Source organism: Anguilla rostrata, chromosome 6 (assembly GCF_018555375.3).
Source record: "Anguilla rostrata isolate EN2019 chromosome 6, ASM1855537v3, whole genome shotgun sequence".
Taxonomy (NCBI): domain Eukaryota; kingdom Metazoa; phylum Chordata; class Actinopteri; order Anguilliformes; family Anguillidae; genus Anguilla; species Anguilla rostrata.
In genome coordinates, this window is record NC_057938.1 from 52644648 (window position 1) to 52756776 (window position 112129).

General features: G+C 47.6%; 3 protein-coding genes across 24 annotated transcripts in view; all 3 read right to left on the reverse strand.

Annotated features, from left to right (window-relative positions):
• stxbp5a (syntaxin binding protein 5a (tomosyn)) overlaps window positions 1-14624 on the reverse strand; it is a 130066-nt gene extending 115442 nt beyond the window's left edge. For 4 of the 20 annotated variants that reach the window (XM_064340487.1, XM_064340485.1, XM_064340484.1 and 1 more), the window contains exons 1-2: window positions 13990-14621; window positions 10888-10985 (exon numbers count right to left, since the gene is read on the reverse strand). In XM_064340487.1, coding sequence (XP_064196557.1) covers window positions 10888-10985; window positions 13990-14127 — 236 coding nt within the window. In that variant the 5' untranslated portion in view covers window positions 14128-14621. Of the gene's footprint in view, window positions 1-10887; window positions 10986-13989 lie in introns of all 20 variants that reach the window. The other 16 variants (XM_064340496.1, XM_064340490.1, XM_064340492.1 and 13 more) reach the window with 7 other exon arrangements.
• Window positions 14625-30361: 15737 nt separating this feature from the next.
• Window positions 30362-86240, reverse strand: adgb (androglobin). 3 transcript variants are annotated; one of them, XM_064340497.1, is made up of 36 exons: window positions 86023-86236; window positions 85101-85260; window positions 84169-84261; window positions 82582-82653; window positions 81685-81888; window positions 76639-76778; window positions 75319-75405; window positions 73240-73427; window positions 72385-72492; window positions 70139-70230; window positions 67568-67742; window positions 66869-66959; window positions 65802-65967; window positions 59370-59439; window positions 58465-58621; window positions 58278-58341; window positions 57199-57294; window positions 56479-56587; window positions 55064-55199; window positions 53976-54090; window positions 53121-53288; window positions 52623-52758; window positions 52313-52444; window positions 50497-50590; window positions 48963-49097; window positions 48216-48369; window positions 47584-47771; window positions 47309-47484; window positions 46381-46496; window positions 44002-44113; window positions 41214-41383; window positions 40126-40281; window positions 38945-39059; window positions 36673-36775; window positions 33611-33794; window positions 30362-31162 (listed from the first exon to the last, which is right to left on the reverse strand). In XM_064340497.1, the coding sequence occupies exons 1-36, from the start codon at window positions 86094-86096 to the stop codon at window positions 30977-30979; spliced, it is 4722 nt and encodes a 1573-aa protein (XP_064196567.1). In that variant the 5' UTR covers window positions 86097-86236; the 3' UTR covers window positions 30362-30976. The 3 variants fall into 3 exon arrangements, with proteins under 3 accessions (XP_064196567.1, XP_064196568.1, XP_064196569.1); XM_064340498.1 differs by having other exon boundaries at window positions 59397-59439; window positions 86023-86235; XM_064340499.1 differs by lacking the exons at window positions 30362-31162; window positions 33611-33794; window positions 36673-36775 and adding an exon at window positions 36789-38100 and having other exon boundaries at window positions 86023-86240.
• An 8681-nt stretch (window positions 86241-94921) lies between these two features.
• Window positions 94922-111523, reverse strand: rab32a (RAB32a, member RAS oncogene family). The gene is made up of 3 exons (XM_064340503.1): window positions 111071-111523; window positions 100307-100584; window positions 94922-95081 (listed from the first exon to the last, which is right to left on the reverse strand). Exons 1-3 carry the CDS (start codon window positions 111282-111284, stop codon window positions 94932-94934), a joined length of 642 nt encoding a protein of 213 aa, XP_064196573.1. The 5' UTR covers window positions 111285-111523; the 3' UTR covers window positions 94922-94931.
• Between the last annotated feature and the right edge of the window lie 606 nt (window positions 111524-112129).

Consider the following 112129-nt stretch of genomic DNA (forward strand, 5'->3'; position numbering starts at 1 on the left):
ACCGTCCGCAAGCGCGACACACCTCCACTTTCCACAGAGCGCCCCCTGTATGTGATCACGCGGTACTGCCGGTACATACAGAGCGTTTCCAGTACGAGCGGTACTGTGCACGCTGACTGACGGATTAGCATGCCGTCATGGTTACCGCCGGCCCTTGGTCTTCCCCTTACGATGCTGCAGGTGTTCAGAAAGGCCCCAGGCTACAACGCCAGCCGCTTACAAGCATTCACGAGAACGAAAATACATTTCCTACAGCTCGCCTCAAAGGTTCATTTTTTTTCCTCACATGAGAACTATGTATATGTTACCAGGGACCGACTCCTCCACCGACAGGAGCCATCCAACGCGTTTGCGTCCTACACTCAATTGGAGATCCTCGATTCAGATGCAAATCACGCTGATCTATCCCCACAACACCCTGCTCCACACGACATCCCTAACCCTCTTATATCCTCCTCTCTCCTTATAAGGCTTTGCTTGTTTATTTTGTTTTTAAAAAAAGAAGAAATATATGAATAAATAAACTGCCTTCAATTATGGGCAAACACTATTTTCCGTACTGCCTCTTCTGTTACTTCTGTTCTGAGTCTTTATTCCACGTGCAACTGCCTCATTCTGGTTCCCTCTCTGTCGCGTCATTGGCTGATATCTGCCGCCAACGACTTCGGCAGAAATCATCTTCAAGCTCTTCGCAGAGCGACACCGAAATCCCACTCTGAATATCGCACGGGTCGTTTCTGTTCCGGCGTGCAGCGCCAGAGCAAGAGAAAATGGCAGCCGCTGTGAAAACAAGCCATCGGAGACTAAGTTTGCGTTTGAGAGCCCCGCTAGCTCTGTTAGCCCAGTTAGAGCCATTTAGCTCCAGTCTTAGTTAGCCGTTAGCCAGTTAAGCGCCCGTAGACTTTAGCTCAGTCATTAGCCTTGTTAGCCCTGCTGTTACAGGCCTACTTAGCCTGCAGTTAGCCCCATTAGCCCAGTTAGCCCCGTTAGACCTGTTAGCTCAGTTAGCCCCATTAGCCCGTCAGCCTCCGTTAGCCCCATTAGCCACTGTTAGCCCCATTAGCCCAGTTAGCCCCATTAGCCTGATCTCCGATCCCACAGCAGACCAGCTCAGCGCTTCGTCCGGGGGGGGGGGGGGTCAGAGCCAACATGTCGCGACTTTGACTTTGCAACACAGAGAGAGAGAGAGAGAGAGAGAGAGAGAGAGGACTAACTCTCCTCCACGGCCCCATTAGCGAACGAGGGAAACAATTACCTCCCCGACACGTACCGTCCATAACCTGCGCGATTAAAAGGCTCAGGACAAATTAAAAATTACCGTGCGAAAATGCGCACCGGGGGGAAAGAGCGTTTAGCCGCACGTCCAGTAACAGAACGCAAGCCTAGCGGGTGGCCGTCACAAAGTTCGTTTGCAGGAAGCTCGCGACAGCCAACCGCGCGCTATCCCGGGGTTTTTAATATCCTCATAAATCCACCCCGGGTGCCATTTTACCTGTTTAGTGTCATACAAAATCCGAACAATTACTTAGATGCAAAGAGCCCTGGTGAGGTAATAATAGAGCCTTCTGAATAGCAATTAGCTAGGCTATCGGGCTAACGGGCTATCGACCGCCACCTAATCAGGGCGCGAATCGATCCCGGCGGGCCGCGCTCGGCGCAAGCTTCAGCCCCGTAAACGAGTTCCAATCCCGGGCCCGCTCCCGTCCCGGAACGAAGTGAAATATCAGCCCGTGTTCCGCGCCGAGCCCGGAAAACTGCCGAGTCAGGACTCGGGGGGCGGGGGGGGGCAGAATCTCACGCCGGGGCGAAAGGTAGATTTACACCTGAATCCTGGCAACTCTCAGCCAGGGCCAAGGGGCTGCCGGACGGGTACAGCGGACCTCGAAAAGATCCCAGCATTCCAGGCACAGAATTCTGTCTGATGGACAGGATGAAATCAGGAGCACTGGAGCAGGGAAAACACGGAAAAAACAGGATTTGATCGACGCAAAAAAAGGCCTGGATTCGATCGGTGTTTGTTCTCAACTTCAGCTCAGGGTTGAAGTGATGGTTTTTTTCAGTTTGCCACGTTTAGCAAATCAACAACATGAACTTTAGCCCTGAGGATCTAGCCTGGCCTGGCTCACTCAAATTAATTCATTTAAGTCAAAAGTTAACCAGTGTTGGTGGACTCCAGACCTCAGCTGTGTGTGTTTTCCAGGACTAAAGTTCACGTCAGCCGCCTCCTTCAAGACGTGAAAAAGAAAAAAAAAACACCGGTCCATCTCAACAGCGATAACGACGTCTATTAAGGGGGATCGAACCCGCTGGGTGTTTAATTGCCCCCTGTAACCCAGCGCTGAAGACGGACAGAGGAATTCAGCGGAATTCGGCGGCTGGGGCGTTCCGTCGGCCTCTCGGAATCTCGGCGGGTCCCTGCCGTTTTGAGTCCGGCGCGGGCGGGGGGAGACAGACGGGGAGACGGGTCGGTCGACAGATGCAGCCGCGAATCACGCGAGGAGGCGGACAGACCGACAGGACGGCGGTAATTCCGTCCGCTCGGGAGGAGGAGGAGGAGAGCGGTGACACAAGGGCGGGCGAGGGGGGGGGCAGGGTGAGGGGGGGTGAGGGGGTGTCAGCTTGTCTCCCCGACAGGACACGGCGTGTCAGGGACAGAGCGCCGCGCCTGTGAGCTGTAATTAGCGGGCAGGTAGGGGCTCCTGAGGGACCGGGGAGAACCGGGCGCCTGCACCGAGGAGGGGGGGGGGACGAGGAGGGGGGGGGGAGCGTGACCAGGTGGTCAGCACACCTGGAATGAGCCACGCTGCCCGCAGCACCCAGAACACACTGCCAGCCTGCTGCTACACACTGCTAAACAACAGCAACAGCCCCACCAACCAGCAGCGTCTATTACAGCCGGAAGAACAACGGCCTGGACACACAGACAAAGGACACACACACACACACACACACACACACACACACACACACACACACACACACACACACTAACACATGCAGACAGCTTCCAAATGCACACGCATTAACATGCATGCATGCCTGGCAGCGCACACACACACACACACACACGCACAGAGCTTCCACATGCATTAATACGCATGCATGCCTGGCAGTGCACACACACGCTTGCACGTGCACGAGCGCCAACGCTGGAACGCACGCACGGAAGATGCCGTGCCAGTGTCGTGGTGAGGTCGGCATGCGTGGCTGGCCAGAGGAGCTCGGAGTACAACCCCCCTCCCCTCACCCCCCTCCCCCTCACCACCTCCAAGCAGAGAGCAACACAGGGCAACACAGAGCAACACAGAGCAACACAGAGCCAGGGCCACTGAGACAGAGAGGCAACCAATCAAAACATTTCCCTCTAGGGGTGGGGCAGATAGGCAACCAATCAGTACAATCCCTCCAGGATTGGGGCAGAGAGGCCACCAGTCGGTACACTGCTTCCAGGAATGTGGCAGAGAGGCAAGCCAATGAGCACTCTCCCTCCAGGACAGGGGCAGAGAGGCCACCAATCGGTACACTGCTTCCAGGAATGTGGCAGAGAGGCAAGCCAATGAGCACTCTCCCTCCAGGACAGGGGCAGAGAGGCCACCAATCGGTACACTGCTTCCAGGAATGTGGCAGAGAGGCAAGCCAATGAGCATGCTCCCCACAGGAACTTGCCCGAAGCACAAATGCAGAGGCCAGGAGGAGGTCAGCTGGCGAAGCACCGCAATACAAACCACAGTCCTCCTCCTCTCTTGGCTTCCGGAAAAAACATCTTTCCCATCACTCAAACCCTTCAGTTTTTACACCAGCTGGGCAGCAGCACAGCGCTCTCTCACTTCACACCACTCCAGCCTTTAGCCCAAGCTATTAATACAGTTTTTACTGAAATAGCAATAGGATCCGACCGCTTGTATAGCTTTCAATGTTGATGCAGGAATAGCACAAACAATGGCGCTTAGCTTAGCATCCACGTTTCCAGACAGGTCACCCCCTTTTTTCCCCACCCATTGGGATAAAATTAAGAATGGGGGTCCAAAAATTCAAAATTCAAAATTCAGAGACACCTTACAACAGACCCTAACCACTCATACCACAAATGCATCCCCACCAAAAAAAAAAAAAGTACTGGTTTCAAAATAGACGGCGGTCCACTTCCTGGGTATGCTTCACAACGCAGTCCAGTGCGATCTGGTTCGGGCCGGTCCAATCCAGCTAAAAAAGCGCGGTCCTCTCCCGGGTTTTGTGTGAACACAGCCTTCAGCAGGTTCATTTGGATTGTACAGGCCGCCCATTATCTGCGTTCTGGGTTCCACCGGGTCATCAAGATTCGTTATCTCCCAATAATGTTGATTTTTGAGTTAATAGACATCCTGCTAGATCTCTCGCTCTCTCTCTCTCTCTCTCTCTCTCTCTCTTTTTTTTTGCTTACGGTGAGTCACACGCAGAGGGGTGGACAATGTTTTCAGAATTAAGATAATCGAATCTCTTTCAAACATTTCCATTAGCCTCTTGAACGTAGCGGCGAGCCGGACGTGGCCTCGCGCGCGGGTGTCACGCCGGCAAACAATCGTTTCCGCCGGGACGCGGATTAACCGCGGCGACAGATAAAAGGCGAGAAAGGGAGACGGAGGTAACACGGAGAGGTAATTGTGCCGTAAATTATTTAACGAGGCTCTCTCCGCACACGTCATCCTCAGCCTTTAATTCCACGACCAAAAAATAAAAAATAAAATAAAAAATGGTCACGTGCAAACCTGTTTCGCACAGATTAAAAGGCCACAATTAACAGCTCTTCGTAAGGCTCCGTTGGCAAAAACGTGTATCCTATACTATATCGTTTTACGTGAATGTACACATTGTCCTCATACAAGGACATCTTTTTTTTTTTTCAAAAACCACTTCCTGTTCAAAGACATTGCTTGGTTTCCGTAGTTATCAGGTGCTGCCAGTTACAAACAGCACGTAGAACTTAAAGATGCACACGACAACAAGGCCCATGTGATCAGGAGGCTGAACACAGAAAGGGGCTTCAATGTACCAGTTGCACAGCTAGTTTTGCCCACATCTCAAAAATGACTTGAGTGGGGAGCGAGACACACGAGAACGTCTTCTCTTCTGACTCTGCTGAACCTTGGCTGACCCCGGAAGGTTCCAGAAGAACCAGGCAGACCGCGGCCTCCCGCCGCTGTGCCGCTGTCTCCCATCGCTCTCGTCCCACAGCCCCCCCACGTGACGAGCCCCCCCCTTCCTGTCACCGAGTTCAGGCTAAATTTGGCCCCGGTTTTAAATCCCGCCATAATCCCACTCCTTTCAGCTCAGACACTATCCAACCGGGGGGGGGGGGGGGGGGGGGGTCGCTATCCGCTCCTGCGGGTTACGTAACCGCTAACAGCCCTAGCCTGTCCCGCGGAGCGCGGCGCCCAGAGCAGCTAGCGCACAACCTGACCCGGCACAGGCGGGCCCCTGTGGCTCCTGACCCGGAAAAAAAGACGGCACCTCTCTCTCTCTCTCTCCTCGGGGGGTCTTCCCGAAAGACGTGAGAAATAATATAATAATATCAGCCCCCTTTCCAGCTCGGCGGTCACAACCGCGGCGCCTCCTCGGCCGAATGGCGGTACGGCGTATACCGCGCCCGCCGCCTGCTCGTTAGCCTCGTTAGCGCAGGCCGCCGCGTAGCCCCGCCTACCTGAGCCTCTGCACGCTACAGCAAACAAGCAGCCAATGAGGGAGCAGCCAGGCCCAGCCGTTTCCACGTCCTACCTGCCTGCCCAGAGCAAACACTCAGAGTCGTAAAAACCTCGGGAATTACGTGCGGCAATAACAGGATTTAACGACGGTACGCTTTTTTTTTTTTAAGGGGACCTACGGCCCGGCCGCAAACCTAATCATAACCTCAAAGTTCACTTAAGGTTTTCTGCGCACGTTTTTAAAAAAATCGCCACATTTTTAGTTACGCGCACCAAGCCCGTCATCAAGAACATAACCCTTGCTATGCTGTGTACATTTTTACCCTCTTATTTAAACCCCCCCCCCGTCTCCTGATTATGAATGCCAGATTGTACTCGCAGGCCTCTTGCAAGACTGCAACATCCTCAGATTAGGAAGGACACAGACTAACACATCTGCCGACGGCAGCTTTTTTTTCCTCCAGGTTTCTATTCCCCAGCAGACCTGCGCAGTCGATGCAGTCAATGCGCAGCAGGACCACATTTCATGCGCTCGTTTGACGCAGGTGGACTGCAACCAGAGGAGTCACTTTCGCAGGACCGGGACGTTTTGGGGTTTGCCAAATTAAACGAGTATGAAACTCCGGCTCCCTTGGCAACACCGCGTCCCCGAATCGCTCACTTGCCCTCTGGGGGCCTTCTGCCCCGTCAGCACTGGCAAGTCAGAACTTCGAGGTTCGAGACAGCGAGGTGCAAAAAACAGCGTCTTCAGCCGACGCTTTCAAAATAACACCTGATTTATGAACGTCTGGCGCGTCCAATCAAAAACATTGCCCAAGGCTTTTTTTTTCTTCTTCTCTCTCTGAATCAACACATGAGCCTATTAAGACATTCAGACGGAGAGGAAAGAGGCAGGTGTGAGCTCCCGACAGAGAGATGAGGAGAGAATCGGGTCTCCCAAACTTTTGAGTGAGAACAGCCCCATATCCCCGGCAGGTCAGATTTCTAGGTGTTGCCAGATTTTTGGGAATTTGTCATAACCGTGAACGAAGGTCGACAGCTGTAAGAGCGGGGAGGGGTCAGGGGAGGGGTCAGGGGGGGTCATTCACAGGCCATTTCAAAAGACACTAACGCAAAATGTCTCCTGTTACTCTGACTGGACATTACAATTCCCATTGTCAGGACCGCAAAGCGGCCCGGTACAAATCATCTGAAAACCGGACCTTCCGGTCAAAAAGCGGACAACCTGGCAACCCTAGGCAGGTCTGAGCAGTAGTGGTAGTGTGTAGCAGCAGAAGTCCTACAATGCCATGATGCCATTGGCTGAGCTGACAGCACCATCAATTTTGTGCGTCCTGATTGGGCGAGTGGAGATGAGCTATCGGCTTGCCCGTTTCCATCCTCTCTGTAAAATCACTATTTTTATCATTTTCATCACAGTCCCCACTACAGCTCAGCACCCCCTCCACCCCTCCCCAAACTCCCCCCCCCCTGACCCCCCCGCCCCCCCCCAGCCAAAAAACTCAAAATTGCTACACCGAAGGCTCTTTGCTAAGGATTTACCCGTAAACAAGCAATCTTCCTGGGGCCTTTAGCAAAGGCACAGAAAATCCACAAAAACAATTTTCTTTCCAGATCCCAATCTGGGACGGATCCTCGGAAGTGAGTCCGAAAAAAAAAAGGGTAACGGCAGGAGACTTTCCGAATTCGGAGTGCTGCCACCCCTTTCCTGAGGAAAAAAATGGGAAATTAAAAAAAAAACCCAAACATGTTGGAGCATATCCTCCCCTGTCACATGACCTGTACCCCCCAGGGAAGATCCTCCTTTCCCCCAGCGATGGTATCTCGCCCCGCATTTCTCTTCTCGCATCAAACATCCACCAAATTACGTTCCGCCAGCTGCAGTTTGGCAGGTCTCGCCCCCCTTCTGATCACCTCTAATTTTGGCATTTTGTGCACAGCGCAAGCCCCCTTCCCGAAAAACCACAGCTGCACCCTCCGAGAGGAACGGCCGCCACTCCCGCGGACTGTTCCACGTTTCCATGGAAGCGGATCCCGTGAAGGAACCGTCACACAGCCGTAAAAAAAGGGAATTCGGGAAGGCGCCCGCGACCGCGAACAAAAACAGGTAATCCTCCAGACGAACCAACGACTGCACAAACAGGCTTCCTGAAAAGACATCTGCATAGTAGATACCCGGACAGTCGGTCACACTTGGTAAATGGTAAATGGACTGCATTTATATAGCGCTTTTATCCAAAGCGCTTTACAATTGATGCCTCACATTCACCAGAGCAGTTAGGGGTCAGGTGTCTTGCTCAGGGACACTTCGACACGCCCAGGGCGGGGGGATCGAACCGGCAACCCTCCGACTGCCAGACAAGCGCTCTTCCCTCCTGAGCTTTCGTTTAAGAGGCTGCTGACTGGTACCGGTAAGGTTTTAAAACCACTGCTTATCTTGGTACCGGTAAGGTTTTAAAACCACTGCTTATCTACCGTGCGGGCCAAAGTGCCCCGAGACATCGCTGTGACGAAATTCGAACAGAACGGCTTTGTTTCCGCGAGCGACGAAGAAACCTGCGGGGGAAAAAATGCTGACGACGGACAGACCGCGGCATGCGTCCGCTGCGACGCATTAAACCGTGCGAATCGATGCATGCTCTGTTCCTCTGCATTAGGCGCAGCTCCAGCTGCAGCCATGCAGAGGCCCCGTGTCAAAGCATGCAGAACACCCGCCTGTCAGGTGTGCACCGTACTGGGCCAGCCTCCCCCTCCCTCCCTCCTTCCTGCCCCCAAAAATTCACTCTGGCACCTCCAGCAACCCGGTCAGGGATAATAAAATGAGGCTAGGACATCGGTGTCTTCACCTTTTGCTTACAGTACATTACATGGCATTGCAGGCATTAATCCAGAGCGACTTACACACCTTCCTGCAGAGTAAAGCCATTTACACAGTCGGATATTTTATAGAAGCATTTCAGGCTAAGCACCTTGCTCAAGAGTACAACAGAGGTGTCCTGCCTGGGAATTGAACCTACAACCCTTAGGTTACAATCTCAGTTCTCTAACCATTACACCAGCACCGCCCCCACCCTTAACATCCCCACCAATCACAGAGTACAATGCTGACAGCAGGTAGAACAAAGGGAATGCTGATTGATGGACACCTTCTGGCTACACTGCCCATATGCCATAAGGGACCTGGTAGTACAGCCAGAAAGTTTCCACCAATCACAGTTGGCGTAGCTCCGTTTCTCATTACTAACACACTCTGTGATTGGTGGAGCCCCCTCTCTGTGTTCTATGATAGCGATAAGACGGTTGTGGTATGGGCCATTTCATCACTCCTGAACCCAGCAAAGGTTCAGACCGGGACAGCTCTCGGGTCAGGGGTGTTTGCTCAGACAAGCAAACCTCGGGAAAGCGTCCTCTTCCCCTCCCCCCCCCCCCGAAATTTCTCACTTCCCTGTCCCGAGAAAAAACCCTTGCGACGGCACGTCACCTCCTGTACCCTGTCAAACAAAAAAGCTGAACGGCAGCCTGGGCTAAAATTAACACATCCCCCCAATCACCCCCCCCCCTCTGTGAAACCCCAGCAGGTTCCTCTGACACACAAGCTAAATTTTTTTTAAATGTGACGTTATCACATCAGGCGCTGGGAGAGCGGGACGGAGGGCCGGAGCATTGATCCGGAGTGGTTACCCGCTGGAGCGCGCGTTCCCATTCGCTGTCCCATTTCGCATGGTAATTAGGGAACCCGATTCGCAACAAAAAAATTGAAATCGAGCTTCTTTAACTTTAAAGTTACGACGGACAGGAACCCACTAACGGGGCACAAACTTTCAGTGGACGCTCGAACAGCATCACAGGCGGACGCTCTTATCCAGAGCAGCTCACACGACTTTCTTTAAAAAAAGAAAACATTTCTATATACAATCCATTCATAAACCTGGATATATGCTGAAGCAAATCGGGTTCAAGTACCTTGTTCAGTGGTACTATGATGGTGTTTCTACCTGGAAATGGAACCGGGCCGGCCACCTGGAATGTTTTCCGGTAGAACCAGGAGGATCACGTCTCTGCCGTGGGTGGTTGTCTCCGATCACTCACACCCACAGCCCCCGACGCCGTCAGTGGCGGCGTGACGAGCCCTTCCTGAGCACGGATTGTATCCATAAACCCGGTTCCCCAACCATTCCCCAACCGTTACGCCACACTGCCGGAAAAGGCCGCACCTTCCCCTGCGTTCTGGCCCCGGAAACCGAGCCCTCCTTCCATATCGACCCGCGTTAAACTCACCAAGGGTCACGCAGGAGAGCCCCGGGCCAGTCCAGGACCCGCAGGTTTTAGGTTCTCCGCGGAAAAAAAAGCCACAATACGCCGCAATACACTCCACCCGCAACAAAGAGAACGCACAGCACCGGAAGCAAGGCCTACACGTAGCAAACATAGCCGTTAATAATTCTTCATTTGCATAAAGTTAATTCCACATGAGGCGCAAAAACAGCAAACAGCGTATTAGGAAAATTACAGCGAGCAATTACCTAATCAAACATTAATTGCCTTATCTTCCAAAGGAAGTACCAGCAAAAGACAGGGACTACCGAGCGAGTGATAAGGGTCGCTTTCCTGGTGAAGTACCGCGGCTCCCCGCAGACCAATTTATAACAAATTATCAAATGCAGACAATTGCCCCGTTCCAAATCCAGGGTCTCCCGTCACACCAGAAATCACAAAAGGAGGCTTACGGCACAGTTCTCCATTTTGTAAGGAAACCTGCAGGTGCTGTGAGCGGAACACCAGCAGAACCTGTGCCCCATACCGTCCGACATTCAGTTGCAGGGCACCGCGCCAATTTTTGCGCTACACGGGCAGGTCTAATGGCCGTCCTACACCCCCCCCCCCTTGCCCCCCCCACCCCGTCACCGTTCACAAAAGTGCACAACAAACCTCCATGTCATTGCACAACAAACCAATGTAAGTTTGTGTGTGCGTGAGTGTGTGTAGCTGTGTGTGCGTGTCTTCATCAAGGATGATCGGCAGTTGTTGTCATTACCAGCACTGTTCTGTTGCTAGTGTGAAAAAAGGAACTTACCCAATGCAGCGCAGAATTCCTGATTAACACAAGGGGGTAACGGTCTTGCACATTACACACACGCGCACGCACACACGTACACGCACACACGCACGCAGCACTCGTCAGACCAGTTGGTGTCAGGAAAAAGGATACAGCCTCAAAGCTCCGTTCTGGGTCCCGATGGCCAAGATTTTCTGAACGGGGTCAAAGGCCATGGAGGAGGGTTGATATGGGAACCCGTGCCTGACGGTCTGCTCATCCGACGACGACGTGACAATGCAAAAAACAGCAGGTGCAGAATTAGAACGGAACATCGCACATTTACAACGATCTGCGGTGAATAACAACAGTTCGTCTTTACTGGAAAGCGAAAACTAGATTATAATGGGCCTATGAGTCGTGAGGGAAAACCTGTAACTGAAAGTGAGGGAATTGCAAGCAATCAAGAAAAATTCATTCAACCTTCAAATCTCGTAACAGCACCACAAGTCAACGGTTCCCTACTGTAAAATATGCAAGTCATAATGTTTGCGGTATAGCCCTAAATTTTGTATTTGCTTATTTCTGCATGTGTTCAGAAAGGTTTTACACGCGTTTCGTGGTCCATTATCATCATCGTTTCGGCTTATTCGTTTAAGATCATTCGTGAAGCCATAGGCCCATATTTTCTCTACCCAAGTGTCATGACAATCACGCTGGTTTGGGTTAACACAGACCAATGTGATTGTCACAAGTCGTCATCATAATTCCAAAGGTTGTGACTGACACGGAATCGCAACGATAATGCTTTAGTGTCGAGCATTACGCCTCTACAGAATAAGCGCCGCCCTGTCGTTTCCGCTGCTCGGGGGATTTTCTGTTTGTTTAAGGACAGAACGAAAGGCTAAAGCGTATTATGTAAGCTCTTCCCTCCGTACCAGACACCTGCCCGGATTCGGCGTCGTAGTCAAGAGCATTGCAGGGCTAAGCGCCGCCGCCGCGCAACAAGCGTGGATCGCGGCTACATTTTTTCATATGCGTCTGAAACTACACCCAATCAGGACACCTCCGCCCTCCTCGGCTTTTCCGACACTCGTTTCTTTTTCCTCGTGTGCAGGCGATAAACTGGCCCGAAACGCGAATTTTAATTTCGGTCTTATTTTAATCGTTACATCAGTAATAGGAAACGCATTGTGATCCCCATGCAAGTGTTATTTGTAAGCACCCGAAGCGGCACTACCTTCAGCTGCGCTATTGGCATAGAGAGATATAGAGAAACACGTCACCGATATATAAATCATAGGCTGATGCTTAATCGTGGAGATTTTTTAATTCTTCCTTTGGACCTCATAGCTTCGTTATGCCCTTTTTTTTTAACAAGAGTAAGCGTACGTGGAGCTTACATTGCTTCCATAGGCTACTACAGGCAGCAAAATATTTTATCCACTTCCCCAATCGATGGGTTAAATCATAAAATAATACCGTCAAATGCCACGCGAAATGCTTTAATATACTGAATATTTTTCGAAATGATCGCCTGCAGTATGTGGCTAAAACCGGAACGCGTGGTTTTTATTCCGCAACCAATCGACGGGAGGGGCCATCTAAATGTAACAAATAAATATAGAAACATCGTCAACTATGTGGCGGAGACACAAACATGCATGCACCTACGCGCATTCACGTTGAGGGGTCTTTAATCAACATTAGTACTTGTGATATTTTACCAGAAGCCACCCTAAATGACATCGAGTGCACCATGTCACGCGTCAAATAGTAACTGAACATCAAGGTTTTGCGGTGCATTCGACATCGTTGCTACTGTTCCATGTCCGGCATGACTAATTTGTATGTATTAAGCCTGTGTTTACATTCTAAAATACGCACACCAAAGAAGAATTGCACATTTTGAGGCCGTCTGAACCGTCCGGAGAACTGACTTATGCACCATGCACCTATCTCTATCACGGTCTTGCCCTTTTCATCCACGCCAATAAAAACAACTACTAAAATCATGATGACAAAAGGCTTCAAGTGCACCTTTAAATAAAGAATGAGTGACACAACATTTGAAATGGGCCTATGTATTTTTAATGTTAACGTTCACGGCACACAATGGGGATGGTGAACTGCGTCTGTTGTGTTTTCCCGAACGTGGATTCACGCGCTGCATGGAACTGTTTCTTAACATATCAGCCCCCCATATTGCGAGTGACATGTTAATCCCTGCATAGTAGATTATGCAAGCGGGTTATTCATTTTCCACCCCCCCACCCCCTCCTCCTTTCCCCCTCCTCCCATCTCTCTCTCTCAAACTGTTTCATACTGTTTCATATAAACTACACATGGATGGTTTGACCACTGTACTCTTACGGTTCTGGGAACAGACCCCAAACCCCCCGCCCCCTTTAAATTAGCCCACGTTTGACTTAAAAAAAGAAGAAACCCGCTATAGAGCGATACTGTTCCATCATTACGCTCTTTGAAAACGCACACCCGGCTATGCGCATACATGGGCGACATCAAGCCTAGGAAGCCAACAGTAGACAAAGCATGTTAGTAGCACAAAATAAATTACACGTCAACATTTTTCGTTCGAGGAAGCTGCCCTCCGGACAGCAGCCAGGCACGGCTGGCCTAAGAGCAAAAAATTAAAATATATATAAATGTAATAGATCGAGAGCTGAGGCGGTTTAGCTCGCCAACTACACCGAATACATTTGTCAATATTTGGTGTCATGTTGCATGAATGGTAATTCGCGAATTCAAAGGGTTACTCGGTGTAGTGCTCTGTGTTACACTTTGCATCTGCAGTTTATCCAATTTTAAAAGAATCATTCGGCAACAATTAAGCAACGTAAACAAACAGCCCTGCTGAAGAAGAACGTTTTTAAAAAAAATAAAACGACGATTCCCGGGTAAGCCACATCTTGTTACTCACTATTCATCAGTGACAAAGTAGAAATAAATATTGAGGCGTATCCTGGTAAAACTACAAACATTTTCTAATAATAAGGATTGCGAGCTTTGTGGAGACCTACAATTTAATTGATAGTAGCTAGCTACCAAGCTAAGTGTGTTTCGAATGTATCATATTATGCGTGTAACGTTATTGGTTATTTGTTGGAAACATTAGAGGAGGTGTTTTTTTTTTTTCAAGCTAGCTGGCACTTAAAAGGACAGCTCGTCAGAGATTTCGTGTCCAAAATAAGCGCATGCACACGTTTGTTTGTTTTAATAACATACATAGCACATTAAAATGTATGTTTCCCCCACCTTGCAGAGCTGAAAGTGCTCGGATTGGAGGGTCTCCTGGATCAAATCATTCTCCCGGTTTCCAGGTTGAGGCGACGCAGTGGAGGAGGACACAGCCGTCAGGCCGTCCAACACCTTCCTGATGTTAAACTTCTTCATTTTCCCCCAAAAACACAGAGACGATGATATACCACAAAAAGGAGATCACCAGTAAACGGACGGGAGGGGGGGTGGGGGGACAGCCACACACTCGCTCTCTTCTGTTTTACTCTGTAAATCTCACATGTTAAGAGTGTGTTGTCACTGCAGTCTCCATGTCAAAATCTTTGGCCGTCAGTTCTCAGGTTGCGATCGCTGACGAGGTTCTTTTTTTTTTTTTTTTTTTAAAGCGATGACTCTCTATTTGTTGGTTATTTGGCTGCAGTGTCTCAGTGCGGTCTTTCCTGAGTCCGTGTCCCGCTGCGTCTCTTCTGCTTTCTCGCTCTGCCAGGCTGTTTCCCTTCTCTCCCCCCCATAAGCCCCCCCTTCGCTAACACGGAAACGCAGCTGCAGCGCGGAGTCTGCGCAGTCGGGGCAGCACCCGGATGTTTAGCAGGGGCAATGCTGCTGCTGCTGCCGCCGCCGCTGGTGCTGGCTTGTCGCTCGCGCCGGGTTCGGAGCGGGTGGTCACGGCGCTGTGGACAATGCCAGGATGCACGCGACTGCACCTGTAAAACTGGGTATACAGCCGCAGCAGAGCAAAGACAGGCGTCACACCTAAAACCCTTGATCCCCCCCTCCCCTTGCTTACTTCGTGCCATGCGGGTTATACGACCAGCAGCTTAGAGCACATGTTTTTGTGTGCGTTTTGCCCCACTCTGTGGTTGGCTGTTTTTATACATAAAAAGAAAACCATCTGAGAGATAAGAAGATGCATTTTTATATATCGGAAAGGCGAGTCACAGATAGGCAGCCTTATATCCGTTGGTAGCACTGAGTGGCCTGATCCTTTTTTAAATGCAAGGTAGCCATCACTAGGCTATGTTGTATATAAATAAAATTATACATAACTGTTAAACCCAGAACATCAATTTTGTGGATACAGTTGTGATCATTTCTATTTCATATCAATCAGGCCTCTACGATGATTTGTAAACAGGTAGTATAGTACATTTCTTATAGTTTCGGAATTCAATTCCATTGGCCAAACCTAAGACGTTCGAAGACAACTTTAATTGCTTAACTCTTATATAGAGGCGACCTGCTTAGTGCCAGTCACCGTAGGCCTTTCACTAACCCCAACGGCAAATCTTATACGCAGCTAAAGCTGATGTAACGGTGTTCGCTTATCAAAAATGTTTGTATCTCTTAGCATCCACAGAAAATTTATTTTTAACCTCCACTTAACGAAACAGCAGGCTACACTTCGGTCACAGATTAAATGAAGAAGTGTTAAGTCACAAAGGTCATTGGATTTCTGCTGATTTCACACAACTTCTGCTGAGATCAACGCGCCCGTCACGTGCAATTTCTCCTTTGGATTTTGGCCGGGTCAGATCGAGAGAAAAAAAAACCAAGCACATGTAAATACTATTTACTGTGGAACAATAGCAACTTGAATAGCCGACGTTCCCTTGTTTATTTTTTCGAGATCTTTAAGCGGCAATTATTGTAAGAGGGGCAAATGTTCCCATATTGGTGCAGACTGCACGTGAACAAACTAATATTCGGACCCTCGAAGTGCAAGACTAGTGTAGCGCTCCCAAGCGCGTCTCAGAATGTTTTCGTACACTAAAGGTCGACGACTTGCGTAAATTTGGGGGGTTGTCACCGCCCGGCTTGTCTGGACGTTATTTCTGGAATATTATTTTAAAGTTTTGAACCGCGTCTCGCTCTGTGCCCTGCTCCAGACTCCACGGAAACCGGAAGGTCAGCACGGCTCTCTCATATTTTCCGAACGGTGCCTAAACTCGAAGATAAACGCAGCTACCCTTCATTACTGAGGCAGTGCCACAACCCGGGTCACATTGGAAACGATAACGGTATCTCCAGTGTGAGATGAAACGTTTCAAATGCTAATTAATGGAGCCGAATACAATACATAGGTAACTATGAAAATGACCTCAGAAAATAACAAATGCTATCATTAGAAGCACCCCAGTGCATTAATTTATGCAACATATAACCTGGCAGTGTTATTTTGAAGGGAACAATGTATAATGCACAAATCATGACTGAGATACGAACTGAAATGGAAGAGATTGGCAGGTGTGTTAACCCAGACAAAGAGATGCCTGAAAAATAATACATTTCGATCATTATGGTTTATTGGTTCATGATTTTCCTTTCCTCCGTCTCAGGGTGACTGCACCTCGATCGCGCGCGCATGACGGTAGATATCAGCCAAGGTCGTGGAGGAGGTGAGTGTGCATTTGGCCGTTTCAGTCGGCAGAGCGTGACTGAACTCCGCTGCGGGCAGGAGCTGAGCCGTTGCGATTTGGGGAGAGGTAGGACTGAAGACTGGCTATAAGGGAACAGCATCGGGCCAACCTGTGCCGCGCCGCGGAAAGTGTCCAGGCGCGTGGCTCTCATTTCCTGCACGCGCCAGTTCACCGCCGGAGAGCTAACGGCACTGCCTGCAATGATGGGTAATGTTTCACGTGCTACCGCACACAGTGCACTCCAGTGGTCTCAGTGTAAAACACGGATGACATTCACTTCTCTGATTTACGCTCAACAGGAGTATGGAGCTAGGAACTTTGGTGCAGCTGGTAGATATGTCATAACAATCTAATACAGGTATGAGGCTCAATTGCACGAAGTCTTAGCAGGTAAGGTACATATAAGGTAAAAAGGGATCATTTAAATTTCCCGATGCGTCAGCGTTGCATCAGGGAATTACAGGAAACGTACAAAAGGGTAAGTGGTCACTGGGGTATTGGGCAAAAAACTATGCGATGCAGAACTTGGCATGATACTGAGTTTAAGCGTAAGTAACACAGTGCAAGATGGCGCTGTGAAGCAGTTCCACCGGGTTAAATTCCCAGGCCAGGAGCCAAATTCGCTCTGTGTGTATGATTCAATAATATTTACCACAAGTTAACCGAGCATTAGGCCCCTCCCCCATCTTCCCTGGTCCGAGGCAACGTACCCAGTGGCCCGGCTGAGAGGCAACACTCCCCTAAATATTTTATTTGCCGAATAACGCCTGTCAGTTTCATACTGTACTTTAAGTTAAATATTAAACGCTTTGTATGTGATTATTACGTTGGTCTTCAGAGACTACAGGGCTAGTCAGGGACTTGAGACTCCATTGTTGAGGTCGTTAGTAGCAATGGTTGTAGTAGTAGTAGTAGGTTGTATCTTTTTTTCCCAGCATGCAATGAGCAGGTCAATCTGTTTGACAGCAGAGGAGAGAGAATTGTTGTGTTCAGTATTCTGTGCGTGAACGTTGATAAGACTTTCTACTGGGAGGGCTATGCTGAATCACGGACAGCACTTCTCCACAGAAACAGGGAGTCTGAAAAGTAAACGGAAAAAAAAGACATCCATGTTATTCAACATTTGTCATAAAAAGTTTTTTTCAATATTTTACCAGAACCAAACTAAACAATGACCCCCCCCTCCCCTCCCCTCACCCCAACATGGCAATCACTCCTAAGCACCCACGCCGTAGTGTTTCTCCACTAGAAACAGAGATAGGCACACCACTCAGAAAACTGGAAATTGAGTTCATAATTTCTGAGCTCTGGAAGCATATGGAAAGCAGTGATTGGTGGCTTTCTCCAAGCAGCTTGTTGTTGTGGATCATAATACACCAAGCTGAAACAAAAATAATGGGAGAGAAATGCCTGCCCGTGAGTACATTTTCTACCAATTATTTTATTTTCTTGATTTTTTATTTTTTTTTGGAAACTGTTCACGCTCGACCCGAGGCATTATCCTCTGCTTTTTTTTTCTCGTTTTTTTTGCCTGAGAGTGTGCTCGCGTACGCATCGAGAATTTGAATGGAACGATGATTACCCTCGCCTGTTCAAATTCGGCGTGCGGGTGTCACTGGAAATGAGGAGTTATTTCAACCGGAAAGTCACACGGATTCAGTAGTCCTCCTGTGCTAAAAGTCACTGCTTTCATCACAGGAAACAACGATATCCACAAGTCCTAATGCTTTATGGCAGCATTAATGAAAACGTGTTTGCTATCAAGGATTAATACTACATTATTTATTTGCTTAGCTATTTAATAAGCAGACACTCCGATCCAGAGCACCAATCAGTTTTAGTATATATTGTACATTATAGTAATGCGAGGTAGGTAGCACTGTTGTCTCTCAGCAATAAGGTTCTTGGTTCGAATCCCAGCTGGGGCCTTCCTGTGTTTAGTTTGTTCTCCCTCCCGATACTCCAGACTTCCTCTGAATTTCCCTTCTCAGTCCTAAGAGATGCAGGTTAGGTTAATTGAAGAGTATAAATTGCCTCTAGGTGTGTGTGTGTGTGTGTGTGAATAGTGTGTGGACTGGCAAACTGTCCAGGGTGTGCTCCTTGCCTCTTGCCCCAATGCATGCTGGGATAGCCTTTAGCATTCCCTCTAATCCTGACCAGGAATAAGCGGATTAGATGATGGATGGATGAAAATTATAATTGTGTACAGCTGGATATACTTTTCGTTTTTAAAATGGGTTAAATACCTTAACCCAGTGGTATCAATAACTGTGCCCTACCAGAGATTCAAACCCACAACCCTCTGAGCTACACGCCCAGCTCCCTAACCACTGCACTGCAGGGTCATCGGTTAACTGGAGCACGCCAGGGACTGGAGTGATGTCATATCCGGCGACGCATTTCCCAGCGAACGTAAAACGTTCTCACTACGTTCTTGCTGCAGTGTAGTGATAATGTTATAGCATTAACAAAACATTCCAATACCATTGTGAGGACATCTAGGTTGTCTGTGAATAAACAGCAGCCATGGTGGTTCTCTGTCCTGTGTCCCCCCTTTTTCGCGTTAATTGGGGGCTCGGGCGAGCGTTCCTCTTGCCCGGAACGAGGCAGATCAGGTGTGAACTTCGCGATCTGGCGGCAACCCTGAGCTCTCATTAACTTTTCATCTCGTAGGGTGGAATTCAGCCTGGCCATTACACCGCTACGTCTTTCTGAGCTCAAGAATGAATGACACTTTTTTTTATCCCTTGCAAATCTTAACCCCTCAATTTCTGCTTTCAGCAAAATGAACAAAATGACATTGTCTAAGTTTGGGACTTGCTTAAGTTTTTTTAAGCAAGTCCCAAAATAGTGTCCACTCATCCTCTTCTCTACAGGTGTCAGACTCCAGTTCTGGGGGGCCGCAGTATCTGCTGGTTATCTTGGTGTTCCCCACACCAGCAGTTCATTCGAGTCATTAATTGGCTCATGAATCCACACATCCTGTTCTCAAGGCCTTAATTGGCAGCTGATTGAAAGGACACCACACAAGCCTGCAGACACAGTGGCCTCTGTGGGAATTTAGTTTGACACCCTGTGTTTTTGAGAAACTTGTGGATTATATTTTTTTACTGTGCGCTGTAGCTTACATGCCTGAGTGACTGCTTGGCAGAGCATAAACCCCCAGAAGAGTAGGGTTTTTTTTGCTTGTTTGTTTTTCTCCAAAATTCCAAGTCAGTGTTCTAGAACTCCATTGCTTTCAGCTACCACCAGTAGTGATTGTTAACTCTCTGTAAACTCCATATTTGTACCATCGTAGCAAGATCTCTCTATAAACATAAAACCTGAAGGTGAGCAACCTGAACCTTTTTTTTTTGTCCATGTTAAACGTGAAGAGCTCAACCTTTGCCGTGAAAGCACGGGGACGTGTCGCTAGTTCTGGGATTTCCTGTCACGTTCGTTATCCGTGGCGGAGCCAGATCCGTTACTCCTGACGTCTCCCCCCCCCCCCCCCCCCCCTCGTTCCCACCTGGCAGGCTACGGTTTTACCCGGGACCCTGGACAGGGACCGCCGGAGGCGTTTTCGCGGTAAGCCCATCAGCCCGTCGCCGGGGACGGTTGGCGAGCGGCGCGGGGCAAACGGGCCTAATTACGGATCGGGGAGTTACCTCTCGCTGGCGCGGAGCGCGCCGCTCTCGGGCGCCGAGGCGTGGCTAATTTGTAGCAGCGCAGAGCACCTGAGCGGAGACACCTCGCTAAAGTCCGTCCCCCTGGTTTTTACCGCAATTACCTCACCGCGGACGGGAGCGTTTCCCCTCCTCTTCTGCTGCCGCCGGAACCCATGCCCCCCACCCCCACCCCCACTCACAGCTTCACGGGGGAGCTTGCTTAATTGCATCCGAAGGTAAAACACTCTCTCGCTTTTTTTCCTTTCCCCCCCCCTTCAATGACACTTGTCTGCGCTGCGATACAAGCAGCGATGACAGGGAGGTCACAAGCCCAGGTGGCCTCCATCCAACAAATTACGCTCTTCCTGTTTCCTGACTCGGGCGCACTTTAAAGTAACTGCACAGCCTACCGGTGTACAATAAAGTTAATTAAATCATCCCTGGGGAGTGGCTGGCTTGTGGCGTGCATGGTAATTATGTGATCCACCGTGACAGATTGGTACATGCGGTACTTTGTACTGTACCAGTTACTTTTATGACAATTATTTGGGTACTGCGTATATGTGGATGTTTTCAGGTATGGCTTTTTCTGGTTACTGCTGTGTCTCGATAACTCGGTAATTCAGGATAAGAACGTCTGAAAATAAATACTCCACCCAATTCAGAGAATCCAGAGAGCACTCTCTCAACCTGCGGTACAATGATGAAATCTACTTCAGCAGCCTAGATTTTCATGGCCGTCCCTGCAGTGCAAGAGAATGCAGTAACGTAGTCAACATTTGAGCAGTGAAGTATCTTTCCCGTGGAAGGAAGTCAGATGCACACGCAGGTTAGCGTTTGGTTATCCTTACGGTCACCAGAATGGACAGAGAAGAACACGCATGGCTGTATTCTTGTCTTTAGGGGCATTGTAAAATAAATGAGTATTAGCAGAGCAGTGAGATCTGGTGAGTCAGCATCTTTTTTGAGCTTTTCCTATGTAGGAAGGCGTAAGAAAACTGAAACAGCCCGCCTTGAACCAGAAATCGCTTCAAAGGCACCCGAAAACGTCACAAAGGTGACGCTAAAGGTGTTTCGTGATCCTGCTTTATGTACCCGAAAAATCCTTTTGGGACCTGAACGCAAATGTTTCAGCAAGATCTTCAAATAGCCCGGAAGGTCAAAGCAGCTCTGATCGTTGACATTGAGTTTTAATATTCTTTGTCTGCGTCGTTCGAAGCAACTAGGCATGCTCATCTGGGGATAGAGGACAAGGGGGAAATAAATTAAATTAAAACTGTTTACCTCCTTGTTTTACATTACTATATAAATATATTATGATTCAAAACATGAATAAAGATCTCCACCCCACCCCCCCCACCCATCCACACACACACACACACACACACACACACACACACACAGTTATTGAATGAAAATGGGCAACCAGGTCTCATTCCAGTCTACAGGAAAACTAATGAGCCTGGTTGGACCGAATGGCTTGCCCTTATGATTAAACTTTGTACAACGTCAAATAATCCATCACATGTAAATCATATGACTTATTTCACACTCTCAGACCCGCTGCACCTGTCACACTGTGCGGTAAAATATTCAGCATTTATACAGAGCATATAGGGGAGTTGATTTAACCCTGATTTAACCCCAATTCACCCTGATTTAACCCCAATTCACCCTGATTTAACCCCAATTCACCCTGATTTAACCGGTTGCCCCACATCCGCTTTCCACACAAGCAAAACTGACGCCAATTTTTAACGCAGACATTCACACGTCAGGGTGATACCCCATGAAACACACCGGAATACTGTACCTGCCAATTAAATTTTATCTGAGGTTATGAAATAACTCTGGATTGTACACCAAGCTTTTTAAAATCTTATTTTGGGAAATTCTCTACCACCCTTATTATTTCATAGAGTTTTAAGGCCTAACTCACTTGTAAAGAAAAAAATCACAGGTCAATCATTTTAGTTGACAGACTAAAATGGGGTATCAGAGTTGCTGTCTTTTTATGACCTTTTTTATGAAAAATGCACATTATCTGCACATTATCAGTTCTCACTGTGCAGCTAGTCTGAATTAATACCGAAATAACCAATACCAGCGGGCCAGCCCCAGCCAGGAGGGGAAACAGATTTCTCATGCGCAGTATAGCTTCAGTCTATTACAGGGACACAGAAATCAAATTAGCGCCCAGGCTGTGATCGGTGATGGGCTGATATCATTACCAGAGTTTCACTTGGGAAAGATTAAAGAGCTCCTCATTGGTAAGCCGACCACAGTAGACCCTGCAACTGATCCAATATATTTTAGGCTTTAATAAGAACTAATTATTTTCTAATGCAGCTCACCCCCCCCCTCCCCCTCCCCTCTCCCGTCCTAGTCAATATGCTTTAGCACTTCGACATTGGATATTCAGGGTAGGATTTCTATTCTTGTCCAGAAGGCATCAGGATTATGATGATGTTATTGCTGAATCATATTTAAGTTAGCTAAACACATTAGCACACGGATGGACAGTACACTGTGATGTGGTAAAATACAATTATTATCCAATTATACATTTCAAAAGTTCCTTTGGAATAATCATGGCCATGTTTTTTTTGTTGCTACAGTCTCTTGACATTCTTTCCAGTGAACACACGCGCATACACACACACACACACACACACACACACGTACACACACACACACACACACACACACACACACACACACGTACACACACACACACGTACACACACACACACACACACACACACACGTACACACACACACACACGTACACACACACACACACACACACACACACACACACACACACACACACACACACACACACACACACACACAACCTGCAGGAAGTAACAGCGTGGTTTCATAGCCCTTAGTCTTTAGGACCAGCACCTCCCACTCTTCTGGTCCAGATTAACAGCATATGTAACCGTGATGTCACTTCCTGTCAGTGATCGACTGGGAAGGGGGATGGCGACAGGGGACCGTGTGACCTTGACCCCACACAAGGGATCATGTGACCTTGACTCCATACTGGGGATCATGTGACCTTGACTCCATACTGGGGATCATGTGACCTTGACCCCCGCTGACTGGGATCCGATCCACCCGACAGACAGCCGTGAGTCTCCCCTTTTCCCAGTGCGACTGACACGTTCTCTCCTTCACTGTCACACGTTCAGTTCATCCTTCAAACAGAGGTGATCAAAGTGCGGTCACCCTTATTGAAGAGAAGAAACGGCGTACGGACACCGCGTTGAGATCCGTGACAAAAATTCAATCCCAAAGTTCAGGTTTCGCTCGAGGGGGCCGAAATTCGGGAGAAAGTTTTGGTTTTAAAAGGGCCTTGGAGAACTCCTTCAGATACCAGCAGCTACTGCAAACAGGTCGTGTGGAGAGCCAGAGTCTTTTCCACAGGGCCGGTTTACAGGGCTGGTTTGGACTGCTTTCCTCCCCCTCTGCCGTTTATTGGCATGGCTGTGCTGATGCACTTTGATTCGGACTCCCAGTGGCTGTGTCCCCCGCGCCCCTCTGCTCTCGCTCGTTTTGATATTTCCCTCTCTTCTTCTTGCCCGAGGCTCACAGCTAACAGCAGTGTGTGTGTGACACAAGGCTCTGGCCTGGGCCCCAACCCAGGCTCTCTCTCTCCTTCTCTCTCCTTCTCTCACTCACTCTCTCTCTGTCTCTCCTGCTCTCACTCACTCTCACTCACTCTGTCTCTCTCTCCTGCTCTCTCACTCTCTCTCTCTCTGCCTCTCTCTCCTGCTTTCTCACTCACTCTCTCTCCTTCTCTCTCCTTCTCTCACTCACTCTCACTCACTCTGTCCTGCTCTCTCTCTCTCTCTCACTCTCTCCTTCTCTTACTCACTCTCTCTCTGACTCTCTCCTGCTCTCTCACTCACTCGCTCTCTCACTCTCCCTGTCTCTCTCTCCTGTCTCTGACTCACTCTTTCTTTCTCTCCTGCTCTCTCACTCACTCTCCTTCTCAAAGTCTGCCTGGGTGGGACACGCTGGTGCAGCTGAGGGAGGTTGGGCAGAGACAGTGAGGTCAACACCCCCCCCTCCCCCGCCCCCCTCCAGAGCGGCGCAGTGCCATCCAAGCTCTCGTTTCCGTGCGGATGGATGACGGTGTCGGATTACCGCGGTAACGCCGGCCTCCGCTTTAACCCCGGGGCGACCGCCATCGCCATCGCCATCGCCAGCGCACCGGGGGGGTCACCAGCTCCTGGCACGCCAATTACCGCAAGCCTGGGCGCGCTGGCGTAACTCACCCGCCGTGAACCGCGCTCGGTCTGAATCATCCGACCGCACTGCATCGTGGGATAGGATGCTCCTCCGGGCCAGCGCTGGACGGGATGCCCACGGCCGTCACGCTCCCCCAACGGCCAAACCCCCCCCTCCCTCCCCCTCCCCCAAACCGCCCCCCCAGCATCGTGCCGGGAGGGTTTGGGTCTATGTTTAGAGCCTATACCCGTTTTCATTAACACGAAAAGCGCTCAACTACGTCCTGCTGTTTGTTCGCCTTCACAGCTTCCTTACATTGCTTCTCAAGACGCCTTATCTGAGGTCAGAGAATAATTTCCTCCACATCCGCAATTCCACAGATGTCCTTGTTAAATAAATAAACAAATAGCTGCGTAAGTAACTCACTGCTGCCATGTGAAAACCTAGCATGTGCGCGAGTCTCCATTCATCTTGATGTCAAAGTTTCATAACTGATGAAGCCGATTCAAAAATTACACGACTTACCCATAATGCTGTGCTGGTGAATAGAAAAGGTAAGCAAATTCCTTGGCAGTTTGTGAGAATTGCATTTGTTTTGTGTTTTAATGATACAAGGTTTTTACACGACGCCAGTCAAGAGTGTTTTGAGGTTGTTCCCTAGCTGTCACAAAGCATTTGTGCAATGTCGCTGCCTCTTCGTAGCAAGGTTATAACAGTGACACGACATCTCAGTAACGTTGCCAGAACATTTTGCGTTAGCTGGGTAGCCGCAAAGTCCCGTTACTGTGGCCTTCTGGGAAATCACACTAAAACCTCACCGAGGAAACAAATCAGCCGGAAATAAGCTAGCGGCCTCTCCCCTCGGCCTCGCTACGGGGGCCATTTTGGCTCAAAGACCACTGCCTCCTCCCTTTTTCAAATGGGAAATTAAACATTCGGACATTTGTGCGCATTTGAATTGGACCCCTCGGGCTATTCATTTGCGAACGTTGTAGTTGTAATTGGGTTGATGTAGCGTAATTACAACGCTGTCTTCCCTCCTCTCCTGAGATTCCCCCGGACTGACGTCCCACGCGATATATCTCACCCCGCCGCCACGTCCCCCTATTATATGGCTGTTAGCGCAAAAGCAATATTTTCTCATTTGCATCTCGACGCCTTTTTGCGCAAGTATTTGTAAACTGTCAACCAGATGTCCCGCAATGATCTCCATTAACCTGTACTCCCCCCCCAAGGTAAGACAAGAGACTTGTGCATTTGCACTACAGGTTGGTGCTGTTGCCTGTCAGCCAAAGCCTTCCGGAACTGTGTTATGAAACATGATGATCTTGTTTGAGTCGGGAGATATGGATACAGTCAACGGAGGACCGTTTAGGGAGCGTTTACACCCCACCCCCCCCCACCCCCGCAGACGGACGGACGGGCGGAAGCTGAACTCTCTCCGCCGCTATTGGGAGAAACCTGATAAAAGGCCGGAAACGGAGCCTCCTGATTGGCCCTCCTCTACCTCTCTCACACCCCTCGACCCGGCCATCTCGTCTGATCTCTCTCACGCAGATCGGGTGTCGATATCTCTTTTTTATTTTTTTTATTTTTTTTTCTCGGGCGAAGGCAGTCACACGGAAGCCCTTGAGCACAGCAGAGGCGACAGAAAAGCCGTTTAATTTGTTAATTTCCCCGGTCCCGTTCGCCTGTCCCCGTGTGACTGAAGGGGGGGCGGGGGGTTCGTGGTGCGCGGCTGGAAGAAAACTTCAATTTCAGAAGGAGCCTCAGGCTGAATAGGACCGCGGGAGCGTGTGCTTATAGCACCGTGGCTGGTCTCCTGTGGCGGTTTAGGAAGCCGCTCGATAGCCGCGGTGTTTTTTCCCCCCGAAATTCTGCGCTCAAACAGAAAGTTCTGTCTCTACTCTGTCTGCAGAAGTTCGCAGCTCACCCTCCAGAACGGTTCTCTCACCCCTTGGGCGTTCAGCCCGACGTGGCCGCCAGCTCAATGGCGCCTTCTGCTGGACTGGAGGCTAAAGAGGCACTAGTTAGCTCCTGGGCTGTGTTTCTGTGGTGGAGAGCTGCGTGTGTGTGGGAGGTAAGTCACGTGACTTGCTTACCTGGGCACGTGGGCTGGCGGGAGTCCGGAACCAGCGGCTCTGGAGGCCTTCCGGACACTGATGGAGGGGGGGGATGTGTGCCCCTGGGGGGTCAGGGTGTGGGGGCTCCCCCCCACCACAAAAAGGAGGGGGGGATCGCTCGACTCCAGAGTCATGTCGGCCAGGGCGAGGGGGGAACTTGTGACGGGCGTCACCCTGGTGCCGTTCCACCCCCGTCAAGCAAGTCCACCCCTCCCGAAAATACATGAGCTCCACCCTACTTATGTAAGGCGTCCATCAGAAAAATACATATTCAGAATGGCAATAAATAAATATTAATTGCTTATGTAATTATTCATTAATTTGTTATGCAAATCTAACTTATGGAATCGTTAATCTAGGTGACCTGAACGCGGACTCCTTGCAATTATTTTTAGCGCACTTTAATTAATAATAAAGGACGTTTATATAACACGCGTTGTGGACGCCCAGGCGACTCCCATAGTTTCAGCGCCGCAAATATCAACTGCCGATCGTACGTCGGTAACGGCTATAAATAACACGGACACCTGTAACCGCGCGCATCGCGAAATGTATCACGGCGCTCGTCTTGCCGCTACCTTAATTATAAACTACGACATAAATGGTGGCGGTCACTTTTACGACTTCTAATAATATGATCACTGTCTAGTAAAGTCACGCGCCTGTAGCTTCTTTGCGTCTGAAGTTAAAACCGAATGGAAAAACAAACAACCGAAGGGACTAGTCCGCAGCGAAAAGTGGCACGAAACGTTTTGAGCCGAACGAGCCAGCACGGCAATTTAATTTTGTCATGGAACGAGATTCAAGGACGTCGGCGCGTTCAATCAGACTACTGAACACAGAGGGACACGCGGGAATGCTAATGCTAATCGTCAGAGAGAGGGCACTCGGAGCTGCTATTTAAAAAATAAATCAGTTGCTTCGTTTTATATTTCACACACACGCACGCACTTACAATCCCTTTGGCATATCTTTTGCAAGGCATTGCATCAGTCAAACAAGAGATGATTAAATCGAGCAGTACATCTAATAGGCTACGATTCAAAGATGTCATTACATGTAAATATGGACAGAACTGGAAACTGTACATATTAAATAAATATTATATTAAATAAATAAAGTCTGTAATGAACAATTGCAAAAATTGCTTTGCTTCGACTTTGGCATTTCCAGTAGAGAGATGGGCCTGATCTTGTTTCCCTCAGTACCCAATCTTATTTACATGTTTATTATTAGTAAGTACTGATTGAAGAAAAACAGCATTCGGGGTTTTTTTGTTTTTATTTAAATGTCATCCTCTCCAAGCGCCCGAGGAAGAATTCTCCAGGTGTGCGAACACCCTCGCCCAATTATTTACAGGATACACAACAACCAATCAGAGGGCTAACAGCACAGAGGCCTGTGATGCATTAGCCGCGACGCTACGGTCAGCCCGACGACTGGCTGATCTGCTGCAGGCTCACCTCTCTTTCCTGCGCTTGAGGTCAGAGAGGGGGGGAATCGGCCGGTGGACGTGCTCGGGGACAGACGGGCAGAAGAGGCCAGCGCAGTGGAGCCGAAACAGGGGGCCTTAAAATAAAACTCCCCCCCCCCCCAAAAAATAAATACAGTAATAATAAAAAAGGACTTCAAAATACACAGCGGTCTGTCTGGAAGGTGGCTCACAGGATTGGCTCTGTGAAGCGGCCGCAGGAAGAGAGGGAGGAAATGGGCTTTATGTTCGGTGAGTGGAGGAACAGTGGATTTGAACAGACAGGACTAAGGAATCCGCAGAGCACCGACAAACTGCCCCCAGCCCTCCCTCCTCTGGGCCTGTACTCCCGTGGGTTTGCATCCCAGGGCGTACGGGCGAGCGAAAATTCCCCATGTCCTCCGCGCCCCCCCCCCACTCCGTCCCATCACTGCCCCTCACAGTCCGCAAAGCTCCAAACATCCTGATTCACGTACCATTTAAGGTGTGAGGTCACAAATATGCGATTAGAAAGTTCTTAACTCAATATTCTAATCGCTGACGTCACAATCACTGCTGGTAACTGAAAGCAAAGGAGTTCTAGAACACTGACTAAGAATTTTGGGGGGAAAAAAAACATTCCGAAAAGATCCACTCTTCAAAGGGTTAACTGTATTTCAGGATGAATAAAAACCAAACATTTTCATATAATTGGCTGGGCTTAGTACCCATGAGCACTCAGCGTATGAACTGGGACAGAAAGTGACAGTATAATGGATCTTAATATTTTTTCCACACCACCCCGCCCTTCCATCCTCCCCAACCCCCTACTTCGGCGAGGACATCTTTATCAAGGGCAAAGCCCTCTTATAAATGCAAGGGGCATTAGTCTTCATACAGATGAATGACAATGGCAGCTCAGAGTCCCATTTCATTATCTACGTTTCTTTGGCACAAAAACTAAAAGAGAAAAAAAAAAGAAAAGAAAAAAAATCGCCCAACAAAACATGCTCTGACCTTGTGTTTCCTACACAGATAAGCACGGAGAAGATTGATTTCTTTTCAGCTCTTGATTCATGCTTGCCATTGTTCCGCGCCCCCCCCTCCCCCAAATAAGTAAATAAATAAATAAACTCTGTGAGGACCATAGTCTAGAAGTGCTGAGGTAGTATATTAATTACACTGAAAAGACTGTTCATGGGGGGAAAAAATAAAAAGTTTGAACCCGACACCACAGATACTTTTACACTGCAATCTGACGCCTTCACTCCATCACAAGGACCTCCCAAAAAGAAGGACAGGATATCATATTTGTTGACTCATCATTACTCGTTCTGTGAAAAAAAGACATGCATTTGCCCTGCTTTATAAAAAAAAAAACCTGTTGTTTGACAGTAGTGGCCACTAGATGGCACTGTAGTCCTTTTCAAACATTCTTTAGGGTTCAACTGAGATACCTTATAGTTTTCTTTACTTCTACGCAGTATGGGGCATGTAGTCTCCGTTTGACTTCTCCAGCTTTATGTCATGTCCAAATGCCCCCCTCTCTGCTCTCGATAACCATAAATCTAAAAGCTTAACTTCCTGCAGACTAAAAGCATCCAACTGCCAGCATCTATCAGCTACAACAGGGGTGCCTAACCCTGTTCCTGGAGATCTACTGTCCTGTGGGTTTCCACTGTGAAACCCTAACAAAGCACACCATCATTCAACAGCTAGAGCAGGGCTGCCCAACCCTGTTCCTAGAGGTCTACCATCCTGTGGGTTTCCACTCCAACCCTAACAAAGCACACCTCACTCAACAGCTAAAGATCTCATCGAGCTTCCAACTCGTTGAATCAGACGTGCCGAGTTAGGGTTGAAATGAAAACCAATGAAAAAACATTAGGACATCTCCAGAAAAACAGGGTTGGGAACCGCTGGTGTAGAGACAAAGTCTTGAGTGTAGTATGATCAACACGAAAAGCAAACGAACCACGACTGAAAATATCACCTGTACAGAGTCAAAAAAAAAAAGCGATCAAATCTGGAGAGGTGCCTCTTCTCATCTCTCCAGCCTTTTGAGTTCTACATTGATCTGGCAATATAACCAACCACCTGCCCTTCAGGGATTGCGATAGGCAGGAAATCTCACAGCGCCATACATCTGAAAGTCAAAACAATAAAATACACGTGATAAAGACGGCCTTGTGGTTTCCTGCGAGGGGAATCAATGAAGAAAAAAAGGTTTCGATTGCCTGCGGGAGCTAGTTTTTTTTTTCTGAAACTTCAATACGTTGCACATGAAATTATACTTTCCCGCATTCCTGATATAAGAATTTATGTTTTGAGAGTGAGCTGGTTTATATGCCATTTTGAAAAGTTACGTTGAGAATTTAAATGCTGATGAAAGAGTAAAGGAGTCAACAGTAAAAATGTAGTTTTATTAGAGGTCTAATTCTGCCACTTACGACTGATGGTACATGCATATATAGAGATTGATAAGATAGAACAAATGCCACTATCAGCTGCTGAATCCTAGCATCCTCTGTTTAAGGTAAATGCAAACAGGACATACCTTTAGCATTTATTGTGTTGCTTTGTTACAGGGTGCGAGAAGTCTAGGAGAAAAGGCACTGAAATTCACAGTCGCTGAGGTGATCTAGGTCAGGGATACTTCAATCTGGCCCTCGATGCTGGTAGTACCACTGATTATCTCCTACCCGATAGTCAGCTTATCGATTAATGGCACTGATTGGCCAGAGATTTGCCCCGGATTTAATTCAGCTCCTGATTGGTGGGGAATAATGACAACTGGCAGTGCTGCTAGCCTCGAGGGCTGGACCTGAGTATCCCCGCTCAAAGTAAAACTAAGTAAAGTCTGAGGTGCCTAACATTACATTAAAGGCATTTAGCAGACGCTCTTATCCAGAACGACTTACATTGTATCCATTTATACAGTTGGATACATACTGAAGCGATGCAGGTTAAGTACCATTGCTCAAGGGTACAACGGCAGTGTCCTACCGGGGAACCGAACCTGCGACCTTTAGGCTACAAGACCAACTCCTTAGCCATCATACTATAGTGCCACCCCTAACAGAGCCCCCTGTGGGTGCAGTGCATGATGGGAAGACGGAGGGCGTGTCATTTCTTCTTGCCGGCGCTCTTCGGCTGTTTGCGATTGGTCACCTGGGGCTGGGGCGTGGTCTTCTCTCGCTCCGCCTCCAGTGCTGACTCCGCCCCCTCCCTCTTTAGCTCCGCCTCCAGAATCCGGCCCCAGTACGCCTCCCGAGCCTGGAGGATCCGCCTCCTCTGCTGGTCCAGGGCCATCTGATTGGACAGGACAGGCGCTCGTCACGGTCTGTATCCGCCTCATAGGATCGCAGAGGATCAGCCACAGGCTTCATCTTACACTCAACCCATCACGCCCTTCTAACTTAGCGTAGCGCCCATTAGAAACATGGCGTCGTACACGTTTTCTACTGGGGAGGGAAAATAAAAAAACCCAATTCAGCTAAATGTGGGGGGGGAAATGCGAGATGATTGGCCTTAAAAGGCCAACGGGTGTGTAAAAAGTGAATCAGCTGATGCCCTGGTGCACTGTGGGATGCCGAGTACAGCCGAGTACATATGGGTGCACTGGCAGGAACCAGCCAGCACTTTCTGTTTTTTTTTACGGGTGAAAGATGGAATTTGCTGGGACGTCCGGTCCAATGGACAACGTGTGTCTTAAGGGCGACGCGGATTCCCGCCTCGCATCGGTGCGGTGTTTTGGGGGGGCGACGCAAGCCACGAACGTCCCTGCGAGCGAAAGCAGAGACGCCGCTCAGAACCACCCCCCCCCCCGGGCGACCCCCCATCCCGCCAGTCACGAGCGCTCAATCAGCCCGCCGTTCAAACGCGTTTTCTGTACCGCCGCGCGGGCGAAATAAAAAAACTCCCCCCCGTCGCCGCGGGAACCGTCCACGGGAGGCTTTTCAGAGCTTCCTCCGCGGCTTTGTGCCAGAGCATGCTGGGAAGGATGCGCTTTTTCACGAAGAGACGCGGCGGCGGCGCGCAGATGTTGCCGTGGCGATGCTTTCCTTCCTTCCTCCTTCCGTTTCCCGCGCCCTGACACGGCTCACTAAGGACTCTTTTCAAATATTTGTTATCCCCGCCCCCAACAGCGACTGCCACTCAGTATAACAAACCTTTTTTAAACACCCCCCCCCCCCCCCCGCAGCGTCAAAATTACCAGTCTCGCTAATCCCGGCGTTTTTAGGGCTCAGACTCCGTGCCGCGAAACGAGCTCCATTCGCCGGTGATTTCAAGCACTCCTCATAGAACTGCTCTGAAAAAAAAAAAACTGCCATCAATTCCCCGGATAATTTTCCATTAAAACGCCTCAGCGAATTTGCCATCAAGCGCCACTTCTCACCTGTGTGCACAACACCCACCAAAGCAGCCGTTCCAGAATTCCGTTATTGCTTATGTCATAGCGTCACGTGACATCAGCAAGCCTTGCGCACGTTGCATCAGCGTTGAACCAAAATCGAATACGTACTCGCACTTCAGTAACTGTGGTTCTTTTCCAGAGCTGCCGAAGTGTGTGCGGGGGTAAGATTGCGAAAATATCCACCCAAATAAACACGCACCTCCTCAGCCAAAAAAACGCAGAGGAGGTGCGTTTTGGCTGCCCCTCAGGACCTTGGACAGCGACACGCCCACCTGCAGGCAGCCACAGCTGCGGCAGACTGATAAATCAGGCCAGGTGTGGCTTGTAGTCCTTAACAGGCATCGAGTCATTTGGAAACACATCAACTGTCTGACGCAGGAGCGCTGCCTTCACGAGTACTTCACATCGGACATTTCCCTTTTCTAAGAGCGGTGAACTTTTTCAAAGGATATTTCAGCTTCTGTTTGTGTTTTTAAAGCAGCTAAAAAAATATGCCTTCGTACTCTGGATTTTAATTAAAATTATGTTCTGATTTCCTCTGTTCTTACAGTTTTACATCCCCCCTATTTTTTATTGCTTTTAGTGCTGCTTAGTCTTGCTTTTATCGTCCATTTGTTCTTGTTTTTATTATTGCTTTTTTATTTAAGCCATAGCACACAGCTCTTTGTGCCGCAATCTACGTCCAGCGGGATGCCGCATAAATAAAGTTTTATTCTTTATGAGGGCAGTAGAGAGAGTTCTTGCACCTCATACCGACGCGTGAGTGCTGACCTTGGATCAGTTGTGGCTTTCATGCTCGTAATGGACGAGGTTAGGACGTGGGTGGGGGGAAGACTGATCCCAGATCAGTTGTGGCTTTCATGCTCGTAATGGACGAGGTTAGGACGTGGGTGGGGAGAGACTGATCCCGAATCAGTTGAGGTTTTCATGCTCATAACAGGCGGTTAGGACGTGGGCGGGAGAAGGCTGATCCCAGATCAGTTGTGGCTTTCACGCTCGTAATGGACGAGGTTAGGACGTGGGCGGGGGGGAGACTGACCCCAGATCAGTTGTGGCGTTCATACTCATAAACGGACGAGGTTAGGACGTGGGTGGGGGGGAAGACTGATCCCAGATCAGCTGTGGCTTTCACGCTCGTAATGGACGAGGTTAGGACGTGGGCGGGAGAAGACTGATCCCAGATCAGTTGTGGCTTTCACGCTCATAATGGACGAGGTTAGGACGTGGGCGGGAGAAGGCTGATCCCAGATCAGCTGTGGCTTTCACGCTCATAATGGACGCAGTTAGGAAATGGGCGGGGGGGAGACTGACCCCAGATCAGTTCGGCGGGCCCCGCCCCTCACCTGCAGGCCCTCGTACAGGTCCAGGTGGCGCCTCTTGAGCTGCTCGCGGGAGAGCCGCTCCTCCTCCCGGCGCTCCAGGATGGTGTCGCGGATCAGCCGGAAGCCCTGGATCCTCTCCGCCTTCTCCCGCCGCTGCGCCTCCTCCACGGAGACGTCCTTCAGCACGGGCTCCTCCCTCTGCCTCCTGCCCCAGAGAGGGGGGGGGGAGAGAGAGAGGAGAGAGAGGAGTGAGAGGGGAGGGGGTAGAGAGGAGAGAGAGGGAGGGAGAGAGAGAGGAGGGGAGAGAGGAGGGGAGAGAGAGAGGGGGGAGAGAGAGTGAGGGGGGGGAGAGAGAGAGAGGGGGAGGGAGGGAGAGTGAGGGGAGGAGAGAGGGGGGGGAGGGAGGGAGGGAGAGAGGAGGGGGTGAGAGAGAGAGAGAGGGGGAGTGAGAGAGAGAGAGAGGCACGCACACACACGTACGCACACACACACACCCATACCTGTACGCTAGGTTACCTCAAATTTGCACTTGTCCTCAACTTCACTCGGCTCACAAAAAAAAAAAAAAAAACGAAGATGTTTTTTTCACCACAAACAGCTCAGCAATTTAGCAATCAGCAAAATGAGCCCAAATGTGGAAGAAGAAAAAGCCCCTCAACACCTGGGTCTAATTGGAGCGTAAGTCAGAGTCGGGGACAGACGCTGATTGAATCGAAGTCTCATAAACGTTCCTTCATCAAATCAGACCTGTTTGCGTTTCCCAGCCCCCATTTAAAGCCCCAAATTTGCGCAGCGCCCCATCGGGGAGATGAGGGGGAATTATCACGCGCCTGAATGAGCCCTGATTGCACGACTCCGTCTTCCTTTCTCATCCCACGGCAAAGGCAAAGGCAGCCGTTTATCTTCGTCTGACCGAAAATATTCGACGCCGACGCCGACCGGCTAAAACACGGGTTCGGTCGGAAATGAATATAAACGAGCGCGGGAGACTGTTGCCGAGCGACTGGGCGGGCGGCATGTGCGGGCACTGAAAAAAAACCGAAAAACTATTTCATCTTCTAAAGAACAGGGTGGTCGTTCTTTTTGGGGCTGACCGACCTTCACAGAGAGGAAGAGGAGGAACGAAGGCTGCTCCCCTGCCTGCAATGCAGGGAGGGGTGAAGCAGGGGGGGGACAACTAATTTCTCTCCTCTGATTGGCCGACTCCCACTGCCGGCTCGCGGTGGGGTGTCAGTCGTCACTAGACGGATAGATACGGGGCGATGAGCGGAGATCTCTGGGGAACTTGAGGCTAATTCGGCCCAAAATAGCTTTGTAATTAATAGAGTCAAATATTAGCATATTAATCCAGTGGGAAAGGAGTAGAGAACTGTAAAAGCGAACACTGAGGAAAAAGTGTCATGTAACGCCTTTCCAAGAACGCAAGGATGAAGCCCGTGAAGTAACAGAAGACATTTTAAGCTAGCGAGTGTGTGTGTGTGCGTGTCTGTGTGTGTGTGTGTGTGTGTGTGTGTGTGTGTGTGTGTGCACGTGTGTGTGTGCGTGCGTGTGTGTGTGTGTGTGTGTGCAGCAGACATATAGGACATTTTGAAATTCACCGTTAGATCTTTAACTGGATGTACTGTGCGTTTGGTCTCTGAAACCATAAAGGGGTGTGCACAGCACCTCTGTTCCTGAATCCCCAGGAATGAAAACAACATCAGGCTTTTAAAAGCAGAGTTTGTCTCAACGGTGGGTTTGATTCCCAGAGTAAGGGAGCGACATGGACGTACAGGGGCTCCTAAAAACCGTGGAACTTCCCTGCTCACTGGTTCTGAGTCAGTGCTACACAGGCTCCATTTATAACAAATCAGATCTCAAGGACAATTAAAGGTCAAACGTACGGTTTTCAAATCTCCGCTTTATTCGGGCTTCCCCTGAAACTGCTTTGTTTTCAACGATGGAACTGCACCGGAGAGAGGGAACTGATGTCGAGTTCCCAAAAACAATGACTCCCCCACCAAAAAAAAATTATTCCCCCTGCTGCAGTTCTGGCTTTTAAATGCCAGCCAGTTCCCGCAGACTCTGGCCTGTGCACAGACACTCATTTCCCAGCGTGCTTTGCAGGGCATGTCAGCAGCCAATGCCTTGTCAAAGCCAGGCTTAACGAACGGGCCAGAGAGCGAGCCAATTAGTTAGCACCACCAGCACGTTTAGATCAACACTTGCCATTTTAATGACATCAACCCTTTTATAGCCTGGTTAGCCTGGAACGAACATTAGCGGCAATTCTTCAGGTTCAGCACAGGAGAAGGAGCACCAAGTTGTGTCTCCAGACATAAAAGGGAACACATCCACGGCCGGGGAGACGTTCCAAAACATTTAAGAACGCAAAGTATTAGTCAGCTCTGAGAAATCACAGCCTGCTCTTAACGCGCATTCAACACTTCTCCAGGGTTTAACGTCTCCACAGAACTTTAAATGGAACCGAAGTGACAATAGCTGAACGTTTCTCAATCGGCCTAATTTGCCGTCGCTCTGCTGGAGTGCGTTGGAGCCCTGGGCTGGTTCACCGATGACGCAGACCGACATTCCCCCCGGTCGAATAATTGGATAATACGTGGAACGCGAGCTGTCTATAATTATAAACAGCGACTCGATTGAATATAATGAATGGAGAATCTTTCGGAGCTAAAAAGCCAGACATCCGTCAAGCAGACAAAAACGGAGACGGGCGAACTGCGAGGCGATGAAGGAGAGAGAGAGAGAGAGAGACGGAAGTCTAGTTCGCTCACACTCAGCCTTTATCATGGGAGAGCGAGAGGGAGGGAGAAAAAGAGAGAGAGTGCGGCAGAGGCAGAGAAAGAGAGGGGGAGGGAGGGAGAGAGGTAGACAGAGACAGAGAGATGGTGACAGAGAGAGAGGGATGAAGGGAGAGAGGTAGAGAGAGGGAGGGAGAGAGAGGTTGAGACAGGGAGAAAGAGAGAGAGAGAGAGACAGAGAGATGATGACAAAGAGAGAGGGAGGAAGGGAGAGTGAGGTAGAGATAGACAGAGGGAGGGAGCGAGGTAGAGACAGAGGGAGATAGAGAGAAGGTGACAGACCTGATAAAGGGGGTAAGGTCCATGGGGTGCTGGAAGGTCGGCTGGTGCTCTTCCCTCTGAGTGGAGGCGTTTGGAGGAACATCTGGATCTGCAGGCGGGGCAGCTGTCAGAAAACACAGCGGAGAAAAACATCATTATCCAATAAAAACACAGCACACACAGCTGTTCACTGCACACCCTGACGATCTGCCAAATTTTCTGAGTGCACTAGTCTGTGCCCGGCCCATTAAAATCCTTTACATCCCAAACCTCGAACGCAGGCGAAAGGGCCAATTAGCTATATTCTAGAATTAAACCCAAGCCCTTTTCACCCAGCCAATCAGAAAGGACCTCAGGGCCCGGTTTTCCGTTCAGGAAATGGCCTCGTGTACGCATCTCGCGTGTTCTACTTAATAGAGTTCAGGTCTCGGGGCTGTTTGTGATGTCACAAAAGCCCGGCAGGCCTGGCTGACCAATGAGAGGGGAGGGTTTATAAATCTGAAAGCTCAGCTCAGCCTCTCCGCAACTCCTGCACCTGAGCTGAACTTGTGGAGGCGGGGCCTCATCAGGGGACGACTGGGTACAGCCACAAGTACGACGTGCGGCTGTATCCTGAGAAGAACCTGCGTGTGCAATTATTCTGAGATCTTCAAATCCTCTCGTTTAGCAAACACTGCTGTGATTGCTCACCATCACACAGACACCAGTCATAAGGCTGCTTGTGTCTGCTCCGAGAACACTTGGATGTTGTGTGTGTATGTGTGCGCGCGCATGTGTGCTTGCATGCGTGCATGTATGTGTGTGTGTGTGTGGGTATATATATGTGTGTGTGTGTATGTGTGTGCGTGTCTTTCTGTCTGTATGTGTGTGTGCGCATGTGCATGTCTCTCTCTGTGTGCGTGTGTATCCATGTCTCTCTGTATGCGTGTGTGTCTCTGTGTGTGTGTGTGTGTAATTAAACAGAGGATATCCAGGTCTATCTCCATCTCATCTCCTCCTCAGTGTGCGTGTGTATTGCATGTCTCTCTGAGTGTGTGTGTGTGTAATTAAACAGTGGATATCCAGGTCTATCTCATCTCCTCCTCAGGGCGCGGGGACTCTGCTGACACGCCGGATTCCAGATCGCTGCAGGGGGGCAGGAGCCGGGCCCAAATCCGGCCCGTTACCCGAGCCAGCGGACAGTTCTGCTCACCGCAGCAACCGAGCCGCCACTCCACCGAGAGCCGCTAACACTCACCGGGATTTATTACCGAGGAGGAGGAGGAGGAGGGGGAGGAAGGCTTCTGTTCTCCAGGACTGACGTGAGCAAGAATTATCTACGGTCGCGTGTAACACAAAAACGGGCGATTCCACGGGCCGTCCGGTGATAAATCAGGAGCGTCCTGAGTGAGCCCACGCAGCGCACGTCAAAATAAACACCACATAATCGGGCCGCAGGAGTGCGATAGCCTGATCTCCAACAGAGGGGAGAAAATGAAGGGTGAAAATGGTGCGTTTCTATGGACTGAAGGAGAAGGTGCTGAGCCATTATGACAGGTAAGATCAGAGACCTTTACGCACGACTGAAAGCACCAACAATATGAGAATGAGCACTGGAACACTGGACTGATATCTGTGTGTGTGTGTGTGTGTGTGTGTGTGTGTGAAAGAAGAGAGTGTGTGCGTGCATGTATGCCTATGTGTGTGTGTGAAAGAAGAGAGAGTGTGTGTGTGTGTGTGTGTGTGTTTATATAGAGAGCAAGAGAAGAGAAGGACACATTCGCAATTGATTCATTTTGCAGACGCTCTCATCCGGATCACCTTACAAGTGTGTTCATTGACAGCGGCAATACAACACGGCACACTCTTATCTTTAATAGCTGCCAGCAGCCTAACACAGCACTAGAAAGATATACAGAGAGAAAGAGAGAGAGAGAGAGAGAGAGAGAGAGATCTTTGATTCTCCGTTATTTAACAGTAAAAAAGGAGACATACAATTCTAGTTATACATAATAATCAAAGATGGAAAGAAAACCAACACAATAGAAAAAAACAGGAAAAGAGAGAGAGAGAGGGAGAAAGAGAGAGAGAGAGAAATAGACTGAGAGAGAAAGAGGGAGAGAGAGAGTGAGAGAGAGAGAGAGAGAGAGAAATAGACAGAGAGAGAAAGAGGGAGAGAGAGAGAGGGAGGGAGAAAGCGAGACAGAGAGAGAGAAAAAGAGAGACAGAGAGAGAGAAAAATAGAGAGAGCGAGATAGAGAGAGACAGAGACAGAGAAAAAGAGAGACAGAGAGAGAGAAATAGAGAGAATCACCCGTTTCATCGCCCTCCTCCGCTGCCGTGGCGACGGCTGGCTCCGCCTCCTCCGCAGGCTCGGCGGCGTCGCGGCGCAGGGTCTTGTTGATGAACTGCAGCCGGGCCTGCATGGCCTGAGAGGGACAGAGCAGCGCAGCGACACGTCGGCAGTCGGCACAGCCGCCGCGGCAAGCGCAACAACCGCAGCGTGGCTAACACCGGAGACGCGGCGAGGAAGAACATGTGACCGGGCGGGGGTTCAATGGGGAGGTGCAGGGGGTGGGTAAGGCAGACAAAGGTGTGGCAGTTAGGTCGGTGCTAGGATGGCAAGGACTGCTAACAACGCAGCCAGTGAGGTCTGGTACAGTAAGGTGAAAACAAACAACAAAAAAAAAAACACTCCTGTAGCTGTTCGGTCCAGTCGCTTATGGGTGCTTTTGCCTTTTTGAAAATGAACCAATCAGGTCTCTGCCTAACAAACGCAGCCAGTGAGTGTCTGTGTCTGAATGGTGAAGTGTGACATTATTCAGGACCAAACAGCACGGTCTGTACTCAGACTCAGACACCAGCTGTTTGTGTGCTGTTTACTCAGTGCGCTGTTTAGTACTTTCAGACAAACGGACTGTGACTGAACAGGGGGTTCAGTACACAGTGATCACATGTCACACGGACCGCCTTTGTGGACAGGACACCGCATTACCATGGCCAAGGCCCTGCATACATATCAGAGAACAGGGAGCGGAGAAAGAGGAGAGAGGAGGAGGAGACCGTGAGAGATTCATAGAAAGAGAAACTGAGAGAGACGGAAGAAAGAAGAGAGAGATTTAGGGTGAGGAAGACTGAGAGACTGAGAGAGACCTTACGAGTCAGAGAGAGAGAGATAGATAGAGAAAGAGAGGGAGGAAGAGCAAGGGAGAGAGGGAGATAGGGATAGAAAAACAGAGGGATATAGAACCAGAGATAGACACTGAGATATAGAAGGAGAGGGATATAGAAAGGGATAGCGAAAGAGAGGGATACAGGGAGGGATAGAGAGAGAGAGGGATACAGGGAGGGATAGAGAGAGAGTGATACAGGGAGGGATAGAGAGAGAGGGATACAGGGAGGGATAGAGAGAGGGATACAGGGAGGGATAGAGAAAGAGAGGGATACAGGGAGGGATAGAGAGAGAGATATAGGGCAGGACAGACGGAGCGGTACCTTGACGGCCCTCCCTGGCTCGGCTCTCTCCCAGGCCTGCTGTATGGCCCTGATCTGGTCCGCCCTCTCCGTGTCCTTCCTCACCTCCGCCGCCTCGCCGTCGCCATGGTCACAGACCAGCCGCAGGGCCCACTGCGGCCTGCCGGCGTCCAGGGTCTGCGGGGCGCGACGTCGCACCCCAAACAAAAACACCCCCAAAATAAAACACATCAATGAGATATCCGACAGAGTCCCCGATGCTGTACAGCTTCTGTTGCCAAGTTACAGCGGAACCATCGAGCGAGCTTCATCGGTTTCTGGTGGGAGTCTATTCCCCCTCCACACACTCCTACTGGTCCACAGAAACTCCCCTCAGACAAGCAGCTGGACACCCCTGACCCTAAGACATCACCCCCCCACCACCCCCCCACCCCCTTCCAGTTACTCCCTCTGAGCTCAGAAGACTCCTTCTTCAAGCACAACGTGGGTTCTTTTCCCGCCAAGATTCCTTCGAGACTTGTCTGAAATAATTAGCCCTGATTGTTCATTTAGTTTCAGACCTCAGTCTGTCTTTTGTCACTCGTATGAATTGCTTTGTCGCAATGTGCGGCGGTTGATAGTAAAAATTTCCGTCTGCAGCTGTGGTGGAAGATATTGGAGGAGGGAAAAAAAAAAAAGAAAAACCCGACTTTAAAATGAGCTGGTACAACACCACTGCGTTCATAATTCAATGCAATTACCAATCAAGCAAAAAATGCAAGAGGTGATCCCGCCCCCTCCTGTAACCATCTCCGCTTCTCCTTGTCTGAATAAACTGAAAAATTCAGAGTGCCTGCTTGGTCTCCTTTAACCCTTCTAAGGAGTGAGATCACAAATACGTGATTAGAATGTTCTTAACAGAACATTCTAATGCTGATGTCACAATCACGACTGGTGACTGAACGCAGTGGAGTTCTAGAACACCGACTGTTCAAAAGGTTAAAAAAAATAAAAAAAACAGAAATGACATCACAGAAGACGACGTGGAATGGGGAGAGAGAAGAGTGACATGTGACACGGGCGCAAGGAGGCGGAGTCAAGCACTCGCGGAATGCGGAATGCGGACGAACCTGAGCCTCCTGCCTGGACCCGGGTTTGGCAGCAGGCTTCTCCTTCTCCTTCTCCTTCTCCTTCTCCTTGCCCTTGCGGGTGGACTTGGGCGTGGCGCACTTCTGGCTGTCGCCGCTCTGCGTCTCCGCGCTGACGGACGTGGGCGTGTCCTCCTGCTTCTCCATGGAAACTGCGCTCAGAGAAAGGGCGGAGCTATCGTTCAGGCACTTGCATTTGGCTTCTCGGGTTTCACCACCACAGTAAACCACTCATCATACCACACCTTTCATCCTCTAGCTATCTGGCCAAAACAAAAGCATCGCTCACTGTCATCACGCATGGGTGCCAGTGTAGTATAAATTGTAAGGAACTGGTCTTGTAACCTGAAGGTCACAGGTTTGATTCCTGGGAAGGACAATGCTGTTGTACCCCTTGAGCATTGCCTCAGTACATACCCAGCTGTATAAATGGATATAGTGTAAATTCCATGTAAAAAGCTGTGTTGTATGGCTCTGGATAAGAGCGTCTGCTTCATGCCTGCAATGTAATGTAATGTAATTCCACATAGATATGAGAACTTATGATATTAAGAACACGCCATTCAGTCCATGTCTCAACACGTCAGTTCTTCCACTGTTGAGACAGCAGAGAGAGCACTGTGTCAATCATGGTTGTGAACAGCAGAAATACCCGTAAAAGAAGAAAATCTGATGTCTCTTGACTTCAGTGCAAAATCGACCTCTAAGCAATATCCACCTATTGCCCATTCATGAATTTCACATCAACTGCCAATCTTTTCTGGATATGGAAGCCATTGCAGCCACTTTCTTCCCCTCCACTGAACTGTGCAGCCCGGTTTAGATTTCTGACATTTTCCACTCTACCAGGGTATGGCCGACTGATGGAAAAAACCAGGGACACGATCGCAGAGAGCCTTCTCGATATCTCCACCTCTTCCCGATTTGTGCTATGCTACCTTTCTCCAAAAGATATCCAGGGGATCAGGAACTAAAAAGATTGCTAGAAATTACTAATCAGCTGACAGGTAATTAGAAGTATAGTCACACTCGATCTGTAACGGAGAATTAGTAAAAGAGTATATGAACTGGTACTTGTTAAGCCTCTGTCCATCTTATCAGCAGATGACCTTTCCCAACACTGAGAACGAGTTTACAGGCTTATGATGTCAACGATGGCTCCCGCCTTTCAAACCTTATCACAAGCACACAGTCTCTCCCCCCCCCCCCAGTTTGCAGTGTGTGTCAGTGACGGTGCTGACACTCGTGAAAGAGGGAATCTGTACTAGGTGGCAGTGTTGCACTGCAGGAGTAGCTGAGCCCGGCAGACGGCTGCTTCTCTACGGTCTCCTGCTGTCTGAGCCGTGCAGGGGCTGCACCTTGTGTTCTAGGAACACGGAGCACGCAGCGTGTGTGTCAACGTTGCTTTGAACAGGCCGACGCATCCCAACGCATCAGTTATCCTCACCGCTTTCAACAAGCCTGAAGTGGACAGGCAGACCTTCTCACAGCCCAGCAGATTTAACCTCGTACGAAGCTAAGCTGACTGCACTGGTGAGTCTGATCACTCGTCCAAACATTAAACAGTGAGGACCTGACAGTCACCCTCAACACCTGTTGCATGTCATCCACATGCTGCACACTGTCCTTCTGTGAAGTCAGATTATGGGCAAATGTAAAATTCAGTGCACGGTAAAAAAAAAAAAACAGCAACCGTTCTACTGAACATATTATTTTTTTTCTCCCCTCCTCGTGTGTCACCAGGTTAGGTTGAGAAGACAGAGCACCTTTTTTTAATTGGACGATCCTAAACACATCGATTGAGCTTCCCCACCGAAGTGGGGAAGCAGGAGAACGGCAGCCCGTATTGTCGTATTGACAGACGTTCATTGGGGTATTGGAGAACGACGGGCTCGTGCACCGTTACGATCGATAAACGTGGTTTTCATACGCCGTGGGTCGGATCTGTAAAGGTCATCGTCGTATTTAGTGCGCGAGCCCCAAAAAAAACGACGATCGTCCCAGTGGACTGACATAAACTACAACCTCACACAAAGGTAAATAAAGGTAAATAAATATGAAGCTCAGATGAGCTTCCCCTCTATCGTGACGTGCCTGAAACGCACCGCGAGCGTGGGGTGCGGGATGAAAAACGAGCAGCTCTTTTTTCGGGAGCTGCAGCGGGACGGGCCCGTGGCGTCGGGCGTGCTGGTAGGTAGCGCTCTCTGTCGCGGAGGGGAGAAAATGGCGCGCTGCACCAAACAGCTGTCCTCCTCTCGCCCGCCCGCCGCACCGCCTCGGGGAGAACGACCCTGACACACTTTCCCCCGTAGGGAGAGCAAACTCACCCACGCCAAAAAAAACCTCAGAGCAAAACCGCAGAGACGGCTTACAAAGGCAGGAATAAACTGCTCCGCGGTTAGAGCGGCCATTTTATGCAGTCGTGTCACAGTTAACGTATCGAGCCGTAGATCTTCAGACGGCTACCGCTAGCACGTCAGAACAGGACAGATGCGAATCAGTAGCAGTGGCATGAGCAGTCACAGTAGCAGTGATGAATATGCAGGGGTCAAAAGGTGGTTATGTTCCCTTTATCTTTGGAGCGCAAAGTCTGCTTTAACTGACAATCGAGTTTAAATTTTTCATTTTCCTGGCACGCGGAGCGCAGGAGGATGATCCTGTCTGACGGCTGGCCGCGGCGCCTCAGAATCCCACCGGAGGGGCGGGGCCTAAGCTGTGCAGGCGCACACTAAAACAAGCACGGCGAAAGGAACAAGGTGTACGGCCGTACCTTTGGAGTCGTTCCGCTCGGCGTCTCTGAGCGCCTGTACAAAGGCATTCTGGGACGCGTCGAGAGGCCAGCTCCTGTGCAACACCTCGGCCTGGACGATGTACTTGTGGCCCTGCGCAGGGGACAGACAGGAAACACAGTAACCCACGGTAACCCGCACTCCCCCCACCCACGCCTGGACGATGTACTTGTGGCCCTGTGCGGGGGACAGACAGGAAACACGGACACAGTTACCCACGGTAACCAGCGCCCGCCCCCCCCCACCCCACGCCAGGACGATGTACTTGTGGCCCTGTACAGGGGACAGACAGGAACACACAGACACGAACCCACGTAACCCGCCCCCTCCCCCCCACCCCACGCCAGGACGATGTACTTGTGGCCCTGTGCGGGGGACAGACAGGAAACACAGACACAGTTACCCACAGTAACCAGCGCCCCCCCACCCCCCACCCCACCCGTCAGCAGACCTGTTTTGTGAGGACCACCTCTGTCTCTCGGTGCCGAAACGCGCCGTAAATCTTTCACAGTGAGGGACGAGGCGGCGGCAGTCACAGACACTAATTAACAGCCCGACACTGACGATCAGAACCAGGATGTAGTCAAGCTGAGTAACAAGCTGAGCAAGAGTCCTTAATGATCTTCACAGAATCTCGTTAAAAAAAAAGACACACGCTTTCGATACGCGCCGCACACGCAACATCACTGCCGCCAGGAGCGAATATTGATCGACCAGTGATTTACAGACAGACCCCCATTCATCACAGCGGGTTTTGTATAAACGCATTGGCAGTTAGTTAAAATGCAGGCTGATAACACTGAGCGGATCTGATGGGAAAATGGATAATGGCCATCTACTCGTGCACAGTCCAGTGAGCACGCAACGACCTTCATATTTCATAAATCTTTTCAACAATAACAAGCTCGTGGTCTGAATCAAAAAAAAGACGCCCCCCCCCCCAAAAAAAAATGGCAATCATTGGGTCATTTGTTCTCCCATTTGTATGTAAATGCGTATGAGCCCCAACAGTCGAGCACAAATCTGAGAGACCAAAAACGGAAAAATCGGAACGTTATAGTTGTGCCCGTATGTGTGTGTGTGTGTGTGTGCACACATGTGATTATGTGGTGCACACATGTACGCATGTATGTGGATACATCTGTGTACAAGTGCATATGAATGTGTGTACACGTATACATGTGTTTGTTTAGACGTATCAATATATTGTGGACTGTAAGGGGGGGGGGTGTGCGGACAGTATGTTGGGAGGTGGGGGGGGGGTTACTGCTGAAACCGTAAGCGGTTGGGGTGGGGGGCTGGGGGGGGTCTATCCGTGTAGACTGGCAGCTCATTTCTTAGCGGTAAGTAGGCGACTCCGGCGTGTGACAGATCGTTAGGGGCGAACAGGACTGTGGGGGAGATAAGGCTCTGTTAGCAGGACGGCTTTCGTCAGCGCTCCGGTCGGCCGATCCACTGTTCCCTTTTTCTTTTTTTTGTTTGTTTGGTGACATCCAAATAACAAAGCGAGTTGGTAACACGGTCACGTTCCCGGCACGGGGCGAAGGAGCCGTTCTCCACCTGGCCACCGGCTAAGGAACCGGTCGTTCGTAGGTTAGAATCCCGCACAGGATGGCAGTGTTCGTAGCCTTAAATATATAAGCAAAAATCCAGCTGTGTAAATGGATATTGTTGTTGATTGCCACGAAAAAAAAACCTTGTAAGTCTACATTTTGCCATTTTCTTTTATCTCTTTCTTTAAAAAAAAAAAAAAAAGTTCCCATCTAGTTATCTACTGTCGGGATTTCGTGACTCACCAGCTAATACACAACGCTGTCGCTGAGCGTTCCATCCTTTCAGGCGGCACCGAAGTCACGCTACTATTTAAAGCCTGTCAGGAGCGAGCTTATGTCAGGTCACCTCAGATACGTGCGTGCGCTCAGACAAGACACAATGAAGGCAAGGCTGTGTGCTGTTTGTGGTGCGTGAGAGAGAGAGAGAGAGAGAGAGAGAGAGGGAGAGAGAGAGAGAAAAGAGAGAGAGGAGAGACAGGAGAGAGAGAGAGGAGAGGAGAGAGAGAGAGAGAGAGAGAGAGAGAGAGACGAGAGAGAGAGAGAGAGAGAGAGAGGAGAGCAGAGGCAGGAGAGGAGGGATGGAGGGAAGGGGGACGAGGGGACAAGGTGGCAGGGGCTGGAGGGAGGGGGGGGCGTTGGGGTTGGAAATCTTGGCTGTGGATCATTGATCACGTGATACGTCCAAAAACAACCAAATAAATAAATAAATAAATTTTAAGAAAGGGCCTTGAGGCGAAGCGTGTCTCCCTGCAGCCTGCGAGGCACCGGGGCTAATTTGGGGGCGAGATTAGGGGACAGGTCTCATACCGCCGTCTCCGCGGGCTGCTTGTCGCCGCTCTCCCCCGCCCCCCCTCCCGGGGGAGCGGCTGTCGGCCCCGCGTCTCCCTGGCCGCCGCCGGAGCCGCCGCTGTCGCTGGGGGGCGCTACCGAAAAAAAGAGGCGTAAACCAAAAACACGTCACACGGCGAACACCCACAAGTATTTATAGAGCGCGGGGGCCTGGCTAGCCGCTTGATTTGTTTACTTTTTTTTAATGCTTTGTTTCAAAACAAATGGGGGGAGGGGGTTTCATGAAGCAGGGTTACCCAGTTAGCTGCATAGCTGCGCTGAGTAAAACCTCTTTACTGTAGTCTGTGCTCCATATTTGGGAGGGTTCCGGGTTTTTACTCAGCATGGTTATCCAGCTAACTCAGTGATCCTGCTTCGTGAAATACACCCCCCCCCCAGGTCTCCAGTTTAGCGTCGACAGGCAAAACATGCACTCAGCTCCCACAGACGTGCCAGTCAAAGCCAATCGAGGCAAGGGAACGTTTACCGCGGCTATAAATCAATACAGGCAATCAACAGGGAGCTGGGGGAGGCTAACGATGGACATCATGATATCCCACAACACAATTACACCACAGCCTGGGATACGGGGAGAATAATGAGGAGGCGGAGCATTCGTGTAAAAAGTAATGAGGAGGCGGAGCATTCGTGTAAAAAGTAATGAGGAGGCGGGGCTTATGAGCCAAGGCCGAAGCCTCTACTCCGAGTTTTAAAAAAAAGATTAATGGATAAATGAGGAGTATTATTTTACTTATGCGACATAAGAGCATTATGCATTCCATTACTCATAAAGTGTCATAAAATATGTATCAAAGGAAAAATGATTCATACCCCCCCCCCCCCCTTCTCATTTAAAAATCATAATCATAAATCATAAATACTCAGGGAATCTCGCGATCTGACTCACGGCCGGGCCGCCCGTCGGATAAGAACCGGAACGCCGGGATCACGACGCTGCCCTTCCCGGAGGCGCCGGCGACCTCCAGCTCGTGGTCCAGGACCGCCAGCCTGACGTAGACGCCCGGATTGGACGTCTGGACCTGGACGGTGCTGACGTGGTCCGCCGTCACCTTCACGGAGAACCTGGCGGGACGCGGGTGGATGTAAACCGACAGTTGAATTTTAAAAACGGCGAATCTGGCGCCTCTTGCCTGGTGGTAACGGGCTGGCGGGGGCGCTCACCTGCAGAGGACGTTCTTGTCGTTGGGGAGGTAGTAATCCCGAAACTCTCGGACGCAGAAGCTGCCCTGCGGAGCCTCCCGGCCGAGGGAGGGCAGGAGGTCATGTGACCCGATGAGGCGGAGCCTCCACCGCCCGCCCGGGACAGGCGCGTCTCTGGTGTGGGCCTCGGCGACGAAGGTGTAGCCTCCCTGCGAGCCGCGGTTCAACAAAGCGCTCTTAGACCAAGCCCCCCAAATAACACCTCGCCCCCCTCACATCACACCCCACCCCCGCCTCACATCCCCCCCCTCCCCAGCTGACCCCCTCCCCCATCTCAGCTCCCCCCCCCCCCCTCCAGAATCACGCGCTCAGATCTCAAATAGGAAACCAGCAGGTTTTAATTAATCTGCATTAATGGAGACGCTAAAAATTCCCTGACAGGGCTCCAGACATGGTAAAACAGTTGGAAAACAGACGCGAGCCAAGGAAACAGAACTCGCTCATCCTTATAACACCAGGAAAGAAGAAAGAGATCAGTCTCGTCTCTTTGAAGTGAAAACTCAAATGCAATATTCCCATCAGATGCTGCAGTGAAGCTCCGCCCCGTGAAAACAAACTCTGAGGAAGAGGGTGATGAAGAGGCAGGAAGTAACCTGGTTCTGCTTGTACACGCGAGGCTCCACCGTCTGGAAGATCCGTGGCACCTCTTCGCCCGTGTCGTTATCGATGACGTGCAGCACGCAGCCAGGAACCGGAGAGCAGACCTTGGGCACCACCAGCATGTCCTTAGGGACATGAAACACCTCCCTGGACGAGGTGACAAGAAAGAGCTTCTACTACCAGAGAGCTAAGAAGGGTAATTACATTTACATTACGGGCATTTAGCAGACGCTCTTATCCAGAGCGACTTACACAACTTTTACATAGCATTTTACACTGTATCCATTTATACAGCTGGATATTACAGTACCTTGCTCAAGGGCAGTGTCCTACCCGGGAATCGAACCTGCGACCTTTTGGTTACAAGCCCAGTTCCTTACCCACTGTGCTACACTCCGTCCTAATAATACAACCAAGAGGCATTGCTGTAGATCTGGCTTGACCGACAGAATAACTCGACTTCTTTAATTGACCTTAATCAATTAGGGGCCAGCTGTAATGAAGCTGGAGTGGTGGGGTTTGTTGGCCCTTTGTTGTCACCTTAAAATCAGCAGTGGACTCCAGTGAGGTGAGGTGGCTGTTTCAGCATTTACTCGATTACTTCAATTGACCTTAATCAATTAATGACTCTGCTTTATTGGGCACAATTGAGTGCTGAGTACAGACAATGACCTCCACGACCAGGTGCACAGGCACCAGGGCTAAAGCAAGGCCGCTGGGGGGTGGGGGGGGGCGCTTACCTGAAGACCAGGAACCAGGAATTGCTCGGCTGGTCCAGGAATGTCACGGAATAGTCCTTGAACGGAACCCTGGTCTCCTCGTCGCCGTGGCAAGGGTAGTGTTCCGCGGACTTCGGGCTGTTGGAGAAAATGTATCTGCCCGGATACAAAGCGTCAAAAAAAAATAAAAATAATAATAATCACCAATCAGAGTTCTCAGTCGTTTCACTGAGTCATAGCTATTGGCCAGATTACACGGCTATGGCCCCTTGTCTTCGGTTTGGCATTAGAAATGATTTATGAGTTTGGCTGCAGTCAGATTTGCCAAAAAATAAAAAAATAAAAAATTAGAGAAAGAGGCTGAAAAAACGGATTTTTAATGCTGTATTAAAAGGCGAAAGGGAAAAGAACCGGAACATTCCCACTTAAGCAACGTAACCCGGGGCGATGACTGCTTCACTCTGCGAACACAACCCAGCAGGAAACAACGTCACTCTGAAATAACCCAACGAGAGGACGTGTCAAAACAAGGGCCTGTTACGAGAGAGGGGCATTCGAGGTGAAGGAAACGAAGGCTAAAACAGTGAGAAATGTGACTGCAAATGGAGCAGAGTGCTGCAGGTATTGGTCAGAAATACCTGACCAATAGGTGACAGCGGAGGAGAGAGCATCAGATGACATTCATAACCGTGACGTATGAATTCATCCGTTAATTCACTGGTGAATTAGCTTTTAGCTGTGTGGAAACACAGTTCTGCCTCTCCGTGTGGGAGGGCTGGAGCATGGTGTACTGTAGGGGCTCTGAAGACCTTCCCCGATATTAGGAGGAATACCCTTTTTCTGTGGTCCATACTCTTAATAAAACATAACCCGCCATGTTCAAATACAGAGGTCAAAGGTCACAAATGATGATGTTGAATTTGACACGCGTGAACGTTTGTACAAAAAACAAAACTGCACTAAACGCAGCGAAGGTATCATTTTCACATGGCCCGTTATCACGAACCAATCCCGGAGCTCACCAGCGGGAACATGAGCCACGTTTCGGGGAAACCACCGCCGCTGTCTCTGCACCAGGTCGCGTTTGTCTGTGGTGCCAGCGGCAGTGGTGGCGGTTTCCCCGAAACGCGGCTCGCGTTCCCGCCGGTGAGCTCCGAAACCAGCGCAGCAGTTTGGGAAGCCCCCCCCCCCCCCGAGACGAGCGGTGGGACCGGCGCGCGCCGTAATTCAGCGCTAAGTAAGACGCGCCACGCCCCCGAGGCGCCGGATTGGCCGGTTATCCGTTCCGCGGGCCAATTTGGAGCGGAGCGGGGAGGATAAACAGCAGATGGTGCGTCAGGGAGCGGAAAGCAGAACGGAGGAAGAGAAAAAAAAGAGAAGAAGAAGAAGCTAATGGAGAAGCAGGGCCAGGAGATACACTCTTATAAAGACGGGCTCGGGCCAGAGCTCGAGCGACATTTTCGTCTATATATCGCAAAAGAACGCTAATGGGGCAAGTTTGATGCAAAGTGGAGCTTCATACTAAACGTGGTAAAAAAGAAAAAAGGCTGCTTACCTTAACAAAGACACGGCGTGTTTTTCTGCATTGGGTTCCACAGCTGCCCACAGCTTCTGCAGCGTTTCAGAAACCTTCATATTCTCCTGCGTGCCTGGATGAGAACAGAGAGCTTTTACCACAATAACGCAGGCAAAACACATTATTCGATTTGAGTAAAAACACTTCACTCACACACACACACACACACACACACACACACACACGGTACACTGCATCACACTTAACACCATCCCTGGTTCTGTGAACTGTGGACGGCTTTACTTACAAAACGACTTTTCAGGGGAAATACAATGACAGTGCAATGTCGCAGAAAAAATAAATCTTTTTTAGAAGCAGGCTGACACAGAAGTAGCCAGGCTGACAGTTATAAATCCATTTTAAATGTTTTCATTTTAAATGTGACATGAAAAAAAACGTACCATAATTTATCTCCTGCGTAAAATTGTTGCAAGAATATACCAAGGAATGATGGACAACTGTAACATATCAACTGTCAAAGAATCATTTTAAAAGCGTGAACTGAATTGTAGATTTCTTTAACGCCATTAATTCCAGATCTTCGGCCAATTCTGTGTCGTTGGTTTACATTCACTCACAGCGTGATTCCAGACACAGCAAGTACCTGGCCACTGCAATACGAAGCGCACAGTTAAAAAAAAAAAAAAAAAAAAAAGAGGATTTTATTGACTCGTATCCCTTAAGAGGTTACGAATAAAACACAGCCAAAGACGGAGAAGGAAGAGAGAGAGAGAGAGAGAGAGAGGGAGAGAGAGAGAGATTTAAAAACCCTTTTATTGGGACATTGTTTAACCACAGAAATTACTGTACTTCAAAACAAAAATAATATACAAGCAACATAGAGAAAACCAAATAACAAACTAACCACAGGCAGAAAAGAGATAAATAGCTAGAGAAGAGGGATAGAGCGAGAGAGAGACAAAGAGAGAGAGAAGAGAAACATATACACTTCCATTTTCTTATATAAAAAAACATCCAAACTCCATCAGCAAAAAAAAAAATTAAAAGAAAATAATAAAAATTCAAAGGATCAAAAACCAAGATTAAGCCCCCCTTCCTCATCCACATGACATAGCACCATATTTACTCCCCACAAGTGCTCAAAAAGCTGAGGGAGAGAGAGAGAGAGCGAGCGAGCGAGCGTGCGGGCAGTCTCAGATCGGCCCAGCGTTCTAGCTGCCGGCGAGCCGAGGTCCAGTGAGCTGGGACCGAACACCGCGCTGCAGATTGATTGATTCGGGATGAGACAGACGCCGTAGGCCCCGGCGATAAATAGGGCCTGCCTCAAAGCTCCCTCCCAGAAGTCGTCCCGACCGCGGCTGTCGGGAAATGGCGAAGGGGGGGGGGGGGGGGGGGGGGGGGGGGAGGTGCGAGGCCGTGACCTCATTTCGCTCTCCCTGACCTGTCACGGCTAATCGGCGTCACCGAGAGAGATTGACGCCCCCCCCCGCGACCCGGCGGCGGTGTGGACTGAACATGTTGCCGCGTCAACCCTGGCGGAACTGGCGGAGTGGAATTATTAATAACGGAACATCAGTCTGTGTCAATAGAATCGGAATCAGGACCGCTGCAGCGCTGTACCTCATCACAATCAGTAACCTACTGTACTGATTACGGTACCCTAACCTACTACTGTACCCCAATTACTCTGTAAATCAGCCTTTTCTTAAACTATGGGTGGTGTAGCACACTGTTATCTGCTCTGGTGGGGTTTTGGACCTGGACAAACACACCTTTACCTGTTCTGGTGGTGTTTTGGACCTTTACCTGTTCTGGCAGCGTTTTGGACCCTTACCTGCTCTGGTGGCGTTCTGGACCTGGCGGGTGTGAAAGCCTTTCCAGGTAGCCTGCAGCATGGTGGCGGCCATGTTCTCCGTCTCTGTGGGATCTCTGTTGGTCCACGTCTCCGGCGTTTCTGTCGCTGGGCCTGCACGATGGGGAAAAAGCACACAGAGAGGTTGGGTCCCGGAATGAGTCTGTAGTCCACTAGGCCATACTAGTATGTGTATTTGAAGGGCCCCGGAAAGGTATTGAATTTTGAAATTTGGGTCCTGATATTAAAGCGTTTAAGATCCAGGGCTCAGTTGCCACAGCGACGAACTCACCCGCACAGGTGTCCTCCCTCCCTCCCTGCCCCAGGGAGGGGTCGCGCGTGAGGGCCCGGAGCGCGTGCACCTCCTCCGGGGCGAGCCCCCGCCCCAGCGCTGAGGTCATCGCGTGGAGCAGCGCCTCGTTAAACACCTGCGCAAAAAGAGCCGGGCGTCGTCACGGAGACCGGCGAGCCTGGTTTCCAGGTTCCATCCCATCACGTGTAAAAAAATATTAGGGCTGTTTTTTTTTTGGTTTTTTTTGGTGCTGTTTTTTTGGCAGCGTTTCGCATCACAGCACGGACTTCTATCCCAGCCTGTCCCTTCATTTGGGTTAAAATTTAAAAACGGCTCAAAGGTTCCACACTAATCTCTCAGCAGTTGCTCTTGAATTTCAGATTCATGAGCTGCGGGCTGTGGAGTAGTGGAATGGGTAAATGCACAAAAGCGCGCCCAACGGCCAGTTATTCACTTTACAGAGCCGCACTTTCATAAGAGAGAGAGCGCGTGCCTCACCTCAAAGTGCCCTTTGACTCCGGGGGAGGCGCGCAGCGAGGGGGGGCAGTGAGCGGACTCCAGCTCCGTCATGGCCGCCGGAAGTTCCCGCTCCTCAGCGAAGGCGTTCGCCACTCTCCCCAGGGCCCGCAGGATCCCCGCGGCCTGCTCTGTGAACCGCAGGCTCTCCTGGAACAGGGGAGAGGGAAGCCTGTCACCGTGGGCCGAGGTGCTGTTCCCCCCCCCCCGCACTCCCAGCATCCCTCTTCTTCCCTCGCCGTCGCCATGGGCGACGTGCGCTCTCTCTCTCGCGCGCCCGCCAGTCACCCCTCGGGGGTGCGGGGCCCAGATTTTCATACTTTAAATCATCGCCATGGCAGCGGTTTTCCCTCCATCTTTCCTCAGCCAATCAGCAGAGTTTCTCCTGGCTGAGGTGTCCAGGCATGTGCGCAGTTTACATTCATAAATGGGATATGACAAGGACAAACAGATCGGCGGGAAGAGAGAGAGACAGAGACAGAGCAAGAGAGAGAGGAGATTGAGAGAATAAGAGAGAGAGAGGAGAGAGGGAGAGAGAAAAAGAAAGTGAGAGAGAGAGAGAGAGAGACAGAGACAGAGGCAGAGCAAGAGAGAGAGGAGATTGAGAGAATAAAAGTGAGAGAGGAGATTGAGAGAATAAGAGTGAGAGAGGAGAGAGGGAAAGAGGGAGAGAGAAAAAGAAAGTGAGAGAGAGAGAGAGAGAGAGACAGAGGCAGAGCAAGAGAGAGGGAGAGAGAATAAGAGTGAGAGAGGAGAGAGGGACGGAGAGAGAGAGAGAGGGAGAGAATCACTGACATCCAGATGCACATTGCCTACGGTTGCTATGGAGACGCCTACCTTGTCCAGGTGTGGCATGACGCTCTCCTCGTCGCCGAAGACGAAGGGCGTGGTGCTGCACAGATGGACGTGGTAGCCCAGCGGAGCCCTCGGGGAGAAGCGCAGGACGTGCCGCCTGCCGCACAACACGATTGGACGACACCAGTGAGCCAATCGCACGCCTCCGCCACAGTCTGACCGGGTTCAGAGCTGGAGCATCAGTACTGCTGACAGCAATCGCGTGATGCCGTAAACGGCGTTCTTAAAAACCGTCCGTTTGTTTACTGAGCCCAGACACGGCCTCCATCTTGACCCCTCTGCTCTACATAATTTCCCCATTGCTCAGACCTAAGATGGCTGCCATCTTTTCTTCCCCCCCTCCCCAGACTGATATTATGCAGGGAAGATCAGATTAGATAAAAGCAAATGTTCCCATAAATATTCAAAAGTGGAAGGTTAAGCGAATGCTTCTCAGCAAATTGTTTTTTTGTTTTTTTTTTGTGTTCAGGTAGGAGCAGAGACGTCAGGGAAGAGAGCGAACAGTGAGAGCTCTTTATTACCCGACTGTCACAATCCGTCCCCCCCCCGCCTGACCTCCCCATCCAGCCTTCCTGCTTCAAGGACTCAGATCTCTTAACAGAAACTCTTTTATCCGCAGCGCACATTTAGAGATCAAACCAATATACTGCGCACGGACATTCTTCATTTCTTTAGCTTTGCTTTGAGAAACAGTGTTCTGCACGCCAATGTGATCGTCAAACACGAAAGAAAAATCTCCTTCTCTCACATGGCTGTTCACCTCAGTTTTATGTATAAAAAAAGGTGACTGTACACTATATGGCCAAAAGTATCTGGACACCCCTTGGTCTGGGGCTGAATTCCACGGTTTGGGCTCGACCCCTTTGTTCCGGTGATGGCAAATCGTAACGCTACCACATGCACTCACATTCTTTCCCCGCTGGGTGCCCAGCACAATCGGAACCATGTGACCCAGCCTGCGATCGGACCCCGGACCTTTCCGGGTTCGGCACAGGTATCCGCTCTAACCCGACGGGCAGCGGACCGACCGGGCGGGGCACGGGTACCCGCTCAGTGCCCGAAAATCTCACCCGGGGGGGAGGCAGAGCACGGCCGCTTTGGCGGAGGTGGTCTGCACGGTCAGGACGGGCAGGCGGAAGCGGGCACTCTTCCACGAGAACGGCTCGGCCGCCAGGGACGCCGGGCGAAACGCCGAGGGGTCCTTCTCTGGAAAACCCAAAAAAAAGAAAAAAGAAATGAATTTTAAAAATGAGATTACACTCGCTGGAAAACCCCGCCCCCCCAAAAAAAGAGAAAAGAAATTAATTTGATTCACACTCGCTGAACATGACCTTTTTCCACGAGAGCTATTACAATGTGGCTGAACTTGCAGCTGTGATACGGAGTGTAGCACAGTGGGTAAGGAACTGGGCTTGTAACCAAAAGGTCACAGGTTCGATTCCCGGGTAAGGACACTGCCGTTGTACCCTTGAGCAAAGGTACTTAACCTGCACTGCTTCAGTATATATCCAGCTGTATAAATGGATACAGTGTAAAATGCTGTGTAAAAAGTTGTGTAAGTCGCTCTGGATAAGAGCGTCTGCTAAATGCCTGTAATGTAATGCAATGATACTGTATGCTTCCGTTTTCCCTCCCATTCTGGAGCACGGTGAGCTATTAGCAGCCAGACGCTATTAAACGGCGGTTTAAATACGAACAGCCAGTTTATAATGAGGACCGGGGCGACGGCGGATTAGCACTCAAAACACCGCACACAGGCCAAAGTTGAAACATCAAACTTCTTCATCTAAAAATGAAGCATTTATCCAACAGTGCTCAGCCTCCTCCGAAATTATGTAAAACATAATAAAGTCTTTTAAAAATCCCGACAGCGAGGGCCATACTGGGGATAATACCAAAAACTGCCATACAACAATTATTTTACCGCTTCCAAACAGTAATTATGTAGGTGTGCTTTTTGCAATGACTGGAACAATATCCTGGTTTAAGAAGGAAGCCTACGACACTCCCTGTCGAGAGGTATCTCACCGGTTTTATGTTATTACCTAAGATCTATGCTGTTTTTCACTGACACAGCCATCTGTTTTTTTTTTTGTTATTGTCTCTTTTGTGACTTTATTGCTCTTGGTATGCAGAGAGAGAGGTGGAGGAGAGAGTGATTGTGTGTGTGTGTGTGTGTGTGTGTCTGTGTGGGTGTGTGCGTGTGTGTGTGTGTCAGTGCGTGGGTGGGTGTGTGCATGTGCGTCTGTGTGTGTGTGCACGTGTGCATGTGAGAGAGAGAGAGAGAGAGGGATAAGGAGAGAGACAGATATTTAGAGAGAGAGTTATTGTGTGTGCATGTGTGTATGTGTATGTGAGACGGGGAGAGAAAGATAGGGAGAGAGGGAAGGAGGGAGGGGGAGAAAGGGAGGGAGAAAGAGAGGGAGGGAGTGAGAGGGAGGGAGAGAGGGAGTAAAATAACGAATCTCTCCCTGGCCTTCCCCACCTTCATCAGCAGTCTCTCCCCAGTGCAGCAGTGCGGAGAAGCTGGTTAAGATTTCTGTGGCCGTCAGACTGTCCACAAACAGGAAGTGAGCGCCCGTCTCGTCTGCCGCCTGAGAAAGATCAGACACAGGCCCGCGTTCAGGCTTCTTTAACAGACAAAGAGCCCTGTCCTACTATCAGCCGGGGAAAAGGGAAAAAGACAAAATGATCTGTACGCGGAGGCTTTGAAGGGTAGTCTCCAGAGATGATCTCTCTCTCTTTCTTTGTGCAAAATGTTCCCATTCTCCCATCGTAATTGCAGGTAGCAGGAGCCGTAAATAAAACAAATAGCCTGAATCTCTCAGTTGTGCCAGCGCGTTTTTGTGGTGTTTTGCACACACTAGGACAAAAGCATTTATAAAAGGTAAACTCTCAACACCACGTCCCTCCGCATGCACACACACGCACACACACACACACACACAGCGCATCTGCTGTCATGCAGGTCTTTCATTCTTTTACATATTATAACCGTAATTTGACACAGTCCTATAAAACACACTCAAAAACAAAATTTTAAAAATAAATATATTCACAAATATTCACAAATCTTGATAATACATCACTTCAGAATGTTTGCAGTGCACAGCAGCCCCACACAGCGCCCCCTGCTGGTGTGCATGGTAAACGGTAGCGGGAGCGGTGTGCGCTCAGGTGCCGGAGAGCGGGGGGCCGGTCGTACCTGCGCGTTCCCTGGAGCAGGCGCGACCGAGGAGCCCTGCTGCCGGGACGTCCCGGGGAACCCTGCCGCCCCACCCGCTGCGGTCTTAGCGCCGTTCTGACCAAAAAAAAAATTATAATAATAAATAAATAAATATGAACAAACAAACAAACACCTCAGCGTCAGCGTGCTCAATGCCACGCCTCGCCACACGCAGCTGGGATCTGCTACATCTCCAAAACATTACCTGAAATTTTAGTTAATTTCACCCGTGAAATCTAATCAAATTTGCATTTAAATGCCCATAGACGTCTATAGTGCTTTTCCCCCCCATTCACACATTTAATTAGAATTAATTTCCTAAATTTGCTGAATTAAAATGCCGTTTTAAAAAAAATAAAAAAACACATCTGTGAAACTCACTCCAGATTAAGAGTGTCTGCTAAATGCCAGATGAGTTTATTTATTTATTAAAGGGTGCTGACGCCATCCCGGCTCTCAAAGGGCACTTATTAGCACGAGTGTTCTCAGAGGCTGGAGAGCCGCTCGTGTTAGCAGCAGCACTCCAACGCCCTGGCCTGGCTGCTTCAGACAGGACTGGAGGGTTCCCCGAATCTCTGACGGAAAAAAAACCAGACGATCCGAGCCAGACGCGCCATATATAAATAAACATGCGAGGGTAGGCCAGACTGCAGGCCACAAAATACTGCGCTGCATCGTCTGCATTAATTCTCCCCGTTAAAAACAAAAAAAAGTACGGATTTTGAAAATTAAAAAATAAGCTTGACTGGGAACCATTTATGAGGAGCAAGCTACGTGATATCACTTAAAACATTTCCTAAGAACGTACATACAATTTTACCATGACAACTGAAATGTTTTTAAAAAATCACCATTACTCTTTGTCCTTACACTAAATTAAAGTACTACAATTATGTTATGACAGCTAGAATGTTTTTTTTTTAAAAGCTTGAATGCTTTAATCAATATCTAAACATCTACACGGTTGGAAAGATTAATTTGGAAATAAAGTGCACAGACAGTTTTGTGGCTGGCCTTTGGATCAATGGTGACTTGGATTCCCCTCTCAAATACATCACCTTCATGTGGGACTTCTGGGCCTGATGGGCGTACGTGTTCGGCTTGTGAAAAATCATCAGAGTCCTGAAATGCAGCAGAAACATCCAGGGATTTCAGTGTAATTAATCCCACGTACAAAGATATACCATAACACACATTGAAGGCCCAAAGGGAGCCGGATATATGACCGTGATAAGGCAGCCTTACTGGAAACACGTGCACAGATCGTCCAAGTCGATCCAGGTCTCCCGAAGCACAGGTCTCTCAGGCACAGAGGCGTCCCGGGACTTCTCCAGTGGGGGGGTCGTTCCCGCGCCTTGTTTGGGTTTCTCTGTCTCCTGCGGCGATTCGGGTACTTCCCGGTCTGCGGAGCGCGAACACACGCAGCATGCCGACGGAGAACGAACCAATCACAAACGTGGCACAGAGAGTGCGCTGGCCAATCACTGCTGCCACAGAGCCATGGGTTTCATTCATTCCAATATGTGCAGTGAAGGAGAGGTCAGCGGGGGAGCGTGGATGGGGACAGGGGAGGCGTGCGCCCTTCCAAACCGCACAGAGTTCAGAGACAAACAAACGGACAACAAATTACTTTCAACTTCTATTTAAAGCTACGCCACGCCACACCACACCACACCGTACCAGACCAATACCAACCGCCTCACTGTTGAACGGAAATAATTATTTGGCGGCCATCTTGCGAAGCGTAATTTCAAACTCTTGCTCAGTCAGTCAGGTACAGACAGACAGACAGATCCTTTTACGCAACGCGTCGCCGTCAGAACAAATGCATTATGGGAAAAGGGCAAGGTCATCGAGCAGCGGCCATCATCGCAGCAAGTCTGTCAGCGAGCGCGACAGGTTATGTAACTTACAGACATGCACACGGTTTTAAAGTGGAGCCGACAAATGACATTCAGATGCGTTCACACCGTAGAACCAATGTTTTTGGATCAGGGGGTTGTCACTTTCTCTGTTTTTTTTTCTTCTTTTTTTTTTTTTAAGAATTCCAACGCTCAATGAAAACATGCCAGAAATAAATATAATTTCCAAAAACTCAACTGGGGGGGGGAAAGGGAGGGTGGTGGTGTTTCTGAATCGCAGGGGCACACCGTTAACAGGCACACGGACGATCTCACCGTCGGCGATCCCGTCGCGGTTCGCCTTGTCCTCTGCTGTCACCTAAGGAAGACAGAACGAGGCGTCTGAGCATGCTCAGTAGGGCTCGAGCCCGACACCCGGAGACAGCGCGAGGATGAGGGTGTATTCCTGCAGCGATCCTCCCAGACAGAACAGACAAGAGACGAAATAACACACAAATACAACCCGGTAATAACAGTAATTAAACCCCTCTGGAATCCGGAATACAGTCAGCTGCCAATTATCTAAGGGGGGGGGGGGGGGTAATAAAAGGCCAGAGGATAGAAAAGAACATAAACATAAATACTGCTGATGGCATGATCAATATTGTACAACACCAAACCTTTTTAATTTCAACGTGTGTACATTTTGCACTGAACACACACACACACACAGCCCTCAGTCTGTTTGTGTCATTTTGGGAACCCTTAAAAAAAACACATGAGAAATCCACCGCTCCGTTACCGGTTGAGCGGCTGTCTCTCAGCGCCCTGGCGAAAGGTACTGCAGGAGACCGCACGCACCTGCTCACTGCAGCACCGGGTCACACCTGAGTACGGTGGGCCAGCGAGAGCCGTCCAAAAACCGCGTATCGTCCTCCTCCCCACCCCGCTACCCCTCCCCTCCCTCCCTCCAAAGAGGCAGTCACGATGGTGTTAAAAACACCAAAAACACTGGGGAGCACCGAGACAGAGACAGAGACAGAGAGAGAGAGAGAGAGACAGAGAGAGAGAGAGGGAGAGAAAAAAAAAAAATTTTTTCCACACCCTCCACACAGAAATCAGCCATTTCCAAGCCCAGGGAAATGTGCTACTGTGTGGAGATTTAAATGCAAGGACAGGAATAGAGCCTGATTGTATTAGCAATAATGGAAATAGCCACATATTTGGACATACCCCTCTAAATCTTATACCAAATGTAACACAGAGAAATAACCCTGACCGTGCTGTAAACAAAAATGGTAGGGAGTTAGTGCATCTCTGTCGAGCCTTAGGCCTGTACATTCTTAATGGCAGGATCAGAGGGGACTCTTTAGGAAGGTTCACTTACTGCTCAGCTCTTGGGACTAGTGTAGTCGACTATGCCATCACTGACATGGACCCCTCTTTCATCAGTGCATTCACTGTTAGACCACAAACCCCATTTTCAGACCACTGTCAAATCAATGTGTACCTAAAAAGAATTGGACAACCCAAGAAAACTGAAACACAGCCCTCTAAGCTGTATAATCTCAATCAAACATACAGATGGGCTGCAAACAGCATGGAAGAATTTACCAAAGCAATCAGTTCGACTGAAATAACTAACCATATTAACAGTTTCATTTTAACATCATTTAAACCTGACCAAAGTGGTGTAAATCTAGCAGCTAAAATGATAAATGAAATCTTCCATCAATCAGCATTTAAAGCTAACCTCAAAAAAACTAACAAGAGAATAAATCAGAAACAAAATCTTGAAGAAAAATGGTTTGATGATGAATGTAAATCTACTAGAAAAAAGCTAAGACAACTATCAAATTTGAAACATCATCAGCCACAAAACCCTGACCTGCGCCTCAAATATTGCGAAATCCTTTCATTATATAAACAAATGTTAAAACAAAAAAAACAAAAACAAATTCATGAAACTCTAAAAGAGATGGAAGATTCCATTAACCAAAATCAGTTCTGGGAAAAATGGAATAACTTAAGTAACAAAACACCTGAAGAATTAGCCATCCAAAATTGTGAAATTTGGAAAAACCATTTTAAAAGCCTATATACAGAATTCTCTCAGGATGATTTCAATTTGGAACAAAAACTAATTCAAGAAAAACTGAAGATACTTGAATCAACAATCAAGGACAACCAGAATCCCCTGGACAACCAAATTACTCTAAAAGAACTAAATGAAAAAATCCAAAAACTCAAACCTAAAAAAGCTTGTGGCCCTGACAGTATCAGAACAGAAATGCTTAAATACAGCACCCCTGAGCTGCAGAAGGCCTTACTTAAGTTATTCAACCTAATATTACAAACAGGCTGCTTCCCTGAGATCTGGAGCCAAGGGCTTATATCCCCAATCTACAAGAGTGGAGATAAATTCGACCCCAATAACTACCGAGGCATTTGTGTGAGCAGTAATCTGGGGAAGGTTTTCTGCGGTATTCTTAACGCCCGAATACAAGCCTTCCTTACCGAACACAATGTCTTGAGTAAGAGTCAGATTGGTTTTCTTCCAAAACACCGCACAACTGACCATATTTACACCCTACACACCCTAATCAACAAACATGTATACCAAAAAAATAAAGGAAAAATCTTTGCATGCTTCATTGACTTCAAAAAAGCATTTGATTCAATCTGGCACGAGGGCCTATATTATAAAATCCTACAAAGTGGTGTAGGGGGTAAAGTGTATGACATAATTAAATCAATATATGTAAAAAACAAGTGCGGAATAAAACTTGGCAAAAAAAGAACTGATTTCTTCACGCAGGGGCGTGGGGTGAGGCAGGGCTGCAGTTTGAGTCCAACATTGTTCAATATATATATCAATGAATTAGCGGTGTTACTGGAACAATCTTCAGCTCCTGGCCTCACCCTAAACAACACAGACGTTAAATTCTTGCTCTATGCAGATGACCTGGTCCTGCTGTCACCCACTAAACAAGGATTACAGCAGAACCTGGATCTGCTAGAGCAATACTGTCAGAACTGGGCACTGACGGTAAATTTGAAAAAGACAAAGATTATGATCTTCCAAAAAAAGCCCAGATCTCAGGAAAACAGATACCTCTTTACTCTAGGAAACACCGTCCTAGAACACACACTAAGCTATGACTACCTAGGACTAAAAATCAGTGCGTCAGGGAGCTTTGGCCTAGCAGTGAATGCATTAAAAGAAAAAGCCCGCAGGGCTTTTTATGCGATTAAAAGGAGATTCCATACAATAAATATTCCCATTAGAATCTGGTTAAAAATCTTTGACTGTGTCATCCAGCCTATCATGCTGTATGGAAGTGAAATATGGGGTCCACTCAGTCAGCAAGACTACACCAAGTGGGAGAAACATCCAGCTGAAACCCTGCATGCAGAATTCTGTAAAAACATACTAAAAGTACATAGAAATGCCCCTAACAATGCATGCAGGGCTGAATTAGGCAGATTTCCGACTCTCATTCAAATTCAAAAAAGGGCATTAAACTTTATTGAACATCTAAAAATGAGTCCAACAGACTCCTTACAATTCTTGGCACTCCAAACCCAAGAGCTCAGCCCAGGAAAGTATCCCCTCAGTCAGCTGGTTCTGAACCTCTCTAGACTAACATTAACACATACTAATGCAAACCAGCTTCAGACCAGCACTGCTTCACAACAGCCCATTAGAGTCAACCAAATTATAAAACACATCAAAAACTCCTATCTGGACCACTGGAACAAAGAAACACAATCCCAAAATAAACTGAATTGTTATCGGGCCCTAAACAGAGAATACAATTTGGCAGAGTATCTCTTCTCTGTCAGAGATACAAAGCAGAGACAAATCCTGACCAAGTACAGGCTCAGTGACCACACCTTAGCAATTGAAAAAGGAAGGCACAAAAAAACATGGCTACCCAAAGAAGAACGTATATGTGGTCACTGCAAGACAGGAGAGGTAGAGACAGAGATGCACTTCCTGTTATATTGTGAAAAATATTCGCAGATAAGGGAAACATATTTTAATAAGATACAAAATTCAACATTCCTAAACAAATTTCCCTCCCTAAAAAATGACGAAAAGCTGCGAGTTTTATTAGGAGAAGGAGCGACAGCCTCACTCGCAGCTAGATACGTTTTTGCCTGTCACAGCCTGAGGGACAGTGGGTGAGCATCCGGCAAACATATGTATGTGTGTATGTATATATACATATGTGTTTGTATGTATATGTGTGCGTATGTATATGTGTGTGTGTATGTGTGTGTGTATGTATGTATGTACATAATTGTATATATATATATATATATTATGGTGTGTATGTGTACATGTATATAATATAATTAATTCAATTCAGCTAATTTAATAGATAAGTATTATGTTCCTATCATTTGTGCTGTTATCGTTGTTGCTGCTTGTCTTCTTTTTTCCTTTTTATTATATATTCTTACTGTAGTTGATTGCTGTTGTCACTACGCTTTGGCAATATGTATTTTTAAATATGTCATGCCAATAAAGCATTTGAATTTGAATTTGAGGGAGAGAGAGAGAGACAGAGAGAGAGAGACACAGAAACAGAGACAGAGAGAGAGAGAGGGAGAGAGACAGAGAGACAGAGACAGAGAGAGAGAGAGAGAGATAGAGAGAGAGAGAGAGGGAGGGAGAGAGGGAGAGGGAGAGGGAGAGAGAGATAGAGAGAAAGAGAGGGAGAGAGAGACGGAGAGAGACAGAGAGAGAGAGAGGGAGAGAGAGATAGAGAGAGAGAGAGAGGGAGAGGGAGGGAGAGAGAGAGGGAGGGAGGGAGAGATAGAGAGAGAGAGGGAGTCTCTACGGGAGGATTACAGAGCAGAACTAACAGCCAATTTCCACGTCCTGGTGAAGGGGCGCAGGCTTCGGCGCCTCATTACGGGCTTTCGCTCCCGTTAAAAACCCACTTCCGCCGTCCGCCCGCGCCTCTCCTTTAATCGCGGACAACAACGTGTATGACACACAGGCGCGAAACACAGGCCATTAGCGATAACGTTACAAAAACCCACCCCAAGGGAAAACACCGATATTGTCAGGAATTACAGCTAAAACGTTTAATGCTTAAAGTTGTTTTTCTCTCCCCTCGATCTTTCTGGAACTGGTGGTAATTGGCCAGTGATTTTTTTATGTGGGTGAAAATGACGAGCGGCTTTGTACTAGACTACATCTGTCACAGGCCCAGGTTTGATTGACAGGGCTCAGGGATCAACTCACAGGAGCAGAGGCTAGAGAAAAAAAGGCTTCCAAACAGTAACCCACCTACAAGCTTAGATCACCAAGCTTGTAGGTGTCCACTGACTACGGTAAAACACCTTGTCGAATAATTGCCCTTCTTACTCAGTAAAAAAAATCTTGTTTTTAAAAACAAGTACTATTTTCAATATAATATACGAAAGCATTAAAAAAATGCATATTGGAAATAGTTTATTTTCTTAAGTACCACAACGGAGAGGAGATAAAAGCAGCCGAAGACTACAGGATATGGACAGCGCACCACTACTTGCGCCACACATTACGCAAGAGGGCAATTATCTTCTGCACAGGGGGAACGGAGCATAACGATGCCCCGAAGAGACAGAGGCACTGACGGCTCGTGATCTAACTGCGCTGCTTTTATTCCCCCCATCGCTAGGATACGTGACCTCTGTCGTTACGTAAACAACGCACAGGGGTTCTACACTTTGACCCCCTATGGAGCGTTCCACCCGTTTCCAGGGAAACAGGTCGCAGTTGCCTGGGGTCAAAATTTAAAAAATCAGCCACTAGTATAAACAAATCTGTGATACGTGCAATATGAACACTGCCGTTTATCTTGTAAACATCAACCAACTACAGGTTAGCAGTTACCAGCTACAGGTTACCAGACACAAACTACAGCTTACCAGTTGCCAACTAGAGGTTTCCAGTAGACTGATAATCAGTGCAAAGAAATACAACACCGTACAGCTTTTTACAAAGCTTATAGGTGTTAAAAAGGGCATCTGATACGTCCCCATGATACAGTATCTGGGCTCCAGCAGACGGTAATCTCCACATTTTATTTCTTTATCTAAAAGTTCAGCCAACGGACAGATGCCCCAAGTGAAAATAACAGTTCAACCAAATTAATAAAAATGATCTGAGATATCAGTTTGTCAAATGGGCAATAATAAAATGTCACTTTTTTTCTATTGTGTAAATAATGAGATATAAAAAAGGGGCAGCGCATATTCAGAGTGAGTATGACGTCAGCAGTTTTATGCTTTAATAATGCAATTTACAGGAGACACAATGGCCATTGTCTTCAATCTTTAGGAATTAAAGATTTAATTTCCAGATTCTTCTTCATCATTGTGATCATTGTGCGGGATTAACAAACAAATGCACGTTTTGTAAATTACAAAATGAATTAAAAAATGGGAAATGTTTCTGAAATGAAACCAGTGAAATGTTGGGATATGGGACGAATGGCCACAGTGAGTCTCCCTCCTCCTCAGTGCTGTTCTCTCTCTCTTTGTATGATTTCCCTGTTGTTGTGGCCGAGGCAGAATCCGTATCCGAGCAGTGACTGATCTGGCAGTGAATCTAGCACAGATCTCAGGGGGGGGATGGAGACGGAACACTGCAGTTTCCCGTTTTCTTTCCCTCCAGAAAGACGCCTCCCTAAATTGGGTCAAACAGAACCAGTCCCCCCCCCCATACCCCCCCCCCCTTACCGCTGCGGTATCCACGGCGCCCGCCGAAACCGCGCCACGCCCCGCGGCCTCCGCGCTGCCCGTGTCCCGGACGCCCTCGCCCTCGTCCCCCGCCTCGGCGCAGGACGCCAGCAAGGAGCTGCACGCCCGTCTGAGCTGGGACCCCTGCTGCTGCTGCTGCTCCTCCCTGCGGGGGGGGGGGGGGGGGGGGGGGGGGGAGGAGGAGAGAGAGAGAGAGAGAGGGAGAGAGAGGGAGAGAGAGAGACGGGCCTTCAACCGCCGCATGCACAAACTACAAACACACAAACTACAAACATACCAACCAAACAATACTGCACCACCGCACACACAAACTACAAACATACCAACACAAACTACAAATATACCAAACAACATTGATCCCTTGCACTCAGAAAGAGTAATTATCAAGCTCTTGACTGAACACCACGTTCAGTTGATTAGTGTAACCGAGTGCCTTCATTCGAGTGAAAAAAAAAAAAAAAAGTTGAAAAGACAGAACACCCCAATTGACAGAGACACTTGATGAGGTACAGAAAATCCTGCCAAAACCCCCCCCCTTCCTTTTTTTTTTTTTGGGGGGGGGGGGGGGGGCTGCCAATCACAGTCAGCAACGACACAGTCGGAATTTGATACCGAACCGTAGGGCGCCCCGAAAACTGGCGTACTAGCAGGATACATGGCTCAGCAGATCCAGTGATTCAGCACCATTTCCTGTTTTCCTCAAATGTTTTGACTGCCGCTCAGCTGGTGCACCGCAACAGACCAGACAACACCGCGTCACGGCAGCACGGGATCGACGGCGCTCTCCCAAAATTATTTGCAGGACGCCATATTGATGGGGACTGGATCACAAGCGGGTACCAGCCGTTCTCGAATTGGAAGAGGATAAAATAAAATAAAGGATACGAAAGGATTGCGTTCACGCTTGTCGTTCGGTCGCCCTGAAGCACTGACCGTGTAACGGCCGCGCACTGGCTGTCAGTCTTAATTACAGACCGGGTCACACACAAACCCACTGGAGCAGTTTTTTTTTTTTTTTTTTTAGGGCACGGTTGTTGCGTGCTTACAGATCTGGAGGCGTGGGGATGGCCACCAGGCTATAATTCAGAAACAGGCTGGAGACCTCGACAAACTGGTCCAGCTTCACCACAGGGGCTTCTGTGGAGGAGGAAACATACAAGCAGGCCAATGTTAAGAATGCAAGAAAACAGGAAGAATAAGGCTTTTCTGGATCCGACCAATATAAAGATGATTTTTTACTAAAGTATTGAAAATCTACTGTACCAAACATGCCATTATTTTGTTGTGGTCCAGATGAACTATACACGTCAACATGTAACTCTCTCACACACACACACACACACACACACACACACACACAATATGACCAAAGAACGCTTAAGTCTGGAGAGTTTTTGATCTGAGGAAAATGCCAAACCCCCTTCCCTCTGCAAAGAGTGATGGTTTCGAATGAGGAGTTTGAAATCATTCTTGACACATAACCTAAGAAGATTAGAGGGATGACCACATCCTGAAATCACGTTCTTAGCATTCAGACTGTACACTTCTGAAGAACATTCATTTCATGGCTGCACACATACCCATGTGCATTTACCACCAGCCGCATATTAGTCATTCATTTTTGACTTGGGTTTAAACATACAGGACAGGCTGGGGGTCACTTCCGCTCTTGCACAGACAAAATAAAAACATTTTTTTTAAAGAAATAATAATAAAATATTTTGTTATTATTATCTAGATTTTACCTTTGGGCTCATCGGTCGGGTTACCCTCTTTCCTGGGGCGGACGAGCTTCCAGCTGGGGACGGGGGGAGGTTTGGGAGGGGCGTTGAGGGGACAGGCCCGCGTTCGGGTCAGCAGGACCGGGTGGCTGTGTAACTGGGACAGGCCGTAGCGACGTAGCTTCTCTGAGGAGTCGGCCTGCGCGATGGCGTACGAATATGGGAATCACACACGGTCAGGCCCTGATCCAAACACTGTGCACCCTTCTGTAAATCAATGCAACAACAGTCTACTGCCTGGGGTTTCAACAGGGGGGTCTGGGGGGTCACTGACAGTACTGAAGGAGAAACTCCTCCTCAGCTGTGATCTATATAATAATTTTTAAAAAAATTAATAATCCATGCCTAATCTTTCATGCCTTTGAGCCTGGAGTGGGGGGGGGGGGGGGGGGGAGTCCCTGGACCTCGATCAGAAAGGCTAAAAACCCCCTGGTCTAATCTAATGTGCTGACAGTGCATGGCTCAGAGTGAGTGAATCCGCTCCACCACTATAAACTCAGGACCATGACAAATAAAAAGCAACATCATGACTGGAGCAGTAAGAGGCTCCGCAGTTGATCAAATCATTACATTACAGGCATTTAGCAGACACTCTTATCAGGGGCAACTTGCAACTTTTTACACAGCATTTATGTTGCATCCATTTCTACAGCTGGATATACACTGAATCCAGGTTAAGTACCATGCTCGAGGGCACAACGGCAGGGTCCTACCGGGGAATCGAACCTGTGACCTTAAGGTTAGAAGCACAGTTCCTTACCCGTTATACCACACCGCCACCACAAACCGGACTGAAATGGAAAGAATAACTGGCTATGTAGGGAGCTTATGAGAACTCCATTACTATGTTAGCCAACTAGGCTCACGGCCATCGAACTCCTCTACATAATTTAGTAATATACCCGTCCACTGATGACATAAATCTGTCTTGCAAGAGGCCGTTAGAAGCCAGCAGGGCCAGGACTGTGTAATTACATGGGGGGTGGCTGTTTTTCTTGTTACTAATTATTAAGTAATTATGAGCAGGTTCCATAGGTGAGGAGCAACAATCTCATGCAATTTGTCACTGCAAAAGTATTTTATGTCCCCCCCCCCATTCTAAAGCCGATTCTTTTCTAAACGCAAATGGGGCGCTACCTACTCAGAATTAAGGGCGTCTGCTCCCCCTCTCTGCTCCAGCTAATTGTCGCTTATAGGCAGTAGATTTCGGGGATAATTAGCCCTTTGAATAAGGACTGATTTATTTAAGAGTACAGATGGCTAATGCGCAGTAGAGCAGTGACTAAGTTCGAACTGTAGGGAAATCGTCCTCCGGTTAACTGAAAGGAACAGACTTTTAGCACTGTGGACTTTTTTCTGTCTCTCCTTCCCTGGTTATAAACGCATGACGTACCCGTCCACGCACCAGCGCCCTCCTGCTATGGCCTGACAGGGTAAAACGCTTAATTACGAACGCGTTCGTTAAACACTAACGAGTGAACAAAGTGCGATTAGTCTCGGAACAAACTTTTATCCAGCCGGTTAACACTTGAGGCCCAGATGCCCTGTCCTGACCCCTCTCTGTCCATTGGTGGTAGCCAGGCAACGCTGACACAGCGGTCCTCGTTGCGATAGAGACCGGAAAGTGTCTATTAGGGCAAGACTTCTTCACGGAGGTAATTATCCGTGGTCCCGCAGAAGCCCCACAAATGACTACATCTCATTTTGAGGTGTAAATGATTGCAGTTTGATAGTGCACCGTGAACCGTACCTCCCGCACCCCTTTACGCTCCCCTCTCCCCCCCCCCACATACACACACAGATGAAACCTGACACCCAATTAGGGTTACTAATTTGAAGTAGACCCACGGGGCTCCTTGGTGGGTGATTTAGAGGTCGATGCTGATTTGTCTGGAGAGAGTGTTTGGAGAGAGGCCGTTGCTAAGTGCATGTCCACCTCTGCAGAGGATTGAAATCACAGAGAGAGAGAGCCACACGGCGGCTCTGACTCTATCAGTCCAGGGCGGTTATTAATAATCGTTCGTTTTTCCGAGGGTTAACAACGCCTCACAACATGAACGCACTTCCGACAATCACTAATCTTATTAATGCAATTTGCAGTATGTCAAAACTTACTTTGCACATTTAAATATATGGTGACTTAGGATACACAATCCAGGATTAATTCTGCATAATAAAGAAATAATTAAAGAGAAAAAATTTGGACATCATTTTGACCATTACTTGAACAAGTCCGCGAGGAGACAGCTGTTGCTATAACGACAAAAAAAATCCTTCTTTTTCAAAGGCTCTCTCTCTCTCTTTCTCTCTCCCTCAGCATTCCATCTATTTTTGAAAGTTAGAAAGAACACAGGGAACACAGTTATAGGGGGGGGGGGGCTAAATCCCTGCATGCAGATAATAAGCTCACTGCATTTACAGACTCCACACACCAAACCTTTAGCCTTAGCGTGTAATTTGGAGCGAGGCTGAGCTTCCTGTCGAGCTGGGAGCTAATAAGTCTGCACGGTGAAGATGGCAGAAAGCAGGTCTCACCATCTGACCCAGGACTGAAGTCTTCTCTTCTGAGAGGTGTAGAGGCTGATAGCTGGCACAGATTATCATCTGAGGGACCAGCGGCTGCTTACCTGAAGAGAAAATAAAATCACAACACCGAACATGATGTCCGAACAATGGTAACACTCACTAAAATGCAATACACTAATAAAACACCCAAAATATAAATTCAAAAATTATCGTTTAAATAAAACGTTTAAAATTTAAATTTAAACGTCTTCCCAGAGTGACACACTACTTTTTGGTCAGCAGTTCATAATGAAAAAGCCTCTCGTGTTTTTACTCCAACATAAATATTGATATTTTATTACATTCTATATGACCTTACAAATAAATATGATGGCGATTCATGGTATGCGCACAGACTAAAGACGATTCAGCACACAGCTGTACGAATATTCGGCGAAACGAGCAGACTTTTTAAAATACCAGCCAGCGTGCGGTTTTCACACAGACGGACGCGCACCGTTCGCCGCACAGAGGTGCTGAGGACGGACGCCCGGCTAAATGTCAGCGGCCGCTTTGCTTCCTTCTCCTGATTAATCTGCGGCGCGTTCCGCCGAGAGACGGCGGGATCATTACCATTTTAATAACCTGGCGCGGCAGCACCACGCCGCACCACAGCCGACCGACACCACAGAATTACGCAGATCGTTATTGATGAAAAGATAAGAAGGCATTTAGCGGTTGCTGTTGGGGCTGCAAAGGCTTGGGCACGCGATCTGGAACGTCAGTGTTCAATCAATATAATGTGTTTATATTAGTGCACACAAAAACGCACGTATATACACACACACAAAAACGCATGCACACACACACACACACCCACACACAAGCACGCATACACACACACACACACAAAAACGCACGTATACACACACGCACACACACACAAGCACGCATGCACACACACAAAAAAAACGCACGTATACACACACACACACACACACACAAAAACGCATGCACACACACACACCCACACACAAAAACGCACGTATACACACACACACACACACACACACACACACAAAAACGCACGCACACACACACACACCCACCCACACACAAGCACGCATGCACGCACACACACACACAAGCAGGCATGCATGCACACGCACGCACGCACACACACACCCACACACTGCAGGATGAAATTCCCATGAAGCCCCAGACGACAGGCAGTCAGCCAGCGATCACTCATCTCGTGACAGCGACTCCCCACTTTATATCCTAATAACATTTCATGGACCATAACAATTACACTCATTCAGGAGGTCGTCTATCAATACTCCTGGTCACATATCTGTCTGCCACAGACACGGCTTTACTGGTTACCTCTTTAAACATTGTCACAACGAGCCCGCACGTTCATAACACAAGCGCAAGCTGCAGCGTTTACAACCGGAAAACTTACAGGACGCCAATGTGCCGCGCAGTTCATTAAAAACACATTAAATCCCAGAAAAATTAAAGAACCAGGAAGAAGCCGCTGCGAATTAGGAAGTCAGACGGAGACACAGACAGAGACACATAAAACAACGAAACAAAACTCTGAAAGGATTAAAAAACCAGGGCCTGTTTATTCATTTTTTTTAAATGCAAGGAGGGGACCGATGTGGTTTCATTTTATCCCGACTCAGGAATGAAGTCGGCCGTGAACTAGCAGGTGGAGCCCGAAGTTGGGCAACTTGCTCCAGATGGTCTGGGAGGGGTATGAGGGGGTGGGGGGTGGTGGGGGGGGGAGGGATGGGGGGGTGACTTTCCTCAGGTTGTTAGGTTAACTGAGATAGCCCGGGCCTGCCTTGAATGAAGCACAAACTCCATCCCCATTATTGTACGAGCTGGGCATTATTAATCCATGTTTTTCAGAATGAATGTAAGAGCGTTTCGGTACGGAGATAAAATATTAATAGCCCACAGCTCCTTTTTTGTTTGAATAATGCATCGCAAAAGGGGAGGAAGAGATGGATTTGCATACACTCGCCCAAATACTCACACACACACACAGACATGCAGTCAGGCACGCACAAACACACTCATACACACACACACAGGCCCACACTTAAATATACACATATGCAAACATAAACACGCGTGCATGCAGGCACATACAGACACACAATTAATTATACACACACGCACACACATATGCACACACACACACGCGCACACACGCACACACACACACACACACGCACGCACACACAGCGGCGCGTGTGACTTACTTTCCTCGTTCGGCAGGTTCGCTGCATCAGGCTGAATGGAAGCAGGCCGGTTGGCCAGGGAGGATTTTCTGTCTCTGTCCAAGTCTTTGCCCCTCCGCTTGGCTGAATCTGCACCATCAATATTGGGGGGGGGGGTATAAAATATCTGTAATTTGGATTATAGCGGCCAAAAGAACTGACTCAGACTGGGCGGCGTGTGGACGTGTCCGAACTGCGCTAACGATACAGCAAGGCCAGTTGCCACACAATCACACAAAGACCACATTCAGAATATTCACTTAAAACTCATAATAATTATGCCTTCAGTGCCTGGAAAAGGCTCTGAACCGGCTCTCAGATCCCCTTTATTTCAGGTCAGTGCCAATTATCTCGATCATCTTGATTATCTGCCTAATTTCTCACTTATTTAGCAAAGCTTTCAGCAGCGCATTTTGATACAAACTAGACAGAGATCTGAACAATTCATGAACTGAAGAGGGGTCAGACCTTCTGCCATTTCCCGCCAGCAAAAAGCATCCTTTAGTCTGGCTTACTTGATTAAATATATCAAAAACTATGACACTCGTGGATTCTTTGTTTGAAACTGAAAACAGAGAATTGTAGGCATTTGTTCCACTGGATCAGCACTGGTGACTGTTTGATGACTTATTACTCACGGCTATAATGTATAACCACTTTCATGAAGAAAACGTGAAAAAATACCACACAATAAAAATTAAAATCCACACATTGGCAGGTTCATAAGAATAACAAAAACATAATAATTACGCAACATATATTAGTCAACTCTGGTAGCCATGACGATGTTTAGCTGAAATGCAAACGCGTTCCATCTCACGGCAGCCTGCTCCCTACCTCGCGTTCTCTCTGGGGTTTTGGTTGCCATGGGCGATTCGCTCGCGCTTTCGTTCTGGCCTCGGGACTCGGCCCGGGATTCCGAGTCTTTCGGCGACGGCCTCTCCTCGCCGCCGTCCTCCTCCGCGGGCTGGAACTCCGGGATCGTTCCCCGCAGGAAATCCCAAACTTTACCGATGTACCGCGACCTGAAAACAGTTCAACTTCGACTTTGGATGCTCGGTTCAATGCAGCGGCAGCATCCTGTTCAATTCACACCGGCACCAGAACACCATTCAGACCAAATTGCATTGTATTCATTAAGCGAGATTTCTTGGGGACAAAAAAATGTGCTGCATCAATGCAAGTGTACCCCTTGGCTGAAATACACTTTACAATGCACTTTGTTTATTTGGCAATAAAACATTTGCATAACGTGGGCATTTTCCTGTTAAAAGCTAGCGCCCATGCTAAGAGGTGTTAGGAGAAGTGTCCTTATCGTTAGCCATCTGCCACACATTCCGATTTTGATGACAGCATTTCAACAAAGCAGCCTTCATTTCTACGTAATGAACTGGCCATCACAGTCTCTAGCTGTGTTTTAGGGAATAAATTACTCACGAACTCTTATTTAATCTCTCATATACCCAGTTGACTTGCTACAGTCGGTATATTTAACCATGAGTAAACATGTTGTTTTTACAAAAGGTATAGAGCGTCCCCGGGTTTTGCCGGAAACGGACACCCTCTCCGAGTTTACCGATCGCGTCTCCGGTGGGTGCCCCCGCTAAACAGGACAAGCCACCAAAGCGTGGAGCGCACAACGAACGAAAACCACAGCCCACGAGTCCCACGAGAACGCCGGCGCATTTTCGAAGAACCGCGCCCGGCTTCACGAATACATATTCCGAGGCTTCACAGAATTACATCACAGCCTCTGTCGGCAGAATGAACTGACACAAAGCCCAACTAAAGGCCAATTAAAAATTGTGTTTAAACTGCTCGGCCAAGCTTACGTTTTTCCTCATGAAGAGAACGCATTTACACTTAAAATCGGCGGTCATCGTATCTCTCTGAAAAGCATTCAGTCCGAAAGGGGATTCAAATGACTTATATCACTACAGTATATTGTATACACTTAATGATGCACATACTGCCCTGTTCCAGCACTCCCACCACCATCACTTCTGTAGCAACACATGCTGTTGCTATGGACATCCACGTGGCAAGAACAACAGGCGTTACTAATCTGAATATTCTAAACTGGAATGACAGCGGCTGATCCGTGGTTTTGTTTGAGGAAAATGGCCGACTAGACTTAAGACCCGCCCACCTCCCCACGGCTCAATTTTAGGCTATATTAGCTATTAGTCAGTGATGGTCACATTTTGGCAATAATTTTTATGGTACACAAATATCAGGTACATTATACAATTATAAAATTTACCCTCCCCCTGGGCTACCAATTGGACAGGGCCTCTCACAGTCCCATGCTAGGTGGGGCATCATCTATCTTAGCCAAAAATGGTTTGTTCCTTCTGGGATGCCCTTTTATATCAGCAATTACTGATGCAGGATGGGCACTATATCCTTTACTTCCGAGATGGGGCCCTGGGCGATGTCATCGAATACTACTGGGGGTCTGTGGCAGTGCCACGTAACTGACTTTGTCACACCCGAGCAGGGTACACTAAAGCCCAAAGCAGGGGTTCATCTCGTCAGCATGGCATGTACCCAAAGGATGCTTGTTGCCAGGGTGACACATCCACGGATGCTGGCTCTCCTAGGGTACCACGTGACCTGAGGCTTGCACAGCAGTCAGGAGGGGACTGGAGTGCACACCTGGAATCTCAAAATTGGTGGTGTAGCAGTGTAGAAGAAAATATTTTTGTTTATGACAAAAAAAAAACTATATAATCATAAAGGGGTAAGGTAGAAAGGCTTTCTGCAGGCTGAGGACAAAGAGAGCAGTTGCTAACAATCCTATACCCAAATTCTAACTATCCCTCCTTAGTGACAGATATAACCTTCCCTGTAATCAGTTAGCAGTTGAGTATAACATCAATGAACGGTTTTAAAAGCAGAAGCGAACAGACGTACTGTAGGGGGATAAGTTCGGGGATCCAGCCAGTGAGCGCGTGCGTGACAGTGAAGTCTCCCAGCTCCCTCCAACGATGCAGGCCGACACTGAGGGGAAAAGCACAATTAGCGCGCGGTCAGGTCGTTTACCGCAGTTAACGAGTCCACAGATAACGGATTTTTTTTTCTTTTCTTTTTTTAAAGCGCGGTTCGGTAACCTAGCAGCAGCTGGGAATGCGTCGTGTTCGCACGAGCCGAGGGAATTAACCAATTACCGCAAATATGCAGCGTTTCAGGTGGGCTTCACACTTACGCAACAATCAAAGCCGTTTTGTTTTTGTTTTGTTTGTTTTTGTATGTCTTTTTTTACGAGAGTGATGTTTACTGCCTAATGTTTATCAGATGCCCATACCTAAAAAAGACAAATTGCATTGGCTGCTTGATACCCAAATTGCCAATAAAATAGAAGAGAGCAGTCTTTCATGTACTGCAGTGGAGAGAGAGGGGGAGAAGACACTAATACTTCTCTTCTGGTGTTTTTCTGGCGGTCAAGTTTATAAACCAGATGGCAGTTTAGCTAGTTATGTCCCTGGAGATCATGTTTTAGTGTGTCCAGTTTACAGAAGAAAAAAAAAAACCAAAAACTTTATTCTGCTTATTGTTAATGTGTTATGAAATCATTTCAACAGCATGCCATTAATGCAAAGCCAGCATCATCACCTTTCATATTCCAAAATATAAAAGGAAAATAAGTCCTTGAACATACTGCATGCATCCCAGCATGCATTGGGCGAGAGGCAGGGATACATCCCCGGGTAGGTCGCCAGTCCATTGCAGGGCACACACAGCATTCACTCACACACTCATACCTATGGGGCAACTTAGAGTCTCCAATTAACCTAACCTGCATGTCCAGGACTGTGGGAGGAAACCAGAGTACCCGGGAAAAACCCACGCAGACACAGGGAGAACATGCAAACTCTACACAGAAAGGCCCCACCCAGGATTTGAACCAAGGACCCTCTTGCATATATATGTGTGTGTGTGTGTGTGTGTGTGTGCCTCTGTGCTCTGTATACTGTTGTGGTGAAAGCATTTAGGTATTATGGAGCCCAGCAGAATATCAGAAAAAGCATTGTTTTCCTCCTTAATGAAAGAGAGACAAAAGATCTTTTCAGCAAGTGGGGAAAACGACAGCGTTGTCTCCGTCTAAAAGAGCCCCTGATCATTTCATTTAGAAAAAAAAAGATTGCCTGCATTCCTCTACGACAAACTATATTGCGTATAGGGGCTAAAATCATATTACCGCTTGCCGAGGATACAGTGGGGAGAAACGCTTACTCTGTGTTTGCGAGCTTAATGATGGCTTTAGCCAGCAGCATGGGCCACAGCTCTGCCTGGACGGTGGTAGCAGGGAGAAGCATGTTGTTCTGCTCGTCGAAAGGCAGGGCGTCGTCCACCGTGATCTTCCTCCAGCAGCCCTAGGATTTGAGGATGAGGAGGAGGAGGAGGAGGAGGAGGAGGAGGAGGAGGATATACAAATGTGAACCCACGCACCAATCAGAAGATACGAACGGATTAGCCGAGCGAGCTTCATCCTCTTAAGAACGTGCAAACCGTGGTATGGAATGCCTGGCTTATGACAAGTCATTAGATTTTTTTCACGTGAATCACGGACTTCGTTCAGTAGCATCATTTAAATCCCGTAAAGAGTATTAGGAATGTATATATTTGCCTTTGCCTTGAATCCGTGACTTTAACCTGGATCTACATATGTTGGATCTTTCATCCGTAAAAACATTTTTATTTCAATTCAGCTAAATTCACCTTTATTTGCATAGCACTTTTTACAGAGACACTGTCACAGAGAAGCTTTGCAATGCAACCAGGCAAAAAAAACCAACAAAAAAGCAAGCAATTGACTAAAAAAAAAAATAAATAAAAAATCTCCCCAGTGGGAAGAAAAGCACTTAAAACGTGGTGATAAAAAAACTCCCCAAAGGGAAGAAATCTCGGGAGGAAGCCGGTTGTAGAGGGGGAGCCCATCCTCCGCTGGACAGCCCAGTTTAATCGTTAAGAGAGAATGGATGGCAGCAGAACCCCTGAAGACAGATCTAACAGGACAAACGAGGAAATGGATTGGGCAGATCAGCGTCAGAGCGGCTCCAGCCATTTCGGTGTGAGCGATCCAACAGAGCGGCAGACAAATAAAACCAGGAGAAACGGCACCGCTTTCCCAGCAGCCACCTCTGGAATGCTTTTCCTGAGCAGTACGTTCTTCTGTTCCAAAACTCTATGGTGCTTTCTGACACTGTGTGTAACCATGCCATGTACATTCATCATTTCATTCTTTTTTTTTTAAACGGTGAGAAAAGCTCAAAGCACCAAAAGGGATTTTGTTGCTTGTTCATGAAACTGCTTTACTCTTACTGGCAGACCAAAAAAAAAAAACTTACTACAGTCAAGTCTGAAAGCTCCTTCAGTAGCTGTAGGTGTAATGGCATTGAAAAGTCAGCAGTCAGCAGTTTCTTTTATTTTTAAGTAGGTACAGGTATCCCTATAGATGCCCAAAAGCGTGCATGTCAGCATTAAATTCTTTGGCCTAGAAGAGGGATGCCAGACCCAACTCCCAGAGGGCCACAGCGTCTGCAGACTTTCGTAGTTTCCTTTCAATCAGCAGCCAAAGAAAGCCTTAGAAAGAAGGCAACCTAAGAGTTACATTTAAATCGCTTGAGCTGAAACAAACCAGAAACCAACTGTGACCCGTAAGGACTGGATTTCTGACACCCGCGATATAGATGAGAGAACTCTCAGCCGTCACATCACCAGTGGCCACGTGACCGGATCGAAAACATTCCAAAGCCGATTTGCTAAATTTGGGGGCAGGGGAAGCGCGACGTCAATTCTCTTTAGTTTCAGCTTTTCCGCATTACCACTAACATCAAATAAAAGATGAAATATGGGATCTTTAATATTTAAAAAAAAAAACATAACATTGATATTAAAAGCAATTACCATCTGTGGGATTTCAGGAGTCAAGGGTTTAATGGTAAACTGTACTTTCATCTAGTGGCAGTACATTCATACGCACTTGACAAAAGAACACTTCACGTCGCAGACAGACAATGAGGGCCATCACAGTAACTGCGTGACGAATTCATATTGCAAGACGCGGACTGCTCTGTGGAGGATGGCACTACAGCTCAACAGGAAGTGGACTGCACTCGCCCAGCAAGAGATAGGGAAACGGAGCAACGTGTGTCTACTTTAGTTTTGGAAATTTGCCCTACAGGATTGACTGCCTGAGATGTAACGTCACCTCTCACAGGTCATCCTGTGGTAGGTCGTTAGAGCAAATTTAAAATATTTAATTTTTTCTGCAGAAATATTCTACTCAAACTCCAGTTCTTTTGAGACAGACCAAACAAAACTGAAATCAAACCACCCTGTGGATGACACCAAAACCTTGCACTGAAACTTTGCACTGAAGCTGCCTTTGTGTGGTTGGTATTGAAGCAAAAGACTATCATGTTAAACAAAACAAAGAAAATGCTGATATCATAACCTATGCATATTCATATCACTGATATCTCAGCAAAAAGTACTATTACCAATCCCATTTCCCCTGAGAGTTGAGAGTAGCCAGTGTGCACTCATTTCAAGAAAATACAAAAGGAGGAATTCAACAAGAGAACAAATTTTGAACTGGTGACAATTTATACCCTACAGTTACTCAAGAACTTATTCCATTTTGAGTTTCATTTCTATATATGCACTCAACTGCCAGATATGCAGACCATGGAAGTATTTTGGCCTGTCCCCTGTCGGAAAAAATGCCTGTGAAACTGAATAAAATGTGAAACTTTGCTTGTGCATCTATGGGCACGCTGACACACAAGGCAAATAAAATCATACTCAGCGCAAGTCAAACTACCCACGTTTGCCCACCCCTGGTCACAAATATGAATGAATGAATGAATGAAAAAAAAATCACACAACGCCCGAGTTTCAAGACGCATTACTGGCCCCTTTCTTTTCCCAAATCGGATCCTCCGTTACTAAAATTCAACGGCTGGAATTCACCCAACTGTTATCCTCAGCATCGACTCACTGTACGTTCACAGGAAATGCAAGCAGTACTCTCTTTTTTTTTTTTTTATTTTTTCGTTAGGTTGACAGGCCGGTGAATTAATTTTGGCAACCGTTGAATTCAACAGCTCTTGCGTTTATATTTTTTGAGTCACATTTTATGACACATTGCTGAGAGTAACCACTGATTTTTTTTCTCTCCCCCCCCCCAATTGGAAAAAATGTCCGGTTTCTAGTTGAGTCATTGATAGTGATGTTTTTCGCGCTTCTCGCCGAAATCGATGCCCTCCTCTGCGAGCTCGGGGTCCCTCCCATCACAACCGCCTCCACGGCTGTCTGTCCGCGGGACGCTGGCGGCGAGATTCGGTCGCGGTCTTTACACCGAGGCTGAAATCGTCCTGACTGTTCACAGCTGCACTTACCCCACCCCCCCCCCCCCACTTCTCCCCTCGACCCCCCCCCCCCCATTTCGGCTCCCAGGAACTGAGAGAGAGCGACCGCAGCCGCAGAGGAGCCGGCTTCATCGGGAACGCTCAACGCGCCGCCGCGTCCCTCCGCCCACCTGTCGGTGAGGCGTAACCGCCGTCCGTGTAACCGCCATCGCCACGGCAATGGTCTACGCGAGTAGTACACCGACTGGGCTGCGAAGCTCGTCCAGCCGGAAATGCTAAAAATCTCGTTGACAGTTAAGAGCAGTACCGCTGTATCGCCGGAGCGTAGATTTGGCCCGTTGTGCAAAAAAAAATCCCCTTAACGTATCTCTCAAGCATAGAAATAATTACGTGCTAATTAGCATCGCACTGTCATTTTATGGGTAAAACAAAGAGGTGCTTTTTAAAAAATCGCCGTGCCCCCTAATTCAGCTGAGAGAGAGAGAGAGGGCGCCTTTCAAGTGCTATGAATTCTGGGACGTACGGTACAGAGGATCTTGGTGAAAACCGAGACCAATTTGGTTTTTTTTAAAAGCGCTGAACGGTGAAGGATCGTCTATTTTTTTAAGGAGGCGTCCCAAATTCTGGCTATGCTTCGGAACTACCGCAGGAGAAATCTCAGGGGAAACCTGGGTTTGGGGGTCAATTTCGTTTTCAATTCAGTCAATTTCAGGAAATCAATTGAGGTGAACTGGAAACGGCGATGCTTTCAATTTACTCTGTTCCCCACTCTCACCGGTGGTCACGAGCTCTGGGCAGTGACCGAAAAAGAGTGAGGTCACGAACACAAGCGGCCGAATTGGGGTTTCTCCGCAGGGTGGCGGGGCTTGCTCTCCTTGATAGGGTGAGGAGGTCGGCCGTCCGGGAGGACTTCACAGTAGAGCTGCTGCTCCTCCACATTGAGAGGAGCCAGTCGAGGTGGTTTCGGGCATCTGACTAGCATGGCCCCCTGGTTACCTCTCTTTGGAGGTTCACCAGGCAAGTCCAGCTGGGAGGAGACCCGGGGCAGACCGAGGACACCCTGGAGGGATTATATCTCCCAGCCAGGCTAGGATCACCTAGGGATCCCACAGGATAATTTGGGGGATCCCTAGGCAATTTGGGGGATCCCTAGGCTTCGCGTTGCGCCTCACAACTCCCCTGTAGCTCTGTAGTATTTGTGATACAGCACTGCCTCTTGTGCCATATCGCTTTAAATGCGCTACCTAGCTAAATGGAACGTCGTTATTTAGAATCTGAGGGGCGCGTTGCCATGCCAGAGAGTGTTGTCATGGTAACCTGCTACAAGGCCTCAGCTTTACTGCACCTCACTGAGCTTGCTAGCTAATTAGCAGCACTGCACCCTCTACACAGGCAGAAGGGCGCAGGTTTCATTTCAACTTTGGGGAAGACACACTTCCGGACCACCTAGCCTCGCCGAGTCGAACGTCAAGTATCACAGCTAATGAATTCATACGAATATTCATATGAAAATATAAGGGGTGACATGTCTCCCTGTCCCGCCCCCACCCGCCCCCCCTCCCCGCCAAACCCACGCATATGCACGTGGGAATAAGTAAACATGCAATCGCTTGCCGTCATTTGTTTTAACTCACACAATCTGAAGCATCTATAGACTAAACAGAAAGTTCCGGAACACATTTGTCTTTTTTTTTTTTTTTATCGTTTCTGTAAGCGAGGATGACCTTCTCAGCTCTCTCTCACTGCAGCCACACACGCCGCAAGAATTACAGATGAAAAAATATGTGACGGCGAGAGCGCATTTTTCTGGTCAGCCACCCAGGGATGAGGATAAACATCAGAAACAACAATCAATCCCACACAGATTAGCCAAAATAACCACCGAGGTTTGCTCGGGGTGACTCACCATCCAGTACAGCTTGACCACGTACTTCCCATAGGCGTTGTAGAGGGGCACGTGGCCCTTGGCGACTTTGCATAGGGAGTAGATGTGCTCCCATGGTCTCCACCCCTGGCTGGGTGGCTCAGGAGAAACCCTCCTATCCATGGCGGTGCTCCCGTTACAGGTGGTCCAAACGATGCATATTTCGCTGATTATCCATCTTAACAGCTAATCGGGGAGAAGGAAAGGAGGAAAGAAACGGGAAATCTGACGGATGTGCGAGACCAGAGAAAGGTGAGGTTCGGCCAGCCTGCGTGGTTTCCATTGCCAGCCCTGAGCAAATCTTAAAATACAGTACAGATACTGTACATTTCACTCTCTAAAACCGAATCGCACCTTTTTAATTAACGCAGCACTGTCAGGAAACACTCCCTTAGCACGCACTTAACACCCCCATCCCAGTTCCCCAAACTATTAGGACAGGGGTGTCCAATCTTATCCGAAAACAGCCGGTAAGGGTGCAGGTTTTTGCTTTAGCCCAGCGCTACAAAACCAGAATTAATTAATTCACTAATTTATTAAAAAGTAGAATCTTGATAAGCAGAAGCAGATGTTTCAGCGCTAGGCTAAAACAAAAATGCGCACCCACACCGACCTTACTGGATAAGACTGGACACCACTGAATGAAGTCATGGTCACAATTTATTTTTTAGTCAGTGATATTTTTTAATCTAATTGGTGATGTCCAAACATTCCCTTTAAACTGTGATCCAAACGATGAAATCCAAACTTTCTCTTTAAATTTTTCCATAGGTCTACAATAATTAGTGCCTGCTGAGTGACAGTGCCATTACTGACATAATGAATGGAAAAACAGAAAAGTTAATAAATGCACAGAATAAAGATGACTACAGCACTCACCTCACTTGCAAGCAGATGCTCGTTTGCTGACACAAGGTCAAAGGCAGTTTCATTCTCCACCACAACAGGAGCCTGGCATCAAAGGCATAATAAAAGTTTCAAATCCTTATTTCCATATTTAAAAACGCAACACAATAATCACCACCAAACTGCACAAAAAACTGGCTCACAAAAACATTGCTACAAAAAAGTCAAATGTGTGCTTTATTGACAAGACAATATATTAGTAATCATGTAAGTGAAAGTTGAAGTTCATACAGCTTCCAGCTTCATTAAATCTGTAATCATTCATCTCCAGGCCAACCGTATGCAACTCCTCCAAGAAAGCATGTAATCATGAATATTTAATTAGGGAGTTAATGGCCCTGGCGAATCACTGATCAAATCTGAATTACATTCTCCACAAATAACTGGGTGGAATGGTGAGCAAGCTCTGGGTTATTCTCCTGTGCAGAAGCAAGGGGAGCAAGGGGTCTAATTGGTCCACCAAAACAAAGCGAGGGGTCTGATTGGTCCACCATAAGAAAGCAAGGGGTCTAATTGGTCCACCATCACACTGCGAGTGGACTAATTGGTCCACCGAACCACTGTGAGGGGTCTAATTGGTCCACCGTAACAAAGCGAGGGGTCTAACTGGTCCACCGAAACACTGTGAGGGGTCTGATTGGTCCACCGTAACACTGTGAGGGGTCTGATTGGTCCACCGTAACACTGTGAGGAGTCTGATTGGTCCACCGTAACAGAGCGAGGGGTGTAATTGGTCCAGCAGTAACAGTAGCCACGCCTGCCTCCCTGCCCTCCTCACCCCATCAGCTCGACTCAATATCGCCGGTTTCATAACACGAACGATCGGCGCGTGGTAAAAACCGCAGCTCTGCTGACGGCGCCACGGTGAATCCTCGCGGCCTTTAATCGCATTAACCAAAACGCGCCGACGTTCCATCAGGCAGGCCGTGACCCGTGCTAACCGCCGCCAGCGCCGAGTCGTGGAGCGGAATCATTCCGGAAGTTTCGCAGATGAGGGGAAGAAAGTCGAGCGCGATTATGACACCTCAGCACGAGGCAGCCCGGCGAGCACGACACAGCAGGTCTGCAGAACGATTCAGAACACTCGCGAAAATATTACAGGTGCGTGTCGCACAACGACAGTTATATCAGAATACAACAGAGGGACTGTTTGGCAGTTTTCTGTCTCTAATCAGCTTGTACACCTGTGGTGATGCTAGAGCGTTGGATATAAGAGACTGCCGTCAGCCGTCACTGACAATGGTAATATAGCCAAAATGTCTGAATCTTTTTTTCTATCCTTGACTAAAAACATTGCAGTGCACATCCTCTCTGGTTGAAGTTACTTAATTCCCTAAATCTACCCTTCTCTGATTTAAATCAAGACACATCAAGTATTTTGGGAAACCCATTTCTATTTTAAAGGTAGCCTTTCTACAGTTACTGAGAAGATCAACAAACGCACATTACAGACTCAGTCAGTGTAGCCTTCCCTTCTCCCTGGAAAGCGGCCATTTCCAAGGCCGGAAATGGACCCCTGTGTGTGTGTTAGGATTCACGCGGCGATGGCGTCCGCCTCACCTTCGCGAGTATGTATTCCAGAGGGCGTTTCCACGAGTGAACTTTCAGAGATGGGGGCAGCTCAATCTTCCCCTCGGGGTCTTCGAAGAACGGCTGTGAATTCATTTATGAGAAGAGGAGCTTGCATGTTCATTCAGCCAGCTTAAAATAACACAGTTACAACCTCCCATTCAGCATTCAACAACAATGTAATATTAAATAAAAATCCAAGGCCTAAAGCGCACTGTAGTTACACACCACAATCCTGCCTACTGACAGCCTTTATCCTGGAATACCTGATTAAAGTCAGGTGATAAGCCATTTCACTGTCTTGTCCAATCACAACACATGTTATACTGACCACTGTGGGTGCCAGAGAGATCAAATATAGTTTTATTTTACAATCTTCCACACATTTTTCCACAACTACCATTTATTTTTTTCAACATTTATTGTAATTGCACAGTGAGTAAAGGCAAGGCCAGAACCTCTGCGGCATTTTTGAGATTTCAAATCTCCTGTGTCCATGCTGTAAATATTAATGAGCCAGTTGATATTTTCCCAAGAATTTACATTTGATTCCAATATGGAGTTTGATTTATATACTGCATTTTTTTAAATGTAACACCTGACCTGAGGTCACTGGTGGAAATGTCAGCTTGGTTCCTGTCTGGTTTTAAGTGGGTCCAGTGGGTCTGAAGCTGGTGCTGCTGGTTTGAAGCTTATTTAGAGATGGTCAAGCTGGCAACAAGATGGTTGAGATAGAGTAGCAACCATGCTGGCAAGACCGTGTCCAGCTGGTGGGCCAGCTTGGTACAAACAACAGACCGTCACTAAATTACACATCGTACCCAGATGGAGCAGCAGCTGCTTCCAGTGCGATTTCGGTCTTTGGTTGATAGCTGGAATTTCTACCAGAGGTTCGTCGGTTGAAACGTCATTTCTGTACTCACGACAAACGGGCTTTTCCCTGCTTTTCCATCTTTGGACCCCTTGGCGGCTTCCCACTTCTCGGCGTTGACCTCCGCGTCGCTCCACTCGGGCCAGATCGGAAATTTGGCCCTTTTACCTTCCCCAAGACCCTCTGAGCCGCTGGCCACCAGTGATGCCGTTCTGTCGTCCGTAAGAACGGTACCAAACTGTTAACCAAATGCAACACTGCGACGTACAGAAACCCACAACCAAACACCGGCGCTGACAAATTTGAATAGCCTACTCGTGATCACACTTCTGGCTGCAATACCGTCTGTTTATTTATTTACTTATTTTATTGTTTGTTTTTTGAGGTTTTTCGTATCCTTTACTTTTTTTCCAATCTACACTGAAATGTGATGTGAACGTTAAATGATTAGCCGACTAAAACACACGCACAGTGTACGAGGAGATCATTCAAAGTAGCCCAGCCAGATTCTTCGAAAACTTCGAACGACGAAATTCGACTGTTAGCAACAGCCGACACTCAGTGACACATCCCTATCTTATAATGCGTGTCTATGACACAGCGATGTGCCGAGAGTACAACGATAAAACTACAGGTTCAAGACAGAACACACTGACATTGGTTCTTGGTTTATTGTAGGACACCCAGATCATTTACAATAACATAACATGTTTGGCAGCATCTCACTTTTGACTGCAGTAACGCGACCGCTCGAGAGTGCGCAAGACAGAGTGCGCTTGTTGCAAAAGACAGTAATAACACGCTTTAAAGTGAAATGTGCGTATAGTATTGCAAGGTATTACAGACACTGAGCTCACTAACCTATTCTCTGTTAACAAGCAATCACCTGCGGATGTATGAACCAGACAGCCCACTGTAGGCCACTAGCAAGTTAACTTCAATCGATTTAGCTGAACTTAAATAAAACACCTTACTCTTTGTTTTGTATCCCTTGAGACGATGCGATTCGGCTGGTGGAGCCCCTTTTCTTTGGCGAAGCAGTCGACATTGCAGAATCGGTGCTTTCACCGATTTAAAAACTCGCGAACACCGAAAGACACCAAGAAAGTCAGTCTTACGCCACTTGCACCTGTGCGCACCCGTTTAATTGCAAGAAGCTCGTGAAAGTTTGCACTGTTGCTAAGCGACCAAACCTGGGAGGGGAAACGCGGTTCCCGTTTCCTGGGTCTCAGACCTAGTAGCTTTACGTAATGGACAGTATTCAATGCATATAATACAGGTAAATATTAGAGAATATGCAAATTTACCAACAAACTGTTACCCTCTGCCTAATGTGATTCTGATAACACCTCCGGGGATTTTAAAACAGGTCATAAAACCAAAAATAATAATAACTCGCACATTTTTTAAACTGATGAAACCATCCTACGGGTTAGTTTCTGATTATTACTGTAGGCCTACATCTCCCTACGTAACGTTGTCCAAAAACAGAAATAAATCGGGGAACCTGCTCGTTAAATAGGCTCCCATTTAACATTAATATTTATGATTGCATTTTAAATGTTTTATTTCCCTGTAGGCTATAATCTGGGGGATTTGCTTTTATTTAGGCAATTATTACTATTATTTATTTTTTTCAGAACTGTTATTTGGAGATAAATGACCGTGAGGGAAGATAGTGGCTGTTCAATGTCAGTTGCAATTTGAAACTTAATATTTTCAGCCATTCTGATAGTAAAAATATCTTACAGATTTAAATGTACACTTAGGACTCCTGTGAATGCATTGATTTGGCCTACTGTGTGTGCAAAAACCAGTAGGCCTATGCCAAGTAGCTAAACGCGAGCAGTGCCAGCTATTCGTACCCAGCAGCGAAACATTAGGAATATACATCGAAAACTCCTTTGTGTGCTGAAAGCTTGACGGCCCTAAAGGCTTTGAAATAGACTGAGCATCATGTTTCATTAACGTCCACTGATCTGGTCCCTGACCTAGCAGGCCCCGGTAGCTACACTTAGCTAATGTCGGAGGCTAGGCGTTCTGTCCGTGCTAACGCAGCAGTGGCTTTTGAATTGTTAATGTTTACCCGAGGAAGAAATACAACTTCATGCGAGATATTTTTGGCAATGGCGAGGAACGGAGAGCATGGTCTGTGTCTTTATTTATACTGCTGATACTGAAAGTAACATAAGGCTGATTTAAGGAGCAAGATCACAAAAACTAGGCTATCCTCTAAAGGGTTAATACAGGTTTTTCTGGCGCAAATGATCTTTTTTATTTTATTTTATTTTTTTAAACTAAATTACCTGGATTGTTAGAATTATCTGTGAAGAATAGTAAACGGTTTATCATTGTGATTGCGAAAGTCATTTGGACAGCCAATTCCCCTAGCATTTGTCAATCTGATGCACTCGCTAATCAAGGTTCATTTTTTGTGAGTGCTACTTCAAGGATCATATGAGGGCACGTATTACAGTCACGGTGACTCAGAGAAACAAATGTCAGTGGCTGTCTTGTTGAATAACAGATAAAAAATGAGGAAACTGCATACAAAGAGCATAGGTTTCCAGTGTGACAATTAAAAAAAAGCCGCATCAAGGCAAATCAAACTAAAATTTTGTGTTAAATAAATGTGAAATAGCTTAGTTGTAACCTGGCAATACCATGGGCAGATTTTGAAAAATGGGCTTTTTTCAGGTATAAAGAGAGCATATGCTTTGTGTGGGAAACTGAGCTTTTTCACATTAAAAACTTTTAGTTGTTTTAGTTGTGACTCAGCTGTGCAGGCCGTTGGCACAAAAACTATTTAGACGTTTAGGGCCACAACCATCGCTGGGCCGCGCAATTCAATTTTTAAAAAAAGTTTTTTGATTTATTTTATGTGATTTATGTCAGAGTACTTTGGGGGTCACAACCCTGTCTGTGGCTGATCTATTTGAAGTCTTGGGTGAAGGAGGGGGTGGGGGGGGGTTTACAAGACAGCTCTTCCCATTGTGCTGAGCAAACTTCCTGTTAATGATGAGTGTGTGGAGGAGCACGAGCTGGCTGGGAGGGAGGGAGGGAGGGGTCTGATGACTGTCACACACCATGGCGTAAGTGGCAGCATGTGTCCCTGGCTTCACTTCCGCACAGCACAGAGCCACAGGAGAGCTGAACGGCAGCCTTGTCCACTGGCCTCGTCTCAGAGACTGAGCTGCAAAGTTCAAACCTAGATTCCTGGGAGACCTAGGAGATAGGTCCGGTAGTAAAATGTGTATGTGTGTGAGTGTGTGTGTATGTCTGTGTGTGTGTGTGTGTGAGAGAGAGAGAGAGAGAGAGAGAGAGAGAGAGAGAGAGAGAGAGAGAGAGAGAGAGGGAGAGAGAAAGTTTGAGAACAAGAGAAAGGAAGGGAAAGTGAGAAGAGATAGAGAGAAGTAGAGAGAGGGAGTAGGGGGAAAGAGGAGAGCAAGAGAAAGGGAGGGAAGGAGGAAGTGGCAATAGAGAGGGAGAGAAAGAGAGGGGGAGGGAGAGAGAGGAAGAGAGCAAGAGAAAGGGAGGGAAGGAGGGAGAAGAGATAGAGAGGGAGAGATATAGAGGAGAGAAAAGCATAAAAATAAGGGGATTTGCAGGAGTGGTGTGCTTCCTGTGTCCTGGGCAGGTACGACTGCGTGTTGTTCCTGAAAAAGTGAGACACAATTCAGTCCGTGAGGATTTAGAGGGCATTTCGATTCAGAAGCATCATTAGCCTCGGCAGCACGTATATTACATGGAGAGAATGCATCAAATACCTACCGTTACTGCACCTCCTGTCCGCTAACACTGACCTCTCCCTGACTGTTCAAAGCAGGCACCGTGTACTGGAGAGGTTTACAAACTGCGGTCCTGCGGGGCTGGTGTGTGTGTGTGCTTGCGGACGATTTTTTTCTAACCAATTATAGCCACCGTAGTTCTCTGAACAGCTATGCCCTCCGGCGCCGGTCCGCTCGTTCCCTTCCCTTCAATCCAAAGAAAATCGTTTTTCTCCGAAGGCGCTTCTGCAGTTCCCGCAGACAACCCTTAGCTCACGATTATTATTCAGATGGGGTAAACGACTCGGCTAATTCGGGAACTGAGGACCGTTGGCGTGAAACTTAAGACCGTTCGCACCCCTTTGTGATGTGCGCCGCGACCACAGAAGAAATAAAGCGAGGGAGACCTTTGGTGGCTCCGCTTGCGTTCAGAACATCAGCGCGCGCACGTTCGCAAGGAGGCGATCGAAGCGCACACCTGTGTACTGCACACACCTGTGATCTTGGTCAATAAAAAATGTCATTCTGAGATAATTCATTTATTTATTCTTTACTAAAATGTGTGCCTGCATTGGCTTTACGGCGTCCTGTGTGTACGCGGGATTTATTCGTTTATTCATTCATTGGAGCCAATACATATCGCGTAGGCTATAACTGGAAATATACATGCCAATGAAGTGGGGTGAATTCAGTTGCCGTTTATATCTACAAATAGATCGGCGTTTAAATTATGCATCTGCTCCGCAGCCTTCGCCATTCAAGGGGCCTCACATATCTTAGTAGCTTTACACACTCGCCATTTATACGGCTGAATATTTCATTAAGGCATTCCAGGTTAAGTACCTGGATACAGCAGCAATATTCCCACACGAGATTATAAATCTGGGTCCCCAACCGTTACTCAGAGCCACTCGACAAAGGGCTTCGTGAAGCATTAAAATGGGTACACGCACGGAGACAGTTAGGCTTTGAAATGAGGCCTTTGGTTTATGAACAGTTCAGGAAGTCATCTTCCACATAAAAGACCACCTACCAATTTACTCAAATAAGTGAAGTGATATAGGGAGAGGGACACAGAGGGAGGGGGGGTGGAGAGAGAAAGAGAACAAGAGAAATACATTTTATAGAATTTACTCAAATAAATTGTAAACAATTTCCATTTCAAATATGATAGTCAGCGGCTCAACAAAGCCGATAGACAAAACAAGCTTTAAACAAAAACACCTTTTAGCTACCTATACCCACAGTGTAACTCAACACAAAACAATTCATTCAAAAATAGTACTTTTACATTATATTACATATACATTTAATTTTCTTGCATTAAGCTGTCAAAGAATTTGAGGACTACAAGCATGGTTGAGTTTCTATGTTTGTCACACATTTTCAATGTATTTTTATATTCTGTTTCTTATTGTTTTTTATGCTATGATTTTGAAGTGCACTGGCAGCAAAATGGATTCCCGGTCAAGGACAATAAAGTTGATTGATAAATAAAATCATATAGAACTACAAACGCCTAAAGGAATCGCATCGCCAATACAAAACAATGTGAACTTTGGGATTTTAGCTTTACAAAGCCTTTCCTGTTACACAGATTTATACATTTCAAGGTAGTTCAGGAACAACCCTGTTTTTTTCCTAGTCTTTTCCCCTGTCTGTCAGGCTTTTGCTATACAGGATTAGATAAATGTTATATCTTAAGCAATAAAAACCCAGACAAACCCAGTGTAACCGCAGAAACCCATAGAGACACATAGACACACACACACACACACACACACACACAATACAGGTGTACAAGCGTGTACTGAAACAAAAGAGCAATATGTCTCTGTCAATGTAGAACAACTTGTATTTATTTTACCTTTAAAAACAAACTCAATGTCACTGAGTGCAGCGCTTTTTCAGCCAGCTTAATATTTGAAATATACTTGAGCCCGTTTGTATAAAAACATGTTACCAGGTGCCCATCAGAGGTGTTGGCTTTAAGGAGGAAAAACTCAATATCATGAGATGTAAAAACAGCAAACCCAGACAGTCAAAACTTCAGGCCAAAAGTGAACAGTGGGAATATTCAATAGTACATTTTCCCCGCCAGAAGTGTATTCTGAGATAATATTACAAATGCACATACACTTCAGAGAAAGGCCAGGGTTAATAAATATTTTAGCATACGCACAATGTTCTTGCACACGTAGGCCTCCATCTTGACTAAATACATTGTTTTGTTGGAGCCAACACCTATTGCTCATGCTAAAACCTTCAGTGACTTCAAACTCAAGAGTGACGGGCAAAGACATAAGGAAGAGTCAAACAGGTGTTTTGTTGCTAAAAAAACTAAGAAGCAAATGATTGACAGAATGACAGCTCGGTGAGACACACAGACAAACTAGCAAAAAATAAGAGGAAAAACAGCCTATTCCATAAGAAACGTGTAATGTGGGAGAAATACTTCAAGGCATTCTTCCTTAAAAGATTATCCAGTACAAATGCAGGAAATCATTTCAGAATAAGCTCACATACATAATTACTTAATAACTATTAGTATTATAATTTTGTCAGAATCTTTGGTAGCTTTATATACAACAATAATACATCTGATGTTTAAGAGAAGTTTCAAAAGAAAGGCTTACGAACATCCTATTTCTACATTTCTGTGGTGGAGACAATCTCACTGCAATAATCACATTAATAATCCTGCTATTAAAAGAAAAGAGACTTTTTAAATTTATACATACAGCATGCACTTACTTTGGTCTTATATACTTTGTTATCCTCTATTTATGCTACATTTATACTATTTTATGTTAGATTCTCCAAAAAAAAAAAAAAGAAAACGCATTCTATCATAGCATCACAATAGAACTTTATATCCCAGCAACCAGTTTCCATGTGAACAACATCCAGTAGGATCAGGGATCTTCAACCCTAGCTCCAGAGGGCAGCAGTCTGATGGTTTATATCATTACTCAGGACTTAATGTTTCAGTTAAACCGGTTGCTTGCACAATTAACCCACCTGCCCTGGTGTTTTTGGGTGTAAATTGGCTGCCGATTTAAAATGAAAACCAAACAAGCCACAAGGCTCTCTATGACCAGAGCCGGCGATCCCTGCTGTATAAAAGTTGGTCCAAATGTATAACGCTGTACTGACGTGTACTGGGCATACACGATAGCAAAAGAGATCTTTGATTTTGTATGCATTTCGCATTTGATGTGCCCTGCAATGTTACTTAGCAGCCAGCTCCACAACCTCTTCAACACAATACTGTATCATGAAACATGTATCATACATTGTGACTATGAGTGAGTGTTAGGACAGGGTTAATTCCTGGATCCAGGGCAGCCAAGTGCGGCTCACTACAATATTTAATACAATATTAATCATTCAGATTTGATCATTATGCAATGCCTATTCAATTTTTAAAACACGTACACAGCAGAGCGGAGACACTATCTACAATTCTCAACAGGGTTACTGGACTCGCGCTGTTGTGTGTGTGTGAAAAAAAATGAATTCCAAAGAATATCTGTTCTGTTCCAGTCAGGGGATGCAACATGACAAAAGTATTCAGCTCCTTGTTCTGGCAAGCACCGCTCCTGTTGGTTGCTGTGGTTGTCAATGGTAACATCACACTGACGTGAGGTGCATACCAAGTGAAGCACGGTGAAGCAACAGCACTGCTTACATTTAAAAACACGTTTCCATAGTAATGCGGAGTTCACCAGATTCACACAGAAGACAAGCATTCTGATCAACAGTTGTGGGTGAACAGAGGAAAAAATAACTGCTTCTCCTTTCTCCGCTTGTGTGTTCAGTTCTACCACATAACCATCATAATGATCGCGCGTGTGACTTCAAAGTGAAAGACAGCACCTTCTTTTTTTTCTTAAATCCAGAAAAAGAGAATGGTTTAAAAATTTGTCGAATATTAGAGCAATGTTTCTGTTCTTTTACCTTCTAACCCTTAATATGGACAGTCTATACATGGTTATATGAACAGTCAATTTCAATTTTACACTCGAGTTAATGATTAAATTACATAAGCGTACAGACCGCCTGTTTGGGACAAATCTCTAAAATCACTGGCATTCAGCAAAGCTTCAGGTATTTTACATACAAATAGACGGGGTACAATATTTATTTAATTTTTTTTTTACAATTGTGAACAATCATTCATTATAGCTATACTGTCACAACATATACAGTACTGGCACAAATTATGGAAATGCAGTATTTCTAAACGGTTTGACGATTGCTCTTTTTGGCATGATAAATGTCATATGTAATATCAAGATTAAACAAAAATGAAGAAATAATTAGCATTTGTGCTAAACAAGTAATAATAATGAGTATTGTTCTACATAAAATAAGATTCAAGCAAAGAAAACTTTTTTCTTAGCTTGTGTACTTCATTTCAAATTACTGACGGTCACATAATGTCATTAACAAAACAGAAGTTACAGACAAACGTTTTAAAAGTACTAAATTCTTATAACACAGTGTTTCCATAATTTGCACCTGTACTACATGTACTATACATTAATCGCAGCCATGCTCAACATACAGTGCACTCACGTTTACACAAATCAATACAAGAGCATTTTTTCACAAATCACAACATTTTAATAATTATTCGGACTAATAGCAATGTAATAAATTCAATTCACGTACCGCTTAATGTTAAGATTTATTTGACTGAATAGACAGAATAATAGAAAGGCTTACATATGCTAACTCTTAAAAACAGCAGGGTCATTTGTTTTTCCAGTGGCAACCAACAAAATAACAGTAGAAATATGAAATGGCGAAAGTCAAGACCTTATAAAAATATTTACTGTCACCAGACAAAACCGTCAACCATCTAAATTAGAAAACACAGAGACTGCCCCTGATATACAAGAGGCTTCAGTTAAAAATCTTTACTTTTTTTTTTCCTCCAAAAAAAGGTTTTCACTTGTAAACATCAATGGCTCTGGCCAGTGGATTAAAATCAGTTGAAAACTCCCTTCAAATTAGGAAGTAAGACTTGGGCTGCGAGATAGAACTATCCCTCCACTGATTTAAAAAAAAAAAAATTATATGTATATTAGTGTTGCCTGGGTACACGAGATGGCGGAGGAAGGTGGGCACACTCTTATGGAACAGACTTTAACAATACCTCACTTTAACAGAAGTGGCATTCTCTATCGATGAGCAATAATTTGTTACTTTGTGATGGGATCCCTTAGTGTCCCTGAGGTTAATATCACCATGTGACACAGGCACGCATTTTAGTGGATTATCTTGTTTAAAAAGAGCATCTTGGGACAACCCTATGTCTGTGATTTTCATAAACACAGGAAGACAGGAACTCAAACCCTTCCAGCACTGCAATAAAAAGGTGACACTATATTAGCTGTGAAAACCCACTGACTAAAAAGGGGGGGAAAAAAAGTTGTTTTGTGGTGCTTCCCCTCAGGCCAAAATAAGTGCTCCGCAATGTCCTTCGATGCCCTTCAAAACCAAATAAGGAGTGACCCCAAAAAAAAACAACAACAAAAAAAAAAACATTTCATACATTGTAGACATGGTGGAAAGGTCAAAGGTCAGCACCAGAAGGAGGTATACGAGACTACGGCGTGATAGTGAGGCAGGTTGGAGGGGGGGTGGGTGGGAGGGGAGATTTGGATTATTTCTAGCCCAGCCTGGTGGACCCCAGCGTCCTAGTATCGACTGACGTGGGCTTCTTCAGAGAACTTTCCGGAACAAGGCTGGCGGGCCGGACGCTGGAACCCAGTCCACGGAACGCGCGCAAGCCTCTATTGGGAGACTGCTGCCGCTCCTCGCCCCTCGCCCCCCCACCCCGCCCCATTCCCCCAGCGCTAGCTGCAGCCCGACTTGCCTTTCGGCCGCCCTCGCCCCGCCCGCACCCCCCACCCTCCCCCCCAGTGCTAGCAGCAGCCCGCCTTGCTCTCCGCCGCCCCCGCCCGCACCCCCCCCAGTGCTCGCAGCAGCCGGACTTGCCTGTCGGCCACCCCTCGCCCCGCCCGCACCCCCACCCCACCCCCCACCCGCCAGCGCTAGCAGCAGCCCGACTTGCTCCCCACCGCCCTGCCCCTCCCCCCCCAGCGCTAGCAGCAGCCCGACTTGCTCTCCGCCGCCACCGCGTCCCGGTCCAGTTTGATCTTGTCCCCGTTGCTCTCCTCGTACGGCAGGCCCTTGTCGTTAAGGAGGATGTTCTCCACCAGGAAGCGGGCCGCCTCGTCCACGTTGATGTTCTCCTGGGACGGGGGAAGAACGCACGCGCAGAGTCAGCCTCCAGGAGGAGTGCACAGGCCCCCTATACCTACTCGCCCTGGTCCCCGGGGGTTTGGGGTTTGGGGGGTCGGTTCCATTTCAGTTAGGCAAGAACCACCCCGACAATGTTCCGTGGGGACTTTTCAATTAGTGAATTTGTGACATCACAGCAACACAGACATTTTGGTGGTTTTCCTAACCAGCTTCAGATGGTGTTTTAAGTAACAGATGATGGCCGTCAGATTTGACTGGTTTCCTCAATGGAATGTGTATTAGAGAAAATGTAAAAATTGCGAGTCTCTGACTTATATCTCGGACTGGAATATTTTCAAAAAAAAATTTGAGTCTGTGTTTTTTGACATAAAAGTCCAGACTAGGCTCTGGGGCTCTGGGGTTTGGTTGGGTTGGGTTGGGGGGGGTGGGGTGGGGTGGGGAGTTAAAGCCTGTTTTATGAGCACCTGTGGGCGCTTGGTCACAGGACGTCTCCTGCGAGAGAAACTCAGGACACACTGCTGTTCAGCCTCCAGGCAGCTGAGCACTGAGGCCGGGGGTTTCACAGGGAAAGCACTGGCAGTTCTTAAAAAAAAAAAAAAACTCAGCGCCTTTGTTCTCACGCCGACGAACAATCGATGCCGCGGCCGAGGACGCAAACGCAAAAACCAGAAATGAAAAAAAAAAAACCAGAAGTAAACTTCCGTCACTGTGTATTTACGAACAGCTGCGTTTCGTTTCTATGGGGACCCGTTAAAAAAAAAAAAACAGAGCCATTCTTGACGATAAGTCAATAATAGACAATGAGGAGGGCAGTCGAAGAGGAGCGAGTGAGGAATCCAGCCCAGGCAGTCCTGTGCCCCTTCCTGGCACCAGAGACAGACGGAGTTCCCCGCCATTTCAAACAGGGAGCAGGGATTAAACAGCTGTGGGCCCCGCTACAGCCCTTGGTCCCAGTCTCACCCTCACCAGTCAACGGGAGTTTCACAGAGGGGTTTTTAACCAGTCTGTACCCAGAGGAGGCAACGCCCAGCTTTACAGTAATGGGGGGGGGGGCCCATTTGGTATAGTCTTTGACCCACATAGTAACCCCACCCCCCCCCCCCGCCCCGCCCCGCCAGCACTCTCAGTCTGTCACCCTCTCTGATTTCATTCTGAATAAAGCGGGAAAACAACATAAGCAGAGCCGACTGCTCCCTCTCCTTTAAATAATAAATGAGTAAAGTAATAAAACGCAGCAGCAGGACATGCACAATCTGACGCTCGGAGAATGTGCCGCATTACACCTCTTTGGTTTCCAACCAGCCGGGCCCTGGAGCTCTGTGTGGGGGAGGGTGGGGGGGGGGCGGAGCTTAGGGCCTCTCCGTGACCTTAAGTCCGCTCAGCTGAGCAGGAAACCGCTGTTGCCTGCCTGGTGGCCGTTTCCGTTGGTCATGTGACATCACCCCCCCCCCCCCCACCACCAGGTCTTTCACAACCTCATCGAAATGTGGTCTACGGCGTTCTTCCTCTTCCGCGGTTTCCATGGTGACGCAACGCGGCGGAACCAGGACGGGGGGCCCTTTCGCAAGCCGCATGACTCGGGGGGGGGGGGAGATCAAGCGAACCGCGCCCGGCCGCGTCGTCCTGCGTCTGACCGCATCGTCCCGCGTCGACCGCATGTCCACATAAGCGGGGGCGAGCGATTCTGCCCCTCCCAGGGAGGGACGGGGTTAAAGGCGCCGAGGATGACTGTGCAAGCGAGCGCGGTTAAGGCACGGAAAGGGATTTACACATTTCACGCGTGCCCCGTCCTATCCCGCCCCACCCCGTCCTACCCGCCCCGCCCCGCCCGCCTCGCCCCGTCCCATCACGTCCCGTCCGCCCCTCTGCCCCTCTCCATTCAGTGGCCCCCGCAGTTCACCGGGGGGGGGAGGGGAAGCACTGAATGTTAAAAACAACGGGGATTCGATTTCCTGAACGCCACCGGCAAGCAGCTCGTTTTTCTGTCTCTGTTTGGGCGGAGTCCCGTATGTTCCTCCGCAGTTTAGAGGGGAGAGGCAGGAGGGGGAGATGAGCCGGCCGGGGGGCTGGGAGTGCGCCACGATTTTGGGCTGAGAGAGGAAGAGAGAAAGACTCCTCTGGCTCTGCCGACTGAAGGGCGGTAAATCTTTGGGTTAAGAAGACGCACTACACGCCGGGAGAGAGGGGGACGGGGGGGCGACGGCGAGGAAGACCGATCGTACGCCTGCTCGTGTGCGCGTGTGCCGCGATGCAGATGACGTCCCGGTATCACGTGACCCGTTGCCGCGGTGTGGGGGGGGTGGGGTTTGTTAGACCACATTGACTGGGGGCACGTGCCCCAATAAAATTTTTCGCAGTCAGAACAATGCTCCGGGCTGGGAGGAAGAACGTCATGGGGAAAAAAAGGGTCATGTGATCATGTGACACAACCGCTTTCCTCCTCAAGTAATCAGGCTGCTGAACAAGAATCCAAGCAGTTATCAGATCAGGAAGTAGGATCATATTCCATCAGAGGGACATACTGAGGGGATATTTAAAAAAAAAGGTCTATATTCCATAACTACAACCTGAATGCTAAACACTCGTTTTGTAAAGCTAGGAGGAAAAAGATAAATACGAGCACATTTGTATGGTTATACGTTAAAAGTAACGGGGTATGAAACCGCAAAGCAGCCCAGATAAGATGAACGTCTCTACTGCAGAGGCAGGGTGAAAGGAAAGTGGAGGCCTCGTTTGGTGGCGAAAGTCGCACTTAAAGCCTAAATCAATCTTAAGACATGTCTCTTAAAGTCCTGGGCTTAAAGAGATAAGGCAGCTGTGTAAGGAGACGGTGGTGTGAAGCAAGTTAAAAAGATCTCATCCTAAACTAAGATATACGCCGGAGAGCAGGGCAGGGGGGCTGCCATTTTTTGGATTTTGGGCCCCATGAGAAGAGCTCAAATTGGGCCCCACCACCCACAGGTCATCCTGTTCCTGCACAATTACAGCACAATTTTTTGAGGTCCCCTTGTCAAGCCAGGGCCCCTGAAATCATCTGCCACCACAACTACAGACACCACTCTTGTGTTTACTGACAACTACTAGGTGCTTTGTCCGCTTGAAACATTACAGGCATTTAGCAGACACTCTTATCCAGAGCGACTTAGACAACATTTTACACAGCGTTTACACTGCAATCCGTTTATACAGCTGGATATATACTGAAGCAATATGAAGGTTAAGCACCTTGCTCAAGGGTACAACGGCAGTGTCCTACCAGGGAATCGAACCGGCGACCTTCTGGTTACAGGACCGAGCTCCTTAACCCGCTATACCACACCGCCGCCCCACGTATGTTTTCGCTGCTGCTCAGCTCGCGTGTGTTTGCGGAAGCGCTCGCACCAGGATGCCAGAGCGTCTGCCGCGTCCGACTGCGCGGAAGTCTGCTGCCGTCCGTCGATGCACTCGAGGAGGGCCCCGGTGACTCAGTCTGCGAGGGAATCTGCCGACGGCACCGCGACCGCATCGGAATCTGGCGACTACAGGCTGGGTTAAAATCAACCGGGTCTGGCCGCGTTCAATTTTTGGCAACTTAAGAATGCGATGAATCTGGTCGCAGGAGAAACATTTTGATTACAATTTTCCAATTAATTTTTTTTTTTTTTTCCAAATCACTAATTCAAATTTTTTTTCCAAAGATACAATTAACATGATGGTAAAGGAACTCTGCTTGTAACCTTAAAGGTTGCAGGTTTGATTCCCAGGTAGAACACTGCCTTTGTAACCTTAAGCAAGGTACTTCACCTGAACTGAATCAGTATATATCCAGCTGTGTAAATGAATACTATGTAAAAAAAAATAGATAGGAAAAAAATCTAAAAAGCTCACTCTGGATAAGAACATCTGGCAGTAATATAATGTAATGCAAGCACACCACAAGGAGAAGCAGCCATTTCAATAAAGTGAAATAAAATGCTAGGCCAGGGGAAGGGAAACCTATCTTCAGAAGAAGGAAAGGCCATTTCACAGCTTTGTGCAGACAGATATCGCCGTTGAACGTTCACATTTCTGGTCCTTAAACCTTCGAAACCTCCACCGTCTCAGCTGAGAGACTCATCATTTCAAGTGGTCTGACAGCCGGCCATATTGGACACGTCGACCGGCTCGGAACTCAACCGTTGCTAAGGTAATGGGTAAAAGAAAAATGGCAAAAAAAAATACCTAAGAAAAGCAATTATTCACCAAAGGGAAGGGATGCGCAGGGGCACAGGGGAACCTACGGACTACACGTGCGAACCGTGACACTTTTGTCCTGCCTCATGACAGTTCAAGGTCACCTGACCCAGTTTCCCTCAGAGCAGACACTCCCATCATGCACCTCTTCTGGGAAATCGGCATTATGGTGCGAGATACATTTCAACGCGCTCTTCAAAGAGAGGCACAAGAACAAAAAAAAGCCACAGCGATGACCCATAGGTATCAATATCTTTAGTCAGCACCCCACCACAAAAGACACCAACTTGTCCCCCACGGCATCACTTTTCCCAACAGTACAAAACATGACTACAACGTATTGTGGAGAACCTGAAGTTCACATGTCGCTGATCCAATCGGATGCTTTGCAACAGAACACTGTCTCCTCATCACACAGTACACACAGTCCGTTTTGCTTTGAGAGTCTGATAAGAATCAGACTTCTGTGTACTGCCCTACAGTACTATGCTAACGGCGCTATCGAACGTCATAACCACCCGTACTGAGGGCACTGTGAAAGCATGGAATTAGCCTTAATGCCACAAAGAATTTCAGCTATTTCAAAAATGCACTCTTAATACAGGCAATTCACGTCTCTCCTTACACGGTTTTCTTCTCTCTCTCGCTCTGAGCTGATTAAGTGTTCACATTAAGTCTGGGCATTTTCTTGCAAGTTTGTGAGTACCAGGTTTTGAAATGGGGGAAAAAAAACCCGTTAATGCACCGCATTGTAAAAATTAAGGAGCAGGCAAATTCAGCCAATCATGTATCTACAAACTACAGAGAGAACATCCAGCACTGCACCAAGCCTGGTCCTGAATACTCCACGGGTCTCTGCCTCTACTACACGACCTGGTAAACTAACTGACAAACATCTGTGCAAAATAATAATTACATTAAAAATATTTCCCACTTTCCTGTAGCGAATATCCATCTTAGCCCCCCTGTTCTGCCGATAGACCCCCCCCACCCCCATTCTCACCTTGGCGGAGGTATCAAACCAGCCCAGGAAGCCGGCCTCTTTGCAGAAGGTGTCCATGAGGGCGGCGCTGTTGCCGGCCTCCTTCTTCTGGTCGCACTTGTTGGCCAGCAGGACGGAGGGGATGGGGCTGCCGTTGGCCAGCTTCACCTTGCTGTCCAGGTCGTGCTTCCACTTGGACACCGCCTCGAAGGTGGAGCCGCGCGTCACGTCGAAGACCACGAACGCGCCCACCGCCTCCTTGTAGTACACCCGGGTCATGTTGCCGAACCGCTCCTGACCTTGAGAACGTGCACGGGGAGGAAAACGTGGTGCGTTACACACCCTGCAAAAAGTGTAAAACTGGCACAGGAACAAGGACTTTGGAGCTCTCTGAGTTTCAGGTGGACAAGTCCTTTTGCGATTCTCATCTCCTCTCTCAGACTCCACTATGGACACAGCGCACCCTTGTCAAGTTACCCTTCTATACACACATTTCACTTTTTTAAACAATTATTTTAAGGCGTCTCTTTTTAACGATAAATATTTTTATCTTGCCTTTCACAGTTACGTTCATCTTCATACCATGTCTATATCTGTCCAGACCGTGGCCTTTTGACTGCGTCTGCTGCTCCGTGTCCTTCTAATGAAAGAGCATTTGGACGCGCTGCATGAAAATTGCCGCATAGATCGCTAGTACCAAGCTTCTCACAGCGTGTCCTTGCTCTTACACTACCGAATCTCTCCAGGACTAGAGAAAGAAGACCGACACGGAAGCAGCGTCATTTCTGCTTCTAACCGTTCAATCAAATCAACTCAAGCACTTGAGTCTGAAATTCAGATCTTTTAATTGAGGGCAAACGGGAGGCTCTACGTCCACAGCCGACGCTCCTCGTTAGCACGTTAGCTTTTTACAGCGCCCTTCAGCGTCAGATGCCCGACCGCCGCCGTTCATCACAGACGCTCTCAGCGTTCAGTCTGATTAGAAGACGTTCACGTCGGCGAGGAAACAATTAAGGATTTTTTTTTTTAACTCTGAATAACATGAATCATCGCCATGGTTGTACTGATTAGAAAGTGCTCATTCCATTTGCAGACAAGGCACTGCGTGTTCGTCCTTCATGTACTTGACTTTCATAACTATTACAAAATAGATCACATGCACTTAGCAGACACTCTATTCTAGCGCCAACTCACAGAACTTCCTGCACTTTTACGTAGTACCCATTCATACAGCTGGATATATACTAAAGTAATTTGGGTTAAGTACCTTGCACAAGGGCACAACGGCAGTGTCCTAACCCAGGATTCAAACCTGCAACATTTAGGCCACAAATCCAGTTCCCTACCCATTATACTGCAGTGCAGCCATTACATTTACATTACACTGATATAACCATTATGTTTCACCTTGCTGTGCAGAAGGATTGTTGTGTGAAGAGTCTATGAAACACCTCATTTGTTTTAGCCCGCCCTCACCTACTCTAACATCGGCCCTTTGCCCCACTTTCAGAAAGAGAACATTTCTGTTCTGCTCAACGTGGAACTCATTTCCTTCAGACTCCGGGGGCAAGTGGGACAACAATGAGCCGCGCACGTGAACAAAGAGCCGAAATTAAACAACATATTTAATTGACGGCGCCGATTTGTATTGCTTCTCTGAGACCGGCTATGTCACAGATTCCCCCCCATGCTGTATGGCTAAGCCGTGGGTCTTTGAGTGCCTCTATTGCATTTCAATAATTACTGCACACCGGAGACGCCAGATGTTCACATAAAACGTAATGCGCCGCAGACGCACAGGGACAGCAACCAATGCAGTCTGTGCTTAAAACGGCACTGCAATGACCTTTAGTCCTTTTATTTCCCAGCGGCCTCCTGTCTTGAGGAGTTTTTGCGGTACACAAAGAGGAAAATTCAGATTGAACCTCGCAACCCCCATCAAACAGCGATTACCACGACAGGGAAACTGTGCTGTTTGTGGCGAGAGGGAACGAAACACCAGAACTATCCAAGTTCTGACCTCGCTGCGTTTGACCTGTAGTTTTCAGAAACTACACAAGACAAGATCCTTCCTGGCAGTCGAAATTGGAACTTTTCGCTCTCTCTCTGTTCATGGTCAACTGGGTATACAGCATGCACTGAAATCCCTTTTATTTATTTATTTGCTTTTTTTTAATACTTGTTGAGTGACAGCTTTGCTTTCACCACACACCAAAGGGAAACACTCCGTGCATCTCTGGTGCAAAAGCTAAAAACCAAGTGCGAGACAGCCTCCAGTGTTTTCTTCTATTTACAGAAATTCTGAGTGACGCCTGACACAAAATGCTGATAGTCACAGTGACAGCTGTCACTTAGATCCCCCCCACCCAGTTACACACCCGCCCCCGACCCCCTACCCCCTACCCCCAAGTATGTGGACTTAAGATATAACAATAAACATATTTCACAGCAATGTATACTGCATTATCGAAGTGGCAATAGTTGTTGTAATTTGCCCATATATTGTTAAGTGTGTCATTGCATGGATAATTCATGTATTTTATTTTACGATATTGCACTAATTTCTGTGAGCGCATGACTTTCATGGACCATATTAATTCTGGAGGCTGTTCTTAGGGCCTGATTCAGCGATACTATTTTGGGAGTTTAAACCACGCCTAATATTGTTGCCCTGACAGCAAGAAGGTTCCAGAACACTCCAGGCATTCCAAACCTTTGATCTTGGCCACACTTGCCCCGAGGGTTCGAGAAGGATGATCTGAATACAACTCCACCTTAATTTGACAAGTTTATGAAAAAGAACTATGACATGTCTCAAAGTTTTCCAGCCCAGTGTCACATTATATGAAAAATGTAGTCAGACAAAGCCATATTTCATCAGAGGCCACTCTGCAGCTGTAATCGAAAAGATCAGTTTCCTTTTTAAATTGTCCATTTAAACAAACAGGATAAAAAGTGATTTAGTAAAGGTACAGCACAGCGTTAACACCTCGACATTATACAGGATGACTCGTAGTAGCTCCATAAATTATTCAGTTTCGTTTTCGTTTTGTAGATATTGTTCACAGAAAAATGACTTCCAGGCAATTTATTCAAATTCCATCAGTGGGAAGGACAAAAGCTTCTCATGACACCGATTGAGCTGGCTCAGTGCTTCTGAGCTCCATCTTAAAACCTGTACTCTTGCCTGGGGATTTTTTTTTTTTTTTTTTGCATCAGTTTTCAAAACGAACATTTTCTTCATCGTAGCTCAGTTGCCGCTTTCCTCCCGCTCTGGTTGCATTATTGATGTTTAAGTGTCAAATGCAGCTACTAAAAAAGACAAGAACAGCAGCACTAACAGAAGGATTCACTCTCGCGAACGCTCCACAGCCCCACCGGCAACACAGCGCGAGCCTCGTACATTCAAATTGACAGCGCTCCGATTGCCTTCCCCTTGAAGCGCACATTAATTCGCCCTTTACCGCAGTGATTTAGCGGAGCCGCTCGCAACCAGGTGGCCCACAAATTCTCTCACCCATCACCGCCAAAAGCCCTCGGAGCACGGCCTAGATTGCGTACGAAGCAGCCGGCCTGAATAGGAGAGGGAGAGATGCATGCACGTGCATCCAGATGTGGGTGGAGACACGTCATATTTCCGGTGGGGGGACGTTAACGCTCACTGGGTTTTTAACAATGAACTGTTTTTTTTTTTAAAGAAGCTTTCATTAAAAAATTATGAGAAATGCACAACGATACTTTTATGCCCATGTTGTGGGAACGCCTTTTTATTATTGGGAATTCCCAAATTCCCCAAATGCAACACAAACACGCATATTTACTTTTTTGTACAAAAGAATAGAAAAAGAACACTGACCTAGTAGACTGAACATGACTCAACCACATTCTGCCATTCTGGTCCAATTTTATTTTTTATGTTCCTGCCATAATTCTGCTTTGTTCTGTAATGCAATCTGTCAAGTGCATCGAATGTACTTTTGTATTACTTAACATTTGATTTATGTAACACTCTTGTTTTCGGGAGAGATCCATGTCAGGTGTATTCGTCAGCTCTGAACATAAGTCACTCTCCATAATATATAATGATTACAATAATGACGTCACCTTAGTCAGACACCTAACCAAATTCCAAGCGCAAGCATTGCTCCTGTCGTCTCGCCTCCGCCCATCACGGACGCAACGGATTGTTTTTTTTTTTTTTTTGTCCCCTCCGTACAGATGCGAGTAAGTATTTCTGCGGCCTGGAGCCCGGCTCCAAATGGGAGAGGTTACGGTTAGACTAAACTCCGCCCCTTTTGGAGCTCGGCCACTCCCCCTTTGGAGCTGCTCCAGGCATTCCCTACACAGACACGTGCCGCCCGAGCGAAAAAAAGACCTTCCTTTTATTCGGACGACGACTAGCTACGCGTCACCCGCCCACATTCTGCGGAGCCGGACTCCGAATGGCGGACGGAATTAAATCTGAGAGCGACGTCCGGGCTCTTCTCTCCGCCGTCTTATAGCGGTACCTCACCGTACCGTGAAATTGAGCCAGAATTTAGCCCAGGGTTAATTCACTTTCGGATCTGAATGGAGAGGACACCGTGCGCCAAGCGACGCTTGGGCTCAGCTCCAGAGAGGGAAAAAGTAGCTGAAGAGACATTTTGGAGAGACAGGCGCACAGCTCAATAGCCGAGAGAAAAAAATGTCAAGATGTAACAGGACTGGAGCATCTTGTAATTTTTCTGCACTAAAGTCTTAGGTTCTTTGTGTCTGTCTGGTGCACATTCATTCATTCCTTTTTTTCACTGGAATGGGGGAGATTTAGAGGCCAGTCGTGTCAAATGCTGACACAGAAATTGTCTTCGTTTTCAAATATACATCGGCCGTCGCACAGAAACAGGAGAAATTCATTCAGCATAATTAAAAAGAAAACGTCAAAACCCCCCGTATACCAGCAGCAAAAACTAAAACTTGCTGTGTGCACATCTCTTGTGGTGCCTCTCCAAGGATGTGTAAATGAAGAGGCACAAACATGAGGGGGGGGGGGGGGGGTTTTGAGAGTGGGGGCTGGGGGGACTTTTCACTCCTTTTTCCATAATATGGGCCCATCTGCTCAATTCAATCCAAACACTGTGCCAGGTGCCGATAAGTAAAGTCAAAAGGCTATACTGTCAGCATTGCTTGTTTCACATTTTGGGGTACAGCGGGGCCACCCTTGCTTTTACAAACAGCTCTTTCAGTCGAGTGCTTGGGCCCTCTCCCTTCTTCCCTGTAAAATGTCAGGTTAAGAAGTGCCTGCTGTCAAATCACATTGCAATCAGAGGTGTTAACCAAACCCTCCAGACCGCCACTTTGGGTAGTAGCCCTGACAACCATCAAAATTCAAACCAAAACCAAAACCACAGTTATGAAAGTGTGAACATTTCCACTCATGAGTGGCTTTGGGACACCATGTTAATTCAGTCTGATTCAGCAGGGAGGTGTAATGGTTAAGGAACTGGCCTTGTAACCGAAAGGCTGCAAGTTCACCCAGCGAGGACACCGCCATCGTACCCTTCAGCAAGGTACACTATATGACCAAAAGTATCTGGACACCCCTTGGTCTGGGGCTGTTTTTCATGGTTTGGGCTAGGCCACTTAGTTCCAGTGAATGGAAATCTTAATGCTACAGCATACAATCACAGCGACAATGCTCCTGGGCACACAGCAAGATCCATACAGAAAAGCCAACCGCAAGCCAGTCCTAATCGCCCAATCAGTGCCCGACCTCACTAATGCTCTTCTGGCTGAATGGAAGCAAATCCCTGCAGCAATGCTCCAACATCTACAGCCTTCCCAGCAGAGTGAAGGTTGTTACAGCAGCAAAGGGTGGACCAACTCCATATTAATGCCCATCATTTTGGAAGAGATGTTGGATGTCAGGTGTCCACACACTTTTGGCCATGTAGTGTACTTAACCTGCATTGCTTCAGTACATGTCAAGCTGTATAAATAGATACTATGTAAAATTGCAAAAATAAATCTGCCTAATGGAATCATTTATTTGAGAGGAACTCTAGCACAAGACTACAGCCACACCTGCATTTCCGCCACAGTCAGGGCGGATTGGTTACCATGACGTGACAGACAGCGGCTGCTTAGCAACGGAGCAAAGGTACGCAGGACAATGCAGTCATCTGTTTACACCATCTGAGCATGATTAGCTCTAACATTCGAGATGTTCGGCGGACAGATGAGAGTCATGTGGCTCGGCAGCCAGTGAATTAATGTCATGCTAAGGCCAAACTAGTGAAAACTTAAACATCGCAAGAGATGTCAATCACAATGTCCTACACAACGCAGGGGGAAAAACAACCTTCAGTCGCAGATACAAATTTAGATCCTGTGGGTGAGATCTTTGTTGCTAAATTTTTCTCTGTTCTTTCTTGACCACCTTTGGCTGCCTTGTTGCTATGTCACTTACTTGCACATTTAAAAACTACAAAAGTTTTGACAGAGGGAAACAGATCACAAATTAATCCAGGATTTATTTTTTTTAATTTTTTTTTCCAGCAAATAAACCATAACACTGCATCATGTGCATATTTCACCTGCTAGAGCAGGGTTCTCTTCAGGTTTAAAACCCTGCTTGTCTTTCTGGTGAAGACGTGCTGGTGATGAAATTGGCATTTCCCTGTACCTGTCAGCCGGCCCTGGAGAACGCTGGCATGGGTTACACACTCTGTGAAAAGTTACCGGATACCTGATGCCAATCAGAAACGCACTGGACCCTGAGACACTTTACGGACCAAAAAAGTAGGGTCAAATTAAGTAGAACCTAAAGATTGACCCACTCGTTGCCTTGCATTTTAAACCCTCTAAGGCACAAGATCACAAACTGTGTGATTAGAATGCTATTACTGTAACTGAACATTCTAATGCTGATGTAACAATTCCCCAATCCCCAATTGGTCGAAATGTTGAGTGTGCGTCCAATGGAAGGCGGGTAGCATTAGCGCCACCGCTGGACTTTTTCAGAAAAAAACCTTCTCAGCCATTAAAGGTTCAGCATTTGAGCACGAGAGCTGCTGAGGAGTTTAAGAATTTGACCAGCCCTGGATTTGCATGTTGCCGGGCTACAAAGGGAGCAACTAAGTCTTCTGTTCATTGCAGTTCAGCAGCCCCCCGCACCCCTACCCCCCGCCCCCATCGTCCATCCATTCGTCAGTCTGTCCATCTATTTGTCAGTTCGTCCATCTATCTGTCAGTCCCGCGTTTCAGACTACTGCGAGACCACTTCACACACACACACACACACACAACTACCCTGACGCTGTCGTGATTACACGTCCTGTCACCAGCTTGTAAGACACAGCGTTTGTGAAAATAGACCTGGGGGTGGTTTTTTTTTTTTTAAATAAATAAATAAAAAGGAGATGAAAATCACATTAAGTCCTCCGCACACACACTCATATAACGGCAACCACACGTCAACAGCTAACGCCGAGGACACCCCGCCAAGGTGACGGCACGTGTCACGCTTCCAGGCAGCCTCGCTAAGACTTGTTTGAGATCAAATCTTTATCGGGAAAAAAATCCCCAGCACCTTCTTTTTTTTCTCTTTTTCTTTTTTTTTTCTTATACGGCCTTAATCAAGATATTATCTGTGGGTGGGTTTCCATGGAAACTGTCCAAGACAGAGCAAGTAGCTGAACCGTCAGCTGCGCTGCAGCGTTCGTTCGTTTGCGTGCCGGCGACCAATCAGGAGAGGCGATCTGCGCACAGCCGCGTTTGCACACGGGACGAGATTTTACTCCCGTTTTTAATATTTACGGAATTATCTGCACCGCGGTGCTTTGACTCAGCCCGAGCCGTTAAGAGCAGGCCAGCTAATCCGCCACCGTTTGCGTGACCCCCCCCCCCCCCCCCCCCGTTTAAATTCGGTTCCGTGCCTCGAGCCGGAACGATGCTCGATGGCGCAAGGAGAGGTTTGTGAAACGGGATTTGAACCTGCAACCCCCCAAGGTCAAATTCCTGAGCAATATCCATTAACCGCCCAATCCAATACCCCCTCTTTTAAAAAAAAAGGGGGGAGAAGTGTGTGTGTGTGTGTGTGTGTGGGGGGGGGGGGGGGTAAGTAATTCCCTTGTTTGAAATGCCCTCCCCCACTTCCACCTCCACTATAAGAGAACCAGTGAGATAGCATTCCTTCAAGGCGTATAAATCCTTGGCACGAGGCGCTGGCTTACAACCCTGCTGTAATCATCTCATCCTGCTCAGACATGGGCCAATGAAACATTGCTGTTTCCAGTCAGAAGGGAGGAGGCCATGACTTTCAGCAAACACACATAAGCAAGGCCCGAATGACTCTGTCAGCCAGTTCACAACTGTCGTCATTACGAGACAGAAGACAAACCAAGAAAGAAAAAAGCAGCTCTCTCCGTTGCCATGAAGATAAAGACAAATCACCCCCCCCCCCCCATCTTATTTAACCCTCTGAGGTGTTAGATCACACACATGTGATTAGAATGTTCTTATCTGAACGTTCTAATGCTGATGTAACAATCACTCCCAGTTAGTAAAAGCAACAGAGTTCTAGAGCACCGACACAGAATTTTGAAATAAATAAATAAACCTCTTCAAAAGGGTCCCACGGGCTGAACAGTATGCCATGTCCACTCTCACAAAAAGCCTGCATGTGCATCGCTGAGTGGAAACTGCAGTTGCGTTTCCCCCCGCACACCGTAGCTCATACGATCAGACAGACTGATATACGGACTCGACAGCCTTTCCCCGCTCGCTACCGTTACCTGTCCTTTGCCTCGGCTCAGAAGTACTGGCAGCTGTGACTGCAGTAATTTGCACGTTTGCTGTTGCTGCACCACAGGGAAAGCGCGACTTTGCCGCCCTGCGACTTTCCCTCAGATCCACTGCTGTGACGCAGGATGCTAGCCGTGGCCTGCGTTCGATCTTGACAGTTTAAACCCTACACGCTGTCACTTTTCTAAAAACCGTTCCCTCTGTCCCCCTGGTTGAGCTGGTACATCAACACATTGGCTCCGCTCGAAAGACCCAGAACAAACGCAAAAGTTCCTTATCAGTTAATAAATATGGGAAGTTGTATTCTTCTTCATCCTGAGTGTGGGTTGTACGGGGACATGTTAGAGCAGATACAAAAATAAATAAGCAAATAAATAAATCTTTTTGAGTTCAGTCAGACCGGCAGGCCTTTGTTTGCTGTTACTAGATGACTGTCTGAATAAAAACACGCTGCTTCCTGTCGCTAGATCTCACTGAATTTGGCTGTATTCGTTACTGTCACATCTCCGTTTGCACTCCAATTCAAAAAAGTTTTCACTCGGTCTTCTTTCCTCTAAATTTGCGCCACTGGTTTCACAGCTATCTTGGAATACTGCTACGCACGGGACACAAAGACAAAATACTGAATGCGCCCATTCACGAAAAACCTTTTGGCATGTTGCCACACACGAACCTCAGTAGAACTATGCGGACAGTACAGGCCTACAGCATTCAAAAAAATTGATCAGATCACCTCTTTAAAATGCACATTAGTGGATAACAAGTAGCGTCCTGTTAAAACATTAGTTTAAGTTCTACATAACGTGTCAGATCACCTCGCTGCGTAGCCTAATAATAATCTTAATAACACTACGGCATTTATATTTCATAAAGCACGCTGATGAAGGTAACGTCGGCGCAAATGTTCACAATTCACAAATGATATAAGACTCGATCAAACCAAACCACGCGGTAATGACAAGGAGCAATCTCGTTATCGAAACATGGGACACAAGTCGTACAGTGTGTGTGTCATTGCTTCTTTCGTTCTCTCGCACTACCCACATCTCGGCTGTCTGTGAGAGCGAGAGAAAGAAAAGACCAACCGCGACGCCTTACAGCTCCTCGAGATACACACAGTGTCTGCGCGATTGCCTACCACGGAGGCCCACGAGGACACACCTAAATCACTCGGCAAGTGCTCAGTGAGACGACGGCAGACGACAGTATTTACGAGTCCCTTTCGCTACGCGTCATACCGCCGACTGCACTTGGAGCAGATTAGAGTCGGAATGGCAAGCATGATGTAGCCTATTGTACTCTGAGTAGCTGTAAACCAGCCCTCTTGTTTCGTGTGCAGCATTATCGCGCGGTGAGGCGGGCAGGCTTGTAAAGAGGCGATGCGGGTTTGGTCTGTTAACTTCCCCAAGTTCCCCTTCAAAAACTTTCTACCGAATTCCAGCAACCATCTCTCGACCTGTCGCGAAAACAAACAGGAGGAACCAAAAAAAATCCCCAGTGCTCCACCACACATGACACGCGTTTAGTGTTTGAACACAACAACAAAAGTGATTGTTGGATGTTGAATGTGATTTCACACATAGGCACGCAGGGTTTCCTTTCTATAGCCGCGGGATTATAAATCATAGATTATGTGACCTATATTTCACTCGACTGACATGTCACACGAATTGACAAGGAACATGTTCGTAATAAATTGGCTTACCTGCATCCAAGCGTTCAACTAAAACTGGAAATAAAACCACGTAAAAGCACAGATGTGATTTGCATTAACAATTATCAGAGTATTGTTGCTACTACTGACGGGGGATTTCTGCAAGGAGTTGTTCTCAGCGCAAATTGCTGTGTATCAAGCGCCAGTCCAGTGTTGCTTTCGTTCACCACACAGCTACACCATTATTGGAAAAAACACGAGAAAACTTTATTAGGAAAGGCCCGTGGCTTCTTGGCATTTTATTTAGAGGCTACGCTTTAGTGGATCGTCGAATCGTACACGTTTCTTACCTGCTATATCCCACAGTTGTAATCTCACCAACGTCTTGCTGTCCCAGTTGATCACCTTCAAAGCGAAATCAACACCAATCGTCGCTCGGTAATGTTGGGAAAATAACTGGTGCACATACCGCTTAATAATGCTTGTCTTCCCCACACCTAATTCTCCAATCACCAGAACTTTAAATAAATACTCTTTACATTCCGATATCGAGCCCCCGGCCATGTTAAAAACCCCTCTCTGCGACAGCAAAAAAAAAAAAAAAAAAGTTTAGCTGTTTCCTTTGAACTTGTACAAGACGGGAAGGCAGCTGAAAATGTGCTTCCCTCTTGTTCAGAAACAACGCAGCACAATTGCAGGCACTTCGTCCCCTCTCGTCTCCTTACTCAACACAACCACCTGACAAGTCACAGGACCCGGAACTCGTCGAGTCAAAGCTAAACCTTCTTGCCTTCTCGGCGTCGTGTTAGGTGCCGGGAGTCGTGGGGACAGCGTTTAGTTATATGACTTTTAAAGGGTTTGTCGTATTCCTTCGTGAGGAGATTTGCTGTGTATTTGTTGCGAATAAATGAAAAACACAAATCAATGCAGCAACACAGACAAAAAAAGTTTTACATGTGAAACCGCGGTGACTCATTGACTGGGTAGGCTAATACATTCCAATTTCAGTTCAACCACATAAAAAATATTGTTGCATGAACAGCAGGCAATTTACAAATTACAGTGCTTCATTAAATTACACAAGCGCGGAATTTGAAGACAAGAATAAAATGACGTACACGTTCATTTTACAAGCATTGAGTTTCCCACTGATCCACGTTAAACAACACAATTACAAGATAGGCTACTTTCATCAGTTTTAACATGTCAATCAAACACGTCAACTTGACGTCGGTTCAGTAGTGCTGATGTCCCGAGTATCTCTACTGAAAGAACGCCTCTCTTTAAGTTATTTTTCCCTACGATTTATTTAATTTAATGAATGGGATGTTGGGAGCTCGTCCCTTATGTGCTATATACCTGTCTTTTGAAATGTAGGCCTAGTTGTCATAATTATTGTTTTTATTCAA

Excerpts from the sequence above, each read along its gene's own strand:
- rab32a (XM_064340503.1), bottom strand. The coding sequence starts at position 111,284 with ATGGCCGGGGGCTCGATATCGGAATGTAAAGAGTATTTATTTAAAGTT. Across the intron at positions 100,585-111,070 it reads ACAACTGTGGGATATAGCAG|GTCAGGAGCGGTTCGGCAAC; the intron begins GTAAGAAACGTG and ends CACGTTCTCAAG. Across the intron at positions 95,082-100,306 it reads GGTTTGATACCTCCGCCAAG|GAGAACATCAACGTGGACGA; the intron begins GTGAGAATGGGG and ends CCCCCGTCCCAG.
- adgb (XM_064340497.1), bottom strand. The coding sequence starts at position 86,096 with ATGTCGACTGCTTCGCCAAAGAAAAGGGGCTCCACCAGCCGAATCGCA. Across the intron at positions 53,289-53,975 it reads TCATGCCACACCTGGACAAG|GAGAGCCTGCGGTTCACAGA; the intron begins GTAGGCGTCTCC and ends CCCCTGTTCCAG. Across the intron at positions 44,114-46,380 it reads AGCAGCCCGCGGAGACGGCG|GGCCACAAGTACATCGTCCA; the intron begins GTATGAGACCTG and ends TCCCCTGCGCAG.